General features: G+C 39.6%; 5 protein-coding genes across 13 annotated transcripts in view; 2 read left to right on the forward strand and 3 right to left on the reverse strand.

The window, feature by feature from the left end:
- Positions 1 to 3,629: 3,629 nt before the first annotated feature.
- On the forward strand, positions 3,630 to 60,926 carry LOC121373428 (calpain-5-like). Of its 7 annotated transcripts, none has more exons than XM_041500072.1 (15): positions 3,630 to 3,927; positions 29,136 to 29,294; positions 31,364 to 31,495; positions 33,395 to 33,597; positions 35,441 to 35,630; positions 39,962 to 40,152; positions 41,290 to 41,307; positions 44,792 to 44,869; positions 46,418 to 46,598; positions 47,542 to 47,664; positions 48,584 to 48,780; positions 49,759 to 49,779; positions 55,280 to 55,398; positions 58,720 to 58,856; positions 60,674 to 60,926. In XM_041500072.1, the coding sequence occupies exons 2-15, from the start codon at positions 29,142 to 29,144 to the stop codon at positions 60,854 to 60,856; spliced, it is 1,926 nt and encodes a 641-aa protein (XP_041356006.1). In that variant the 5' UTR covers positions 3,630 to 3,927; positions 29,136 to 29,141; the 3' UTR covers positions 60,857 to 60,926. The 7 variants fall into 7 exon arrangements, with proteins under 7 accessions (XP_041356006.1, XP_041356012.1, XP_041356011.1 ...); XM_041500075.1 differs by lacking the exon at positions 3,630 to 3,927 and adding an exon at positions 11,283 to 11,377; XM_041500074.1 differs by lacking the exon at positions 3,630 to 3,927 and adding an exon at positions 26,840 to 26,909.
- A 12,118-nt stretch (positions 60,927 to 73,044) lies between these two features.
- On the reverse strand, positions 73,045 to 73,785 carry LOC121373011. Its single transcript, XM_041499453.1, has one exon. The coding sequence runs from the start codon at positions 73,783 to 73,785 to the stop codon at positions 73,045 to 73,047; it is 741 nt and encodes a 246-aa protein (XP_041355387.1).
- Positions 73,786 to 78,511: 4,726 nt separating this feature from the next.
- On the reverse strand, positions 78,512 to 81,867 carry LOC121373431 (plasminogen-like). The gene is made up of 2 exons (XM_041500083.1): positions 81,528 to 81,867; positions 78,512 to 79,716 (listed from the first exon to the last, which is right to left on the reverse strand). The coding sequence occupies exons 1-2, from the start codon at positions 81,862 to 81,864 to the stop codon at positions 79,439 to 79,441; spliced, it is 615 nt and encodes a 204-aa protein (XP_041356017.1). The 5' UTR covers positions 81,865 to 81,867; the 3' UTR covers positions 78,512 to 79,438.
- Positions 81,868 to 88,207: 6,340 nt separating this feature from the next.
- LOC121373429 (plasminogen-like) lies at positions 88,208 to 96,890 on the reverse strand. Of its 3 annotated transcripts, none has more exons than XM_041500081.1 (3): positions 96,365 to 96,890; positions 94,246 to 94,843; positions 88,208 to 88,739 (listed from the first exon to the last, which is right to left on the reverse strand). In XM_041500081.1, the coding sequence occupies exons 1-2, from the start codon at positions 96,699 to 96,701 to the stop codon at positions 94,557 to 94,559; spliced, it is 624 nt and encodes a 207-aa protein (XP_041356015.1). In that variant the 5' UTR covers positions 96,702 to 96,890; the 3' UTR covers positions 88,208 to 88,739; positions 94,246 to 94,556. The 3 variants fall into 3 exon arrangements, with proteins under 3 accessions (XP_041356015.1, XP_041356014.1, XP_041356016.1); XM_041500080.1 differs by having other exon boundaries at positions 94,107 to 94,843; XM_041500082.1 differs by lacking the exon at positions 94,246 to 94,843 and having other exon boundaries at positions 96,365 to 96,868.
- Positions 96,891 to 134,744: 37,854 nt separating this feature from the next.
- LOC121373012 overlaps positions 134,745 to 139,853 on the forward strand; it is a 27,005-nt gene continuing 21,896 nt past the window's right edge. Inside the window, exons 1-2 of the mRNA XM_041499455.1 lie at positions 134,745 to 134,770; positions 138,001 to 138,136. Coding sequence (XP_041355389.1) covers positions 138,004 to 138,136 — 133 coding nt within the window. The 5' untranslated portion in view covers positions 134,745 to 134,770; positions 138,001 to 138,003. The remainder of the gene's footprint in view (positions 134,771 to 138,000; positions 138,137 to 139,853) is intronic.

Genomic DNA, 139,853 nt, shown 5'->3' on the forward strand with positions numbered 1-139,853 from the left:
AAAGAGTAGCCCATGAAGTGGCAATAGCGGGTTTCCTTCCTCAATATCTGTGTGGTCCTTAACCATATGTCCGACGCCATATAACCGTAAATAAAATGTGTTGAGTGCGTCGTTAAATGAAACATTTGACAGAAACAAACGCTGTGGTGAAACCACGAAAGCAGTGTATGGAGCTGTGGTATATATATATATATATATATATATATATATATATATATATATATATATATATATAAACAAAGTAAAAAAAAACCCAACAAAAGAAGTCTATAACACCTATCAACAATATTTAACATGTACTTTTCGTTGATATTCTTAAATGTTATATACCACAACGATGTCTAAGCATTTTTTGACTAAAATTTGACTATTAATGGCACACAAAAACGTTTTTTTTTCTTCTGTTTTTCTCTCCTTTATTTTTATAAAAACAAAAGCAATTTATATATTTGTTAACACCCCTAAAACCCACTCCCACCCCACCCCCACTTGGATCCGCCTTGGTGGTATAGTCACGATCTGGGTAACCTAATGATTAAATCGCATTGCCTGGTTCGTGTTCAGCGACAGCGAGTGGTGCTAACGTTTGCAATCTAGTTTGACTGGTTCCCGAAGTGGTCATTAACTTTAATGTGTAGCATAAAAACTAGTCTGGCAAACGTTAGCGACAAATGTCTGGCTGAACTTATCCCCCAAGAGCGAGTTTTGACAGCGCGACTGGCAGGTGTAAGACCCGTGAGATTATTAGAAATTATGTAGGAAATGTTTTATTTAACGACGCACTCAACACATTTTATTTACGGTTATATGGCGTCGGACATATGATTAAGGACCACACAGATATTGAGAGAGAAAACCCGCTGTCGCCACTTCATGAGCTACTCTTTTCGATTAGCAGCAAAGGATGTTTTATATGTACCATCCCATACACAGGATAGCACATACCACGGCCTTTGGTGTACCAGTCGTGGTGCACTGGCTGGAGCGAGAAATAGCCCAATGGGCCCACTGACGGAGAAATGATGTGTTTATTCTCCTGGTGATGTTAGTTTTACACTGACAAAACGTCGAGTATTTTAAAATATTTTTTTACGTAAATTAAATTTTAAGCATCTAATTTTTTTTTTAGAAATAACTAGTAGCCTGTACCTGGACAGACAGTTCTAATAACTGGGGTGTATGCCCAGGACTGCGTGATTGAACCTCAAGTGGATATAATCACGTAAATAGCTAAACACACGCACGCACACCACATACATAAATATCATATGACTTTCATTGCTTTATATCTATTATCAAAACCCGCTCTTGGTGCGAGCCTGTACATGGATGCGAACCCAGTACCTATAAACCTTAAGACCGATGGCTTAACCACTACACCACCGACGCCGCCATATATGATATATAGATAGACAGACAGGCAGATAGATAAGATGAATTTTCCCTAGATATATAGATACATAGATAGATGCACATTGGAGATAGATACATAGATAAAAAGATACATACTTAATTAAAATAAATATATATTATATTAAGATAGATAGATAGATATATATAGATAGACTAGATAGATATATAGATAGATACGTAATTAAAATAGATAGGCAGGCAGACATATAAATAGATAGATACTAGATTACGATAGATACATAGATACTAAATTAAGATATATATGTAGACAGACAGATACACACACACAAACACACACACACACACACACACACACACACACACAAACACACACACACATACACACACACACACATGTATACATAAAATGAAAGACAGACAGAATGATTGGCAGCACAATCACACAACCGGTAGTGTCATACTAATAGGTTACATGGGAGTAAAACACGTGGCTTGTTTGGACACAACATCTGATTTCGTAAGAGTTTTGTCTAAAACAAGGAAGTAAAACCAACTGTTTATACAAGAGTTAAATTGGGCGGTATTTACTTATAGTCTTTAAGTTGTAATCTTTGTAAGCCTATCTCACAAATTCGTGCGTATACGAGTGCTTTTAGCTATGTCCTCGGGTGTTTAATCATTTTATGTCAATAGAACCACAAGGTGTCCGATAAAATGGCCATAAATTGAATTATATGTGTGGCACTAATAAAAACTATACAGTGGCGGATCCAGAAAATCTATTTAGGCGGGGTGGGGGTTGGGGAGGGCAATGACATGAGGTGGAATGCCAATGGAACTTTGGGGGAGGTTTGGAGGGGATCGGAAAAAAAAAAAAATTTAATATATAATAAAATTATAACTGTCACAAAATTTAAGGGGAGGGCGGCGGACCCTGCCCCCCCCCCATCCGCCTCTGCTATAGAATTAAAACAAATTCAGTAAAATACGTACTAATGTATTCCAGTCATAAATACTTCTCCACTTTCCTTAAATTAAGTAATAAGAAAGGAATGTTTGTTTAACGACACCACTGGAGCACACTGAATTATTAATCATCGGGACCGGCCTCGGTGGCGTCGTGGTTAGGCCATCGGGCTACAAGCTGGTAGGTACTGGGTTCGGATCCCAGTCGAGGCATGGGATTTTTAATCCAGATACCGACTCCAAACCCTGAGTGAGTGCTCCACACGGCTCATTGGGTAGATGTAAACCACTTGCACCGACCAGTGATCCATAATTGGTTCAACAAAGGCTATGGTTTGTGCTATCCTGCCTGTAGGAAGCGCAAATAAAAGATCCCTTGCTGCTAATCGGAAGAGTAGCTCATGTAGTGGCGACAGCGGGTTTCCTCTCAAAATCTGTGTGGTCCTTAACCATATGTCTGACGCCATATAACCGTAAATAAAATGTGTTGAGTGCGTCGTTAAATAAAACATTTCTTTCTTTCTTTTATTAATCATCGGCTATTGGATGTCAAACATTTGGTAATTTAGACATAGTCTTAGAGGAGAAACCTAAATCATCTTACACCCCCACCCCTCACCCCCCCCCCCCCTTCCTACGCCTATGCCTGGGGTCTAGACTGTGGCGACCGAAATTTATAAGGGGGGGGGGGGGGGTGAGGAGGAGATCGAGTCATGCTTCTCCGAAAAATATAATGAGAAACAAAAAAACTGGAAATTTACTTGAATATGGAGATGTTGGGCTTCGACCCCCGAAACACTCCCCTGTACACGCACCTGCCTGGAGAACGGCCTTGATGAAAGTCCGATAGCTGAATGGGTTGGGTTTTGAATCCCGAACCCTCCCGTCTGCCTGGAGAATGGCCTTAATAAAAGTCCGATAGCCGAATGGGTTGGGTTTTGTTCCCCGAAACCCCCCCCCCCCCCCGTCCCCCTGTCTGCCTGGAGAACGGCCTCAATAAAAGTCCGATAGCCGAAGGGGTTGGGTTTTTTACCCTCCGAAACCCTCCCCTTCACACGCACCTGCCCAGAGAACGGCCTTAATAAAAAAAAAAGTCCGATAGCCGATGGGGTTGGGCTTCGACCCACGAAACCCTCGTCGCAGGACCCGTGCACACGCACCTGCCTGTGGAACGGCCTTAATAAAAGTCCGATAGCCAAATCACTATTATAATGTGTAATCAGCGAAGTTAGTTCGGATCAGCGATTAACGGTTTCACTTATTCGAGAATTGTGTGGGATTACAATCGAGGCGCTCAGTCCGGCTGTGCCAGGCCTTTTCATAACTTGCATTCGGGTCATTATGTACTTTATTCACCGGCCACTTCAATCCCCCGTCACAAAGATTATAGCTCCGTCAATAAACTGCTACAGTCGTTTTTTCCAATACCCCGACCATACGGATATAAATATTATGTCCGTTGCTATGAAGTCGGTTATACCGTGTTCGCAGGACGATATGGCGTGATAGTTGGGATCTTAAAGGGAGATAATATACCAACCGCACAGTTTAAAACTCTACCCCCTGTTTTTGGAATTTTCACGAAAGGTAGGTGATATATATGTTTTTTTTTTCGCATTTAAATATTTTGTGTTGATATTGTAGTTATAATTTTAAATAACCACGGTCTGTATTATAAAGATCATCGTTAGGTGCTTTATTTCGCCTTTTTTTTCTTTTCTTTTTTTGTATATCACTTTCGTTTATTTGATCCATATTCGTGTATGAGACGAGAATTGTATTTGAATTGTTGGATTAGCAGCTATATGTGTACAGTCACGGGCGTAGGAAGGTGTCAAAGTGTGTGTGTTGGGTGTGTGTGTGTGTGTGTGTGTGTCACACGCGTGTATATACATCAAATAGTGCAAGTATAGACCCGCTTAGGACCTTCCATAATGGCGGTTGACATTTCAACAATGGGTGAAACTTGTCACTTTCGTTTATTATTTCAATAAGAATACGCGCTTTAATACCCAAGGCTACAAAACGTTCTTGGCGCAAGAGAAAGTGGTCGTTTTGTGTGCAGCAAAAAAAAAAAAAAAATAATAATAATCTTCATATATGCATATCTGTATAATAATTATACAAAAAAAACCAGAACGTCAGTAATCGCAATTCCTTAGTAACCGGACGTTTTTACATGGTCCATATTTACTTGTATTACTACTTTAATACTTACTTTACTTTACTATACTTTATTTACTTTACTTATTTACTTTAACTTTACTTTACTTTACTTTACTTTACTTTACTTTACTTTACTTACTTTACTTTACTAAACTCGCAATTACTTAGTAACTTTACTTTTTTACTGGTCCACTGATTTACTTTACTTTACTTTTACTTTACTTTACTTTACTTTACTTTACTTTACTTTACTTTACTTTACTTTACTTTACTTTTACTTTTACTTTTACTTTTACTTTTACTTTTACTTTACTTTTACTTTACTTTAGCGTGCCTATAGGCTATATCCAAAAGAGGTCCAGGCATGTCCATCCCACGCCGAGTCTCTGACAAGGCTGGGCGTCGGACAGAAAATACTCAATTTAGAGGGACAATTTTGACATTATACTAAAATGGAATGTATTTAATTTAGATGGCGTATCCTCAAAAGTAAAATAAATAGCATTCTTAAAACCATTCTTATTATTACAAATATATTTATTAAAATGTACCCCTCTCAACTGAAAAGCACTCTAAATAAAACCGAACGACGAACGAATAACCTAATGCGATGCGTTTACTTTATATAAATAATTGTACCCGTGAAAACGTCCTGAAAGTTTTCAACGGAGCCCCCCCCCCCCCCCCCCCCCCCGATACACGTAACCCCATACATTATTATTAAAGGCCCTTTACCAGTTACAATAGTGATAGTGAGTACATTATTTTTATTAGGAGAGGGTGTAATATTTTAAAATGCATTATGTACAGATAATCATCCTGTCAAATTATATTAATTATTACATGTATGTCCATTAAAAAGAAAACAATTCGTGATATTCATTCATTAAATAGGAAGTTTGTCCAGTTCCAACATGTGCCCCTCGAACTGTATATCGAACGTCGTGTTATATGCTGTTCTCTCTGTTGCAAAATGCAAATAAAAGATCCCTTATTGCTAAAAAAAAAAACAAAAAAACAAAAAAAAACACAACAAAAAAAACACAAAAAAAAAAAACCCCACAAAAAACTCAACATAACAAAACAAAACAAAATAAAAAGAAGAAAATGCATGTAGTTTCTGTTTCAGAATTAACCAATACTGGACATACAGTAGTCTATGGTCAACTAATCAGCGTGCTCTTCTGATGTCGTTAAACAATACAGATTTTAACTACGGACCATGTGTCAGAATTATAAAATATTTGATATCCAAAGCCGATGATTAATTAATCAATGTGCTCTAGCAGGGCCGTACCCTGATCAAAATCCTAGGGCCCTGTCTAATTATGTTATTAAATAAAACAATCGTTAAATGGAGACTATGTCAGACAGACTGACAGACAGACAGACAAAACATTATTCAACTCACGGCGATGCATTGAGGTGGTTTACAAACATATAATACAGACAGCTGCAGTAAACGCTTGTCAAAATTATAAGATATATATATATATATATAGTCAAAACTGTCTAAAGCGGTCACACACGGGAGTAGATAAAAATGACCGCTTAAGACAGGTGGCCGCTGATTACAGGTTGCGACATATAGTCTTTAAAACATATGTTGTTGTTTCTTGTTTTAGCGTCTGTACTGCTAATTAATGGATGTGTGCACAATTTACTATAAATAAACTTTTGACATTCAGGAAAAACTGCAACTGGAATGTATTAAATTAACCGTTCTCAACAAGTTTGTTTTCTCTTTCGATTTAATTATTAAATTTCTAGTTGTATATACATGCGGTGTATTGTCATAGTGAATCTACAAATGTCAATCGTAGCCTGCCCAGAGGCAATTAGATGCTTTCCATAGTCATACTTTCTTAACTGATACACAGTAGGGATGTCGGCCCGAAGGTGTGAAGATCGGTTATTTGCTGCACCTTATCGCTGTTGTTAAATATCAATTTTATATAATAGTAAATATTTACTGCGGCCGCTTAATACAGGTATTTTAGCGATTTGGGATCCGATTTGGGTGGCCGCTGGCCGCGTTAGACAGGTGACCGCTTATTACGGGTGCATTTACGTTATAAATCGTTTGGGAGGGAAACACAATAGGTATAATAATAAAACAGTGTTATAAGCAGGAGTATACTTTAGATGTTAAGCATTACGTACTGTCTATAATTATGCTGTACAGATATTTTTAGGAACATACATAATTTCTTGATAGCTTTTTCGAATTAAATAATTGACAGAATTTATAAGTATTGGGTCTGTCATAATAATAGTTTTTTTTAGATATATGAATCTCTTATTTGCGAAATATGTACATTGAAATAAATATATGTCAGAATTATCAAATGTTTGACATCCAAAAGCCGATAATTATTTTATTAGTTTGCTCTGGTGATGTTATTAAAGGGACATTCCTGAGTCTGCTGCACTTTTTAAGATGTTATTGATTAACAGAGACTTTTTAACGGTTGTATCAAATATATTTTTCTGCATAAGATATTAGTGGTTGTATATTAAACGTGTTTCTGATCGTTCTAATATTTGTACTAGGTTAAATTTCATCTTATTCCCTAAAATATAGTTTTTTCGTACGTACGAAATCATTTGAAGACAAATCCAGTTTGGGCTTCTTAGAAATATTAAGACGACCAGAAACACATTGAATATATAGACACTGATATTAAAATATATTTAATATGTATGTTTATTCGTAGAAATATTGTATTAGTCGGAAACATCTTACAATGTAACAAACTCAGGAATGTCCCTTTAAACCAAGTCTTATTTAATTGAAGACTTATGTATTACAATTATCAAATGTTTGGCGTCCAAAATCCAATGTCTTATAGTGATGTCGTTAAACAAAAACTAGCCTTAATTGGAGATTAGGGGCGAGACGTAGCCCAGTGGTAAAGCGCTCGCTTGATGCGCGGTCGATTTGGGATCGATCCCCGTCGGTGGTCCCATTGGGCTATTTCTCGCTCCAGTCATTGCACCACGACTGGTACATCAAAGGCCGTGGTATGTGCTATCCTGTCTATGGGATGGTGCATATATAAGATCCCTTGCTGCTAATCGAAAAGAGTAGCCCATGATGTGGCGACAGCGGGATTCCCTCCCTCAATATCTGTGTGGTCCTTAACCATATGTCTGATGCCATATAACCGTAAATAAAATGTGTTCAGTGCGTCGTTAAATAAAACATTTCCTTTCTGCTTCGTGGAACGGTGCTCTGGTCATCACCTAGGAGCAGCCAGTCGCATGTCTTTAAATTGTTATCACACACATATGTGTTAACAGTGTGTATTACAAAAAAACAAAAAAACGAATGATGTTCTCACCAACGAATGTATAAGAAACCTGAATAACGCCATCTCTCGGTGACTCATTGGTTCAGTGCTTCAAGGTCAAGACCAAAACAATAGCAAGTGACGTCACAGCACATCCAGTTTAATGGGGGGGGATGACGTCAATCAATGCAATAGATCTATATTGACATGCAATGAACTGAGATGTCATTTAAAAACCTCGATACGTATCTAGTCACTGACAAATACTAGTCATGCGAGAACTACACAAAATTGTTTCGCAATGTCCATGACTCACGTCTATAATTACCTCTGATGTAATCACTGCAGTGGCGAATCGGGGGTGGGGGGACAGACTTTGCCAAAGTTATATTTTCATTTTCAACGTTGGAGAATCGGGCCCCCTAAATGGAATTTTCTTGATCCAAAAAAGTTAAAGTTAGTTTTGTTTAACGACACCACTAGAGCACATTGATTTATGAATCATCGGCTATTGGATGTCAAACATTTGGTAATTCTGATATTACAGTCCTAGAGAAGAAACCCGTTACATTTTTTTCAGTAGTAGTAAGGAATATTTTATATGCACAGGTAATCGTCCTTCAATATATATGTCAAATTATATTAATTATTACATGTATGTCCATTAAAAAGAAAACAATTCGTGATATTCATTTATTAAGCACAAGTCTGTTCGGTTTCGACATGTGCCTCTCGAACTGTATATCGAACGTCGTGTTATATGCTGTTCTCTCTGTTGCAAAACTGGCCTCGGTGGCGTCGTGGTTAGGCCATCGGTCTACAGGCTGGTAGGTACTGGGTTCGGATCCCAGTAGAGGCATGGGATTTTTAATCCAGATACCGACTCCAAACCCTGAGTGAGTGCTTCGCAAGGCTCAATGGGTAGGTGTAAACCACTTGCACCGACCAGTGATCCATAAGTGGTTCAACAAAGGCCATGGTTTGTGCTATCCTGCCTGTGGGAAGCGCAAATAAAAGATCCCTTGCTTCTAATCGGAAAGAGTAGCCCATGTAGTGGCGACAGCAGGTTTCCTCTCAAAATCTGCGTGGTCCGTAACCATATGTCTGACGCCATATAACTGTAAATAAAATGTGTTGAGTGCGTCGTTAAATAAAACATTTCTTTCTCTGTTGCAAAATTCAAATAAAAGATCCGTTACTGCTAAAAAAAAAAGAGAAAAAAAAAAAAGAGAAGAAAAACAAAGAAAATGCATGTAGTTTCTGTTTCAGAATTAACCAATACTGGACATACAGTAGTCTCTGATTAACTAATCAGTGTGCTCCTCTGATATCATTAACCAATACAGATTTTAACTAAAGACCTATGTGTCAGAATTATAAAATGTTTGATATCCAAAGGCGATGATTAATTAATCAATGTACTCTAGTGATGTTATTAAGGCTATGCCAGAATTATGAAATGTTTGAAATCCAAAAGCCGATAATTATTTTATCAGCGTGCTCAGGCCCCGTGGTTATAAACCTTAAAGTCTAGACTTTAATAAAGTCCAGACTTTAACGTCATGGCAACGCCATTCAAATAGCATTACCTTAAAGTCTGGACTTTATTAAAGTCTAGACTAAGTGTTATAAGCACGGGCCCTGGTGATGTCATTAAACAAAGTCCTGTATGTGGAAAGATGTATATCAAAGATCCCTTGTTACTAATTAAAAAATATAGCGGTTTTCCTTTCAAAGACTATATGTCGAAATTACCAAATGTTCGACATCCAATAGCTAGTTATTGAAAAAAACAATGTGGTCTAGTGGTGTCATTAAACAAAACAAAACAAACTATTTATTTTAGTACGTAGCTATGCAATAAACTAGATCTTAGCGCTAAGGTCGCTTCGTGGAACGGTGCTCTGGCCATCACAAAGGAGCAGCCAGTCGTATGTCTTGAAATTGTTATCACACACATATGTGTTAACAGTATGTATATGTATGTATGTATGTATATATCTATGTATGTATTTATGTATCTATGTATATGTATATATATATATATATATATATATATATATATATATATATATATATATATATATATATATATATATATATATATATATATATATATACTCGCGGAAAAAAGTTCCTGTGCACCAAATAATTGCATATAGAGTATAATTTACTTGAAATCTGGTCATAAAAAATTCAGTAAATAAACGTGTAACCACATCCTTCCATATCCCAGCAGTGCCCAGTCAATTGCACGAGCTATTCATGCTTTGTGATCATAAGTTGCATTACTAGCATTCTTGGTCACGTGCTCCTTTTTGACGTCATTTTTCTTTTCATTGGACTCTAAAACTATTGTATGGATTCTGGTCACTCAGAAAAATACTTTTGTTGGCATCTGATCGTCGTCAGTGTGATGTCACGCCTCCAAGAAAATGAACTTCTTCGAAAGATGGGCATGATTGCAATTAGAATGGCACAAACGATGTTGCTAGTCATTTGGTGTTCATCAGAAAACTATGCAGTGTCTGCGGAGATGTTATCGACAGTTTAGGAATACTAGGGATTTTCCATGTTTAGTGAGTCGACACGTGACGTCACGTTAACCAATCGTCAATATCAAGCGGGTACACATGTGGAATCATTTGGAAATGACAAGTTTAACATCCCAGTACATCCCTGTGTTAAGACCAATCAGTGGAAGAACTTTACGCAACCGAATAGGTGATCACAAAGTACGACCATGACATGACGCCAATACGTTGTTCTGTTATATCGTCATCGACGGCGCACCAAGCATTGTGTAGACCGTATTTCAGGTTCAGAAGACAGGAGGGGGATTACTGTACTTTTGACAGATAAATAGTACATCTATGTAAAACACAATATTTTAAAATTTTATAAATGTACGTCTCACTGAAATTTTAATGATGCACAGGAACTTTTTTCCGTGAGTATATATTATATGGTGCTCTCACCAACGAGTGTATAAGAAACCGGAATAACACCTTCTCTCGGTGCCTCATTGGTTCACTGCAGTAAGGTCAAGAACAAAACAATAGCAAGTGACGTAACAGCACATCCAGTTTAACGGGTGGGTGATGACAGAACATATTAATTTTAATCAAGATACCAACTCCATGCATTTGAAGTCAAGCGAGAACTACACAAAATTGTTTCACAATATCCATGACTCACGTCTATAATTACCTCTGATGTAATCACTGCAGTGGCGAATCGGGGGTGGGGGTGGGGGATAACCCCCTAGATTTTGCCACAGTTGTATTTTTATTTTATATTTTTATTTTTAACGTTGGAGAATCCGAGGAATCCCTTCTAGAACGTTCGACCACATGTCAATGCCCATCCCCCCCCCCCCCCCCCCCCCCCGAAAAAGTTAAAGGGACATTCCTGAGTTTGCAGCAGATATATGGATATAAATATTATGTCCGTTGCTATGAAGTTGGTTATATCGTGTTTGCAAGACGATATGGCGTGATAGTTGGGATCTTAAAGGCAGATAATATACCAACCGCATAATTTAAAACTCTACTACTTTTTTGAAATTTTCACAAAAGGTAGGTGATATATATATATTTATCATATAATATCTTACATTTTCAGTGCAATCAAAGTATGTGATATTTTTCGGATCACATACTTTAAGAATTTGATAACTTTGCAAATTAGATGTAAATTAGTCGAGGTCTCGGCACTAGGTTTATTGACATTTAAGCAAACGTACTTGGGTGACACTCCATGATTGACGTATGCATTCATAGTCATCAAATAAAAACATTTAAATGGCAATTTGACACTGAAAGCTGTCCAGCGTTCAGAAAACAAAAAAACGTTAGGCATAACTTTATTTTGATGTAAGGACATCCAAAAGTACGTCGTTCGAGTTTGACGTCATTTCCATTCAAAAATACACCGCGCCACATATTCTTACGTCATTTGAATATCTAGTAATGGCGGACTGGAATTAAAGTTGCGTATACAAAAACACGTTGTATTAAGCTTGAGCTTATATGATAAAGAGATTATTACCCTCGTGTGTTTCGGTATCGTCAATATCGTATATTAGGAATGAAAATAATGTATTATGCTCGCCAGAGGTTCGCATAATACAATTTGTATTCCTAATATATGATATTGACGATACCGAAAAACACTCTGGTAATAACCTCTATTTATACACGCATATAACACACACACACATATATATATAACACACACACACTCACGCACACACACATATATAATACAAACACACTTTTAGAAATGTAGAAATCCCCGTCATTAGCTAGCAGTGTTACAATATCTAAATTATTATTTGGAAAAAAAATTCCAATTTAGGGTATGTAATAAAGACAAAACTACATATATGTGGTTTTGTCTATATACCGTTACACCTTTTGTTACAACTTAAAGTTTCACATTATGAGCAATCACCAGGTAACGTGTAACTGCCCTGTTGTTACATCATGAAGCAGTGACGTCACAACACAACAGGTGCAGTGGGTACGGGCTATTATTTTTCGGCTTAGCTTAGGTGGCTGTGTTAATCCATGTGGGTGGGTGTCGGCATTTGGATATAAGTTCATTTCTCTTGTTCAGCGAGTTGGTCCCTATAGCTTTCAGTACTTCTAGCTTTTTCTCAATGCATGACGTCATGTAATTTCTGTTTCAGAATTAACAAATACTGGACATACAGTAGTCTATGATCAGTTAATCAGTGTGCTCTTCTGATATCGTTAAACAATACAGATTTTAACTAAAGACCATGTGTCAGAATTATCAAATGTTTGAGATCCAATTAATCAATGTGCTCTAGTGAGACTATATCAGAATTATGAAATGTTTGACATCCAAAACCCGATAATTATTTTATCAGTGTGTTCTGGTGATGTCATTAAACAAAGTCCTGTATGTGCGAAGATGTATATCAAAGATCCCTTGTTACTAATAAAAAAAATATAGCGGGTTTCCTTTCAATGTGGTCTAGTGGTGTCATTAAACAAAACAAAACAAAATATTTATTTTAGTACGTAGTTATGCAATAAACTAGATCTTAGCGCTAAGGTCGCTTCGTGGAACGGTGATCTGGCCATCACAAAGGAGCAGCCAGTCGTATGTCTTTAAATTGTTATCACACACATATGTGTTAATAGTGTGTGTTATGAAAAAACAACGAATGATGTTCTCACCAAAGAATGTATAAGAAACCGGAATAACACCTTCTCTCGGTGCCTCATTGGTTCAGTGCATCAAGGTCAAGAACAAAACAATAGCAAGTGACGTCACATCACATCCAGGTTAACAGGTGGGTGACGTCAATCGATGCAGTAGATCTATACTGACAGAACATATTAATTATATGATGGGGGGGGGGGGGGGGGGGGGGGGGGGCTACCCCCACAAATATTTTGCCACAGTTATATGTTTATTTTATATTTTCATTATTTAACGTTGGAGAATCCGAGAAATTCCTTTTGTGGCTTTCGGCCACATGTCAGTAGAGTCCCCCATAATGGAATTTTCTGGATCCGAAAAGGTTAAAGTTAGTTTTGTTTAACAACACCACTAGAACACGTTGATTTATTAATCATCGGCTACTGGATGTCAAATATTTGGTAGTTCTGACATTATAGTCTTAGAGAAGAAACCCACTAGCAGGGGCGTAGCGTGATCTGGACCTGCGGGGGGGGGGGGGGGGGGGGGGGGGGTCGAATATGAACCAAGTGGACGTTTTTCTATTTTGTTTTTGCACCACCAGAAACTCCATATGTATAAAACTGTATATTTTAGTTCTGAAAGCGGACCATTTGCTTCAGCGGGTGAATCCCCCGAACACCCCTAGCCTACGCCCCTGACTAGCCTACATTTTTTTCAGTAATAGCAAGGAAATATTTAGAGTATGTACCTCTTTTATGTTTTTATCGCATCAACATAAAGACGAAGGTGAAGGTTGACCTACTTGGTATATGTTCCTCGTATATTTGCGTGACAATAGACTACTCCAGTAATATAACATGCCAATTCAAACGGTATAAGCATATTTAAAATACATTTAACACGAAACGACACGCTAGCTGTTAGCTCGAGTGACCTCTGGCCCTCCCCTATGTTTATATGCTGTATCTCCCCTACAACATATAAACAAAGGGAGGGGGGAGGGCTAGAGGTCAATCGAGCTAGCTAGCTATGTATATTTGGGTGATAACGTTACGTAACAATAGGTCACTTGGTTGAACTTGCAACATTGTTATACCACAATATTATGACAAATTTGTTGAATGAATAGAAAACAGTAAATAATGAAACGAAAATAATGTGGATTCTTTGTAAACCAGACGTCATATTAACAAAAACATTAACTACAATGAAATAACCTGTAATGGTCAAACAGAGTCAATTTTATGACGGTTGTGTATGTCAAAGGTCACAATGACACCATAGAATAAAATCCTGTAAGTATGGTAGGCCATTAAGGATCGTAAAATTCTCTTAAAGTTTTAAACACTACGACGTATTTACTGCATAACATTTAGTTAAATATCTTAAAATATCAGTGAAATAAAAGTGTTATTAGTCACTCAGTGACGATAACACATTTTAGAGTGAAAATTTCACTATTTCACTCTAAAATGTGTTATCGTCACTGTAGATGTGTTATCGTTACTGTCGTGACGTTTGCAGTCGTATCACACTTGTCGCGCATGCGCGACTCGTAAGATATGATTGCAAACTTCACTCGATGACATATAAATCATATTTGACAAAAAACATGAAATATCCTCTATGCAGTTGCCCCCCCCCCCCCCCCCCACACACACACACAAACAAAAAAATCCGGAAAGCATTATAGAAACTTAAAGAAAATTCTCTTCTTGACTGTTTAAGAAGTTTTAGACTATTATCTACTCAGTTGCCCCCCCCCCCCCAAACAAAAAATCCTAGCTACGGCCCTATATACACACACATATAACACACACACATTCACGCACACACACATATATAACACACACACACTCACGCACACACACATATAATACAAACACACTTTTCAACGTCACAGCCCGTTGTTTCCCCATATTATAACTTTATTCAAATATGTTATGTGTTTGTAGATTAACCAAACTTGGTATCCATTTTCAAGGGTCAGCAGATTCCATCAACTGATTGGGGGTTTTCTCGTTCCAACCAGTGTACCACAATTGGTATATCAAAGGCCGTGGTATGTGCTTTCCTATCTGTGGGAAAGTACATATAAAAGATCCCTTGCTGCTAATGGAAAAATGTAGCGCTTTTCCTCTGATGACTACGAGTCATAATTACAAATGTTTGACATTCAATAGCTGATGATTAGTTAATCAATGTGCTCTAGTGGTGTTGTTAAACAAAACAAAACTTTAACTCACTCCCTTATAACAAACCAAACAACCCAAACACTTTATTATTTCATTGGTCATATTACATGACATGATGAAGAAACTATTTGTCAGACATAGAAACAAAATAATAATATAACACTCGAGGGATATGGTAGTTCCCTGCAACATGGTTTTTAAATTTTAAGTTGTTTTGAAAATGATTCTTACAAACTGAGATAGATATCTTAATACTGGCAGACTTTTTCTATTAAACAGTTCGTGAACTTTTAGGAAAGAAAGAAAGAAATGTTTTATTTAACGACGCACTCAACACATTTTATTTACGGTTATATGGCGTCAGACATATGGTTACGGACAACACAGATTTTGAGAGGAAACCCGCTGTCGCCACATAGGCTACTCTTTTACGACAGGCAGCAAGGGATCTTTTATTTGCGCTTCCCACAGGCAGGATAGCACAAACCATGGCCTTTGTTGAACCAGTTATGGATCACTGGTCGGTGCAAGTGGTTTACACCTACCCATTGAGCCTTGCGGAGCACTCGCTCATGGTTTGGAGTCGGGTATCTGGATTAAAAATCCCACGCCTCAACTGGGATCCGAACCCACTACCTACCAGCCTGTAGACCGATGGCTAACCACGACGCCACCGAGGCCGGTGAACTGAACTTTTAGGTATTTGGCCTGAACAAAAAAAAATTGACTTAATATATTTCTTACGAGTATCGACAAAAATGGACAGATTAAAAGATAATAATATTCATCACCTAACTCATTTTGGTTACAAAGGGTACATTTCCTTTTTCTCATGGTCTATTTTCCCGACTCCCTTTTCAGCGGGGAGTTGATGGTTACCTAATCTCAGTTTTATAATAGGTATAGATAGTCGCCTAAATTAAAGGGACATTCCTGAGTTTGCTGCATTGTAAGATGTTTCCGACTAATCAAATATTTCTACGATTAAACTTACCTATTAAACATATTTTCCTGTTTAGAATATCAGTGTGTTTCTGGTCGACTTAATATTTGTAAGAAGCCCAAACTGGATTTTGTCTACAAATATTTTCGTATGTACGAACAAAAAATATTTTAGGAAATAAAATGAAAATTAACCTACCGGTAGACCGGGTAGTACAAATATTAGAACGATCAAAAACACAGCCAATAATATTTTATGCAGACAAATATATTTGATATGTAATTACAATCGTTAAAAGTCTCTGTTAGCCGATAACATGTTAAAAATTGCAGCAAACTCAGGAATGTCCCTTTAATATTATATTTAATAATGCGATAAAAGAGAGATTTGGGGGAATTAGATACTAAAGCGTGCCAATTTTGAACAATTTGATAAGATATTCTGTGTTTGATAATCGATTTAAGCCAGTTTATATTAGGAACAGATTGAGATAACCATAAATAGTTGTCCTAAATCCTCGAAAGAGGTTTTTAATATATTTTAGTCATGTTTTTTTGATAAAAGTAAATTATACATAATTACTGAAATTTTATGTTGTTTATCAGATACAAGTTTAGCCCAATACATTACAATTCGCTCTCTTATTATACCTGATATAGGCTGTCTACCAAGTTCTTGACATAACATATAATGAGGTGTACTTCTTTTAACATTCAATATATATTTTAAAAAACCCGTCTGGACCTTTTCTATCATATCGATTTTGCTAAAACCGCATATTTCTCAACCATTGTTAACTTGTCTATGCTCAATACAAACCGGTATCTCGATGTATAATTTATTGTTGTTTACGACCAGCAATGGTCACCTTTTGTAGATCGTTTGTATATCGTATAGCAACACTCGGCTTTGTTTATATCAACTGGAACTCATTTCAATAAGCGATATTCTCGAACATAATAAAGAATCGATAGAAAGCAAGGCCACAGAAATACAAATACCCCGGGAGTTCCGGTCTGTGGATTGCTTTTAGTTATGGGTAACAGTTACTGCTTTTTTGGAATAGCTGAAATGTCTCAGTGGCGGATCCAAGATTTATTCTAGGGAGGAAGAGCAAGGTGAACTTAAAAGCGTTTTTGTTTTATCTTGTTTTGTGTGTGTGTGTGTGCGCGCGCGCGTGTCTGTGCGTGTGTGTACGCCTGTGTGTGTGTGTGTGTGTGTGTGTGTGTGTGTGACTGTATGTATGCGTACGTGTGTGTGTATGCGTATGTGTGTGTATATATGTGTAGTGATTTCCCTAGAAATCTGGCAAAGCATGGTAGACCAAACACTTTTGGGGCATTTTCAACAATTTCGGGGCACTTGTTTTTCATTAAAAATACACAAAAATTAATTGAAATAAACATTAATGTAATTCATGTGCTTGCTTTAATAAATGAATGGCAAAAGATATAACATGTCATATTTTATTAATTAATAATACCTTTTTGGGAGTTTTATAAAGGCAATTTTAGAATTAATTAGTGAAAAAGGCTGGTTTAATCTCAGGGCAGCATGGCAATGATTAAGGCAAGATGGTGCTAGACTATTGAGGCATGGTGCTGCACCATGCTATAACAAGCTAGGGAAAACACTGTGTGTGTATATATATATATATGTGTGTGTATGTGTGTGTCTGTGTGTGTGTATCTATGTGCGTATATATGTGTGTGTCTATGTGTGTGTATTTGTGTGCGTGTGTGTGGGTACTAGAATGAATGAATGAATTAGTTAATTAATTAAAAGAATGAATGGATGAATGAAATCCCAGCACAAAAATTGTTACAAGATAACATTGTGATTTTATCGGTTGCTACGCAATCGGCTATTTCTGGACGAGGCAATCACATAATAGTGTGGCTTCTTTATTAGAGAGTGTGTTTTTCCACAACGCGATCAAATCGTCTTAATATAGGTGTTCATTATATGCAGTCTTGCGATTTGCGGTGTTGCCTCACACCCCATTTTTAACATAAGTGTACGAGACGGCGGTCTGGGGGGAGGGGGGGGGCAGGGTTGGGGGGCAACTGCTCCCCTAGTGCTGGAGCAAACCTCAAAATTCGGGCAAAAATTATACAGATATTCGGACAAATTGTGCTAACCTGAGACCTTTTACCATTTTTTTGCATCATTCAACCCTCTAAATTAGTTGTAATCCATGTACAAATGTGTAGTGATTCGCGTACAATGTATATATAGCTGTTTGGTAGTAATGCTGATATGAATATAATATGTTGTTATCTAGATTCGGGAATTTACGTTTTATTCGGGAAAAATACCCCCCCCCCCCCCTCTACAAAAAATGGGAGCCCGTACGCCTATGTTTTTTTTTTTTTAAATAATATAATCCATCGTATAAACAATCGCACCATTAGTCGCAACGGAAAAAATGCTTCTTATTTAGTTCTAGTTTCTAGTTCTATCCTTGTTGCAAAGATATTTCGTTTGAAAACCACCCTTTCAAGTGTGGAAATAAAATTTAATGACGTATGGTAATGTGGCAATACACACGATGTATGCTTACGTAGCTTTAGTGTAGGCCATATTTTGCAGACGCCACAAAGGGAAGAGAAAATCAATGCATGCATATATACCTTTTACAGTATAAATACGATTTCACTAACACGATTACAAAATCAATACAAGTAATTGTCATGCTGTCGTGTATGTCGTAAACACCATATAGACGTAGTTTAAAATGTGCTGAGATGTCGTTAAAGAATCCTTTCCTTTCACTCCCCCCCCCCCCCCGGCCTCTTCTCGGTGCCTCTCCCCCCTCTCTCTCATCCCTCTCCCCTCTCTCTCCCATCTCTCTCTCTCTCTCTCTCTCTCTCTCTCTCTCTCTCTCTTCCCCCCCCCCTCTCTCTGTCTCTGTCTGTCTGTCTGTCCCCCAAGTGTTTAAATAATGTTAGACACCAAATAGCTGTAGTTTAAAAGTGTCCTGGGTTGTCGCTTTCCTCCCCCCCCCCCATTTCTCTCCTCTCTCTCTCTCTCTCTCTCTCATTCACTCCCTTCCCGCCTCGTCTCTCTCTCTCTCTCTCTCTCTCTCTCTCTCTCTCTCTCTCTCTCTCTCTCTCTCTCTCTCTCTCTCTCTCTCTCTCGTTTTTAACTTTATGAATTAAATGTAATAATATACTTGCTGATATTAAGCAATAATGTGCATTATATATCGTTGAATATGCATACCAATTCAAAAGCCTTGCGCGAGCATTCCTTTAAATAACCGTTCCTTACGTTTTCTCTATGCCTTTTGACCATGTGTCAAAACAATCAATATTGGTCAGACACCAAACAGTCGTTGACCGGCCTCGGTGGCGTCGTGGTTAGGCCATCGGTCTACAGGCTGGAAAGTACTGGGTTCGGATCCAAGTCGAGGCATGGGATTTTTAATCCAGATACCGACTCCAAACCCTGAGTGAGTGCTCCGCAAGGCTCAATGGGTAGGTGTAAACCACTTGCACCGACCAGTGATCCATAACTGGTTCAACAAAGGCCATGGTTTGTGCTATTCTGCCTGTGGGAAGCGCAAATAAAAGATCCCTTGCTGCTAATCGGAAAGAGTAGCCCATGTAGTGACGACAGCGGGTTTCCTCTCAAAATCTGTGTGGTCCTTAACCATATGTCTGACGCCATATAACCGTAAATAAAATGTGTTGAGTGCGTCGTTAAATAAAACATTTCTTTCTTTCTTTCCCAAACAGTCGTTGTTTCAGATGTGCCCAGGTGTTGTGAAAACAAACATTTCTTTCTTTCTTTCCCAAACAGTCGTTGTTTCAGATGTGCCCAGGTGTTGTGAAAACAAACATTTCTTTCTTTCTTTCCCAAACAGTCGTTGTTTCAGATGTGCCCAGGTGTTGTGAAAACAAACATTTCTTTCTTTCTTTAAGTGGCGGGACGATGCGCGGTCGGTTTAGGATCGATCCCCGTCAGTGTAACTTCTCATTCAAGCCAGTGCGCCACGACTGGTATATCAAAGGCCGTGGTATGTGCTATCACGTCTGTGAGATTATGCATATAAACGATCGCTTGCTACTAATGAAAAAATGTAGCTGGTATCGTCTTTAAAACTGTCAGTATTACCAAATGTTTGACATCCAATAGCCCATGATTAATAAATCAATATGCTCTAGTTGTGTCGTTAAACAAAACAAACAATCAAACAAACAAATTCAATAGCCGATGATGAACAGAGCTGTGACAAGCGAGGGGCGTGTCCAAAACCATAACAGTAAAGAGGCACGTTAATAAAATTCAGGATCAGGATGATGAATAAATCGATGTGCTCTAGTGGTGACGTTAAAACAAAACAAACTCTACACTTTCCCATCTCAAAACAACAACAACAACCCCAACAACCAACACCCCCCCCCCCCCCAAAAAAAAAAAAAAAAAAAAAAAAAAAAAAAAACCTCGTCGTGTCTGTAATGACTAACTGTCAAGCATATATACATGTATATAGACTTAATCTTTCACGAGACAAAACACAATTTCTCGGTAACTCGCGTGTTAATCAGGCCATGGAAGCTAAAATATTAATGTTGTTTGTAAGCCGACTAGATACACGCATCAATAATGAGCTAGCACTGTTTTGTCGCCGTGCCAAGCGAGCATGGAAACAAAAGGGATGTTTATTTAACAACAACCGCTACACTACATTCGGAACATTTCGGCAAAGTTCGGATTCAGTAAAGCATGGTTTCCATAAACTTTGTAACACGTCGCCGACCAATAATGCAGACTGACGCAAATGAAGTTCGATTTTTTGTTTAACGACACTACTAGAACACTGATTATTATCGACCTGGACCCGGACCCTCCATCCCACCCACAAACTCCCCACCCCACCCCACCCCACCCCACCCCATCATCACCACCAGTACACACGCCTGCGTAAACATTTAAGAATTTTTACTTTATGCACAACGACAACTTAGGTGATGATGAAGTAGGGATACAATGTAGTACTTTTCATTACCCACGCACCCACCCGAGGAGCGATGAGTTGTAAGATCGAGCACCCTCACTGGACTCGCCCTCAAAGGCAGTTAGGGGCGGGACGTAGTCCAATGGTAAAGCGCTCGCTCGATGCGCGGTCGGTCTGGGATCGATCCCTGTCGGAGGGCCCATTAGGCTATTTCTCGTTTCAGCCAGTGCACCACGACTGGTATATCAAAGGCCGTGGTATGTACTACCCTGTCTGTGAGATGGTGCATATAAAAGATCCCTTGCTGCTAATCGAAAAGAGTAGCCCGATAATAGGTGGAACATGGCGAATATATTGCTGGTTGAATAAACTACTTTTTAGGGCAAAGTAAACTTTTTCTTTTGGTCATATAGTAAGTCAACCGTAACAGTGGTAAAGCGTTCGCTTGGTGCGCGGTCGGTTTGGGTTTTTTTTTTTTTGTCCTTCCGTATATAAATAAAGGTAAATATATGACTTGTGCCACCCCTCCCCCACCCCACTACAGAGTGTACCCCCTCACCAGGATTGTGACCCCGGGATATAACACACCCCCACGCCTCCCCCCGCCCCCTTCAGATGTTGTTTCTACGGGCCTGCAGTTATGTCTCACACTAATGATCTCTTCAACAGCAGATTTATTTTTATTACCTATTGACGTCAACCCGAGTAATTCTATACTTCACCTAAATTCACCCACTGTCGGGCTAAATTAAGAATTTAAATTCAAAAGTCACTTAACAAATGACATAGGGGACCCCCCCCCCCCCCCCCCCCCCCCCCAAAAAAAAAGCAGCAGTTTGGCGAGGATTACAATACAGTGAATATAAACTGTGTTCATTTGTCGTCAGCTAACGCTCACAAACATTTTATAAACAGCTGGCGTAAGTAAAAATTGAACGAAGTTAATTTGTTTATGATTTACAGATACGTAGCCGGAATTCTATTACAGACCAGAGTATCAATAATAGGTGGAACATGGCGAATATATTGCTCGTAAGTCAACCGTAACAGTGGTAAAGCGTTCGCTTGGTGCCCGGTCAACCGTAACTCTCCCTTTAATTACAGGAAGGCGTGGCATAGCCCAGTGCTAAAACGTTCGCCTGATACGCGGTCAGTTTAGGATCGATCCCCGTTGGTGAACCCATTGAGTTATTTCTTGTTCAAAGAAAACGACTGGTATATTAAAGGCCGGACGTAGCCCAGTGGTAAAGCGTTCGCTTGGTGCGCGGTCGGTCTAGGATCGATCCTCGTCGGTGGACCCATTGGGCTATTTCTCGTTCCAGCCAGTGCTCCACGACTGGTGTAACAAAGGCCGTAGTATGTACAAGGAAACTTGGATTATTAAATGTTAAATGTAAAAGTTGTTTTGTTTAAAGACACCACTAGAGCACATTGATATATTAACATCCAATAGCCGATGATGAATAAATCAATGTGCTCTAGTGGTGTCGTTAAACAAAACAAACTTTTCAATTCCATAGCGACATACCAAAATATTTCTATCTAGCAGAAACATTTCTTTTGGTAGTAATTACAATAATGTGACATTACATTACTTTATTCCATTTGTATTATACTATTGTATTTATTGCTGTTTTGTATTTGTATTAATACTATTGTACTATTGTCTCCTGTAAACCCTATCTTATTACTACAGTTTATATATCATGTTCCTCATGTGCCGTTGTGTGACGGCCTGAGCGTAATAAAGTTCTGTTCTGTTCTGTTCTGTTCTGTTCTGTTCAGTTCTGCTTTACCACTGGGCTACGAGTCGCCCCTGATGCATGATTAAGTTATTAACTTGCAATAAGTCACGGGTATCCCCTATTGAAATTTGAAACCCAGTAATCACTGATACCAACGTTAAGTCTCGTTTCTTCTTGACTAGTACTTTAATAGGCTGGTCACCTGTAGTCCATCCCAGCAATGAACGTCGTTTTCTTACAATGGTATGTACTATATGTTTTATGCATTTCTATACCGATTGAGTTTTAAATTGCGCACAAAAATAGTGGAGTGTTTTGTGTGTGTGTGTGTGGGGGGGGGGGGGGGGGGGTTGTGGGGTTTTTTTGTGTTATTTTTAAAACGTTTTTACTTTTCTTCTTACATCAAATCAAACTGACATTATTCTCAAATTTAGAAAGATAAAGTTTGTTTTGTTTAACGACACCACTAGAACACCTTGATTTATTAATCATCGGCTATTGAATATCAAAAATCGGGTAATTTTGACATGTAATGTTAGATAGGAAACCCGCTACATTATACAATTAGTAGCAAGAGATCTTTTATATGTACTTTCCCACAGAGAGGAAAGCACATACCACGGCCTTTGATATACCAGTTGTGGTGCACTGTCTGGAACGAGAAATAGCCCAATAGGCCCGCCTACGGGGATCGATCCCAGACCGACCTCGCATCAAGCGAGCGCTTTACCATTGGGTTACGTCCCGCCCCGTATATGTAAACTGTCCTGTTGATATATAATTTTGTTAAGAAGAGCTATGATTTAAAAGCTGCTGTTTTTCTGCCCGTCTGTCTGTCTGTCTGTGTATGTTTAGACACACACACACACACACACACACTTACACACCCGCGCGCGCGCGCACACACACACACACACACACACAGAGAGTACACAGACACACGGACGCACGCACACATACTCAGTATGGTAAAACCAATCTTACAATTCTCAAATGGGAAGCTCTTGCTCCACCCCCATTGCATCCCCATCCCCACACCACCCAAACCCCACCCCACCCTACCCCTTCGTACGTCACTAATAAAAGCAGACTAAGCTTATAATATCCAGTTTGTATTCCAATACTGAATATCAACTCACGATACTGTCGTAAAAGGAGAATTCTTGTAATGGATTTGTTTTTTGTGAACGTAGTGAATAAATCAATGTTATTAGCACACTGATGAAATCTCTGTTGACCAGCACATATAAAAGAATATCGACGCACACGGGGCAAGTAGAACTGATTAAACACGAAACGCGTGTCTATTTTGGAACAGCCGAGTTGCAGGCGTATGGCAGTATGCTGGAGCCGTAATTAGACGTATGGAATTACCACCTCCAGAACAATCATCATCATCATCATCATCATCATCATCATCATAATCAATACCATCATAATCATCGTAAAAATAATAATATAATAATAATAATCATCATCACCATCAAAATCATCATCCCCATCAACATAACAATCATCATCATCACCATCATTATAATCATCATCATCAGCAACAACATAATCATCATTAAACAAAAATCAATACATTTTCCAGTGGAGCTTTTTTCGAACCAGGCGGGGCGTAGCCCACTGGTAAAGCGTTCGCTTGATGCGCGGTCGGTCTGGGATCCATCCCCGTTGGTGGACCCATTGGACTATTTCTCGCTCCAGTCAGTGCACCACGACTGGTATATCAAAGGTCGTGGTATGTGTTATCCTGTCTATGGGATGGTGCATATAAAAGATCTCTTGCTCCTAATCGAAAAGAGTAGCCCATGAAGTGGCGACAGCGGGTTTCCTCTCTCAATATCTGTATGGTCCTTATCCATATGTCTGACGTCATATAACCGTAAATAAAATGTGATGAGAGCGTCGTTAAATAAAACATTTCCTTCCTTCCCGTTTCGAACCCGTTATAAATTTCGCTCGCAACAGTCTAGATCAAATCAACCAATTAGCTTCATTTTCAATTTTGATGAACCATTCTAAATTATGCGTCAAAACAATCTAATTAAAATTAGCTCCACTATTACATGTGGATCTAACACCAGCCAGTTGGAGCTCATGTCCACCAATCAAAACCTTACTTGCAGAATCCTGCCAGTGATTTAAAACTAACAACACTGCGTAGTCCCCAATGTCCAGGTAACATTTCGTCTGTAAATAATAATTTAAATATTGACCAATCACACTTCGCCTTTTATAACGTTATTTGGGAGCATACAAATTCTAAAAATATCGGGCGAGTCTATTTTAGTGGTCGCAGTACAGCGAACCATACCAATACGTACGGGGTGGGTTATCAGTCTTTAATTTTAAATTAAAAATTATTTATTTATTTATATAAAAAACAACAACACCTAAATCAGTCTTCAGTTTTACATTACAAATTATTTATTTTATAAAATAAAACATGTTTTAAGGCATTCGTAATTCACACGAAACATGTCGTATACCCTCAGGATAATTCGGAATGTTTTCAAATTATTTTTAAATCACTGGCAGGATTCTGCAAGTAAGGTTTTGATTGGTGGACATGAGCTCCAAATGGCTGTCTTTAGATCCACATGTAATAGTGGAGCTAATTTTAATTAGATTGGCGTCAAAATTACCTTCAAGAAATTACGCAACATTTTCTATTTGGCTTTAATCTTACGGGACACTTGCAAATTCAGTTGCACCAAAACCAACCCTCGCCAGCTACCGACCCTGGTCAGGCTGCACGTGCTCCCTTGCACATGCCAGCGCGAGCAACCCCCTCAACCACCCACCTCAAACCTTTTCCTATCCTGGACGGAGGGACCGCGAAAGTCTACCTGCGCCCATTACAGAGCAGAGAGGCTTGTTCTGAATGTGCACGTTAAAACCTATGATCTGACCTGACATGACCTGACATGACCTGACCTGTCTAGATCTGCTAAAATTTCTGCTCCCGCGCCTGGTTTACCTGTAATTAGCAATGATTGTTCAGTTATCCAATTAACCGTGTGAAAGGGACAGTAATCAACTGGTGTATGCGCATGCGTTACCTACTAGCCATATACATTTTCTTCGTTTCGGAGACCAGAACAGGTCAGTATTCAGGGCCGTATCCTCGAGAGTTGCCCCCTAAGAATCTCACTTATTATTATTATTATTATTATTATTATATTTAATCCAGAAAATAGCATACCCATCTCAGGGTTTGATTTGTATTGTGTTTCATTTGTTTATAAAAAGTAGTGCGCCCCCCCCCCCCCATTTTGATCAGGATACGGCCCTGGTATTGAAACATGTTTTATTCTTGTTGTTTACTGTGTCCATGGGCGTCATTTGGTGGGGGACGGGGGGGGGACATGTCCCCTCCCCACTTTTAGCAGTGGGGGGTACAGAATATCTGATGCCCCCCCCCCCCCCCCACACCACAATGACCTTAATTTACTCTAATGTTCTCAGACAGCCACAATGACCTTAATTTTTCAATTTGTCCTGCAAATGACGCCCATGACTGTGTCTATGTGAGTGCTGTTCTTTACCGTGGTGCAGGGGTTAGGCGGGTGTGCAGGCCCGGGGGAGGGCTTCGGGGTTCAAACCCCTCTCTGCTCAAGCAAATTTTCTTTTTTCTCTCTCAATATATTTTCCAAGGTAGGACGATTCCACTCCCTATAAACTCCGTCTCGGCACATATTAGCATTACTACCAAGCAACTATTGGGCCCTATGTGGTTGCAAACGAATCACTACCTATAATTACATGGATTACATCTAATTTTGAATTAAAATTAGCTCCACTGGTAGACCAGTAGAGCTAATTTTAATCAGATTGATTTTGAGGGTAGAATGATGCAAGCACATAGTTAAAAAGGTATCATTTTGCACGAATGTGTGTATAATTATTCTCCCGAATTTGAGGTTTTGCTCCAGCACTAAGGGGGACGTTACCCCACCCACCCACGTCTCGTACGCTTATGAATGACAGTGACGTCATAGTCAGAATAACCGTAATAGCGTTAGCAACGTCTAACACACTTGTGGTCCCTTGTTGTATTGAAGTCTAGCGCATGTGCAGGTAGGTCAGGTCAGATCAGAGAATTTAACGTGCACGTTCAGAAAAAGCTGTTGTAATGCACGGCTGTCCTGGACACAGGTGTCGGCCTCAATCGGCTCCTCCTTCCAGGACAGGAAAGGGGTGGGGTGGGATGAAGGGGGAACCGCTTGCACTGGCAGGTGCAAAAGAGTACCAGCAGTCCGACCGGGGTCGGTAACAGGCGGAGGGTGGTTTGGTGCTATGGAATTATCTGCAGGTAACAACGCATCCACCATACATGTATATGCCGGTCTAGCTATTGCACGTGTGAACGCTCGTCATTTCAAACCAAAAGTGTTTTAGCTAAATTAGTATAGTTAAATTAGTTTAAATGGACATTCCTGAGTTTGCTGCAATTTTTAAGATATTATCGACTAACAGAGACTTTTAAACGATTGTAATTACATATCAAATATATTTTTCTGCATACATTATTAGTGGCTTTATATTAAACGTGTTTCTGATCGTTCAACTATTAAATTTTGTACCAGGTTTTTGTTTTTTTTCGTACGTACGAAATTATTTGAAGACAAAATCCAGTTTCGGCTTCTTACAAGTATTAAGACGACCAGAAACACATTGAATATACAGACACTGATATTCTAAACAAGAAAATATATTTAATATGTAAGTTTAATCGTAGAAATAGTTGAATGTCCCTTTAAGCTGTGTGAGCGTGAACACAGCTAGAGTCCTTCCCACATAGAACGCTTTTGTTCATACTATGGAATTGTCAAGTTATTTATTTCAATGTGGATTGTTTTCTACATTGCACACAAAAATAGTTTAAATTTTTTATTGTTATTTCCAAAACACTTTTACTCTTCTTAGGTAAAATCAAACTGAATTTTTTTCTTTTTTCTTCTTCTTGTTTTTTTAAATGTAGGAGGATAGGACGGACTATAGTAGTTCATGAAGATCTCGATTTGCCTTTCATTTGTTCAATCATCTTTTTATTTATTCATGTGTGTGTGTGTGTGTGTGTGTGTGTGTGTGTATGTATGTATGTATGTATTGATGTATGAATATCTATATATTGTATGTATGTCGAGGTTGACTGTTACAAACATAGATATTAAGTTATTAACGCACTGGCGCAGGGGATAATTAAATCCTTTCTGGCCTCACAAATTGTCCCATGCCATATGTATGTATGTATGTATGTATGTATGTATCTATGTATGTATGTATGTATGTATCTATGTATGTATGTATGTATGTATGTATGTATGTATGTATGTATGCATCTATCTCTTGATATCTCTATCTATCTATCTATCTATCTATCTATCTATCTATCTATCTATCTATTTTGTCTATCTGTCTGTCTGTCTACCTGTCTGTCTATCTGTCTCTCTTGTCTGTCTATCTATCTATGTATTATTTTTACCGACTCACTTTTGTGTCTCCATGCTTTGCGCAATATGAAGCTGGACCATCCCTTAATTGGGATGGTGATACGAAACTGTGTCTTTTTATCTATTGCCAATAAAGATGTTGTATTTTGTTGGGTGCCCAGCCATGTTGGTATCAGGGGTAATGAAAAAGCAGATTCTGCTGCCAAGTCTGCTTTGGATTTGCCTCATGCCGGGGTTGGCATACCGTATACTGATTTTAAATATAGTATTAACAAATTTATCTTTTCTACTTGGCAACATGATTGGGATGGTGCGGTTGCGAACAACCTTCATGCCATCAAGCCGGTCTTGGGAGAGTGGCAGTCCTCCTATAGACAGTGCTTGCATCGGTCATACATATTTAACTCATTCATTTATCTTAAAGAAAGACCCTCCACCTCAGTGTGTGCACTGTCAGCGTACTCTGACGGTGCGCCACATTTTGGTGGAGTGTCCTCATCTCAAAGAAACTCGAAAAGATATATTTGGACAAACAAATGTGACAGAATCATTTCGTTTCCATCCAGAATTTGTATTACAATTTTTACGTGATACTGAATTTTACTCTAAATTTTAATTTTATATATCTGTGATATTTGTGTTTTTGCACAGTTCTTTACGCTGTGTTTTAATTTAACTGTTGAATTTTTATATTGATGTTGCTCATCACATTGTTTTTGCATTTACCATAGTTTGACATCCAATAGCCGATGTAGTTTTTGTGCTGGGGTGTCATTAAACATTCATTCATTCATTCATTCATTCATTCATTCATTCATTCATTCATTCGTTCATTCATTGTATTCTACAGCACACCATGCCAGATTCTTTCCGTGGGCAGACCTACGCCAAGCTCAAGAAGGGGTGCGTGAAAAAAGGGGTGCTATTTGAAGACCCAGAATTCCCTGCCAACAACAAGTCCCTGTTCTTCAGTAAAGTCGATAACGACATAGAATGGAAAAGACCAATGGTGAGTTTGTTTCAAGTCTTGGGCCAGATGTAGCTCGGTGGTAGAGCGCTGGACTGAGGTGTGATATGTTGTATTAGCGATAGCGCACAGCGGAATCGAGTTTCTTGTTTTACACATTACAACTTCGAAACAAAAACTCCTGAAGAAAAAAAAGACACACATACACCCCCCAAAAGAAAAAAGACACACACATACACATACACACACATACCCCCCCCAAAGAAAAAAAAGACCCACCCCCCAAAAAAAAAAAAGACACATACACTCCCCCAAAAGAAAAAAAAGACACACACATACACCCCCCCCCCAAAAGAAAAAAAAGACACACCCATACACCCCCCAAAAGAAAAAAGACACACATACACCCCCCAAAAGAAAAAAGACACACACATACACCCCCCAAAAGAAAAAAAAGACACACACATACACCCCCCAAAAGAAAAAAAGACACACACATACCCCCCCAAAAGAAAAAAAGACACACACATACACCCCCCAAAAGAAAAAAAGACACAACAACACCCCCCAAAAGAAAAAAGACCTTCACAACACCCCCAAAAAGAAAAAAAGACACATACATACACCCCCCAAAAGAAAAAAAGACACACACATACACCCCCCAAAATAAAAAAAGACACACACATACACCCCCCAAAATAAAAAAAGACACATACCCTCCCAAAAAAAAATAAGAAAAAGAAAAATGACAGGACAAAACAAACCTAAACGAAAAGCAACAACAATAATACCACAACAAAAAACCCAAACAACACAACATCAACAATAATACAACAAAAACCAAAACAACAACAATAGCAACAAAAAACAAAACAAAACAAGAAGCAACATCAAAACATCAAAGGCCGTGGTATGTGCTATACTGTCTGTGGGATGGTGCTTGGTACATATAAAACATCCCTTGCTACTAATGTAGTGAGTTTCATCTCAAAGACTGTATAAAATACCAAATGTTTGACATCCTATATATATAGCCGAAAATGAATAAATCAATGTGCTCTAGTGGTGTCAGTGAACAAAAAAACCCCTTTAACTTTCTTCCTTCTTCTTGTAATACAACACCTTTACAGGGTTCAAACTTAACGGTCGCCCGATCGCCCCTGGCGACTGAAAACGACGATGGGCGACTGAAAACCCACAGTAAAGTTGCCCACCTGGTGACCGATTTTTGATATTTTTTTTTAAATCAATAATTAATAAATAAATAAAGTAAATTAATAAAGTATTATTCGGGCAAGTGAAAATAGATCTGGGCAAGTAAAAGTGCTGTCACCACTTGCCCGGATGCCAACTAAAAAAAAAAGTTAAGTGCAGACACTGCCTTTAACATTGGGTATGTGCTCTAGTGGTGTCGTTAAACAACATTTTTTTTTTAGGTCTCACTACACAGGTGTCATCTGCCATTGAAACCCATGTTAAATTGACAAACTTCAAACGAAGATTGCCAATAGAACGGGTTCTCGTTGGCACTAACAACATACACCATTGCAAACATACATTATGTAAGCATTTATTTTCACTCCAAAATTGAGAACATTTCCATCTCAGTTTTTTGCTATATGACCGGATCTGGCTGTAGTACCGGTCCGAACAGGTGGTTCATTAACTGATTCACTCCAACTGTCTCTTGCGCTATACACCCATGTCCCAAAAGGTTGATGCACAATATTACAAAATAACATGGGCAAAATACAGCCAGGAGGCTTACCATTAAACATACTTATTGTTTTAATTCTTCACCATTTCCTAGAAGTGAATATGTATCACAATTAGGAACTATAGTGGACCGTGATGAATGAACTCTCAACCGGATGTGATCTGTGTAGTGAGACCTTAACTTTTTTCCTTCTTCCTATAATGCTACACCTTTAACATTGGGTATGTGCTCTAGTGGTGTCATTAAACAAAAAACAAAAAACCCTTTGACTTTATTCTTTCTTCTTCTTGTAATACTACACCTTTTAACATTAGGTTGGTCTGTATCAAAGATCTGAAGTCGGAGTGACCAGTAAGATCCAGTTTTCAGTAAGTTTGTTGTTTTATGATTGTAGGAATTGTGCAAGGTGCCCAAGTTGATCGTGGAAGGGGTCAGCTGTGATGACTTGAATCAGGGAGAGCTCGGAAACACATGGTTTGTCACTGCATGTTCCAGTCTGGCTTTGGAACCAAAGCTCTGGAGAATTGTAAGTATAAAAATTAAAGCAGTTACCTGGGATGGCAGTGTTTTGCGTACTATTACTAGGTCACTATGACCTACTTTTCACGGTCTACTGAACATAATAGTAAATTCTTGTCCGGATCATATCTTGCATACAGATGCATACAAGACCATCAAACCTCACATGTAGGAACAACTTGGGATGGCGGTGTATCACATACTATTACTAGGTCACTGCGACCTACTTTTCTCGGTCTACTGAACATAATAGTAAATTCTTGTCCGGATCATATCTTGCATACAGATGCATACAAGACCATCAAACCTCACATGTAGGAACAACTTGGGATGGCGGTGTATCACATACTATTACTAGGTCACTGCGACCTACTTTTCTCGGTCTACTGCACATGATAGTAAATCCTTGTCTGGACCATTTCTTGCATACAGATGCATACAGGACCATCAAACCTCACATGTAGGAACAACTTGGGATGGCGGTGTATCGCGTATTATTACTAGGTCACTGCGACCTACTTTTCTCGATCTACTGCATCAAACCACACGTAGGAACAACTTGGAATGGCCGTGTATCAGATACTGTTACTAAGTGGTTGGTCCAAAACAAACTGTTTATCCATCCCATTGTAAACATTTCACATAATTAGACTTGAATCATACCCGTAACTTGTTCATTAATATAAATATGGTTTTCCATTAAACTCGCGATGGGCGTATCATGTACTTCATTGTCTTTATTTATATAGATGGGCGGGACGTAGCCCAGTGGTAAAGCACTTGCTTGATGTGCGGTCAGACAGACAGACAGACCAGACAGACAGACAGACAGACAGAAAAAAACAACAGCTTTGAAATCATAGCTCTTCTTAACGAAATTCTATATCAACAGGACAGTTTACATATAAGGGGCGGGACGTAACCCAGTGGTAAAGAGCTCGCTTGATGCGTGGTCGGTCTGGGATCGATCCCCATCAGTGGGCCCATTGGGCTACTTCTCTTTCTAGCCAGTGCACCACGACTGGTATACCAAAGGCCGTGGTATGTGCTGTCCTGTCTGTGGGAAAGTGCATATAAAAGATCCCTTTCTGCATTTGGAAAGATGTAGTGGGTTTCCTGTGATGACTACGAGTCAGAATTACCAAATGTTTGACATCCAATAGCCGATGATTGATTGAGAAATGTGCTCTAGTGGTGTCGTTAAAAAAAAATAAAAAAAACAAAAACAGCCCGTATATGTTCTATGCCACTGAGCAGATTGGGGCAAGATCTAGCTCAGTGGTAGCTGGGATCGAATCCCCTCAGTGGTAGCTGGGATCGAATCCCGTCAGTGGTAGCTGGGATCGAATCCCCTCAGTGGTAGGGATCGAATCCTCTCAGTGATAGCTGGGATCGAATCCCCTCAGTGGTATCTGGGATCGAATCCCCTCAGTGGTAGCTAGGATCGAATTCCCTCAGTGGTAGCTCGGATTGAATCCCCTCATTGGACATGTTCTCTGAGCCAGTTGGTGATGTGTTTGATCCTGCTAATATAATGCACAGTATTATATCATTGTGGGGGGGGGGGGGGGTGAGATGTAGCTCAGTGGTACAGCACTCGCTTGATGTGTGGTCGGTCTGGGATCGATCCCTGTTGGTGGGCCCATTGGGCTATTTCTCGTTCTAGCAATGCAGTGCACCACGACTGGTATATCAAAGGCCGTGGTATGTGTTATCTGTCTGTGGGATTTGTGCATATAAAAGATCTCTTGCTGCTAATCAAAAAGAGCAGCCCATGAAGTGACGACAGTGGGTTTCCTCCCCCTCAATATCGGTGTGGTCCTCAACCGTATGTCCGACGTCATATAACTGTAAATAAAATGTGTTGAGTGTGTCGTTAAATAAAACATTTCCTTCCTTCACCCAGGTGGTGGCTAATCACAAGGAACAGGAGTGGGATGAGAAGAACCAGTATGCCGGAATCTTCCACTTCGTGTTCTGGCGCTATGGATCCTGGACCGACGTAGTAATTGATGACCGACTGCCCACCAAAAATGGCAAACTCGTCTTCTGTCACTCTCAGTCCAGGAATGAGTTCTGGTCCGCTCTACTCGAGAAGGCGTACGCAAAGTGAGTAATTCAGTGACATCAATCCATCCATCCATTTATCCATTTATCTGTCCATCCATCTATCCATCCATGATCTAAGCCATCCATCCATCAAGCAAACCATCCATCCATCAATATCCATCCACATGTATCCATCTGTTCATCCAAATCTCTATATTTTTATCCCTGTATCTCTGTCTCTCTTGCTCTCTACCTACCTACCTATTTGCCTAGCTATCTACTTACTTACCTATACCTACCTGTATGTCTATCTGTCTGTCTATCTGTCTGCCTGTCTGGTTGGGTTGCTGTCTGTCTCTCTGTCTGTTAATACATCATCTGCCTGTCTATCCATCCATCCATCCATCCATCCATCCATCCATCAATACATCATCTATCTGTCTGTCTGTCCATCCATCCATCCATCCATCCATCCATCCATCAATACATCATCTGCCTATCTGTCTGTCTATCCATCCATCCATCCATCCATCCATCCATCCATCCATCAATACATCATCTGCCTATCTGTCTGTCTGTCCATCCATCCATCCATCCATCCATCAATACATCATCTGCCTATCTGTCTGTCTGTCCATCCATCCATCCATCCATCCATCCAACCACCCACCCATCCATCCACCCACCCATATACCCATCCATCCACCCACCCATATACCCACCACCCATCCACCCCACCCACCCCTCCATCCATCCATCCATCCATCCATCCACCCACCCATATACCCACCCACCCACCCACCCATCCATCCATCCACCCCTCCATCCATCCATCCATCCATCCATCCAACCCACCCACCCAGCCAAATCCATCCAATACCCACCCATCCATCCATCCATCGATACATCCATCCATCAATACATCATCTGCCTATCTGTTTGTCTGTATCCATCCGTCCATCCACCCACCCACCCACCCACCCATCAATACATCATCTGCCTATCTGTCTGTCTGTCTGTCCACCCACCCATCCGTCCGTCCATCCATCCATCCATCAATAAATCATCTGCCTATCTGTCTGTCTGTCCATCCATCCATCCATCCGTCCATCCGTCCACCCAAGTATTCCTGTATTGTAAGATGTTTCCGACTAACAAAATATTTTTAAAATATGCATTAAATCAATTTGATGCAATTAAATCAAAATATATTTAATGCATATTTTTAGACGTTAAAATATTTTATTAGTCGGAAACATCTTACAATGCAGCAAACTCAGGACAGTCCCTTTAATATGATAATATTATACATGTTGTGAATCTTTTAACACTGGATAAAATTGTTCCAACCCTTTAACACATGGTTTCAGCAGGTCCATAGGAACAGTGGAGCTGGAGGGGTTGGGGGTGGGTGGGTTTTTGAGAGGAAGGCGCCTTTTAGCCACATACATTAACATGGCCACCTGTGAGATTATATTTTGTACAGTGCAACCTTAAATCAAAACAAACACACCGGCCTTGGTGGCATTGTGGTTAGGCCATCGGTCTACAGGCTGGTAGGTACTGGGTTCGGATCCCAGTCGAGGCATGGGATTTTTAATCCAGACACCGACTTCAAACCCTGAGTGAGTCTGCAAGGCTCAATGGGTAGGTGTAAACCACTTGCACCGACCAGTGATCCATAACTGGTTCAACAAAGGCCATGGTTTGTGCTATCCTGCCTGTGGGAAGCGCAAATAAAAGATCCCTTGCTGCTAATCGGAAAGAGTAGCCCATGTAGTGGCGACAGCAGGTTTCCTCTCAAAATCTGTGTTATCCTTAACCATATGTCTGACGCCATATAACCGTAAATAAAATGTGTTGAGTGCGTCATTAAATAAAACATTCCTTTCTTTTTTGACAGACTGTATGGTGATTACGAGTCTCTGACTTATGGGTATGTGGCCGATGCCCTGGTGGACTTCACGGGCGGGGTGTCCGAGAAACTCATGATAAGCGATATGATGCTGGACCTGCATGAAAACAGAAACGCCCTGTTCGGAAAGCTACAGGAGGCCATTGAACTGAAGGCCTTCATCAACTGCAGCATCCACGTAAGCAGTCCTTAAAGGGACACGCCCTAGTTTTTAAACACTGAGGCATATTTTTTACTATTATAGCCGTTTTTGATAACTGAAATCATACCTTACTTAGATTTTATGGTTTAGCTTATCAATTTCCGTACATTCGAAGTGTTTTTGGTCTTCCTGGTGTTTTTTATATCACAAAATGCATTTATCATATGTTTTAAAAACGCCCATGCGTCTGAGAAGTAACAGTTATGGAGTCGAGTTTTAGTCTATTTTTAAAGGGTATTTCACCATTTCAAAGTCACAGACTCGTGTTTCACTCAATTGTAACTTTATTCAAATGTGTTACAGGTTTGTAGATTAAATAAACTTTGTGTTAATTTTCACGGGTTTAAACTAGGGTATGTCCCTTTAAGGTTCCATTAGACCAAATAAATTCCCATTGATGACAATATTAACAATTCTTAATAAAACTAACAGAAGCAACGTTTCAAACCACCGGGTCAGTATATACACTGACAGTGTGGTACCTCCCATTGATAATTATTCGAAGAAACTCTACAGTCACGTATCGTTTTAAGCACTTACAGGACGTTTACAGTGCCCACCGTCTGGTTCGCACAGAATACCAGTAGAATTTTGTATTGCCACCCCAGTTATTGACAAGTACAAAATGTCACTAGTGTAATAATTGTTCAGGTAATAAAACATGTGGAACTGATGGGGCATTTGTCATATTATTTGCACCAATAACCAGTGTCACATATATCCACCAATCACAGCCATATATAGTTACGGTTTACTCCTTAAACATTTCACGGTGCACTTCCAACTCTGATCTGACAATCACATGACTGGTACATTACAACCGTAACCATATGTCTGATATGCCATATAACCGTAAATAAAATGTGTTGAGTGCATCGTTATATAAAAAATTTCCTTCCTTCCTTCCAAGTAGGGGAGGAACGGGTTAGCTAGTTGACTTGTCTTGACTTGAGAGTTTTTACATGCTCCTATACCACGAAGGTTTCGAGCATGTCTATCCCGAGTCCCGTCTCTGGATGCTAGTGGCCTGACTCGGGGCAGCAAACCACGAAGGTTTCGAACATGTCTATCCCGATTCCTGTCTCTGGATGCCAGTGGCTTGACTTGGGGCAGCAAACCACGAAGGTTTCAAACATGTCTATCCTGAGTCCTGTCTCTGGATGCCAGTGGCTTGACTTGGGGCAGCAAACCACGAAGGTTTCGAACATGTCTATCCCGAGTCCTGTCTCTGGATGCTAGTGGCCTGACTCGGGGCAGCAAACCATGAAGGTTTCGAACATGTCTATCCCGAGTCCTGTCTCTGGATGCCAGTGGCCTGACTCGGGGCTAGCTAGTTGAGCCAATATTTACTCTAACAAGTCCTGTGCTTGAATTAAGATATGCTAGTTGATGGTCTATAGTCTAATGTTTGCACTATACAGTTGTGCACACATTCTAGTCAAGTTATCTTAAGTTAGTCGTGTCCCTGCATAACAGTGGGTTATCAAACATTTTATAAAAAAATGGCTCAAATAACCCACCTTCTGGGGTAAGATGTGCCAGGTCAAGGGGCAAGTTGATCAATATACTGTACTTTACTTAAAGATTGTTTTATTCGAATGCAACCAAATTCAAACATAATAAACATCGTAATTTGAAACTCCAAAAATATTAAGGGGCCGTCCATAGTTTTCAACATTTTCACAAGTGTACAAAGAGTATGCTTTTGACAACCCCCCTCTAAAAGTGTACATCCCCAAAATGAAAAATGTTGATCGACATTTTTCACTTTCAAAAGAAGTGTACGCTGACACGTATGCTCGTGAAAATGTTCAAAATTATGGAATGTCTGATAAACATTGTGAGTATAAGACTGAAAACGTTCATTTTGAATATGGAAAAAACATACTGGAAATTAAAGACAATAAGGGTAAGTTGATCATGTTTAGAAAAAACACAATGTGGTAAGTTGTTCTATGGATCAACATCCCCCAATCAGACTGGCACAACTTGCCCCATACTGGCCATTTTAATATTTTAACCATGCTGTTAAAATGGCGACACAAACGTAACCCAAACTGTTCACGGAAATACACAGTAAAACAATGTTTTAATCACAAGTCGGGGAACATGCAAAATATTTATGATTCTCCTGATATAAATATATCAAATCAATATACAGTGGAACTCCTCTAAACCGGACACACTCTGGACCAAGTAAAAAGTCCAGTTTTAAGAGGTATCAAGTTTACAGAGGTTCTCTTCTGAAGAGATATTTGAAAAGGGACTATGAAAAATGTCCACTTTTGAGGGAATTCCCATTTACAGAGGGTCTAGTTTTGAGAGCTTTCACTGTATCTTGAGTGCTGAATCTTCCTTTCTCCTGTGTTAAATGTCTTTTTCAAGGCAAACTTTACACAAGTGTGCCTACTGCCTGACCGTTATATCACGGAGGCCTCTTCAAACATGGTGCCAAATGTCACATGTCTCTGTTCAGCAATCTAATTAAAATTAGCTCCACTATTACATGTGGATCTAACAGAAGCCCATTGGAGCTCATGTCCAGTTAACCTTTCATTCGACCAATCAAAAGCTTACTTGCAAAATCATGCCGGTGATTTGAAAAGAATTTGAAAACATTTGGGATTATGCCGAGGGTATACGAAATAATTTGGGTGAATTACGAAGTATGCCGGAAACTAATTGCAATATAAATTTTTATATAAAATTCATTTCAAAACGAAAAAAACTGTGATGGTATAGCCATAAAATCTGTTTATACTAGTATACAATCCAAAGTTTATTATTGGAATTTTCCACAAGATTTTTCAATGTTGAAATAGACCAACAAGTTCGCCTATTACATAAATAGTCTTGCCCGATATTTTTAGAATTTGTATGCTCCCGATTAACGCTATAAAAGGCAAAATGAAATATCACCTGGACATGGGAGTCCACACAATGCTGTTAGATCTACTGGCTAGACCCAGTAGAGTAATTTTAATCAGATTGTCCGTTCAGAAACCAATGGGAAGGGGTGAATCAACTAACCCAATGGCTCAACTAATCCGTCCCTCCACCTCTAAGCAAAAAAGCCCCCAAAACAATGCGCAGGTTTTGGGAAAAAAAATTGTTTTTTAGACGAGCCTGGGAGACCAGTCCCAAGTTCAGCCAGCAAACGTTTCACTAACATTCGCGAACTATTCGATTGGTTCCCGATGTGGCCATTTGGTTTAACGTGAGGCACCTAAACCAGTCTAGCGGACGTTTTTCTGCTCGGTCTGGTTGAACGCAGCCCAGCATTATAGCGAAATGATAATCAAATGTTGGACTGTCTGACCTTTTTGTAGCATTCAGACGTAGTAGTCCAGTGGTAACGTGCTCGCTTGATGTGCAGTTGGTCCAAGTAAGCAAAAAAACCGCAAAACAATCTTCTTCTTTTTTTCTTTTTTCTTTTTTTTTATAAAGAATAAAATTTAAAAAATTAAAAAGATAATTTAAAAAAATTAATTAAACGTTCAAAACACGTTTTGATTTATTGGTAGTAAATCTTAAGGTAAAGATGAATTTTTCTTGTAGAATGCAGGAAATTTCATTTCAGGACATCTAGTTTTCAAAATATTATGGTGGAGCATACCCCGAACCCCTAGAAACTTTGCTTTGAGCCCTCGATCTCAGTCAGCACCCACCAGGGGGTGGGGGGGGGGGGGGTGTCTACTTGCTTCCACCATGCCTATCCCATCCTAGCTATCCTGTGTTAAATTTTTCTTTGCTATTTTATCCTAGCCCATTGTATCTTAAAATAACAAATTTATTCCGGGATGTAGCCCAGTGGTAAAGCATTCGCTTGATGTGCGGTTGGTCTAGGATCGATCCCCATCGGTGGACCCATTGGGCTATTTCCCGTTCCAGCCAATGCTCCACAACTGGTGTAACAAAGGCTGTGGTATGTACTATCCTGTCTGTGGGATGTTGCATATAAAAGATCCCTTGCTTGCTAATCGAAAAGAGTAGTCCATGAATTGGCGACAACAGGTTTCCTCTCTCAATATCTGTGTGGTCCTTATAACCATATGTCTGATGCCATATAACCGTAAATAAAAATGTGTTGAGTGCGTCATTAAATAAAACATTTCTTTCTTTCTTTCAGTCTCGCCGACAGATTTAGATAATAAGCTGCCAGCAGATTTCGATCTACAATGCATCCCGCATGTTTCCTTCAAACTACATGTAACACCATTTCTGTACGACATGTAACAGGACCATGCATAAAATAACGAGTTTATTCCTTCTTTGTTTGTAAACTGAATGTTATTATTGTTTTGCAGTGTGCACCAGAAATGGTAGGACAAGAATCGGAACACGGACTGATATTTGGTAAAGGTTACAACGTAACGGATATCAAGCTTGTCAACGTCAGTCGGTCGTTACAGGGGGCGGTGGGCACCGACAAACTGATGCTCGTCAGACTGTTTAACCCCTGGGGGACCAGAGAGTGGACCGGCCCCTGGTCAGACTCGTAAGTTGTACACTGTAATTCAAATCAACAAATTAAAATAGTTTTTTTTTTAAGGAAATAAAAAAGATGGATGAATGGACAGATAGACGGATGGAATGACGGACTGAGAAATATATGAATGAATGAAAGATAGACTGAGTAACGGATAGACAGACAGGTAGGTAGGCAGGAAGGCAAGCAGGCACGCAGACAGACAGGCAGACATACATACATACAGACAGATATAATGATGAATGAGTGGACGGATGGATGAATGAACGAATGAATGGACGAATCCATCACAGATGACCAGATAGTCAATCGGCCCCTGGAGCTGAATGAATGAATGAATGAATGAACAGAAGGACGGACGAACAAACGCTGCTTTATCTGAATGAATGAATGATTGAGTGAACAGAAGGACGGACGCACGAACGAACAAACGCTGCTTTATCTGTAAGAGTAGCCTATGTTTCAGCAGTGGCTATTCTTTCTTTCTGTGTTATCTTAGACACCAAACAGCCATTGTATAAATCATTCTGAGTTGTCGGTTAAACACACATTTCTTTCCTTTCCTTCCCTTTTTCACCGTGTTTTTTTAAAAATTATTATTTTTTTTTTTTTTTTTTTTATTATTATTATTTTTTTATTTTTATTATTATTATTATTTTTTTTATTTTTTATTATTATTATTATTAATTTTTTTTTTTTTTTTTTTATTATTATTATTATTATTATTATTAATTATTATTTATTTATTTATTATTTTATTATTTATTATTATTTTTTTTTTTTTTTTTTTTTTTTTAATTTTTTTTTTTTTATTATTAATTATTATTAATTTTTTTTTTTATTATTATTATTATTATTATTATTATTATTATTATTATTATTATTATTATTATTATTACCCCGGATCATAGGCAGTGTCAAGGTTGGGGAGCCTTGAATCATTGTCTTACAGTATCACATAAAAGTTGCATACAAATATTATGACATACAAAATTATAAAAAAATATATTATATGTGATGTTTAAAATTTTCTGTTTACAAATATGAATCTATATAGGCTTCCTCATACAGTTAGTTTCCAACTTGTAATCTGAGGGTCAGGGAATAAAAGAATAAACAGAGACTTAATATGTTTTAATATTGCAGACTGTGCTACCGAATGAGGTATTGTAATTTATTTTGTTGCCAACATCATACTTGTTAAAGCTCATATATTAGCCCAGACAAAAAAAACATGACAGTGCTGTGGCTTAATTGCTACTTAGATTAAAGGTGCATTCTCTGCTTGAAACATTGTGCGGTATATCTGGTTTCTTCAGTTTCTTTAGTGCTTTTTTTTCTACAATTCATCATCATATAAAAATTGCTCATATGACCTAGATCTAGGTCATCATACAATGTGGCTGAAATAACAGAAATAATAGCTTTTCCCCTTAATTTTTATGGTCGGCAGGATAAAGATAATAACTAGTTAATGACGTCAGATATCTGCTTTATTCTGTTCAGGCTGAATGAGAAATGTCCAATTGTTACCTTCACAGGATAAAGCAGATATCCGACATCACTAATTAGTTATTCTCTAATATGTAACAATAATACGTTAACATATATCTAATTCTAGTCGCCTGTAGTACGGGAAGTATTTGCCAAGGTTATTCATCTCTTTATTGTTTTCCACCTGATACGAGCTACATTAATTTAAAAGTACTGAGTTGCTCGAAGAAGTATTTAAAAATACATTCTTTCTTTAAACTTTCTTATCATAGACATTAATTGAATAATAACATGAAACGTACCCTCAACAGAAGGTACATATTATTTGTGTCATCTTAATATATTTTTTTAACAACCAACAGTTAATTTGAAACTTAATGCTAGGCTCAGACTGTCAACTGCTATGACGAAGTTGGCCAACTCGACGGTAGAGTTATAATTATCCCAACTCAGCAAAAATCAATTTTGGAAAATTCGGCACCAAAAATTAGTTTTGTCACTTATTCACCAAATATTTGGGCCAAGGACTAAAATAAATGTACAAACGATACATAAATTTGCCTTTATATGTACACATTTTATTTGAAAGGGTGGGTGAACTAAATGTCAGAAGACATATATCAATGCTTTCACCACTATAGTGCGTTGACAACTAATTGGTCAGGAATCCACAGCCATCATAACTGAAAACAAGATTATACCAAGCATGTTTACATGTGGTATATATGCATGTGTGGATGAATTCCTTTTAATGCATGCATGCATGCACATACACACATATATGTATATGCATTCCCTCTACCTATGCAGGTATCAAAATAAGTCGAGAACGGTCGTTCAGTTTATCACATGTAAGAAAAGTCAAGAAATTCTCGACAAAAATTCCAACAACAATAGTTTTGTTTCCGCATTTCATTTTCTCATAAGGAATTGCATCGATGTTCGCGCGCAGTTGCAAGCAATTATAGTCATTCTGTGTTTAAGCAGCGTCCACTAGATGAATTTACTTCCGCGGTTCGTTTTCTTGTACAAAATTGCACCCAGTAAATAAATTTACTTCTGGATTTCGTTTCTCGTACCAATGTGGTAGCCTATAGGTTACCAGGCTATGTTTTGTGGTAACCTGTAAATGGGTTACCAGACACAATGCTAATTATTTTGATACCTGCATATGCATGTCATATTAAGACCATGATGAAAACAATAGGACACAAATTCTATTCTAACCTATTTTGAGAAAGGTGTTTTATATATATATATATATTTATTTATTTTTTTTTTTTGGGGGGGGGGGGGGGGGGGGGGGTCAAACTCATTGTTTTAACCTGGCATTATCAACTGGTATAATATACTACGATTATTTTGGAAAAGTTCTTCATTTGCATTTTCTTTATAAATGCTTCATGAAACATACATTGTATAATATGATAATTGTTTTAGTTTTTTAAAATGTTTTTAATTTGTTATTTTGTTCAATAATTTACTCCAAGTTTTGTGTCTATTTCTCTAATTACAAATTTAAGCAGTGCTCAGTGTTCAACGTTTCATACTTATTTTCAATTGAGGTTCAAGCCCGCTACCATATACATGTACCTCAGCTGCCCGTGAAAACAAATATTAATTTATTATTACTAATGAAACCAGCTAGTATCATAAAGGCTACTATTTTTGGTTAGCAGCAAGGAGTCTTTTATATGTAAGTAGTCATCTATCTTAAGTGACTATTTTACTGTTTTCCAAAAGCATCTGATGTAATTAATATTAAGAGGCCATTTTTTGGTACTCCAATGGGTGATGTCACGTGGTGGAATGCTGCATTGTGATTGGTTAGTTTGTTGTCAACGGTCCAATTGAGTTCAGTTTGACGCTCAGACTAGCAACTGGGTGTCGCGTTGAGTTGTAATGACGCACAGACTAGCAACTGGGTGTCGCGTTGAGTTGTAATGACGCTCAGACTAGCAACTGGGTGTCGCGTTGAGTTGTAATGACGCACAGACTAGCAACTGGGTGTCGCGTTGAGTTGTAATGACGCACAGACTAGCAACTGGGTGTCGCGTTGAGTTGTAATGATGCTCAGACTAGCAACTGGGTGTCGCGTTGAGTTGTAATGATGCTCAGACTAGCAACTGGGTGTCGCGTTGAGTTGTAATGACGCTCAGACTAGCAACAAATGTCGGGCCCGATTCAGTTTCTGAATCGGTTTCTGAATCGGATACAACGGTCATCGTAGAAGTCATATACAATGAGGGGCAGGACGTAGCCCAGTGGTAAAGTGTTCGCTTGATGCGCGGTTAATTTGGGATCGATCCCCATCAGTGGGCCCATTGGGCTATTTCTCGCTCGAGCCAGTGCATCATTACTGGTATATCAAAGGCCGTGGTATATGTTATCCTGTTTGTGGGAATTGAACATTATTTTAACTTATTTCGTGGCATACGTTTGCGGGCACTTAATTGAAAGCAATTTCAAAACGTGACTTTTCAAGGGACAAAGATAGATGGGAAATCATATCAAGGAATTTATAACGAATAGTCCGTACATAATTTGTCTTTCAGGGGACGGGACGTAGCTCAGTGGTAAAGCACTCACTTGATGAGTGGTCGGTTTGGGATCAATTCCCATCAGTGGGCCCCTTGAGCTATTTCTCATTCCAGCCAGTGCACCACGACTGGTATATCACATGCCGTGGTATGTGCTATCCTGTCTATGGGATGGTGCATATAAAAGATCCCTTGTACTAATGGAAAAAATGTAGTGGATTTTCTCTCTATAACTATATGTCAAAATTACCAAATGTTTGACATCCAGTAGCCGATAATTAATAGATCAATGTGCTCTAGTGGCGTCGTTAAACAAAATCAACTTTCTTTTTTTGTCCTTCAGAAAATTTTGATGTATAGTAGGAACCATTTAAACATTCTATAATGTTCAGAGACCGATATAAGGGGGACCAAAATTTAAGGTGCACGTCCCCTAAAAATATTAAAATTCCCCTTTTCTCCCTTATTTTTTCATTGACATGCACTGTTAGTCTCTTCCCCCCCCCCCCCCCCCAACAATATTATCTGGTTCCATCCTTGTTGATTGCAATCATAGGACAGGCTATATACATTGTATTATTGTTCCTGACATTTGTACATGTATTTTGATTCAGTTCACCGGAGTGGAAAAGTATAAATGCACGTGAATGGGAGAAGATGGGAATCAAGTTTAAACAAGAGGGTGAATTTTGGTGAGTATATTCATTTATATATATATATATATATATCTAGACACACACACACACACAAGCACGCACGCACGCACGCATGAACAATTACATGCACACACACAAACACCTACACTCTCACATTCACACCTACACACATACCTACCTACACCCCCCACACCTACCTACTTACCTACCCCCCCCACAAACACACACACTCACTCTCTCTCTCTCTCTCTCTGTCTCTCTCTGTCTTTGTCTCTGTCTCTCTCTCTCTCAGTCTCTGTGTCTGTCTGTCTGTCTCTCTCTCTCTCTCTCTCTCTCTGTGTCTCTCTCTGTCTTTGTCTCTGTCTCTCACTCTCTCAGTCACTGTGTCTGTCTGTCTGTCTGTCTGTCTGTCTCTCTCTCTCTCTCTCTCTCTCTCTCTCTCTCTCTCTCTCTCTCTCTCTCTCTCTCTCTCTCTCTCTCTCTCTCTCTCTCTCACTTTATTTCTCTCTCTCTCTCTCTCTCTCTCTCTCTCTCTCTCTCTCTCTCTCTCTCTCTCTCTCTCTCTCTCTCTCTCTCTCTCTAACGTAGTTCAGTTGTACAGCGCTCGCTTGATCTGTGATCAATCTAAGATCAATTCCTGTCGGTGGGCCCATTGAGCTATTTCTTGTTGCATCCAATGCTCCACAACCGGTGTAACAAAAGTCGTGGTATGTACTATCCTGTCTGTGGGATGGTGCATATAAAAGACACACACACACACATGTGCAGATGCACACACACACACACACATTGCTTTATCGATGTGATGATCGATTATAAAAATCCACAATTTGTGTGTGAAAATGTTAACTGTAATTGTTCCTCCAGTTTAGATGATGGAATTTATGTAAATATGTTGGAATTAGTGTTTATTTTCATGTGTTTACAAGGAACAATGATATTAAATAGTTATTAAAGGTAAAACTGACATGTTGTAGGGTCAGTTCCAGTGAATACAATAGTAGGTGCACGGTGCTTAATTATAATTCAAATCCTATGTTAATATAATTCTAATCAATTTTGTAATCAAACATTGATCAATTGGTATTACCAATTAATTGATGATCAAATACCAACTGATTTTCAACACTAGTCGTTAAACAAATACTCCTTTCAGGCGTGTGCAGGGGTTTTTAGAAGTGATGGTGGCGGTGGTGGTGGTGGGGGTCAAGATTGCGACGGGCACTTTATACAGAAGTCGTGCCATGCTCCCTCGTAAAAATACATGTATATATAACCAAAAAAAAATTGTTTGAGCAAGGGGTAGGTGGGTTGCCCCCCCCCCTTTTACTCCAGAAAATAAAATACACATCTCAGGGTTTTATTTGTATAGTGTTTTATTTGTTTATAAAAAGTAATGCCCCCCCCCCCCCCCCTTAGTATTTTTATCAGGGTACTGCCCTGGCTTGACCCCCAAAATCCTTCCTTTCCTTTTGTTCATCATCTAGACTATAGTCTCAAAAACCACAATATGTTATAGACAAAGTTTGAAATGTTACGAGATCTTGTTAAACAAATTTATACTAATCTTACCTTTCCATGCAGGATGTCATTTGACGACTTCTTAAGGAACTTCACGAACATTGACATCTGTCACTTCGTGAACACTTCGTTCTTCAGTCTGAAGAAAACGTGGACGGAAGCGATCATCCACAGCAAGTGGTCGCATTCGGGCCGGAATGGAGGCAGGGACTTCTACTCCAACACGTTTCTCAGTAACCCACAGGTAAGACCCAGTCTTTGTGATAATCCGCATCAAATGGTCGCATTCGGGCCGGAACGGGGGCGGGGACTAGTACTCCAACACCTTCCTCAGTATAACTCACAGTATAAGGCTCCCATGTAGTGTAACAGCCCAAAATATCCCAACTGCCTAAGATGTGCCAATTGGGACATGCTGGGCAGAACTCAGCGAAGATATCTCAATCGAAATACCTTAGGCAGTTGGGACATTTTGGGCTGCTATTCTCCTGTCTCTATTATCATCCTAAATGGGAAGATTATTACTGGAACATTTATAAATACTTTTCTTTGCCAAATACAATTACTCATTCTATGACTGTCTTTTGTTGTTTGTTTATTTTGTTACGTCCCAGATCGTTAGGAGTAGACTGTTGCTTCCGCTCTTTCTATGTGAACCAAATGTCAAAATAGCATGTATTAGACAACCCAAATACCCACAGTTTTAAATATGCTGAGGTCTCATGAAACAAATATACCTTCCCTGTTCATTGGTTAAATTTCTATTTTTTAGATTTTGTTTTACATAGCAGGCGACTTAGAGTAATGTTTCTGATTTTATTTTAAATTCTCTTTGGCAAAAGTGGTTTTTATACTGTTTCTATTTCTAGATTCTCTTTGATATCACTGGACTACAAGAGACCATCATGGTGTCTCTGGAACAGCACGATGTTGGGGCAGGGAGACAGTTACATGTTGTAATGTTTCTATTTCTAGATTCTCTTTGATATCACTGGACTACAAGAGACCATCATGGTGTCTCTGGAACAGCACGATGTTGGGGCAGGGAGACAGTTACATGTTGTAATGTTTCTATTTCTAGATTCTCTTTGACATCACTGGACTACAAGAGACCATCATGGTGTCTCTGGAACAGCACGATGTTGGGGCAGGGAGACAGTTACATGTTGTAATGTTTCTATTTCTAGATTCTCTTTGACATCACTGGACTACAAGAGACCATCATGGTGTCCCTGGAACAGCACGATGTTGGGGCAGGGAGACAGTTCCTGGGACAAAAACTCAACACGATCGGATTCCACATCATGAAGGTAATAACCAAGTGATGACAAAATGATGATAATGGTGATGTTGATGATGATGATGGTGTTAATGTTGAAGATGATGATGGTGATAATGATGATGATGATGAAGATGATGGTGATAATAATAATGATGATGGTGGTGATGGTGATGATTATGATGGTGGTGGTGGTGATGATGATTGTGATCATGTCGAAGATGGTGATGATGGTGATGATGATGGTGATGATGTTGAAAATGATGATTATGGTGATGATGATGGTGATGTTGAAAATGATGATGATGGTGATGTTGATGATTGTGATGATGATGATGAAGATGATGATGGTGATGATGATGAAGATGGTGATGAAGATGGTGGTGATGGTGATGTTGAAGATGATGATAATGATGATGGTGATGGTGATGTTGAAGGTGATGGTGATGGTGATGGTGATGATGATGATGGTGGTGGTGATGATGATGATGAAGATGATGGTGATGATGATAGTGATGGTGATGATGTTGATGATGAAAAAAACTTCCATTATTTTTTTAAAAGGAAGAAAACTGAAAATATTGTATTCACAGAATCTATTTACATTCGTTTTTCTTTCATGAAGACAGACTCATCCGCGTTTTGAAGAGGTTTTGGGGTTGTTTTTTATCCATAATATCATTTTATGATTATTGAACAAGCATACCCTTCTTCTTAACATAACATGTAGCATAGTGTAAGAAGTAAATGGGTGGGGGTGTCATTGACCCCCCACAACTCTTAAGATTAAAACATCGGTGCCCCTTTCCCAGTTGAACTGGTTCTCACGTGGAAAAAAACTCATAAAAACAAAACGGGTACACTTCATGCAAGTTCTCTATTTTCGTCAAATGCCATTATAATTTTTTGTCATTAAACCAACATTCCTTTCCTCTAAATTAATTTAACAGGTAGAAGACAACCGGAAATACCGCGTGCACATCGTGGGTGACAAGATGTTTACGTCGCCGTACAATATGTCGCGCAGTGTGTTCGGAACGTGCGTGCTGAAGAAGGGTCGTTATGTCATAGTGCCAACTACCGTGGAAACGGGCCAGGTTGGAGATTTCATGCTGCGATTATACACATCAGGGTCGTCAAACTCAAGGTACTAGAAACATTTACTTGTTGGGTTTTTTTAATTTTTCTTTAATTTTTAAAGTTATTTTTTGTTTTGTTTTGTTATTATTTTTTGTTTTTTAGATTTTTGCTTCAGTTTTAGTGGGGGGTTTTCAGGAGAGCAGGTGGGATGGGGTGGATGTATATAGCTTATTAATGTACGACACACAGGCGAGTTGATAATTGATAATCAGAGTGCAGAGTTCTCCCCCCCCCCCCCAACAAAAAAAAAAACCCTGATTATTAATAAAGTGAAAGGTTTTAAAAAAACTGTAACTTACCATTAATATGGAATTTTAATTCAAATAAATGATTTCATTTCAAGAGAGAATTTTTAAAAGTACAAATACACACATGGTACATGTGTAGAGAGAGAGAGAGAGAGAGAGAGAGAGAGAGAGAGAGAGAGAGAGAGTTCGGGGGGGGGGGGGAGGGAAGACAGAAGGGAGAGAGAGAGGGAGGGAGAGAGCGAGACAGAGGGAGAGAGAGAGAGAGAGGGAGGGACAGAGAGAGAGAGAGAGAAAAAGAGAGAGAGAGGAGGGAGGGAGAAAGAGAGAAGAGAGGAAGAGAGGACAGAGAGAGAGAGAGAAGAAAGAGAGAGAGGGAGAGAGCCAGAGAGAAGAGAGAGGCAGGCATGGGCACAGAGAGAGAGAGGAGAGAGAGAAAGAAGAGAGAGAGCAGGCATGGAGGCAGATCAGCACAGAGAGAAGAGAGAGAGAGAGAGAAGAGAGAGAGGGCAGAGAGAATAGAGAGAAGAGATGAGACGGCCGAGAGAGAGAGAGAGAGACGGCCAGTGACACGCATAGTATACAGATAGATAGAAATACATTAAATCATATTCTGTCTAACATTCTAAAATAATTTAGTTGCTTTTTGTTCCACATTCATCTTACAGAATCCTACTCTAACGTTTTTCATACACTATAATAAATATTGTCAACATTTATTTATTTTATATTTTCAACAGCAAGAATCCATTTGCAGACAAGTATGCTTACATTTATATTTGTGCATGTAACTGTTGTCCTGTCTTTGTTGTGGTTTTTGATGTTGTTAAAAAAAAGCATATATCTAACATGAAATGTTTTGATGAGCAAAATATTGACATTGCCCTGTTAAAGATCATCATTCACAAATGACATGGTCCTGTTAAAACATATATTTTAACATTTCATAAGCAAAATATTGATATTGCCTTTGTAAAAACATGTTTCAATGTTTCATAATTCCAGTCTATAAATAGTCTGTTTGGTCCAAACAGTATCACATGATTTAGACAACCGACGTTCATAACTACATAAACATCAATTTTGAATTCACATTCACTATTGCTGAAAAAACTAAATATTAAATCGTTTCAGCTGTTTTCTTTACTGTTTAAAATTAATATGCTTTATTAATGTTAATGATAGATCAGTAAATGTTAAAGGGATATTCCAGAGTTTGCTGCAGTTTTTAAGATGTTATCGACTAACAGAGACTTTTTAACAATTGTTATTACATATCAAATATATTTTTCTGCATAAAATATTAGTGGCTGTATTTTAAATGTGTTTCTTATTGGTCTAATATTTGTACTAGGTTAAATTTAATTTTATTTCCTAATTATTATTTTGTTTGTATGTACGAAATTAGACAAAATCCACTTTGGGCTTCTTACAAATATTAAGACGACCAGAAACACATTGAATATACAGATACTGATATTCTAAACAAGAAAATATATTTAATATGTAAGTTTAATCGTAGAAATATTTTATTATTCAGAAACATCTTTAAATGCAGCAAACTCAGGAATGTCCCTTTAATATTTACTGAAAACAAACATGCTGACATATTTTTTTAAATGTTATTTGTCGTAAAAATGTAAGAATTCTCTTATTTGGCAACTAACAGAAAAGGCTGAGCCATAGAATGGGGATTAATTCCCCTTGTTCCGTGTATTAATTTCCTTAAGGAAGAGTGCGATTGTTATTTCTTAGTATTTTAAACTGATTGTAGGCTAATGAGTTATAAACTTAAAATTATAAAAATATAACGTGATAATTGTTGATGTAAAAAATTATTACATTAAATTTTAAATCACTAAAATATTGACATTAAATTATCTTGTTAAAAACATCTCAAGTTATAAAATTGTTTTCGAAAAGAGCTTGATTGCTTATTTTGCTGGCACTGATATTGATGTTGGTTGTGGTATAATGATAGTTAATATAATTGTTGTTTGTCCATGTGTTTGTATGTTGTTCAAAATGGCATTGTGGGGTCGCGACCTATTAGAATCAGAAGGCAATATCTAGACATTTTTGTGTTTTTAAAAATAGTACTAATATATAAATACAGTAACTTCTAGTTGTCATTTTTTATATTATCCAGATAAAAGTATTTTTAAAACAAAATTTCTAGCAGAATATTCAAAAGTATATACATGTATACATATATATGTGTATCTCTCTATCTACAATTTGGTAGGATTTTGTCCAAAGAATTTTGTAATTACAGTGAGTTAAAATAATACATAAATATTTGTTTTTGTATATTGCAGTGATCTTTATTGTACAATTATGTAATTTGCTAAGCCAAATAAATACAAAACACGTGATAATGTATGGCTACTAACCGTAAATGTAAAGTTAAAATGTTTCGTAAATTTGACTCCTGCTACACTATTTATTATTGTCATTACCATCTGTTATCTAACCCGGCAACCCTATTTACCGTTAAACACATTTGTACTGTATGTTGCCACACTATTTATTATTGTCATTACTATCTGTTATCTAACCCGGCAACCCTATTTACCGTTATACACGTTTGTACTGTATGTCGCCACACTATTTATTATTGTCATTACTATCTGTTATCTATCCCGGCAACCCTATTTACCGTTATACATGTTTGTACTGTATGTCGCCACACTATTTTGTCATTACTATCTGTCATTACTATCGTTTGTTGTATCTAACCCGGTTATCTATCCCGGCCCCTATTTACCGTTATACACGTTTGTACTGTATGTCGCCACACTATTTATTATTGTCATTACTATCTGTTATCTATCCCGGCAACCCTATTTACCGTTATACACGTTTGTACTGTATGTCGCCACACTATTTATTATTGTCATTACTATCTGTTATCTAACCCAGCAACCCTATTTACCGTTATACACGTTTGTACTGTATGTCGCCACACTATTTATTATTGTCATTACTATCTGTTATCTAACCCAGTAACCCTATTTACCATTATACACGTTTGTACTGTATGTCGCCACACTATTTATTATTGTCATTACTATCTGTTATACATGTTTGTACTGTATGTCGCCACACTATTTATTATTGTCATTACCATCTGTTATCTAACCCAGCAACCCTATTTACCGTTATACATGTTTGTACTGTATGTCGCCACACTATTTATTATTGTCATTACTATCTGTTATCTAACCCGGCAACCCTATTTACCGTTATACATGTTTGTACTGTATGTCGCCACACTGTTTATTATTGTCACTACTATCTGTTATCTAACCATTACTATCTGTTATCTAACCTGGCAACCCTATTTACCCCTATACACGTTTGTACTGTATGTCACCACACTATTTATTATTGTCATTACTATCTGTTATCTAACCCGGCAACCCTATTTACCGTTATACACGTTTGTACTGTATGTCGCCACACTATTTATTATTGTCATTACTATCTGTTATGTAACCCGGCAAACCTATTTACCCATAGACATGTTTGTACTGTATGTCATCACACTATTTATTATTGTCATTACTATCTGTTATCTAACCCAGCAACCCTATTTACCGTTATACATGTTTGTACTGTATGTCGCCACACTATTTATTATTGTCATTACTATCTGTTATCTAACCCGGCAACCCTATTTACCGTTATACATGTTTGTACTGTATGTCGCCACACTATTTATTATTGTCATTACTATCTGTTATCTAACCCGGCAACCCTATTTACCGTTATACATGTTTGTACTGTATGTCGCCACACTATTTATTACTGTCATTACTATCTGTTATCTAACCCGGCAACCCTATTTACCGTTATACATGTTTGTACTGTATGTCGCCACACTATTTATTATTGTCATTACTATCTGTTATCTAACCTGGCAACCCTATTTACCCCTATACACGTTTGTACTGTATGTCGCCACACTATTTATTATTGTCATTACTATCTGTTATCTAACCCGGCAACCCTATTTACCGTTATACACGTTTGTACTGTATGTCGCCACACTATTTATTATTGTCATTACTATCTGTTATCTAACCCGGCAACCCTATTTACCGTTATACACGTTTGTACTGTATGTCGCCACACTATTTATTATTGTCATTACTATCTGTTATCTAACCCGGCAACCCTATTTACCGTTATACACGTTTGTACTGTATGTCGCCACACTATTTATTATCGTCATTACTATCTGTTATCTAACCCGGCAACCCTATTTACCCATAGACATGTTTGTACTGTATGTCATCACACTATTTATTATTGTCATTACTATCTGTTATCTAACCCAGCAACCCTATTTACCATTATACATGTTTGTACTGTATGTCGCCACACTATTTATTATTGTCATTACTATCTGTTATCTAACCCGGCAACCCTATTTACCGTTATACACGTTTGTACTGTATGTCGCCACACTATTTATTATTGTCATTACTATCTGTTATCTAACCCGACAACCCTATTTACCGTTATACATGTTTGTACTGTATGTCGCCACACTATTTATTATTGTCACTACTATCTGTTATCTAACCTGGTAACCCTATTTACCATTACACATGTTTGTACTGTATGTTGCCACACTATTTATTATTGTCATTACTATCTGTTATCTAACCCGGCAACCTTATTTACCGTTATACACGTTTGTACTGTATGTCGCCACACTATTTATTATTGTCATTACTATCTGTTATCTAATATTTCTAACCTTGACATATTGTGTGATGGTTGTAACTGAATATTTCTAACCATGACACATTGTATTATGGTTGTAACTGAATATTTCTAACCATGGCATTGTACGATGGTTGTAACTGAATATTTCTAACCGTGACATTGTACGATGGTTGTAACTGAATATTTCTAACCGTGACATTGTACGATGGTTGTAACTGAATATTTCTAACCGTGACATTGTACGATGGTTGTAACTGAATATTTCTAACCGTGACATTGTACGATGGTTGTAACTGAATATTTCTAACCGTGACATTGTACGATGGTTGTAACTGAATAGTTCTAACCGTGACATTGTACGATGGTTGTAACTGAATATTTCTAACCGTGACATTGTACGATGGTTGTAACTGAATATTTCTAAGCATGACATTGTACGATGGTTGTAACTGAATATTTCTAACCATGACATTGTACGATGGTTGTAACTGAACCACATTTTTATTGTTATCTGTTCTCTATTTCTCGTTCCAGCCAGTGCATCACAATTGGTATAATATCAAAGGCTGTGGTATGTGCTATCCTGGCTGTGGGATGGTGCATATAAAAGATCCCTTGCTACTAACGAAAAACATATAGCGGGTTTCCTCTCTATGACTGTCAAAACACCATATATGTTTGACATCCAATAGCCAATGATTAATAACTCAAAATGCTCAATGTGCTCTAGTGGTGTCGTTAAACAAAACAGACTTGTTCTGTTCTCTATTTAGTTGTGAATCATTTTGTTTTTAGAATTATTAAAGGGACATTCCTGAGTTTTCTGCCATGTTATCGATTAACAGAGACTTTTTAACGATTGTAATTACATATCAAATATATTTTTCTGCATACAATATTAGTGGCTGTATATTAAACGTGTTTCTGATCGTTCTAATATTTGTATTAGGTTAAATTTCATTTTATTTCCTAAAATATTTACAAAATCCAGTTTCGGCTTCATACCAATATTAAGACGGCCAGAAACACATTGAATGTACAGACACTGATATTCTAAACAAGAAAATATATTTAATATGCAAGTTTAATCATAGAAATATTTTATTAGTAGGAAACATTTTACAATGCAGCAAACTCAGGAATGTCCCTTTAAACTTTTTTTCTTTTTTTTTTTAAAAGAAGGTATATGCAAGGGTAAAAAGAATGAACCTTTAGTACGAATTAAAGTTGAATTTCTTATATATATTTCATTATTAAAAACTATTAAAAGCGAATTCACAAATAACATAAGTTTCATATCTCTCTCTCTCTCTCTCTCTCTCTCTCTCTCTCTCTCTCTCTCTCTCTCTCTCTCTCTCTCTCTCTCTCTCTCTCTCTCTCTCTCTCTCTGTGCCTTAAGATTTACTACCAATATTTTTGATTCAGTGACGTCTGCTGTGCCTGACAAAAAACACAAATTGAAATACTTATTACAATCATCTTTCTCCCAACCATTGCTAATATTTCAAGCAAATTGTTTTTAAGGGAATTAACAAAGGAAGGTCCTAGTCGAGGATGTCCGTGTGGTGCGAAGTACCAGCTGGTCACCACGGTAACCGTTGAGAGTGCGGATGAACTTCAGCTGCCACCAAAAGCCAAAGGATGTAAGTCATGACCTTTGACCCAGTGGTAAAGTGCTCACTTGAGGCGCATTCAGTTTAGGATCGATCCCCGTCGGTGGGCCCACTAGGTTTCCTCTCTAAGACTATATGTAAAAATTACCAAATGTTTGACATCCAATAGCCGATGATTAATAAGTCTAGTGTGGTCTAGTGGTGTCGTTTAACAAAACAGGCATTCGTGTCCTGGTTGCGGTGTCTAGGCGTTGACCCTGTCCGGTGCTAGTTTCAATTTAGTTAACTACATGTGTAGTCTTGGAGTAGCAGTCCTCTTTGTGGCAGTGTAGCAGAGATGAGGTCTCCATTGGGGGGGGGGGGTCTCTCCTCAAGAGTGGCAGTCCTCTTTGTGGCAGTGCAGCAGATATGAGAGCTCCATGGGATCTCTGGAGTGGCTGTCCTCTTTGTGACAGTGCAGCAGAGATGAGGTCTCCATTGGGGGATCTCCTCGGGAGTGGCTGGCCTGCTATGTACGTATAAGGCACTGGATAGACATTCATTGAAACATCCACTATTTTGCCAAAGGCCCATTCGACTCTGAATTGCCTCGGTGGCGTCGTGGTTAAGCCATCGATCTACAGGCTGGTAGGTACTGGGTTCGGATCCCAGTCGAGGCATGGGATTTTTAATCTAAATACTGACTCCAAACCCTGAGTGAGTGCTCCGCAAGGCTCAATGGGTAGGTGTAAACCACTTGCACCGACCAGTGATCCATAACTGGTTCAACAAAGGCCATGGTTTGTGCTATCCTGCCTGTGGGAAGTGCAAATAAAAGATCCCTTGCTGCCTGTCATAAAAGAGTAGTTTCCTCTTTTAACAGTGTCAGAATAAATAACTTGTAGTAAATTCCACAGTATAAAAAAAGTCATTCGCCATGGGACGGACTATGGCTCTCAAACTGCAGAAAGCTCGGACTACACATTGTGTGGATATACGTCCATGATCATGTGTTATGGTTTTGTTGTTCAGATTTGATTAGTACCAGTCGTTACGATACACTATATTGTGTGTTTATATATATATATATATATATATATATATATAGAGAGAGAGAGAGAGAGAGAGAGAGAGAGAGACTATATATATCAACATATGTCCAGGACAGTGGGTTAGTTGTTAGTGGTTAGTGAGAAAGAGAGAAAGAAGAGGGTATAGTGATCTTACCCATTGAGTCGTTCAAACTCGCTCTTGGTGGGAGCCGGTACCGGGCTGTGAACCCAGTACCTACCAGCCTTATGTCTTAACCACTACACCACTGATGCCGGTTTTATATCGTAACATAGATAACATAGCGCAATGCGTGTTCCATCAACTGGTACTAATCAAACACCTAGAAACTCCAACCAGGACTCGAACACCTGCGCTTCAACCTTCATGGACTAAAGGTTCGATTGGATGTAAATATTTAGTATGTTTTAGCTAAATTCGTTAATTAAAGTGACAGACCTTAGTTTTTAAACATTGCAGCGTTTGACTATTAGATAATTGAAATCAGATTTTGTTGTTTAGATTATCCATTTCTGTACATCCGATGTTTTTCTGGCCATCCTTGTGTTTTTAATACCGCGAAATGTGTTTTCCATATTTTTAAAAATGGACACCTGTTAAGGCCTATTTTGTAATAAGCGACCCATTTTGTAATATGTACCCATTTCTTATTACAAACGGGTCGTTTAATTACAAAATGGGCCTTGACACTTGCCCCTCTGGGAAGACAAATGGTATGGAGCACTAGTAGGCCTATAACCGGCCTCGGTGGCGTCATGGTTAGGCCATCGGTCTACAGGCTGGTGGTACTGGGTTCAGATCCCAGTCGAGGCATGGGATTTTTAATCCAGATACCAACTCCAAACCCTGAGCGAGTGCTCCGCAAGGCTCAATGGGTAGGTGTAAACCACTTGCACCAACCAGTGATCCATAACTGGTTTAACAAAGGCCATGGTTTGTGCTATCCTGCTTATGGGAAGCACAAATAAAAGATCCATTGCCGCCTGTCGTAAAAGAGTGACCTATGTGGCAACAGCGGGTTTCCTCTAAAAACAGTGTCACAATGACTATATGTTTGACGTCCAATAGCATAAGATAAAAAAAATCAATGTGCTCTAGTGGTGTCATTAAATGAAACAAACTTTTTAGTAGGCCTATATTTTTACGTGTATTTCCCCATTTCAACATCACAGACTCTTATTGCACTCGATTGTAAATTGATCCAAGTGTGTTACAGGTTTAAAGATTAACCAAACAAAAACAAACAGCAACACAAACCCTAAAAAAAGAAAATGAAAAACAAAACACACAACAACAACAACAGGAAAACACACAACAACAACAACAACAGGAAAACACACAACCAACAACAGGAAAACACACAACAACAGGAAAACACACAACAAACACACAACAACAACAGGAAAACACACAACAACAACAGGAAAACACAACAACAACAACAACAGGAAAACACACAACAACAACAGGAAAACACAACAACAACAACAGGAAAACACACAACAACAGGAAAACACACAACAAACACACAACAACAACAACAGGAAAACACACAACAGGAAAACACAACAACAACAACAGGAAAACACAACAACAACAACAGGAAAACACACAACAACATAGACAAAACTACAACAACATGGACAAACAACTAAAAGGAATAAAAAAAAAGTTGCTAACTTAGGTGAAATGAACTTGGAGCTATTAAAAGAATTAAAACCAGAGAGAGAGAGAGAGAGAGAGAGAGAGAGAGAGAGAGAGAGAGAGAGAGAGAGAGAGAGAGAGAGAGAGAGAGAGAGAGAGAGAGAGAGAGAGAGAGAGAGAGAGAGAGAGAGAGACCCTAATATTTAAGTAAAATGTAATTATTATGTATTTTTCAGTCATTAAAAAGGGTTTATCAGTCGGAAATACCCTAAAATGGCAAGAACAATTCTGGAAAGTATAGTTAAGGGAACATTAGCACGGACAGATGAGACCGCTGCAGCCCAGTGGTAAAGCGACGTAGCCCAGTGGGCCCATTGGGCTATTTCTCACTCCAGCCAGTGCACCACAACTGGTACATCAAAGGCTGTGGTATGTACTACCCTGTGTGTGGGATGGTGCATATAAAAGATCCCTTGCTGCCAATTGAAAAGAGTAGCCATGAAGTGGCGACAGCGGGTTTCCTCCTTCAATATCTGTGTGGTCCTTAACCATATGTCCGACGCCATATAACTGTAAATAAAGTGTGTTGAGTGCGTCATTAAATAAAACATTTCCTTCCAACAACATTGATAGTTACAACTAGCTGTTTTATTTTAGCTTGCGACCCGATGGTTTTCATAAAGTGTGAAGGGGAGACCGTCAAGTCGATGTATTGCCAGGGAACCACATCCCCAGTGTGGAACATAAAGGCGACTTTCTACAGGAAGAAACCCGATCTGCCTATTATAGTCGAGGTAAGATTGTCATTTCATATTGTAGAAAATATTTTACAGCAATATAATGATATTAAATAGGATTGTTCATATTGTTGTGGGGGCGAGACGTAGCCCATGCAGTGGCAAAGCGCTCGGTTGATGCGCGGTCAATGTAGGATCGATCCTCATCAGTGGACCCATTGGCCTATTTCTCGTTCGAACCAGTACATCACGACTGGTATATCAAAGGTTGTGGTATGTTCTATCCTGTCTGTGGCATGGTGCATATAAAATATCCCTTGCTACTAATGAAAACATGTAGCGGGTTTCATCTCTAAGACTATATGTAAAACATCTGCCAGTTGTTTGACATCCAATAGCCGATGCTTAATAAATCAATGTGCTCTAGTGGTGTTGTTAAACAAACTAAAACTTTAAACTTAAACTCCTATTGTCTTAGTTATAGGTCCTAGGGCCGTTGAAATACATGTACTCCAGCCCCCCCCCCCCCATGCCCCCCCATGCCCCCCAAGCACGACAATATAGCCGTTAGACGGTCATTACAACTGTCGTTGGAATTATAACAAGGCCATTGTGGGAAAAAAAATCATCAATATATTATTTTTTTATTAATAAACGTTTTAAAACAATTTTTATATTATAGGGCATTTAAAGTAGTATTTTCAACACAACTAGTTTCACTATTTTATTTGAGGCCAAATAAAAATGTGTTTGCATGTTAAAAAAGAGTTATGTTTTGTGGTACGATCGAGTACTGTATGGCACTGTATTGTTATACTGTGCTGTATAGAAAGAATTTTTAAATTATACTTATAAAAATTGTTCGGTATAATTGTTAATTTATGCTGTATAAAATTGTTCAGTACAATTGTTAATTTATACTGTATCAATTGTTCAGTACAGATGTTAATTTATACTGTAGAAAATTGTTCAGTACAATTGTTAATTTATACTGTATAAAATTGTTCAGTACAATTGTTAATTTATACTGTAGAATTTTTTTTCAGTACAATTGTTAATTTATACTGTAGAAAATTGTTCAGTACAATTGTTAATTTATACAGTATAAAAAATTGTCAGGTACAATTGTTAATTTAGACAGTAGAAAACATTGTGTAGCTTAGTTGTTAATCTACAATATAGAAAACGTGCAGTATAATTGGTAATACTTACCATACAAAACGTTATATGATGGTATTAATGCTACTCTCAAACTACCAACTGTCAGTACAAAGTTGGCCAACTTTCTGCTGTCACAACTTCTATGACTGTCCATTTGCAAGTCTGAGCACTCTTACTTCGGAGTTGTTTTCTATACTTTTTTTTTCAGTTCCTCAAGACATTTGTTTTTTTACAATGCCTTAAGATATTGAGCTGATATTTTGTGCATGGCTTTATCATGTTCTGTTACAGACCAAGTTTGACTTTCATGGTGATTTACCAATTTTTCACAGAGTTATGGTTCTTGAAATTCAGTTACCAAAAGTTGTTTTCTATACTTTTTTTCAATGCCTAAAGATATTTGTGTGTAGCTTTATCATATTCTGTTACAGATCAAGTTTGACTTTCATGGTGATTTACCTATTTCTCACAGAGTTATGGCCCTTGAAATTCAGAGTTACCAAAAGTTGTTTTCTATACTTTTTTTCAATGCCTAAAGATATTTGTGTGTAGCTTTATCACATACTGTTAAAGATCAAGTTTCACTTTCATGGCAATTTACCCATTTTCCACAGAGTTATGGCCCTTGAATTTAGGAGATACAAAAATTTAGGAGAACTGTATATTGCTTTAGCAGTATTCTCAGTATGCTTGTTTTATTGTTGTTTTTTCAGATATGGAACCACAACATGGTGATAAACGATTTCATCGGTGAAGCTCGAATAGACGACATTGGAAATGAGCAGGGAGTCAAGAAAACATTCGATATCTGGGGACGGAAGAAAGAAAAAGATGACAAAAAGCCCGGACATTTGAAAGTGAACGTGCGATCGAGTCACGACTTAACCTACTTGTAACACTGACACCTCAAACATTTCTGTGTATCATATACATTCTGTATTTATTGGAGGTAAACTGTGATAACAACATTGATCGTTGATAAGACTACAGATGAATTTTTGTGATTATAAATGTATCATACTGTAGTAGTACCAAAATATATATATATATATATATATATATATATATAGTATATATACATATATATACATATATATACATACATATATATATATATATATATATACATATATACATATATATATACATATATATATATATATATATATATATATATATATATATATATATATATACACACATACACAGGGCCATTGTAAGGGGGCAGTTGCCCATCCCCCACCCCCGAAAAAAATCCGGAAAAGATTATAGAAAGTTGAAGAAAATTCTCTTCTTAACCGTTTAAGGAGTTTTAGACTATTAACTACTCAGTTGCCACCCCCCTAGCTACAGCCCATATATATATATATATATACATATACATATACATATACATATACATATACATATACATATACATATATATATATATATATATATAATGTGCTTTGTAAGTCATGCTGAATTTGTGACAAACTATGATATTAAGAATAAAAATAATTCAGATGGATCTTTTGAGACACTAGCTTTAACATCTGTATAAATACCAAGATAGCATGTACAGTATGCTTAGGACGTCATGTTGTATTTGTGACAAGTATTTCTTCTTAGTTTTGTATTCCATGAACATTCCATATTCTTTTGTGACAAACTGTACTAACAAGGCTAACAGAGATGATTGTGTTTATGTTACCAAATTTAACATACTGTAATGTAATATACATGTAATACATACATTGTGTTTAAAGGCATACTGTCACAGATTTAAGGACCTTATTTCTCTAAAAATGGATAATAAATAAAAATTACATTAATTGTTGGAAACCAAATCTAGCTATTGCATCACCGTAACTGAACCATGTTAGAGTGAAATCCATGTCATCCTTCTCGGCAATTTTAGTTTTTGAATTATGGACCATTGCCATAAGTCCATTATTTTTACAAAATGTCATTAATAAATGGAGTATGATGGTTATGAAGATGGTTGAATAAAGTACATTTAGGGACAAATCAAATTATATTTGTTCAGGTAATACTTTGTTAGACCATTAAATAGGTCAGTGGTATGTAACAATATGCCTTTAATTAAGAAGTCATATGCTGTATTTGTGAAAACGATTTCTCCCTATTTCTCTATACCATAAATATTCTGCATTATTTTCTGACTAGCTGTGTTAATATACATTTTTTTTGTGATACTAAATTTGACATACCATAAATGTGCTTAACAAGTCATGCTGTCTTTTTGAAAAATATTTCTCCCTATTTCTCTATACCATGAACATTATTGTATTCATTTGTGACAAACTGTGGTAAAATTGCTAATACAGATACAGATGATTTTTTTTGTGTGTGATACAAAAGGTAACATACCCGGTAAGTAAATACATACAAAGTGACAAATATTTCTTCGTCGATCTGCATACCATGAACATTCTGTATTCACTTGTGACAAACTTTTGATAACAAGACTAACAAGAATACAGATTAATTTTTGTGATACTAAATTTAACATATGGTAGTACCAAATGTACCATGAACATCTATCTGTATTACTATGTGACAAGTATTTGTGAAAAGTATTTGTCTATATTTTTATATACCATAAACATTCTATATTCATTTGTGATAAATTGGTAACAAGGCTAATACAAATGAATTTCTGTGATACTAAATTTAACATACCGTAAATGTGCATAACAAGTCAAGCTGTATTTGTGAAACATATTTGTCCATATATCTATATACCATATAAACATTCGGTATTCATTAAGTGTTGAGCTGTGATAAAAAATAATGTTAATTGATCAAAGATGAACTGTGTGACAAATTGTGATAACAAGGTCAGTAAATTATGACTGGATTATGTGATACTAAATTTAACATTCTGTGATAACAAGATATATATGACTTGACCTGTTTATAACAATGACCTCTCCATATATTTCTATGTATCACAAACATTCTGTGTTCATTTGTGATAAACTGTGATAGAAAGATAACAGAGGACTTGATCTGTTTGTAATACTGATTAATTTCTCAACATTTGTGTGTATAACAAACATTCTGTGTTTATTTGTGGTAAACTTTGATAAAACGATAATAAATTACTGAACTTTGTAACATTGGTTTCTCAACATTTCTGTGTATCACATACATTGTGATTATTTGTGGTGTTGACCGGCCTCGGTGGCATCGTGGTTAGGCCATCAGTCTACAGGCTGGTAGGTACTGGGTTCAGATCCCAGTCGAGGCATGTAATTTTTAACCCAGATACCAACTCCAAACCCTGAGTGAGTGATACGCAAGGCTCAATGGGTAGGTATAAACCACTTGCACCGACCAGTGATCCATAACTGGTTCAACAAAGGCCATGGTTTGTGCTATCCTGCCTGTGAGAAGCGCAAATAAAAGATCCCTTGCTGCTAATCCGAAAGAGTAGCCCATGTAGTGGCGACAGCGGGTTTCCTCTCAAAATCTGTGTGGTCCTTAACCATATGTCTGACGCCATATAACCGTAAATAAAATGTGTTGAGTGCGTCATTAAATAAAATATTTCTTTCTTTCTGTGTATCACATACATTATGATTATTTGTGGTGAACTGTGACAGAAAGATAATAAGAAAGAAATGTTTTATTTAACAACTCACTCAACACATTTTATTACGGTTATATGGCGTCAGACATATGGTTAAGCACCACGCAGATATTGAGAAAGGAAACCCGCTGTCGCCACTTCATGGGCTACTCTTTTCAGTTAGCAGCAATGGATCTTTTATATGCACCATCCCGCAGTCAGGATAGTACCTACCACGTCCTTTGTTAAACCATTTGTGGAGCACTGGATGAAACGAGAAATAGCCAAATGGGTCCACCGACGGGGATCGATCCTAGATTGACCGCACATCAAGCGAATGCTTTACCACTGGCTTACTTCCCGCCCTTAGAAAGATAATAAATGACTTTATTTGTTTGTGTTCTGTCCTGTCTGTAGGATGGTGCACGCATATAAAAGATCTGTTGTTACTAATGAAAAGATGTAGAGAATTTCCTCTTTAAAAGAGAGGACAATTAAGACATTTGGCCTGGTATGCATATTCAACGATATATAGTGCACATTATTGCTTAATACGTATGATCGTATAGTTAATTAATAAAACGGTTAAATGTGACGGCTATTATATATAACGGGCGCAGCCATTTTGTACCATCTCAGTGAGTACGCCCTCTGGCGAGCTGGTGGTTACGTAATACTTAACGCGTAACGTCAGGATTGAGCCTTAGAACTAGAAAAACACAATCTGCCTGGTTTTTGTGGGATGATAAATAGTCATACATTGCAATGTTCTGTAATAATACGCATCCCAGAAGCCAGCAATAAGTATATCCAGCACTATATGTATTATTTTTCAATACAAAATCAAATACCATTGTCAAAGTGGCTACAAAACAAGTCGAAACAATAAACAATGTTTTGCCCATGCACTGAAATGATACACTGGGTGTTTTCTTAGTTAATTGGTCTATGCTGTTGCTTCTACCTGTGATTCCTGACTGGCAGGTGTGTATTTGATTGGTAACCAGACGAGCCAATTAATTGACGCTGTCTAGACACAAAAATACATACCGGTATTGTGGAATATTACCTGTCACCCCTAAAATTGTAATGGATATGGTTTATTACTGTAAATAGTTCTGTAAAACTATTTATTACGTAGACTTTTCCATCTAAAACCACAGAACTGACCAATTATGTAGTCCAAAAGAAAAGAAAATGATCACTTGGGTATCGTGGGTTGTCGTTTTTGCTCCAACGTTGCATATCAATAGGCCTAATAGTGTACATTTTTCCTTTTGATTATTTAACAGAGAAAAATACTATAACCCCATTTTGTTCCGTTAATGCGACTTGAAATATATTTAGTTAAATAGTTTATTATATTATTACGTCATTTATGCTGTTTTACAAGTCAGGTTGATCAAAGAGAAGCGCCTTGTCGAAAATTACTGCTTTTGTTTACACTGTACATACAGGAGATGGTCAGGAGCTGACGTCACTTCGCCCCAAGCTATCCCACCGGACGTCACAAAAACGAAACAAAATGCCTGCCCCCACTTAGCAGGAATAATCATGGGTTTTTTATTAACTCTAAAATTACGCGTTTTTCATTTGCTAAAGTGTCAGTATGTGTTGGTGGTCCGGGTATGAATCTTTCCAACACATAAGGCTCTTGTTCGAGTTGACCATACCTTTAAGACTATGGGCCGATTTCATATGTCTAGGTTATCGGTGGGTTTTGGAAACATATGGTTTAAACCTAGGTTAAACCCTGGGTCATGTTTAATGTGCATTTCACATGTCTGGTTTTCCGTAACCCCAGTTTAACACTGGGTTACAATTGTATTGCTTGTTTAAACCTGCTCTTGAGGTGGGTTTTCGCTGGGTTTTCTCAGTGTAACTTTTCTTCATGGATAATTTCGGCAGCAAAATTGTGTTTTATGTCAGTATTGCAGAGCCATGAAATGTGAACGTATTTTAGAGCTCATTTGAAGCCACTACAGAAGCGAATACAGGGTGGGGGTAGGGGGTTCAAACCTCCCTCCCCCTTTAGACAAGATGCCTATTTTCTTTCTTTTTTTTAGCACGACAGTATAATTAGATCCACCTCTATACCATGTTCGAGGCAAACGAATAACAAAGCGCCTGAGATATATAGAGGATAATAAATGAGATGCCAGTTATTATCAAATTTATGTCCCGAGTCAAATATTTTGTTGTTGTCGCGAGCTTTAGCAAGTGAAAAATGAAAAGTATTTCACTCGGAACATACATTTGACAATAACTGGTACCGAGTTTGCTATTCTATTTATTACCCCAGCTATGTTTTCTCTAAACCCCTTTATTTTAGACGCACATGCGTGTACATGTAGGCTACAGAAACAATGTAAACCACTTTACACACTGTACTGGGTATTGCTATAACTTTGCATTTTAATCACGTTCACAGATAGTTTCAAAAACAAAAGTTATCGCTAAAAATATAAATAATGATATGCGTTAAAATGACATTTTGTTATAAATTTAACATTAAAATAATCGCGAACACAAACTCATCAAAGTACATGACGTCATTTTGTGTGTTTGTCAAATCGTGATCATGATATATTTAGTACCGACAAAGTCATTGGTTTATATAAGCGTCAGATCATCCAGTAATATAGTAATCACACCACTGCAGAATATTAGCTAATCCCCCATCTCGAACACGAATGCTAATAGTATACCGATAACGAGCTTCAACTACTATTCCTTGCTTATGTCCCTTTCCAAATCTGCGGGTAACCCATGTAAAAAGCGTGGTTTTGTAAACACGGGTAAAACACACACACCTGTAAAATGCACCACGGGTGTATGTCTTGGTAAGGTTTTTCAGCGTTTTACGTAAACCAGTGTTAAACCTAGGTTTGCATATAGCCTGGTGTTACGAAACCCAGACATGTGAAATGCACCACGGGTGTATGTCTTGGTAAGGTTTTTCAGTGTTTTACGTAAACCAGTGTTAAACCTAGGTTTTCAAATAGCCTGGTGTTACGAAACCCAGCCATGTGAAATGCACCACGGGTGTATGTCTTGGTCAAGTTTTTCAGTGGTTTATGTAAACCAGTGTTAAACCTAGGTTTTCATATAGCCCGGTGTTTCGAAACCCAGACATATGAAATCAGCCCTATATGTTTGACCTTCAATAGCCGATGATTACTAAATCAATGTGCTCTAGTGGTGTTATTAAACAAAACAATTTTTTTTATTTGTTTGTAACATTGAATTCTCCACACTTCTGTGTATCACAAACTGTCTTAGTTCGAGTATGTTTGACATCCAATAGCTGATAATTACTAAATCAATGTGCTCTAGTAGTGTCGTTAAACAAAACAAACTTTTTTTTTTTTTTGTAACATTGAATTTACCACATTTCTGTATATCACAAACTTTCTTAGCTCGAGTATGCTTGACATCCAATAGCCGCTGATTACTAAAGCAATGTGCTCTAGTGGTGTCGTTAAACAAAACAAACTTTCTTTTTGTTTTTGGTAACATTGAATTCTCCACACTTCTGTGTATCACAAACTTCCTTAGCTGGAGTATGTTTGACATTCAGTAGCCGATGATAACTAAATCAATGTGCTCTAGTGGTTTCGTTAAACAAAACAAACTTTTTTCTTCTTTTTTTGGTAACATTGAATTCTCCACATTTTTGTGTATCATAAACCTTCTTAGTTTGAGTATGTTTGATGTCCAATAGCCGATGATTACTAAATCAATGTGCTCTAGTGGTGTCGTTAAACAAAACAATTTTTAAAAATTTGTTTGTAACATTGAATTCTCCACACTTCTGTGTATCACAAACTTTCTTAGCTCGAGTATGCTTGACATCCAATAACCAATGATAACTAAATCAGTGTGCTCTAGTGGTGTCGTTAAACAAAACCAAACGTTTTTTTCTTGTTTGGGGGGTAACATTGAATTTACCACATTTCTGTATATCACAAACTTTCTTAGCTCGAGTATGCTTGACATCCAATAGCCGCTGATTACTAAAGCAATGTGCTCTAGTGGTGTCGTTAAACAAAACAAACTTTCTTTTTGTTTTTGGTAACATTGAATTCTCCACACTTCTGTGTATCACAAACTTCCTTAGCTGGAGTATGTTTGACATTCAATAGCCGATGATAACTAAATCAATGTGCTCTAGTGGTTTCGTTAAACAAAACAAACTTTTCTTCTTCTTTTTTTGGTAACATTGAATTCTCCACATTTTTGTGTATCATAAACCTTCTTAGTTTGAGTATGTTTGATGTCCAATAGCCGATGATTACTAAATCAATGTGCTCTAGTGGTGTCGTTAAACAAAACAATTTTTAAAAATTTGTTTGTAACATAGAGTTCTTCACATTTCTGTGTATCACAAACTTTCTTAGTTCGAGTATGTTTGACGTCCAATAGCTGATAATTACTAAATCAATGTGCTCTAGTAGTGTCGTTAAACAAAACAAACTTTTTTTTTTTTTTTGTAACATTGAATTCTCCACACTTCTGTGTATCACAAACTTTCTTAGCTCGAGTATGCTTGACATCCAATAGCGATGATAACTAAATCAGTGTGCTCTAGTGGTGTCGTTAAACAAAACCAATTTTTTTTTTCTTGTTTGGGGGGGGGGGGGTAACATTGAATTTACCACATTTCTGTATATCACAAACTATCTTAGCTCGAGTATGCTTGACATCCAATAGCCGCTGATTACTAAAGCAATGTGCTCTAGTGGTGTCGTTAAACAAAACAAACTTTCTTTTTGTTTTTGGTAACATTGAATTCTCCACACTTCTGTGTATCTCAAACTTTCTTAGCTCGAGTATGTTTGACATCAAATAGCCGACGATAACTAAATCAATGTGCTCTAGTAGAGTCGTTAAACAAAACAATGTAACATTGAATTCTCCACATTTCTGTGTATCACAAACTTTCTTAGCTGGAGTGTTGTCAAGCCATGCCCTATTTATATGTCGTCGGGGGGGGGGGGGGGGGGGGGGGGGGGGGGGGGGGGCTTAGAGATGATTGTATGTAATAGGACTATGTAATAGGACTGTATGTGATGGGACTGTATGTGATGGGACTGTATGTGATGGGACTGTATGTAATGGGACTATGTGATAGGACTGTATGTAATGGGACTGTATGTGATGGGACTGTATGTAATGGGACTATGTGATAGGACTGTATGTGATAGGACTGTATGTAATGGGACTATATTTAATGGGACTGTATGCAATGGGACTGTATGTGATGGGACTGTATGTAATAGTACTGTATGTAATAGGACTGTATATAATAGGACTATGTAATAGGACTATGTAATGGGACTGTATGTCATAGGACTGTATGTCATAGGACTGTATATAATATGACTGTATGTAATATGACTATGTAATAGGACTGTATGTCATAGGACTGTGTGTCATAGGACTGAATGTGATAGGACTGTATATAATAGGACTGTATGTAATAGGACTGTATGTAATAGGACTATGTAATGGGACTATATCATAGGACTGTATGTAATAGGACTGTATATAATAGGACTGTATGTAATATGACTATGTAATAGGACTGTATGTCATAGGACTGTGTGTCATAGGACTGAATGTGATAGGACTGTATATAATAGGACTGTATGTAATGGGACTGTATGTAATAGGACTATATGTGATGGGACTGTATGTGATGGGGCTGTATGTAATAGGACTGTATATAATAGGACTGTATGTAATTGGATTGTATGTCATGGGACTGTATGCCATGGGACTGTATGTAATGGGACTGTATGTAATAGGACTGTATGTGATGGGACTGTATGTGATAGGACTATGTAATGGGACTGTATGTCATAGGACTGTATGTGATGGAACTGTATGTAATGGGACTATGTGATGGGACTGTATGTGATAGGACTATAGGACTGTATAATAGGACTGAATGTAATGTGACTGTATATAATGGTACTGTATGTAATGGGACTGTATGTGATAGGACTATGTGATAGAACTGTATGTAATGGGACTATGTGATGGGACTCTATGTTATAGGACTGTATGTGATGGGACTGTATGTGATGGGACTATGTAATAGGACTATGTAATGGGACTGTATGTGATGGGACTGTATGTGATGGGACTGCATGTGATGGGACCATGTGATGGGACTGTATGTGATAGGACTGTATGTAATGGGACTGTATATGATAGGAATGCATGTGATGGGACTATGTAATGGGACTATGTGATAGGACTGTATGTAATGGGACTGTATGTGATGGGACTGTATGTAATGGGACTATGTGATAGGACTGTATGTGATAGGACTGTATGTAATGGGACTATATTTAATGGGACTGTATATAATGGGACTGTATGTGATGGGACTGTATGCAATAGTACTGTATGTAATAGGACTGTATATAATAGGACTATGTAATAGGACTATGTAATGGGACTGTATGTGATAGGACTGTATGTGATAGGACTGTATGTAATGGGACTATATTTAATGGGACTGTATATAATGGGACTGTATGTGATGGGACTGTATGCAATAGTACTGTATGTCATAGGACTGTATATAAAACGACTGTATGTGATAGGACTGTATGTAATAGGACTGTATGTCATAGGACTATGTATTGGGACTATATCATAGGACTGTATGTAATAGGACTGTATGTAATAGGACTGTATGTAATAGGACTGTATGTCATGGGACTGTATGCAATGGGACTGTATGTAATAGGACTATATGTGATGGGACTGTATGTGATAGGACTATGTAATGGGACTGTATGTCAGGACTGTATGTGATGGAACTGTATGTAATGGGACTATGTAATGAGACTATGTGATGGGACTGTATGTGATAGGACTATAGGACTGTATAATAGGACTGTATGTAATGGGACTGTATATAATGGGACTGTATATAATGGGACTGTATGTAATGGGACTATGTGATAGGACTATGTAATGGGACTGTATGTGATAGGACTGTATGTGATAGGACTATGTGATAGGACTGTATGTAATTGGACTGTATGTCATGGGACTGTATGCAATGGGACTGTATGTAATAGGACTATATGTGATGGGACTGTATGTGATAGGACTATGTAATGGGACTGTATGTCAGGACTGTATGTGATGGAACTGTATGTAATGGGACTATGTAATGAGACTATGTGATGGGACTGTATGTGATAGGACTATAGGACTGTATAATAGGACTGTATGTAATGGGACTGTATATAATGGGACTGTATGTAATGGGACTGTATGTAATGGGACTATGTGATAGGACTATGTAATGGGACTGTATGTGATAGGACTGTATGTGATAGGACTGTATGTAATTGGACTGTATGTAATGGGACTGTATGTTATAGGACTGTATGTGATGGGACTGTATGTGATAGGACTATGTAATAGGACTGTATGTAATGGGACTGTATGTGATGGGACTGTATGTGATAGGACTGTATGTGATGGGACTGTATGTGATGGGACTGCATGTGATGGGACTGTATGTGATAGGACTGTATGTAATGGGACTGTATATGATAGGAATGTATGTAATGGGACTGTATGTGATAGAACTGTATGTGATAGGACTATGTGATGGAACTGTATGTGATGGGACTGTGACTGTATGTGATAGAACTGTATGTGATAGGACTGTATGTAATAGGACTCTATTTAATAGATACGGGAAATTGGATAACCAAATGGTCGTCAGCTACTGTGTCTAAAATACAAATTGTTTCCTAAATCTGATGCCACAGACCTTTTGTTTCAGTATTCTCCAAGTCGAATCAGGACATTAAACTTACATGAAGAAACACAAAGAAACACGGCGCTCCCTTGCAGTAACACAGAGGAACGCGTGTGGACACGTGACACAATCAACGCCGCTCTTAGCTGGTAGCCGTACGCCAAAGACTATCCGAGTTGGTTAAAGTTCGAAGTTCACCCAACTTTTCATCCCACAGCCAAAACTACCAGTTCTGTCATTGGTGATAAACGCGAGAGTGTTGTAATAAAAATGTTGGTTCATCTTTAATTTCATTTTAACTTATTTTCGTGCTTATATCCAACTAAGGTTTAAGCACGCTGTCTTGGGCACACACTTGAGCTATCTGGGCTGTCTGTCCAGGACAGTGGGTTAGTTGTTACTGTGAGAGAAGAGGGTGTAGTGGCCTTACACCTACCCACTGATCCCTTAAGAACTCGCTCTGGGTTGGAGCTGGTATAGGGCTGTGATCCCTGTACCTACCAGCGTGTAGTCCGATGGCGTAACCACTGCGCCATCTTTGAACTAGTGTCAGTGTACCATCTACCACTGTGCTTGATACATTTGCTTGGTCCTACTAAAAATAGCATGACAATATTTGTGCGCAACTAAGGTAGTCGTAGACGCTACCCGTTATGTCTGAAATGAGCAGCTTGACCCCATTTTTTTCTTTCTAATTTACTTTAAGGATGAGGGGTAATTGTATTTATATCCATGTCGATTGAAACGTTGCGGGTAACAATTTTAGCCACATATGTTACTATCGTCGTCTATGGGATTTGATTCTGTGGTATACACCCAGCTGCAGGAGCCGTATCATTAACCCCTGTAATTAAGAAAGTGTCCACGGCAAAAAACGTCATTCAAAAAATAAATTCTCAATAGTCCAAGGCGAAAAAGTGCTGCGGAGAACTAAAACCTCCACGGCAATCTCCACGGCATTACGAATTGCCGTGGGCAATTGCAGGGGTTGTATCATACAGTCATACGGACAACTCGGCTACTTGTTCGCCTGATGATTGCTTTCATTTTGCAATTTACGATATGTGATAATCCTGTTTCAGATAATTTGATAAATAATTATTAAGAAAACAAATTAAAATAATTTAAAGGGACTATGCTGGTAAAGTCGACCAACAAGCGAATTACAACTGTAATTTCACGTTAGTTATATGTGTTTAGGTCTCACTACACAGATCACTTCCGGGTGAGAGTTGATTGATGACGGTCCACTATAGTTCCTAATTGTGACACGTTATGGTTCGCATATTCACTTCTAGGAAATGGTGAAGAATTAAAACAATATGTTTAATGGTAAGCCTTCTGGCTGTATTTTACCCATATTATTTTGTGATATTGTGTATCGACCTTTTGGGACATGGGTGTACAGCGCAAGAGACAGCCTGAGTGAATCGGTTAATGAACCACCTGGTCGGACCGGTACTACAGCCAGATACGGTCATATAGCAAAACAATTAGACGGAAATGTTCTCAATTTTGGAGTGAAAATAAATGCTCATATAATGTATTTTCGCAATGGTGTATGTTGTTAGTGCCAATGAGAACCCGTTCTATTGGCAATCTTCGTTTGAAGTTGGGCAATTTAACATGGGTTTCAATGGCAGATGACATCTGTGTAGTGAGACCTTATTATCCACATACTTCAAGCTTCTTCTTCTGCGATCCCGGCCATGTTAGATGGGTAGTCCGGTATTGTGGACGAAGTCCGCAGTCAGCCTTAGCAACGTCGCCGGTCCCCACAGCTTCTCCCTTAGATCCACTGCACTGGGCCACGTTTGCTGTCGCAGAGTGTCGAAGGTGGGACAGGATTGGATAATGTGGGCTGGTGTCTGTGGACCAATGCCACATGGGCACTCGTCCGTGTGAGGGATTTTCAGCCTGAAGAGATGCGAGAGGAGCTGACAATGTCCTGTTCTCAGCCTGAAGATGATGACCTGTTGTGACCTGTTCAGCTGGTAGATTCCATGCAGACGCTGCCTCCACATGTTCTTGAAGTGTTTTTTTAGAAGGGTCTTGACTTTACCGTATGACATCTGTTGGGCAGTTTGCTCCTGTTTGCTGTCCAGTTTGGAGAGTCTGTCAACTTTTTCATTTGCCATAACACCACAGTGGGAGGGGATCCATTGTAACACCAGTTTTGTTTTGGAGCCCAGTGTTTGGAGTTCCCTTCTGGTATCCTGGAGGATCTTGTCTATCTGTGTGGACTGAAGACTCTGGAGAAGGGCTCGGCAATCAGTGAGGAAGACTGTGTGAGAAAATGGGTCGTCTCTTCCATTCAGGATCTGAGCAGCATGAAGTAAGGCGCAGGTTTCAGCTCTGAAGTTGGTGGAGAACTGACCAGTGGCGACAGACTTGGTGTCAGAGCTGTATGTAGACACCACCTCCCCCATTTCGCACATTTTCTGCAGAGCCATCTGTATAGACTCGGGTCCAGGTGGTGGGTGGGATACTTCAAGCTATTCAGGGAAATACAACGAATGACGTAATGTTGTGAAGCGACGTCATAACAATGCGGCTTAAAAGCTGATCAAAATGACGTAATTTCTGAAAATGGGGTCGTTTCGTTGTCTCATTTTAGGTCTCACTACACAGATCACTTCTGGGTGAGAGTTCATTGATGACGGTCCACTATTGTTCCTAATTGTGACACATGTTATGGTTCACATATTCACTTCTAGGAATTGGTGAAGAATTAAAACAATATATATGCTTAATTGTACGCTTTCTGGCTGTATTTTACCCATGTCGTTTTGTAATATTGAGCATCGACGGTTTCAATCACAGATGCCATCTGTGTAGTGAGACCTTATTATCCACATAATTCAACTTGTTCAAGGAAATACAACGAATGACGTAATTTTGTGAAGCGACGTCATAACAATGCGGCTTAAACGCTCATCAAAATGACGCAATTTCTAAAAATGACGTCGTTTCGTTGTCTCATTTTAGTTACATTTGAAACATTTTGAAATGGTCCCAGCTTGTTATTCACGAAAATAATAGTTTTGGATAATATGGATAATAAAAAAATTATTACACTCTCGTGTCAGGATTCATGTATTACCTCGCTCTCGCTCGGGTAATACAATAATCCTGACACTCGTTTCGTAAAATCAGTACGACACACAAGCTCGTACAATAATCTCTATGTAGGTCAGGCCTGGTCATAAACTATAATTGGTACTAGGTTAAACTTCATTTTATTTCCTAATATATTTGTTGTAGCCGCGTCCCAAGGATATCAACAGTGTCCAGAGAATACAAATAACATTCACAATGTTTCAGTTTCCAGAATTATACATTTATTTAAAAGTTATGAGTAAATAAAAATAAAGTTAATGTTCACAGGTAAGTTTCCAACAGATAGATCTCTTCCTTTCAGCTCTAATTATATCAAACCAGAGAGGACTGTATCTCCAATAAATGTAAACAGCTTACAGTTGCTCGTACATATTACTTCCCATCTTCATAAATCAAGGCTAATATTAGTTCCTCGTATTCAGCCTTGATACATGTAGTCAAGATTACTGATATCCACTACTAGCGCCCTCTATTGGAAGAAAATTTGTAACACCGATTATGTCCCTTACACGATGACATCGCTGACCAATCACAGCATCGGTAACATGCGACAATCTTGAAAGCAATATAAAAAATTAACCGCCGAAACCTTTTTTTTTAACATATCGTGACAAACACGACACGTTTCCACGGACGCTGACTCTGCCATCTTTGTTTACAATAACAAGGGAATCTATAGGTAGTACTATACCAAATAACTTCCGGCTGGGTCAAAGTTCGAGGTGCACCCAACTTTTGATAGAGAAGTGAACACCACAAGTCCTGTGATTGGTTATAAATGTGAGTGTGTTGGCTGTAACAAATAATAGTTTCATCTGGGTAAAATAAATGTGCAATTTTGTTTCATCTAGTACCAATGTGTCAAGTAGCCTTGTGCTTGAAACATGTATGGGGTACCTGTAAAAAAAAGTACTCGAATTTTGTGCGAAACTAGGGTAGTCATAGACGCTACCCGTTATCTCAGAAACGAGCAGCTTGACCCCCATTTTTTTCTGATTCACTTTAAGTGTAAGGGATGGTAGTATTTATATCCGTGGCGTTTATGTCGGTTGATACATTGCAGGTAGGAGTTTTAGCCGCATATGTTACTATTGTCGTCTATGGGATTTGATTTGGTAGTGTACACCATATAAGTAGCGTTGCGATTCGTTGCAATCAGATCTCATCGCATCCAATGAAATTTAAGCATTTTGTGGCACGATTTCATGACGACATGTATCAAGGCTGAATACGAGGAACGAATATTAACCTTGATTTATGAAGATGATTACTTCCATGAAAGAAGTTCATTAAATAGAGTTGGTAAGTTAATAAAATTTACTTTTATTCCAGTGTCGATTTAAATGTATGTAATGTAATAAAGTTAGAAAGTTGGAAAGTTGGAAAATGGGGACATGCTTTTAATGTTTGCCTGTCAGACCACGAACGAGTGCGAGAACAACCGTTGACGTCCATTGACGTCAGCCTTTTATACTTTTTTTTATAGTACCATGTGACGTCATGACAGCCAATCAGAAATTACGTCACGCTAGGAAGAGATTTACCGTTACAAAATAAATATTTCATTTAATGATTACGTTATGCACACAATTGCTCAATAAATAAAGTAATTGCTTTTTGGGCCAGCTTCCGTTTGCAATTTACAGTTTATAAATGCACACTCTAGATCCAGAGAAACTTCAACTTTTTTACGTCAGTTTAGTCCATAGCGAAAGCATTACAAACTTGAAATAATTAATAGTGGAAATTTTTAAAGTGCATAAATATAAAACTAACATTTTTAATTGCTTTTTTTGTCTAAAATTAGCGTAAAACTATTTTATAGAAAAAACCTTTAGAATATTTATAAAAACGACATTATTGACCAGGCACAGCAACACGCTATTTTGCATTGCAAATATATTGGAAATTCAGGCTAACAATACAAACAAATTCTAATGTGCATAAAAATTAGATTATCACTATACAATTGCTTTTTTGGTCTAATTTCAATATAAAATAGTTTTAATGAAAAAGCCTTTGAGGATATTATAAAAACGACATTATTTACTTGGCACCGTAACAAGCTACATATATGGTGCATTGCAAATACATGGGGAATTCAAACTAATAATACACACAAATTCTAATGTGCATAAACATGAGACTATCATTACACAATTGCGTTTTTGGTCTAATTTCAATACAAAATAGTTTCAATGAAAAGCCTTTGAGGTAATTATAAAAACAGCATTTTAATGCTGTTGTTTACAAACATTGTGTACCGATATATCTAACCTTAGCAACCAGTATGTGTAAACAGGTTCTCAGCGTACAAGGATATAATTCCTAAAAGCACTAACATTACAGTAAACAGATTTTCAGTTATTATCTCAATTAATTAATAAAATGATTTGTCATAATATACAAACAATATTAGGATTCGTTTAGCTAAGAAAATAGCTAATCGATCGTACAAGTTTTGGAGGAAAATAAACTTTACTGAAGGGCAAGGTCGCTCTCGGCAGCTTGTCAAAACAGTCGATCATTTATAAACATAGTTTCATACACTATAAACATATTATTTTGAAATACAACTAAATGTAGATCGCATTGTGCATCCAAACGATCGCTAATAACAATGGTTACGCAATTTCGTTTTTGTCTATAGTGCGCGACACGACAAACTGCACTACTGAGAATTTCATTAAACAATAACAATAATAAATGGCAAAGTTCCAGACATTACAGAATACAAGCAAATATGCAAATAATTACTACTAAATGTAAATATAAATATTCTGTTTTGTCCAATATTAAAATTACTTGACAAAGGTCCTTGTCACAGCACAGTTACGTAAATTGTTGGGACAGCTATTATAGGCATATATATATATATATATATATATATATATATATATATATATATATATATATATATATACATGTATTAAGGTGATCAGAAACACACTGAATATGTAGACTTTGATATCCTAAACAGGACACTTTAAATCTACTCAATAATAATATGTTGTGTGTTTTTTTGTACACAAATATGATGAATACTATTGTAAATAAAATTAATGTCATACTGCTTTTGTGTATACATTTTTGATACTGCTGTTGTACATACATTTTTGATACTGCTTTTGTGTATACATTTTTGATACTGCTGTTGTACATACATTTTTGATACTGCTGTTGTACATATCTCTGAGAATTAAAAATCTGCGTGACCCATTTATCGGTTACGCAGAAATAAATCCAGGTAACCCATTTCCTTCTTGCGTAACAGGTTATATTCAAGGAGGCTAAATGGTGCTCCAAATTTTACGCGAGCAAAAAATAGGTTACGCAAAATTAGATTTGCAATTTTCAGAGGCCTGTTGTAAATAACCATGTAACACGATAATTATTATTGACTAAATACTTTTGCAAAACTCGTCCAAAATTGGGAGAAAATTGAGTTAAAAACATACATTGGCTGTTCGATATGTTATTTTGTTTTATTTAATGACAGCACTAGAGCACATTGATTTATTAATCATCGGCTATTGGATGTCAATCATTTGGTAATTTGGAAATATAGTTTCAAACAGGAAACTCGCTACATTTTTCCATTAGTAGCAAGGGATCTTTTATATGCACTATCCCACAGACTGGATAGTACATACCACAGCCTTTGATATACTAGTCGTGGCGCACTGGCTGGAACGAGAAAAGTTTGTCATCCAATAGCCGATGATTAATAACGCAATCTGCTCTAGTGGTGCGGTTCAACAAAACAAACTGTATCGGCAGTGTTTCCATAACAGATGGTTGTTTTGTTATTATGTATTTATTATTATTATCGACAAAGCAAGTCGAACGTAAAAACAAAATACTCACGGGGATGCACGACAAAACATGAATTGCCATAAAAGGAAATCAATACTGAACACATCAACACCTGCCAGTGCAGGCGGTCCCTCCTCCCCCCCCCCCCACCTTTCCTGTCATGGACGGAGGAGCACGACAGGCGTGCGCTACAACAGCTTGTTCTGAATGTGCACGTAAAACCCTATGACATGACATAACACATCAACAGGGTTTCTGCTAGAGGGTAAAATGGGTATGGCGCCATATCCAAATATTTTTGCAGATTTTTTTTTTTAAAGTTAACCTTTTGACAACATTAATTATTCTTATCATTACAGCATGATTTTCTTAAACCTGACCCTAAACTTAATCCATTTCTTTCTGGGGGAGACGCCCAATACCCCCCAATTGACTGTGGTTGCATTCAATTCCATAGCGCCATACCCAAAAATTTCTTTCTGGCAAAAACACTGACAGATTTTAAACAGAAGGAAGGAAAGCGTGTGTTATTTAACGACGCACTCAACACATTTTAATTACGACAACGGTTATATGGCATCGGACATGTGGTTATGGACCACACATATAATTTAGAGTTGAAACTGGGCAGAAATTTGAAAATAGCAATCAGTTAAAAAGAAAGAAAGAAAGAAGCATCCCACAGACAGCATAGCACATACCACGGCCTTTGTTACACTAGTTGTGGCTGAAACGAAATATAGGCCAATGGGCCCACCGACTGGGATCGATCCAAGACCGACCGCGCATCAGGCGAGAGCTTTACCACCGAGTTACGTCCTGCCCCAGATTTTAAACAGACCATTTTGTAGGGTATATCAAAGACCGTGGTATGTGCTATCCTGTCTGGGATATTGCATATATAAAAGATCCCTGGGCTACAAATGAAAAAATATAGCGGGTTTCCTCTCTAAGACTATATGCCAAAATTACCAAATGTTTGACATCCCATGGCCGATGATTAATAGATCAGTGTGCTCTAGTGATGTCGTTAAATAAAACAAACTTTAAACTTTTCTTCTGCAACAGATCGAATGTCTGCCTAGATTCAGTTCATTCAGGCTTAGGTTTAGGGTTAAGGTTAGTTTCAGAATTAGCATGCATGCTGGAACGTTCGGACGTCTTTCCGTTTCAGCAAATAGGAATTCCACAGCTCATCCATCTTATGTTTCGATCCACTGTGTAACACCAGGGGTCTCCCGGATTATCGAGACTTCGACATAAGTTTTCTGCGGCAGATAGCGTCGCTTCCGGAAACCTGTCCACGTTCTGGTATAACTGACGATGAGGAGAGTCCTGATCCCACCTCTGACACGTTATACCGGATTGTGTCGTCATCTTTCTCCCAGCATACGTCTCGTTGATAAGGTAACATTCTGGTTCCGGTTTCGGCGAAGAACCGCAGTCATCTACAAGAACAAATTAAGAAACACATGAAACGAGAAATATTCCATTGGGCCCACTGATGGGGATCGATCCTAAACCGACCGCGCATCAGGCGAGCGCTTTACCACTGGGCTAAAGTTAAAAGTGTTTAACGACACCACTAGAGTACATTGATTTATTAATCAGCGGCTATTAAATGTCAAACATTTGGTAATTCTAACATAGGCCCCTTAGTCTTAGAGAGGAAGCTCGCTAAATGTTTCCATTAATAGCAAGAGACCTTTTATATGCATGCATCCATCCATCCCACAGACAGGGTAGCACATACTACGGCCTTTGATATACCAGTCGTGGTGCACTGGCTGGAACGAGAAATAGCCCAACGTGCCTGTATATATGTGTTTATATATATTTAAAGACAATAACTGCTCCCTCTGATTCTGACTGTGTAGTTGACACGTACACCATATGTATACGCATGCGCAGAGTGTAGTGGACAGCACAAGTTTAGTAAAGTGGTTGGTTCAAGTTCCATGTGGTTTTGTGTAATTAAATTCGTTAGTGGTTAAATCCAGAAACACCCATTGAGATACAACAGTGCCAACTGACGGGGATCGATCTCACACCGACCGCGCATCAAGGGAGCGTTATACCACTAGGCTGTGACGTTGAAATACCCTTAAAATGGACTAAAACGCGATTCCATAACCGTCACTTCTCAGACGCACGTGCGTTTTTAAAAATATGAAAAATGCATTTTGTGGTATTAGAAACACCAGGATGACCAGAAACACTTCTGTTGTACGGAAATGGATAATCTAAACAATACAATGAAGGTACTGTCTGGTTTCAGAGATAAATGGCTCTAATAGTGAAGAACCTGCCTTAGTGTTTAAAAACTAGGGTCTGTTCCTACATGTTATAATATATTATAAAAAACCCAACCTATATTAGGCAGCCACCTATGTTAAGAGGTCATCTTTTTCATTCACCCGAATCGTCTAATGGAGTACAGTGCCCCTGATCCCCTCCCACTTCCGACGTCTATGAAAACAAACATTATTATACAATAATAATTTTTGTAAAAAATTGTATACAGCATAAAATTGTACAGTAATGATTCGAGGACCCCAACCTTGATCTTGCTCTTATTTCTCGGGACAATAAATTATTAAAAAAAACCCCACCCCAAAACTAAATATTATTATACATTAGACAATATTAGCCCGAGTACTCTGCCGTACGAGAGTTAGACAGATATTTGGACAGTTATGATCGCTCTCTCAATCAGATATTATTCTATAGCGAAAACACGGAATGGCTGACTACCACACGGGAGACAAAGATTCTCGCTCTATTACAACAACAATTATGTAGACATCGATCATTTTCGAGTTGGCCGATAACAAATATTTTACATAGCAACCACTAGAATAGACTAGACTAGACTACAATATATGTTACGACTAGTATCCACTAATACACAAACTACATGAGGAAACCCGACAGCACCCCCCTCCCATCAATAATATTCCGGTTAAATACGCAGATACTAACGGGTTTGTTCCTGTAGTGTATGTATTAGTGGTGAATAAGCTAAATTGTTCACTAGTGGCAAATGTCCATACCGTAATAGGTATGAAAAAAAATTATAGATTCAGTTGCTATTACACAAAAACAATGATAATAATAAAAACAAAAACAAAACACAAGAAGAAGAAAAAAAACAACCCCACACACAAAAAAAAAAACAACAGACAAATAAACAACACCCACCTGAAAGTAAACAAAAACTTTAAAATTAAAACGTTAAAAAAAATGTCATCAACTTTACCTTCTGTTTCATACTTCAGATAATATTTTCCTTCAGGAAATAGACTGGTATCTGTGGGTTTTAGACGATACGACGCACATGTATGATGGCGGCTGTTGTAAAGAAACGACCAACAATTCCGGGTGTTTGCGCAATCCGTTGCGCATTGAAAAAAATTGAACTTGCTGACGTTATACAAGTCCAGTTTACTGACGTTAAAATCCGCGTAGCATGGAACGTATGAGAAAGGTTCGATTTTGGAGCAAGTTTGATTGGTGATAATATTCACACAGCAGAACAACACAACTAAGACAACCATATGACGACGTGGTCGTAGGAGAAACGAGCGAGCAGCCATCTTGTCGGATGTAGAAGTGATCGGTTCTTTATTGAAGCACCGTGTTTTTAATTCATTACGTATGCTCATTGGTTAGAAACAATTGGTTAATTATTAACATACAGTAAAACTTGGTGTATAAGCAAAACATAGTAAAAATAGGTTTCTTCGATTTTTTCGCAATCGTTTTTTGACTAAACCAAGGGGTTTGTGAATTATTAACACGCAGTCGAACACGGTAGAACAAACACCATATTGCATAATACCAAGAGCTTTATATTTAAACTGATTAACCAGGAGCGGATCTAGGATGTGTCTGAGAGGTGGAGGTGGTGTCATAATCAAGTAGAAGAAGAAGAAGTTTGGTTTGTTTAACGACTCTACTAGAGCACATTGATTTATTAATCGGCTATTGGATGTCAAACATATTTGCATTTTGACATAGTCATGTGTTCAAACTGCATGCTTTTGGGTGTATTTTTGGCAATGTTCACATATATACACTAAGCCCAAGCGGGAGTTGGCGGATATCACATGTATATATATATATATATATATATATATATATATATATATATATATATATATATATATATATATATATGGAAACTTTCCCCATCAAACCTTAAAAAAGCCTCATTTGAATAAAGGTTTAGCTATTGAATATTTCACAAAATCAGATTGTTTGAAAATTACCCAAAATGATCACGCACCATTTTTGTCACAAGGAAAACCCGGTGTATGAATACCAAGCCTTGTTAGAGCTAAACCATTTGCACTGCTGGTGACAAACCAATTGTCATTTTAAAACAATAACTCATTGGCTATCACAAAGCTTAAAGGGACATACCCTAGTTTTTAAACACTAAGGCATATAAAATCATACTTTATGATTTAGATTATCAATTTCTGTACAATCGAAGTGTTTTGGAACATCCTGGTGTTTTTAATATCACAAACTGCATTTCTCATATTTTTAAAAACGCACGTGCGTCTGAGAAGTAACAGTTGTGGATTCGAGTTTTTGTCTATTTTTAGAGGGTATTTCACCATTTCAAAGTCACAGACTCGTGTTTCACTCAATTGTATCTTTATCCAAATGTGTTACAGATTTGTAGATTAAATAAACTTAGAGTTAATTTTCACGCGTTGAAACTAGGGTCTGTCCCTTTAAGAATTTACTTCTTATTCCAAATAATTAGCCTTCAAACATGTGGAAACCCGTGGGGCGGGAAGTATTTCAGTGGTACAGCGCTCGCTTGATGTGCGACTGATCTAGGATCGATTCCTGTCGGTGGGCCCATTGAGCTATTTCTCGTTCCAGCCAGTGCTCCACAATTGGTGTACTATCCTCTCTGTGGGATGGTGCATATAAAAGATCCCTCGCTGCTAATCGAAAAGAGTAGTGCATGAAGTGGCGACAGTGGGTTTCCTCTCTCATTATCTGTGTGCTCCTTAACCATATGTCCGACGCCATATTACCGTAAATAAAATGTGTTGAGTGCGTCGTTAAATAAAACATTTCTTTCCTTCCTTCTGCACAAACCCAACAAGCAAACTCTTTGCGCGCCAGTCTACACAAGGGAATTAACTGTGTACTGCTACCTTGACAACCCTGACTCCTCACATTGTCCAAAAACCAAATGAGACGCGTGTGCAGGTAGTGGGGCTGTATAGTGGGTGGGGGTTTGCAGGGGTGGAGGTGAACAGGGGTTGGAGTGTGCAGGGGTGGGAGTGTGCAGGGAGTGGGGCTGTACAGGGGTGGAGGTGTGCAGGGGTGGAGGTGAACAGGGGGTTGGGGTATGTAGGGGTGGGAGTGTGCATGGGTGAGGGTGTACAGGGGTTGGGATGTGCAAGTGATGGGAGTGGGGGTGGGGGTGGGTGGGGGTGCAGGTTTTATTAAACAGTAGACTGGTTTTGTTTTCCCAGAATAGTATTTCAGGGAGATGTTGTTCTCCTAAGCGTACGGGCTTCCATTTGCCCGGATTAAACGAAAACGCCCGAATCTGCATAACAACATTTATTCATATTAGCATTACCACCAAACATCTATGTAGGGTTGAAAACGAATCACTACGCATTTGTACAGAGATTACAACTAATTTTGAGAGTAGAATGACGGAAATACATGGTGAAAAGGTCTCAGGTTAGCTCAATCTCTTTAATTGTGACAGTAGAAATACAAAGGATCATCACAATGTTCGAAGTCGGCAATTTGCTACTGAACTCGTGTTTTCACACTTGGTCAAATACTACTTCCTGGTAGAATGCATAGCGTTAACAGAAATGTCTGGAACAGGTTAACGTCGGTTAGCACATTTTACCAGAATATCTCTATAACGTTTTGCCCGAATTTGAGGTTTTACAAACAACCCCACCCCGCCCCCGCCCCCGCCCCATGTCTCATACTCTTATGGTTGTTCTTGTATGTGACTATCTTACTTTCATACATATTTAAAAACACCACAGTTCATACATTAACTCTTTTTGTACCAGATTTTCAACTACTGCCTTTTCACTTAGCAAGATAACAAGAAGGGAAATGTTTTATTAACGACGCACTCAACACATTTTATTTATGGTTATATGGCGTCAGACATATGATTAAGGACCACACATATATTGACAGAGGAAACCCGCTGTCGCCACTTCATGGGCTACTCTTTTTGATTAGCAGTGGGATGTTTTATATGCACCATCCCACAGACAGGATAGTGCATACCGCGGCTTTTGTTACACCAGTTGTGGAGCACGGGCTGGGACGAGAAATCGACCCCGTGTCAAGCGAACGCTTTACCACTGGTTTACGTTCCGCCCCTATTAATTTAATATTGAAGTTTCCTCGTTAAAAATGCTCTTAACAGCTGGAAACATGTTACATGACAATGGCAGCACACTCACGATAATGTTATAACGATTCATAACCGTGTGTCATAATTTTAGCAGGAGGGGTGAACACTGTGTTGAGCGAAGTTTATAGGGGTCGAGTCATGCTCCTCCAAAACCTATATTGAAAAAAAGAGAGAAAATATGCTCGTGCAGGGAGGGGTTCCCATGCTAACACGCCTCCGTAACAGTTATGGAGTCGAGTTTAAGTCTATGTTTAGAGGGTATTTCACCATTTCGAACCAGAGAGTTATGTTTCACTGAATTGTAACTTTATCTAAATGTGTTACAGGTTTGTGCATTAACTAAACTTAGTGTTAATTTCCACGCGTTGAAACTAGGGTCTGTCCCGTTAAGAATTTACATCCTGTTACAAATAATTAACCTTCAAACATGTAGCTGTGCAAACCTAACAAGCGAACTCTTTGCGCGCCGACCGGCCTCGGTGGCGTCGTGGCAGGCCATCGGTCTACAGGCTGGTAGGTACTGGGTTCGGATCCCAGTCGAGGCATGGGATTTTTAATCCAGAGACCGACTCCAAACCCTGAGTGAGTGCTCCGCAAGGCTCAGTGGGTAGGTGTAAACCACTTGCACCGACCAGTGATCCATAACTGGTTCAACAAAGGCCATGGTTTGTGCTATCCTGCCTGTGGGAAGCGCAAATAAAAGATCCCTTGCTGCTAATCGGAAGAGTAGCCCATGTAGTGGCGACAACAGGTTTCCTCTCAAAATCTGTGTGGTCCTTAACCATATGTCTGACGCCATATAACCATAAATAAAATGTGTTGAGTGCGTCGTTAAATAAAACATTTCTTTCTTTCTTTGCGCGCCAGTGTACACAAGGGAATTAACTGTGTACTGCTACCTTGACAACCCTGACTCCTCACCTTGTCCAAAAACCAAATCAGATGCGTGTGCAGGGGGTGGGGCTGCGCAGGGGTGTGTGTGTGCAGGGTTTTGGGGTGTGCAGAGGTGGGGGTGTACAGTGGTTGGGGTGTGCAGGGGTGAGGGGTGGGGCTGTGCAGGGGTGGGGTGTGCTTGATGCGCCGGTTTGAGATCGATGCCCGTTGGTGGACCCATTGGGAAATTTTTCGTTCCATCCAGTGCAGCACGACTGGTATATCAAAGACCGTGTTATGCGCTATCCTGCCTGTGGGATGGTGCATATAAAAGATCCCAAACTTTTAACATCCAATAGCCGAGGGTCGGGACGCAGGTCAGTGGTACCTCACTCGCCTGATGCGCAATCGATCTAGGATCGATTCCCGTTGGTGGGCCCATTGGGCTATTTCTCGTTGCAGCCAGTGCTCCACAACTGGTGTAACAAAGACTGTGGTATGTACTATCCTGTCTCTGGGATGGTGCATATAAAAGATCCCTTGCTACTAGTTGACTAATATAGCGGGTTTCCTCTCTAAGACTATATATCAAAATTATCAAAGGTTTAACATCCAATAGCCCAGGGGCGGGACGCAGGCGGCTCAATGGTACAGCGCTCGCATGATACGCGATCGATCTAGGATCGATTCCCGTCGGTGGGCCCATTGGGCTATTTCTCATTGCAGCTGGGGTTCCACAGCTGGTGTAACAAAGACCGTGGTGTGTACTATCCTGTCTCTGGGATGGTACATATATAAGATCCCTTACAGCTAATCGGAAAGAGGAGCCCATGAAGTGGCGACAGTTGGTTTCCTCTCTCAATATCTGTGTGGTCCTCAACCAAAAGTCCGACGCCATATAACCGTAAATAAAATGTGTTGAGTGCGTCATTAGCCGATGATTAGTAACGGAATGTGCTCTAGTGGTGTCGTCAAACAAAACAAACTTTATTGACAGTGTTTCCACAACAGATGATTGTTTTGTTATTATGTATTTATTACTATTGACGAAGCATGTCGAACATACAAACAAAATACCCGCGGTGATGCACGACAAATCATGCATTTCCATAGAAGGAAATCAATACTGAACACGTCAACATATTTAAACAGAAGAAAAGAATGTGTTATTTAACGACGCGCTTAACACATTTTAATTACAATATCAGTTATATAGCGTCGGACATGTGGTTAAGGACCACACAGATAATGAGAGAGGAAACCCGCTGCCTCCAAGCAATAGGCTACTCTTTCCGATTAGCAGCAGCAAGTGATCTTTTACATACAGCATCCCACGGACAACATAGCACATGCCACGGCCTTTGTTATACCAGTTGTGGAATGAGAATGAGAATGAGAATGAGAAATAGTTAAATGGGCCCACAGACTAGGATCGATCTAAGACCGACCGCGCATCAGGAGAGATCTTTACAAGCGAGTTACATCCCACACCAGATTTTAAACAGTGACTCAGCAAGAGAGAGAGAGAGAGAGAGAGAGAGAGAGAGAGAGAGAGAGAGAGAGAGAGAGAGAGAGAGAGAGAGAGAGAGAGAGAGAGAGAGGGGTGGGGGGGGGGCATAGGTAACCTGATGCCACCACAGCTATAGGCGTACGAGGTCCCATTGTTGTATGGGGTTGGGGTGGGGATGGCAGGGGGCCCGAATCTGGAAAACATTTATTTATACATATATTAGCATTAGTGCCAAAGAGCTATATAGGGTTGCAAACGAATGTATTGCCCATCTAAAAAAAGTAGTTTGTTTTATTTAACGAAAGAAAAGAAAAAATGTTTTATTTAACGACGCACTCAACACATTTTATTTACGGTTATATGGCGCAGACATATGGTTAAGGACCACACAGATTTTGAGAGGAAACCCGCTGTCGCCACTACATGGGCTACTCTTTCCGATTAGCAGCAAGGGATCTTTTATTTGCGCTTCCCACAGGCAGGGTAGCACAAACCATGGCCTTTGTTGAACCAGTTATGGATCACTGGTCGGTGCAAGTGGTTTACACCTACCCATTGAGCCTTGCGGAGCACTCACTCAGGTTTTGGAGTCGGTATCTGGATGAAAAATCCCATGCCTCGACTGGGATCCGAACCCAGTACCTACCAGCCTGTAGACCTAACCACGACACCACCGAGGCCGGTTTCATTTAACGACGCCACTAGAGCACATTAAATTTTTATCTTATTCTGACACTGTTTTAGAGGAAACCCGCTGTCGCGACATAGGCTACTCTTTTACGACAGGCAGCAAGGGATCTTTTATTTGCGCTTCCCACAGGCAGGATAGCACAATCCATGGCCTTTGTTGAACCAGTTATGGATCACTGGTCGGTGGAAGTGGTTTACAACTTCCATGCCTCGACTGGGATCCGAACCCAGTACCTACCAGCCTGTAGACCGATGATCTAACTACGACGCCACCGAGGCCGGTCTATTGCCCATCTTAACATTGGTGGAACATACATGTATACACACAGAAAGCACCTCCTTCAGTAAACTCCTAATTTACACACCAAATACCAATATACTAACTACAATCTACCAGAAACGAAACTATCTGCAAAACACACCAACATAAAGACGAAGGTGAAGGTTCATCAACTCGTATATTTGCGTGACTACAACATTTTTACATGGATTGCAACTAATATTGTGTTTGGAATGTTGGAAATTCAAACAACCAAACAAAAATGTCATGGTGAAAAGGTTTCAGGCCAGCTAATTGTACCAGAATATCTCTTATCGTTTTTGCTGGAATTTGAGGATTTGCAAAGAGGAACTCTACACTGAGAGCATCTTCTTCTGCAGTAACAAGCGAGAAGATTGGAACTCTGCGTAGCTTCAGCAAAGAGTAATTCCACAGTACTTCCATCTAATGCTAGGATCCGTTGTGTAACACCAAGGGGCTCCCGAATTATCCGGATCTCGACAGAAGTTTTCTGCGGCAGCAGTCGTCGCTTCCGGAAACATGTCCACTTTGTTTTTGCTATGAGTATGAGGAGACTGCTGATCTCACCTCTGACACGTCATACCGGATTGTGTCGTCATCTTTCTCCCAGCGTACTCCTTGCTGACAAGGTAACATTCCGGTTCCGGTTTCGGCGAAGAACCGCAGTCATCTACAAGAACAAAGTAAGAAAGAATGAAACGAGAAATATCACATTGGGCCCACTGACGGGGATCGATCGTAAACCGACCGCGCATCAGGCGAGCGCTTTACCACTGGGCTAAAGTTAAAAGTGTTCAACGACACCACTAGATCACATTGAGTTATTACTCATCGGCTATTAAATGTCAAATATAATAATAACACACACACACACACACACACACACACACACACACACACACACACACACACACACACACAGAGAAATCAGACAAATAAACAATACCCACCCGAAAATAAAGAAAAACTTTAAAATTAACAAGTTAAAAAAATGTTCATCAACTTTACCTTCTGTTTCGTACTTCAGATAATATTTTCCTTCAGGAAATAGACTGGTATCTGTGGGTTTTAGACGATACGACGCACATGTATGATGGCGGCTGTCGTAAAGAAACGACCAGCAATTCGGGGTGTTTGCGCAATCCGTTGCGCATTGAAAGAACATTAACTTGCTGACGTTATACAAGTCCATTTTACTGACGTTAAAATCCGCGTAGCATGGAACGTATGAGAAAGGTTGGAATCTGGGGCAAGTTTGATTGGTAATAATATTCACACAGCAGAACAACACAGCTAAGACAACCATATGACGACGTGGTCGTAGGAGAAACGAGCTAGCAGCCATCGTGTCTAATGTAGAAGTGATGCGTACTTTGTTGAAGCACGGTGTCTTTAATTCATTATGTATGTTCATGGGTTGAACAAAGTTTGTTAATTATTAACATGCAGTTAATAATTCACAAGAGTCTTGTGAATTATTAACATTAGAGTCAAACATGGTAGAACAAACATATTGTATAATACGAAGAGCTTTGTTTTAAATTGATTAACGAGGAGCGGATGTAGGATAAATGAGAAAGATGTCATATTAAAGTAGAAGAAGAAGAAATTTGTTTTGTTTAACGACTCCACTAGAGCACATTGATTTATTAATAATCGGCTATTGGATATCAAACATATTTTCATGTTTCCATTAGTATCAATTGATCTTTTATATGCACCATCCGACCGACAAGATAGCACATACCACGGCCTTTGATATACCAGTCGTAGTGCACAGGCTGGTACGAGAAATAACCCAATGGGTCCACCGACGGGGATCGATCCTAGATCGAACGCGCATCAAGCGAGTGCTTTACCACTGGGCTACGTCCCGCCACCAAATTAAGGTAATGCTATTCGGTGGCATTGACAAACCTGATTCCTTGCATTGTCCAAAGACCAAATCACACACGTGTGCAGGGAGGGGGGTGTAGGGTGTGTGTGTTCAGGATGTGGGTGTGCGCAGGGTGTGGGGTGGGTGTGTGCAGGCTGTGGTGTGAAGTGTGCAGGGGTGAGGTTAGTATTGCAGGGTGTGGATGTAAAGTTTGTTTTATTTAACGACGCCACTAGAGCACGTTGATTTTTTATCTTATCATCGGCTATTGGACGTCAAACATATGGTCATTCTGACACTTTTTTTTAGAGAAAACCCGCTGTCGCCACATAGGCTACTCTTTTACGACAGGCAGCAAGGGATCTTTTATTTGCGCTTCCCACAGGTAGGATAGCACAAACCATGGCCTTTGTTGAACCAGTTATGGATCATTGGTCGATGTAAGTGGTGTGGATGTGTGCAGGGGATGGGTGTGCAGGGAATGGGGGTGTGCAAGGGTGGGGTGTGTACAGGGGGTGGGGTGAAACAAAAAGTGTGGATCCTGCCCCTTTAACCCCTGTCTAAAATCGTGTAAGTTAACATACATACAACTGGATGATGAATTTAAAACAATAGTAATTAAAAATGGCACTTCAAACGAAGGAAGACATCTTTTGCGCCTTTTATACATCTGGTGAAGGTTTTCTTAAACAGGTGACTGATTTTGTTTCTCTAGGTTCGTATTTCACGATGATGTTGTTCTCCTAAGCGTACGGACTTCCATTTCTGTAGGGAGGTAGGCTGGCTTTAGCCCGAATTAAACGAAAATGCCCGAATCTTCATAACAACATTTATTCATATTAGCATTACCACCAAACAGCTATGTAAAGCTCGTGACAACTGAACATGATTTCACTCGGGACATAAATTTGATAATAACTGGAAACTCGTTTATTATCCTCTATTTAAAACACCTACCACTGATGCAAACCTGCTATGCATGTATACAGCAAAAAACAGGTCTGGTATTTAATGACATAAGGGTGAAGGCTCACACATCTTTGAACCACAAATCCTCTTTGCTCCTGAAATGTTGATATTTCTGATAAATGGCAGACATACTGGAGTTACATTTAGAGTAATGCTAATTTCAGGGTTATACAAGGCTATATTATTACTAGGCTCCACAGTACCCACCTAGTCATGCTAATAATAGCACGTCTGATCGGGTCCACCTATATTTGTCATCTGGGTATCTTTGAAGAAATATCATTCCCGTCATGGCTATGATAATAGGGATAAGTGAATAGTGTCTGTAGCCTTCATCACTGTGTTTTCTTTTGTTTCACCTCAAAGTAACGTATTCTTATTAGAAATGATTAAAACAAATTGAATATCAGAGGTATAGGCATATATTCGTTAAGAAAATAGTAAAACAGAATAATACAATTAAAAGATATATTTATAATGCAATTGGCTCATTGACAAGCTAATTAAACATGATATTGATAAGACATGGGATCGGTTAATGTCTGTGATATAGTACAGTGATTTCGTTACAGAACAAGAAGGAAATGTTTTATTTAACGACGCACTCAACACATTTTACTTACGGTTATATGGCGTCGGACATATGTTAAGGACGACACAGATATTGAGGGAGGAAACCCGCTGTCGCCGCTTCATGGACTACTCTTTTCGATTAGCAGCAAGGGATCTTTTATATGCACCATCCCATAGACAGGATAGCACATACCACGGCTTTGATGTACCAGTCGTGGTGCACTGGCTGGAGCGAGAAATAGCCCAATGGGCCCACTGACAGGGATCGATCCCAAACCGACCGCGCATCAAGCGATCGCTTTACCACTGGGCTACGTTTCGCCCCCTAGTTACAGAACAAGGTGCACCTGTACTTGCTTATGGTCTTCAATTGATATTACCGGCCTCGGTGGCGTCGTGGTTAGGCCATCGGTCTACATGCTGGTAGGTACTGGGTTCGGATCCCAGTCGAGGCATGGGATTTTTAATCCAGATACCGACTCCAAACCCTGAGTGAGTGCGCCATATTAAAAATTCAAGAGGTTCTTTGATTGGATGTGACGAACTCATCCTCCCAATTATCTACTCTCAAAATAGTGCTATTAGTAGCTGACCCTGATTTTGGGAGGGGGGCCTACTTTGACCCTCCATATTTGCCACACCCACCACCAGAAGCCCGTTAACCAAAACTCTTTTGTTAACATATATGATGAGGAAGACAAAAAGCAGGACTATATATTAATGTCCTTTCCGGATGGCACTTAGCTCATTCTGAAGCCAGTCTATATTCAGTGATATAAAATGAACTGTATATTGTATTTAATGTAAGAATTCTGTACATTAATATATTAAGGGGACATGGTTGTTTGGATATGAAGTGCAGACATTACATGGGGGCAGGCCGGGGCAAAGCCGTACAGAGGCTGCGCGGAGATTGTACGGGAATCGTGCAATTTCAGTGCAGTTGCCGTGCAGTCTCCGCAGTCTCCGCAACCTCCGCACGGAAATCGTACGGAGCCCGTTCGGCTTCCGTGCAGAGGCCGAGCGGAGATGGTGCGGTGACCGTGCAGCCGCCGTGCCGTTTTTGAGCATCCGAGTCCCAAGTGTATATGGAACTGCTGGAGATGACCAATATATACCCATCTGAAAAATGTTTGGCCCATCTCAAGGCGGCTGCACGGCCATGGTGCGGCCGCTGTGGGGTCGCCGCGGGATGACTGCTCAATATCCGTGCGATTTCACGGTTACTGCACGGGCAGCGAGCGGCAACCCTGCCATAGCTGTGCGAGGGCCATGTGGTTGTCTCAAGAGCCTACAATCTCCGTACGATTTTTTTTGGCCCCAATGTCCAACTAAAATCTTGCGTTTTCTGCACGATCAGCGGCGCCCGTGAATCTGTACGAAAATCTCACGGCCGCCTCCTGCCTCCGCACGGAAAGGGGGATACGGGCAGGATACGGGCTCCGTAGACCCATCGCAGGCCAAATGTGAATTAGACATGATAGTAACTGAAAAGGTTGAATGCAAGGGAGTAAATTGATTGCAAATTGTAACAATAAGGAAGCCGACACCATGACAACAGACACGGACAACTTTTAACAGCAAAAGACAAGGCGTCGGTCGCAGCTTATCAAACGCCCTGCCGATGAGACGATTACGAATACTGTGGTCACCAGAAAACAAAAGACACGAACTGTACGTGCAAAAGGTGTGGATGAAGAGGTATATTAAATGAAGTATGTGTCTGATAGTGTGGATAAACTTAAAACTATTCGCAATAGGTTATTTCATGACATTATTGTTTATGCAAATATTTTATTTTGTCTTTTGTCAGTTAATGTCTTAAACTGAGCAGTTACAAATTATTAAAATTAGACTTTATTTATTATTATTATTATTATTTTTATTATTCTTTCCTTCTTTTTTTCTTTCTTTCTTTTTTTTTTCTTTTTTTTTAGCCATATAACCGTAAATACAATGTGTTGAGTGCGTCGTTAAATAAACCATTTCCTTTTTTTTTTGGGGGGGGGGGGGGTGGGGGGTGGGGGGGGTGAAGGATAGAGTGTTCTTGTGTGTTTGAGGCTTTTAATGTGTTTTTGTGAATGTGTGTAAGGCTTTATGATATTAGAGACCGGCCTCGATGGCGTCGTGGTTAGGCCATCGGTCAACAGGCTAGTAGGTACTGGGTTCGGATCCCAGTCGAGGCATGGGATTTTTAATCCAGATACCGACTCCAAAACCTGAGTGAGTGCTCCGCAAGGCTCAATGGGTAGGTGTAAACCACTTGCACCGACCAGTGATCCATAACTGGTTCAACAAAGGCCATGGTTTGTGCTATCCTGCCTGTGGGAAGCGCAAATAAAAGATCCCTTGCTGCTAATCGGAAGAGTAGCCCATGTAGTGGCGACAGCGGGTTTCCTCTCAAACTCTGTGTGGTCCTTAACCATATGTCTGACGCCATATAACCGTACATAAAATGTGTTGAGTGCGTCGTTAAATAAAAAATTTCTTTCTTTCAACCTCAGAGGAGTTCCGGGACACGCTCTCCGAAAAATGTTGAAATATAGATGCCCAGAGATGCGTTGTTATCGCAAAATCGGGCCCATAAACATCCATGCACGAATAGACGAATGGTCATACCAGATACTGACTTCATCCCCAGGGGAGTTCTGGGATATGCTCTTCTAAAAAGGTTGAAATGTAGATGCTCAGAGATGCGTTATTATCATCAGGAATCGGGCCCATAAACATCTATGTACGAGTAGACCGAAAGTCATACCAGATACTGACTTCATACCCAGGGGAGTTCCGGGACATGCTCTCCGAAAAATGTTGAAATATTGATGCCCAGATACGTGTTGTTATCGGAAATCGGGCCCATAAACATCCATGCATGATTAGACCTTTTAGTTAGTTTTTGCAGCAGTCATTCCACACGTCTTCCATCTAATGCTTGGATCCACTGTTTAAAACCAAGGCGGTGTTGAGTTTCTGGCCATGCTTCCTGGAAAATTTTGAAACCGAGATGCTAAGAGACATTTATTATCAGGGATCCACCCATAAACATCCACGCAAGATTAGACCTGTTTATTAGTTTTTGCAGAGAGGAATTCCACACTTTTCCCATCTAATGCTTGGGTCCAATGTATAACACCACGGGTAGCCCGTATCGTCTGGATCTCGACAGAAGTTCTCTGCGGCCGCAAGCGTCGTTTCCGGGAACATGGTTATGTCGTTGCGAGTGTGTGCGTATGGAGATTGCTGGTCCCATCTCTGACACGTTGTACCTGACTGTGACGTCATCTTTTTCCCAGCGTACTTCGTGGCTACGTTGACAACACGGTAACATTCCGGATCCGGTGCAGAGTCGCAGTCATCTACAAGAGCATAAAAAAGTTAAAGTTTAGTTTGTTCTGTTTAACGACACCACTAGAGCACATTGATTAATTAATCATCAGCCATTGTATGTCAAATATTTGATAATGTTTGACATATAGTCCTAGAGAGTAAACCCGTTGCATATTTCCATCAGTTGTAAGAAATCTTTTATAAAGTTTGTTTTGTTTAACGACACCACTAGAGTACATCGATTTATTAATCATCGGCTAATGAATATCACACGTTTGACAATTCTGACACATAATCATCAGAGGAAACCCGCTACATTTTTACTAAGGAAGAAAGGGATCTTTTATATGCACTTTCCCCACAGACAGGAAAGCACATACCACGGCCTTTAACCAGTTGTGGTGCGCTGATTGGAGGGAGAAAAAAAACAATCAAATGTATGGATCCACCGAGGTGGTTCGATCCTGCGACGCAAGCACCTCAAGTAAGCACTCAACCGACTGGGCTAAATCACGCCCCCCCCCCCCCCCCCCCCCCCCCGTATTATATTAGATGATTTGGTCGAATACTCGTCTTGCCAATCAAATCACATTATAGGGACATTTCTGAGTTTGATGCATTGTAAGATGTTTCCGACTAATAAAATATTTCTACGATTAAACTTACACATTAAATATATTTTCTTCTTTAGAATATCAGTGTCTATATAATTATTCAATGTGTTTCTGGTCGTCTTAATATTTGAAAGAAGCCCAAACTGGATTTTGTCTTCAAATAATTTCGTACGTATGAAAAAAAAAAAAAAAGGAAATAAAATGAATTTAACCTAGTACAAAATATTAGAACGATCAGAAACACGTTTAATATACAGCCACTAATATTTTATGCAGAAAAATATATTTGATATGCAATTACATTCGTTAAAAAGTCTGTTAGTCGATAACATCTTAAAAATTGCAGCAAACTCAGGAATGTCCCTTTAAATTAAAACCGTTTAATTTGATCACTTCCGTGTTTTTTCATTTGTTTATAAATGTCCGGATATCATGGGTCCATAAAACCTATTATTGATCAGATGTGGTCTGTAATTGTTTTGTTACATAATGACATCAGTAAATTGTCTACATTCATGTTTTCTTTATTTCAGTGGAAATTTGTAAGCACTTACAATGTTACATTTCCCGCAAAATAGTTTTGTCTGTGGGATGGTGAATATAAAAGACCACTTGCTACTAATGAAAATATGTAGCGGGTTTCCTCTCTAAGACTATATGTCAAAATTACCAAATGTTTGATATTCAGTAGCTGATGATTAATAAATCAATGTGCTCTAGTGGAGTCGTTAAGCAAAACAAACTTTAACTTTATATACATATATTACATACTTTAAAAGATTACAAACATTTGAAACATAAACTAACAAGAAAGAAAAAAAATATATATATATATATATATATTTAAAAAAATAATAATAAAGAAGACTGACCCGAAAATTAACAAATTTAACATACAATTTGAAATTTTAGAAAGAAAATCTTTATCAACTTTACCTTCCGTTTCGTACTTGAGGTAATATTTTCCTTTAGGAAATACGTTGGTATTTGCAGAGTTTAAACGATATGACCCGCATGTGTCATGGCGGCTGTCGTAAAGAAAAAACAAGCAACCAATTTGGTTTGCGCAGTTGACTGCGCATTCATAAAAATCCATGCTGCTAAGATCATACAGATCCAGGCTACTAACGTTGTAATCAGTGTAGCACGGAACATATGTAAGAGGTACATAACCCGGACAGTTTTGGTTGGTGATAATTTCCACACAGCAAACCAGCACAGCTACAATAACTATATGGCGACAAGGTCCTCGAAGATACGATCTGACACCCATCGTGTTTGTTCTGGAACTGAAAGCTCTCTTACTGAATCATGTTGTCAGTGGTTCGTTCTTCAAACTGTGTTTACAGACAAAACGAAAGAGGTTTGTTAATTATTAACACGAAAAAAAAACTGGGTGAGAAAGCAAAACCTTTGTATTAAGCACACTGTTCATACTGGCCTTGAGAGACAAAAACAAAAGGTTTGTGAATTATTAAAGATATGGTCCTAAGTGTCCAGCTTCCATTGTCACCGTGTTTACGGCTATCGGAGACTTTTTAACGACGGCCCTTACACATTTCTGTTGTGATAACCACATTGAAAACAAGTATCACATACTGCTTGACAGTTGATTGCCCATTATCCTCGTGTAATCATAAACTCGACTATTAACGTGAAATGGTTTCTGCACACACGCATTGTAATGCACGATCGATGTGATGAAATGTTTTGCCGCGTTCAATTTTATAATCAAAATCAACCAACACATGTTAAAGGGACATTCCTGAGTTTGCTGCATTGTAATATGTTTCTGACTAATAAAATATTTTTACGATTAAACTTACATATTTAATATATTTTCTTGTTTAGAATATCAGTGTCTGTATATTCAATGTGTTTCTGGTCGTCTTAATATTTGTAAGAAGCCCAAACTGGACTTTGTCTTCAAGTAATTTCGTACGTACGAAAAAACATTATTTTAGGAAATAAGATGAAATTTAACCTAGTACAAATATTAAAATGATCATAAACACGTTTAATATACAGCCACTAATATTTTATGCAGAAAAATATATTCGATGTGTAATTACAATCGTTAAAAAGTCTCTATTAGTCGACAACATATTAAAAAGTGCAGCAAAAAAAAGGAATGTCCCTTTAATACTCATGCCAGTTTCTGTCGTGAAGAGATTACATGCATGTCGCAGACACAACCAAAACACAGATATGCAGTAGTTTCAAAAACGTTTACTAATTATTACCGACGAACTTTTCAAGCACATGCTCTGACGTCACATATAGAGCGGTTCTACTAAACATCGCTACTGGTACATGCCAAACTGCAAACAACCATCTACTGTAAAAACTATTAATCTAAGATCATAACACTTCCTCACCTTAAAATTTCTAATTTAAGCAAACAAATATTTTGTACCTTAATAAGAATATCAATCTATCAGATACTTAAAATTACCTTTAAAACTTGCAAATTAAAAATTAAAGTTCAACATTCTAATGGGGTACATTTTGTAGTAGAGTGTGGAGTGTTCCGATAATGATGAAATCTTCTGGTTCATGTTTCGTGTCTCATGCTCCACCATTGTCATCTCAGTTCTAAATGTACGAACAGCTCTTTCCACCTCACCCTTCGATCTTGGGTGATATGGAGCAGATTTGATGTGTTTTACTCCATTTTTTAAAAAGAAATGTTTCAATTCATCTGAAATAAATTGCAATCCGTTATCAGAAACTAACTGCTCTGGAATTCCATAACTTACAAAGAGAGTTCGCAATGCGTTTACTGTGTGCGTTGCTGTAGTGGTCATACAAAAGACTTCTATCCATTTCGAATGCGCATCCACCACAATCACGAACATCTCCTTCACGAATGGCCCAGACAAATCAACATGTATTCTTTGCCAAGGCCAAATCCATGCATTAGCTGTATTCTTTGGCATGACTGACTGTTGCTGATGACAACATTTCCATTTGCTGACTTAGATGCCCAAATCCATGCATTAGCTGTATTCTTTGGCATGACTGGCTGTTGCTGATGACAACATTTCCATTTGCTGACTTAGATGGCCAAATCCATGCATTAGCTGTACCCTTTGGCATGACTGGCTGTTGCTGATGACAACATTTCCATTTCCTGACTTAGATGGCCAAATCCATGCATTAGCTGTACCCTTTGGCATGACTGGCTGTTGCTGATGACAACATTTCCATTTGCTGACTTAGATGGCCAAATCCATGCATTAGCTGTACCCTTTGGCATGACTGGTTGTTGCCGATGACAACATTTCCATTTGCTGACTTAGATGGCCAAATCCATGCATTAGCTGTACCCTTTGGCATGACTGGTTGTTGCCGGTGACAACATTTCCGTTTGCTGACTTAGATGGCCAAATCCATGCATTAGCTGTACCCTTTGGCATGACTGGTTGTTGCTGATGACAACATTTCCGTTTGCTGACTTAGATGGCCAAATCCATGCATTAGCTGTACTCTTTGGCATCACTGGCTGTTGCTGATGACAACATTTACATTTTCTCACTTTTTGTTCTATGTCAGTGTTCATATTAGACCACCACACATGTAATCTTCATAGATTAGAATGCCCCATCCCAAAACATCCTGAATACCGAATTATGATGTATGTAGTATTATTAATCATTTATTAATATGTATACCAAAAAAAAAGTGTTTTACCATTCTTTTGGTTGCTGTTGGTATAAAACCCAGATTACTGGGTAAATATAAAATCCGGATAGCTGGGTTGGTACAAAACCTGGACTTCTGGGGTGAAACATAGCGAATTTTGACAAAACCCAGAACAAAATCGGGCAACGCAAAAATCCGGAATTCTGGATAAATCCGGGAAATCCTCATCTATGAATCTTGCCAAATATCTCTTTGGCACAATTCCAGGATGATTTTCATGAAGAGAACACGGATTCCACTCAGACGACAATGTTCCTCTGCTGTTAATTCATCTTTCACTCTGAAATAAGGCAACAATTCAGGTGAAACAGAATATTCACCTGGCCATCAATACATGGTATGATGCACAATACGAGATAACATTTCGTCGATCTCCGTTGCTCTGGCACTGTTTGTTCAAGTGATTGGTAATCCATTTACTTGATTCGCCACTACACGTTCATCTTCATCTTCTGTTTGCAGAAATGGTATTCGTGACAATGCAGCAGCATTTCCATTCCATGTAGTAGTTCCGTACTTGATGTCAACTGGTACGCAGCTAACTGAATAGCCCAGCGCTGCAATCGTGAAGCTGTATTAACAGGAATACCTTTCTTAGGTCCAAGAATTAAAGTCAGTGGTTTACGATCGATGAACAAAGTAAATCGTCGACCATACAGGTATTGGTGAAATTGACAAATTCCAAAGATAATCGCCAATCCTTCTTTCTCAATCTGGGAATACTTGTGTTCTGCTGATGTATGGGCGTTTACCATAGTTTGACACCCAATAGCCGATGCATTATTCGTGCTGGGGTGTCGCTAAACATTCATTCATTCATTCATTGCTGATGTATGGGCGTTTACCATAGTTTGACACCCAATAGCCTATGCATTATTCGTGCTGGGGTGTCGCTAAACATTCATTCATTCATTCATTGCTGATGTATGGGCGTTTACCATAGTTTGACACCCAATAGCCGATGCATTGTTCGTGCTGGGGTGTCGCTAAACATTCATTCATTCATTCATTGCTGATGTAAGGGCGTTTACCATAGTTTGACACCCAATAGCCGATGCATTTTTCGTGCTGGGGTGTCGCTAAACATTCATTCATTCATTCATTCATTGCTGATGTAAGAGTTCGAGAAGCATATGCAATTGGCCTATCTGAACCCTCGATTCCATGTGATATTACGGCTCCAAGATCATGTGCAGATGCATCTACCACCAACATAGCCGGTTTCATCGGGTTGTAGTGAACAAGAATTTTGGATGATACTAACAGTTTTTTGCCTTTGAAAATGCTTGTTGACAAGCCTCACTCCACTTCCACTCGACATCCTTAGCTAACAAAGCAGTTAGCGGTACGACCACAGTCGACATGTTGGGCACAAATTTGCGATAATAATTCACAATACCTAACCAGGATTGCAACTCAATCTTGTTCGTATGTTCCGGCACTTTCGGGATAGCTTCAAATTTGGATTCCATTTTTGTTGACAATAAAAGTAGTACTCAACTTCAACATTTAGAATGCACACTTTGACCTTTTTAGTTGAATTCCACATTTTCCCAGACGTTTCAAGGTATTGTTCAAATTTCTCAAGTGTTCCTTGCCATCAACCCCAGTTACTATGATGTCATCTAAAATACAGTCTATACCATTCAGTCCCTGAAACACTTTGTCCATAGTTTGCTAAAAAAAATAGCTGGCGCTTCTGCGACTCCAAAATGGCAATCATGTACAGGTGAGTGTTGATTGTGACATACTTTCACGACTTCATTAAGCAATACTTGTTGGTATAGATGCGACAATTCAAGCTTTGAAAATTTTTGACCACCATTGAGTTTGCTGAAAATGTCTTCTGCAGTGGGCAAAGGATATTTTGGCTCTTTATTGTAACCGTGTGGTCACCCCAAATGCGAATTGTATTGTCATGTTTTAACACTGGTACAATAAGTGCAGCCCATTCAGAGAAATATACCTTTTCGATTATTCCTTCTGCTTCAAGTCTATGGTGTTCATCAGATATGTTTTCTCATAAAGCATATGACACTGGCCTAGCCTTGAAGAACTTTGAAATTGCATCCTCTTTAACTTTCAGATGATCTGTTATACCTTTCACTGTACCCAATTTGTGTGAAAAGATTGAATATTTATTGAATAATTCTTCAGGACTTACGCAGGTTTTCATCTTCGAAGCCCAAACAATGAAGGTCCATTTCTTTTAACAATTAAAGACAAAACGTTTTTTCTGTTTTCCATATTTATCCATGACGTTAATTTGCTCCAGAACTGGCACCACTCCATCTGTATATGTTTTAAGCACAACTGATGCTGACATAATGGCACCGTTTTCTTCAACTTTTCTTCTTATTTTTTTTTCAAATTTCTTTCCTCTTTCCTTCTTTTTGCCTTCCTTTCTTTCTAATTTTTACATTTTCGGTATTCAATAACAAATAATCCAATACTCATGTCTGATGAAGACAGGGGAATCCGAACCCTCGAGATACAACTGTTTTGTCTGAAACTTACCAAGGCTGGTTTTAGAAAAACGGATGTATCTCTCGGATTGTGATTAATATAATCTATCACCGTTGTAAGGTATAGATAAGGCAATTCCAACCCGAGGGACAAAAACATTTTATCTGGAGGGTTGAAATTGCCTTATCTATACCTCACAACGGTGATTGACTCTTTTTCTTGCCCATTTAATTACAGTAACAAAACATTAATTTTGTAAGCTACGTACTGTTTGTTTATTGTTGAATAATTCGTAAACATTTCACCTACAAACAATGAAACTCATTTAATCATGCCCATAAAAATATAGCCCAACGTGTGCAACGACATGAAAAGGCAACAACTTAACAATAAATATAAAGTTGAAAATATTAATTTGTTTAAATATTATTAAAACAATGATACAACGTGAAATGGCAAACAGAATTTTGAAAACCATAAGTCATGACGTCAATCGTTGTAAAACATGATTTATGACGTCACGCGTATGTAGAAATCGTCTAGCCCTCGGGTCAGACAGATTTATCTAGCCCTAGGGTCAGACAGATTTTTCTAGCACCGTGATAACCCTGTCCAGTGAGCAAGAATAATAGTTTCTGGCACGAGTCCTTTTGTAGATGTTTTTTTCTGACACGAGTCTCAAGAAAATCAATCCTTGGAGCGAGGATTGATTTTCTTGAGATGAGTGTCAGAAAAACAATCTACAAAAGGACAAGTGCCAGAAATATTTTCTAGTTCAATGATTGTTATAATTTTAGTATAATTATTATAAAATTCACTGCACTTTATGTTTGTACCGTGACGTCAGCTGATATATGTTACGTCACTAAAAGGAATGCATTCAGCATTACATAATACGTGACGTCATCTACTACCGTTGATTATGGAATGACGTAATTAACAAGTAGCATCGACTGTATACCTCCTAAACGATGAGATTAATTAACCAATGAAAAGGGTGCATTACCGTCTAGGAGACGTGTGCTAGACGGTTTGTCTAGCACCTTTCTACTGGTTGATTTAACTAGAATTCCCTGTCTTCAACAGCCACTGCTAAATGTTACATTTAAAACCTCACGCTAACGCGTTCGGTTTGAAATGTCATTTAGCGGTGTTAAATTTAATGCACAATAAACTACCTCCAATCTGACATCAGATGATGTTTATCTCCTTAAATAAAATTATAACTATCGAAATATTCCCCCCCTCCCCAGTTCCGCCTCTGGGAATGTAAACAGCAAGCGGATTGATTCAATGCAGAGTGTGCAAAAGGCAGAATAGATTTCAGAAGAGCAGCAGAGAAGTATTCACATGACACAAGCGATAAATAGAATAGAATAGAATTGATGTTTAACGACACCCCATGATTTCGTAGAATATTTTAAAGAGTTAGCGGATAGCAAGCACGATAAGTGCTAAAGAACATATTACAAATGAGCAAAGTATTGAATATATCGAACTTGACGAACACGTGTATTGATGAAATATATTGGGAAATAGTGTGTTTAAAATGAAACAAAAGGTAGCAAAATTATTTATTTATTGAAACACTATTCTAGCCTCAGTATTATTAAGGTTGTTTACATTTATTTACGATAATGGTGTGTATCCGAAACAGTGAACACATGCTGTCACTATTCCCATCCGTAAGAAGGGAAATGTTGATGATGTTAACAAGTACAGAGAGATAACAATCATAAGCGCTTTTGCTAAAGTGTTTTCTCTTCTGCATATAAATAAATTAAACGATTGGTGTTTAGGTATCTCACCACTATTAGGAGCGGGACGTAGCCCAGTGGTAAAGCGCTCGTTCGATGCGCGGTTGGTCTGGGATCGATCCCCGTCGGTGGGTCCATTTGGGCTATTTCTCGTTCCAGCCAGTGCACCACGACTGGTATATCAAAGGCCGTGGTATGTGCTATCCTGTCTATGAGATGGTGCATATAAAAGATCCCTTGCTACTAATGGAAAAATGTAGCGGGTTTCCTTTATTAGACTACAATTCAAAATTACCAAAAGTTTGACATCCAGTAGCCGATGTTTAATAAATCAATGTGCTCTATTGGTGCTGTTAAGCAAAACAAACTTTACCTTTATCGTAAAGTTAGAACAGACAAGCACAGGTGTGTATGCAGGAGAAGGGGATGGGGGTGGGTGAGGGTTGTGGGTTGAACCTCTCCGCTCCAAACGACTTTCTTTCTTTTTTTCAATGTATTTTGTGGGGAAACATTATCCGAGCTGCCTTAAACATTTTGCTTCCCACAATATAAACCCACCCCCACACGCACCCCAATCCCCACCGTCACCCCACGCTCAACGTCCTGCACTCTCCTGAAGCTGGACTATATACATTTAATAATTCATAAACTTCAAATCGATAGAATGTTTTTTATTATTATTATTATTATTATTATTAACCGCATACACTTGACATTTACCGTAACAGTTTCACAAAGTCAGTTCTAGATGAGACATAATGGCTATTCGGATGTATGATCTCTGGTCAGGTCGCCATAGTTCAGTCTTGTTGGTGTTACTCTGCTGTGTGGAATTTGTCACCAATCAAATATGCTCCAACATCGTACCGTTCTATTATGTCCAGTGCTACGAGGATTTCAAAGTGAGCGAACTGGACTTGTATAAAGTCGGCTGGAAATATAATCTTTACGACTGCGCAAAGGAATGCACAAATAGCGCGGTTTGTTTGTCTCTTCTGCTAGACGTCCGCCATGACACATGCGGATTATATCGTCTGAAGCACGCCAACACCAGTCTATTTCCTGAACGAAACTTTCTGATGTACGGAAGAGAAGGTATTTGATCTACCTATGTTTACAGTGTGCTCTAGCGATGTCGTTATACAAACCAAAACACCCCCAACCCCTAACACCCCCCCCCCCCCAAAAAAAAAAAAGAAGAAAAAAAAAAAACAACAACAAATAAACCAACAACAAATAAAACAACAAATAAAACAACAGTTAAAATGTGTTTTGTTAAACGACACCACTAGAGCACATTGATTTATTAATCATCGACTATTGGATGTCAAACATTTGGGAATTTTGACGTATAGTCTTAGAGAAGAAACTCACTATATTTTCCATTAGTAACGAGGGATATTTTATATGCACCATTCCATAGACAGGATAGCACATACCACGGTCTTTGCTATGCCAGTCGTGGTGCACTTACTGGAACGAGAAATAGCCAAATGGGCCACCAATGGGAATCGATCCTAGACCGACCGCGTGACACTAGATTCTAGTCTGTGGGGTAGTACATATACATTAACTCTTGCTACTAATGGACAAATGTGGCGGATTTCCTCTAAGACAATATCACAAATAAGCCTACCAAATGTTTGACATCCAATAGCCGATGATTAATATATCAGTGTGCTCTAGTGGTTTCTTTGAACAAAACAAACTTTTCATTCATCCCGTTTTATTCTTTTATATAGAGAATAACAGTGTCTACGCTTAACTTTTTTTTTTTAGTTGCCATCCGGGCAAGTGGTGACAGCACTTTTACTTGCCCGATGCTATTTTCACTTGCCCGGGTCTATTTTCACTTGCCCGAATAATATTTTCTAAAAAAACCTCCAATATTGGAACAGATTATAAGAGATAACACGATTTTTTTTTTTTAAATCGGTCGCCAGGCGGGCAACCTTACTGTGGGTTTTCAGTCGCCCGTCGTCGTTTTCAGTCGCCAGGGGCGATCGGGCGACCGTTAAGTTCGAACCCTGGAATAACTAGTTAATGACGTCAGATATCTGCTTTATCCTGTGAAGGTAAAGAAAGAAAGTATGGTTTATTTAACGAAGCACTCAACACATTTTTTTACGGTTATTTTATTTAACGACGCACTCAACACATTTTATTTACGGTTATATGGCGATTAGCAGCAAGGGATCTTTTATTTGCGCTTCCCACAGGCAGGATAGCACAAACCATGGCCTTTGTTGAACCAGTTATAGATCACTGGTTGGTGTAAGTGGTTTACACCTACCCATTGAGCCTTGCGGAGCACTCACTCGGGTTTTGGAGTCGAAACCAGTACCTTTTAACGTAAGGCTGGTAGATACTGAGGTGTATGTATGTATGTATGTATGTATGTATATATGTATGTATGTATGTATATATGTATGTATATATGTAGATATATATATATATCTATGTAAAAAAGAAGTTTGTTTTGTTTAACGACACCACTAGAGCACATTGATTTATTAATCATTGGTTATTCGATGTCAAACACTTGGTAATTCTGACATATAGTCTTAGAGAGGAAACCCACTACATTTTGTTTCCCATTAGTAACAAGAAGGATTGAAACATTACCGGCCTCGGTGATGTAGTGGTTAAGCCCACGGACACAGGGCTGGTCAGTACTGGGTTCAAATATATTTTTCTGCATAAAATATTAGTGGCTGTATATTAAACGTGTATCTGATCGTTCTAAAATTTGTACTAGGTTAAATTTCATTTTATTTCCTAAAATATATTTTTTATTTGAAGACAAAATCCAGATTGGGCTTCTTACAGATATTAAGACGACCAGAAACACACTGAATATACAGATACTGTTAAAAAGTTAAAAGGTTTAATGAATAATTGATTAAGTTGGGAAAATGCACACCAAAGTGTGAATTAGTGGGGGGGGGGGAACAATTATCTCGCGTCTATTGGTTTCATAATTTTTCCCCCACTTTATCGTACATTCTCCACTACTGAGTTTCAGTCGTTTTGCTACCTAAACACCAAAGACGTAGACGTAGATGTGACGTTCATATTTGCGAAATCTAAACAGGCTTTTTATAAATGTTTCGTTTCCTGCTGTCCAAAATGTTTCACAGTCTTTAACGTTAAAGAATTTTAGTGACGTCACACATGTAAATAGCTATCATTCGGGGTTTCTATTTATAGAATTTTAGTGGTGTTACACATGTAAATAGCTATCATTCGGGGTTTCTATTTATAGAATTATATATATATATATATATATATATATATATATATATATATATATATACTCTTCAAAAGAACAAACGCAAAACCACATTGTCGTAACATTTGGAGAATTGATTTAATTATTGAATGGTGAGTCCGATAATTACCAAATGTTGCAGGATTGTTCACAATTCACTCTAGTCCATTGTGAGTAAGTGATAGGACACACCACCAAGGTCAAGGTCATCTGGAGTCAATACCGGGTGTGGCCTCCGCGTGTGTTGACAACTGCCTGGCACCGCCTGCCCATTGAAGCAACCAGAGTACGGATGACGTCCCGGGGGATGGTGGCCCACTCGGCCTGCAAGGCTGCTGCCAGCTCGGGCAGGGTCTGGGGCTGTGGTTGTCGCTGTCGGAAATAGGCGTCGGTCCAACTCGTCCCATAGATGCTCAAATTGGGTTCAAATCCGGTGATATCGATGGCCAAGGAAGGACATTAATGTTGTTGTTCTGTAGGAAAGCCGTTGTGAGACGTGCTGTGTGAAGGCCTGGCGTTGTCATGTTGGAACACTGCGTTGGCGTTTAATATAACTGGAACGATGTGTGGCCGGAGGATCTGGTCAATGTAGCCCTGTGCATTCATGTTGCCCTGCACGTGGACCAGGTCAGTTCTGCCAGTGTGTGAGATGGCTGCCCACACCATGACACTACCCCCGCCGAATCTGTCCACTTCCTGCACGCAGTTTGCCGCATAACGTTCACCACGACGTCTATACACGCGACATCTTCCATCATGACGTCGGAGCAGAAATCGGGACTCGTCACTGAACCACACCTGTCTGCATCGCAGTTGAGGCCATTGTCGATGAATCTGGCACCACTGCAGTCGGAGTCGACGGTGTTGTGGTGTTAAGATGACACCTCGAACTGGACGTTTGGCACGAATTCCTACCTCACGTAGGCGGTTCCGTACGGGGGTCGGATATCCTGCGAAAACCTGGTATTGCTGCGGCTGTGGAGGTGGCAGTAGTCAATCGTTCCCGAAGGTGGCGTACCCGGATGTAGCGGTCCTGCCCGGGGGTAGTGACCCGTGGTCGACCGGATCTAGGGAGGTCACGTGTTGATCCATGTTGCTGGTAACGGTCCCACAGTCTGGAGATGGTGCTTGGGGACACATGGAATGCCCTGGCAACGGCCGTTCTGGATTCGCCTGCGTCTAGTCGGCCGATGGCATTGTTTCTCTGCGGTTCACTGAGACGTGGCATGTCCTGGATTGTCAACTGTCGGCCAGATACAGAGGCCAGGCAAGCGAACACCCTGCACTTTTATACTGTCGGTGTTCATGTTGCACGTGCAGACAACGCACGTGCAGTGGTGACATGGTTTGCACGTGGCTGCGTTTTTGCGAATATTCACATTTTGGAACTTTATTGTACAGTAGCTGCGTTTTATCGAACGTAACCGTGGGAATGTGTTTGGGACATGCAATGACCTTATATTCACAAAGCATGAACCGGTAGGAAACATAAAATCGGAGTTATAACCCATTTGTACCCTTTTGCGTTTCTTTTTTTGAAGAGTATATATATATATATATATATATATATATATATATATATATATATATATATATATATATATATATTTAAATATTAAATAATGGCTTCTGAGCCTACACAAATGAACTTGTTACGGAAATCAGCGAAGTCGGTAAAAATTGTCTCGATTAGTTCACAGCTGTTAGCCTACAAAGCTTACGTAAGGTCCCGAAAATGGCAAGCGTGTAACTTTCTACTTTCTTTTAAAAAAAGAAAGAAATGACATTTAGACAAAGAGAATTGAAAAGTAGACAGAATAATAAAACGAATGAAAAGAAATGATAATAGGTATATAGGAATAGGCCTAGGTATCGTTTACGTCTATTATTATTTGTTTTATTATTATTATTTTCAATTAAATAAATATTTGTATTTCAGCAAGATGTTAATGAATGTACATTTGTTATTTATTTATATATGTATACTGAACAAAATAAGAAACTTCCGCTAACTTTGCTTGAACATAACTTGATGAAGACAAACCGGGGGAATAATTGTTATATATGCGTTTAAAGAGTATTCCATGATGCATCGTTTGGTGCAAAAATCATGGCCATAGGTTAACAGAAACTGGGGGAAATTTTGACCAAGTGTGGTAGGTGTTAAAAAAAAAAACCCACTTAATAACGTGTATGACCACCTCTTGAATTGACCACTGCAGTGCATTGCAGGCGCACAGAATTGACTAAAGTGTTGATTTCTACCTGTGGAATATTGTTTCATTCCTGAATGAGCGCTTGACGAAGTTCGTTAACGTTAGCGGGTGGGTTGGGACGACGCCTCAATCGTCTGTCCCGACTATCCCAGACATGCTCGATGGGGTTGAGATCAGGACTTTTAGCGGGCCAGTCATCAATGAAATCAATGTTATTTGTCCTAAGAAAATTTACAGTGTCTCTAGCTGTATGAGAGGTGGCATTATCATGCCGAAAATCGAGATGTTGGCGTTGTTATGGACTTACGAAGATTTCGTATTGCTCGACTAGAACTCCCAACATGGCTTGCAACGTCTTCTGTCGACATGCCAGCATCAAGCATGCCAATCGCCCGTTCGCGTAAATTATTGGGTATTCTTGGCATACTAAAAATGCTACAATGTAAAAAACGTTATTTTTTTTACAAATTTTGAAGCGTTTTCGTTCAATTGACAATAATGTCAGTAAGACAAATAAAACAAATTGACCGAATACTACCGGGACATGTCGAACCATGCATGCACGTGCAAACTGAATTTCACGTTGTCGACGATTAACAGTGCAAAAATAATCGATAAAATTTATGAATCCTGATAATACAGCTCAAGGCTAATACTACCTATATAATTTCATTACACAATGAATTCTTTAACACAACAAATACTATATGTACAAATCGGAAGTTTCTTTTTTTGTTCAGTATATATATATATATATATGTACCGACTATAGTAACAGTAATAAATTATCATAGCCGACTATTTAATTTTTGTATGTTTCAGTAAGTTTGTTAGAAAGTCACAGACCATGTGACTGGAACCAGTGGCGTAGGCAGGATTTTGTAATGGGAGGGGTGGGTGCGTGTGGGGGGGGGGGGGGGGGGGGCACCTGGCATCCAAGCAAACAATGATATCGAGTAGTGGGATATGACACAGGAACCTTTTTCCTCCACAAAATTGTCCTCCACCCCCACCCCACCCCACCCCCCACCCCACCACCACCACACATCGGGCTGTTAATGGAAAAATGAAGAAAACAATAAAGAAAAAGTTTGTTTTGTTTAACGACACCACTAGAGCACATTGATTTATTAATCATCGGTTATTGGATGTCAAACATTTGGTAATTTTGTCATAGTCTTAGAGAAGAAACCCGCTATATTTTTTTCCATTGGTAGCAAGGGGTCGTTTTATATGCACCATCCCACAGACATGATAGCACATACCACGGCCTTTCATATACCAGTCGTGGTGCACTGGCTGGAACGAGAAATAGCCCAATGGGCCAATGAAGATAGAATTCTGCTAATAGCATACTACTAGGGATGCTTTACATTCAGTAAGGATTCTCTGCATTCATCTGAAACATTTTTAAACTGTATTTTTCAATTATGGGAAATGTTATAGTTTATAGTTTATTTAAAGTTGAATAATTTTATTCAAATATATGATTACCGTTGGTTTTAACAATTTTACTGTTTACTTGGTGATAACAAAGTTTCCATGTATTGTACTGACCGTTTCATAAACATTTTATGCTAAAGATTGCATATTATTACTTTTCTAACAGTTCACAGTATGTTTACGTTATGATTTTATATCCAAAACCCAGGTTTTGTTTGGTATTGTTCGTAACCAAATATTATTGACTTTATTATTTCATGTTTCTTTGCCTGTGTAAGTTGAATGTGAATCAATATAGAATGCCTTTAAAAGAACCCTATTACAAATGGTTGCAACTGGTTATAATTGTAAGATATTCTATTACAACTGTATGTTTTATTTGTATCTCTTATATTCATATTTATTAGTCATGTGGTGCATAAAAGCATACATGATTCTGTAACATTCAGTTAAATCTTAGATAAAATAAATATTATGTTCATAATTGTTCATGAATCAGACATCCTGGCATATAAATACCACAATATTAGTTGGATGAAAAGAAAGGAATGTTTTATTTGACGACGCACTCAACACATTTTATTTACGGTTATATGGCGTCAGACATATGGTTAAGGACGAAACAGATTTTGAGAGAGGAAACCCGCTGTCGCCACTTCATGGGCTACTCTTTTCGATTAGCAGCAAGGGATCTTTTATTTGTGCTTCCCATAGGCAGGATAGCACAAACCATGGCCTTTGTTGAATCAGTTATGGATCACTGGTCGGTGTAAGTGGTGTACACCTACCCATTGAGCCTTGCGGAACATTCACTCAGGGTTTGAAGTCGGTATCTGGATTAAAAATCCCATGCCTCGACTGGGATCCGAACTCAGTACCTACCAGCCTGTAGACCGATGGCCTACCACGACGCCACCGAGGCCGGTTAGTTGGATGAAGTGCATTTCTGTCTTGTTATATATAAGATTGTAGTGTCCGTAACCTTAGGTGAAAAAGAAAGAAGCTGCTGTCATAAGCATAAACTTGGAATTATAATTCCCATTGGTACATTTTCCAATGGCGAAATGCGCATACTTTCATTCAAATAAAAGTTACGGTAGTTAGGAAGGAAGGAAGGAAAATTGTTTAACGTGCACATTCGAAGCAAGCTGTTGTAGGGCACGCCTGTCCTGGGCACAAGTACCAGCCTCAGCCGGTTCCTCCGTCCAGGACAAGAAAGGGTTGAGGTGCGTGAAGGAGGCACCGCCTGCACTGACGGGTGCAAGGGAGCACCAGCAGTCCAACCGTAGTTGGTAACAGTTAGTTAGATCTACCACAAACTGTTAATACAAACCGAAATGAAACATGAAACAGTTAATAGATATGCTATACCATAACAGTAAATATACTCTTCAAAAAACGAAACTTGACTTTGGTAAAAATAATGCTATCGGATTATATTTACAGAATCGAAGACATCGTAAAGTCAGTCAAGTAAGTGAGCGAATGGTGATGCAAAAACACTATAAAACACGTTCGATTCGCATAAACGTAGCCATAGTCAACGTTTGTACTGAAAGGCAATAGCGCAATCCTCAGGGAAGCACATGCATCATGAAGTTCTGTAACTTTGCATGCCGAACCCTTCGTTGGTGGGGCATAAAATGCCATATCAGCACTGCAGTGATTCAAACAGACCCTCATAACGACACTGTAGGTAACGCAATAATGCCAAGATTGGTGTCAGATCAACGCAATACTGCCATTGGGAGATTGCAAGCAGGAACAACTCAACAAGTTGTGGCAAGGCACTTTGGCGTCTCCAGACAGACCATCTCTGCTTTATGGGCACGGTACAACACCACTCAAAGTTTCAATGACAGGCCACGGTCAGGTTGTCCCAGAGTAACCACCGCAGTTTAAGATCGATACATCAGGGTGTGTCACCTTCGAAATCGAACCACAACAGCAACAACCACAGCGACACAAATCCCTGGACTACACGGACTTTTTTACCAGACAGTTCGTAATCGGCTGAGGGAGGCAGGAATTGTCCCTTGAAGACGTTTGGCCCCACGTCCCTTAGTGGAGCGTCTGCAGTGGTGCCAGCAGAGGGTGTCGAGTGCAGGGCTGGTTTGTTATCAGATGAGTCTCGTCCCTTAGTGGAGCGTCTGCAGTGGTGCCAGCAGAGGGTGTCGAGTGCAGGGCTGGTTTGTTCTCAGATGAGTCTCGTCCCTTAGTGGAGCGTCTGCAGTGGTGCCAGCAGATGGTGTCGGGTGCAGGACTGGTTTGTTCTCGGATGAGTCTCGTCCCTTAGTGGAGCGTCTGCAGTGGTGCCAGCAGAGGGTGTCGGGTGCAGGACTGGTTTGTTCACGGATGAGTCTCGTCCCTTAGTGGAGCGTCTGCAGTGGTGCCAGCAGATGGTGTCGGGTGCAGAACTGGTTTGTTCTCGGATGAGTCTCGTCCCTTAGTGGAGCGTCTGCAGTGGTGCCAGCAGAGGGAGTCGGGTGCAGGACTGGTTTGTTCTCGGATGAGTCTCGTCCCTTAGTGGAGCGTCTGCAGTGGTGCCAGCAGAGGGTGTCAGGTGCAGGACTGGTTTGTTCTCGGATGAGTCTCGTCCCTTAGTGGAGCGTCTGCAGTGGTGCCAGAAGAGGGTGTCAGGTGCAGGACTGGTTTGTTCTCGGATGAGTCTCGTCCCTTAGTGGAGCGTCTGCAGTGGTGCCAGCAGATGGTGTCGGGTGCAGGACTGGTTTGTTCTCAGATGAGTCTCGTCCCTTAGTGGAGCGTCTGCAGTGGTGCCAGCAGAGGGTGTCAGGTGCAGGACTGGTTTCTTCTCAGATGAGTCTCGTTTTCTCCTGCCACGTGCTGATGGACGCACATATATCTATAGACGTCGAGGAGAACGTTATGCTCCAAACTGCGTGCAACAAGTCTGACCGTTTTGGTGGTGGAATTATCATGGTGTGGTTAGGAAACCATCATGGTGATAGGACGGCTACTGTGCTCGTGGCAGGTGAACTGACGGGCATCAGATATCGAGACGAGATCCTGCAGCATCACGTCATTTCGCACATGAACATCAATGGTTTCAGCATGATAATGCCAGACCACAAGCTACACGTGTTAGTCAGGAGTTTCTGCTGCGCCACATCGTTCAGACATTACCTTCGCAGGATTTAAACCCAATAGAACATCTATGGGATGCACTAGGTCAGCGTGTGCGCCGGAGGAATCCATCACCCCAGACACTTCCGAAACTTCCTACGGCACTGCAGCATGAGTGGCAGAACATTCCACAACGTGTTTTGCAATGTTTGATTGCTTCCATGTGTCACCGGTGTCAAGCTGCCATAAGGCCTCGTGGTGGTCATAACCGATACTGACATTTTGCCCACCCCTATGGCACACATAGGCCTGTGTACATGTTTCAGGTGGATTCCCAGAGATACTGATTCAAATATGTACAAAGTAATCCCCTTCCCATGGCGTCTTGATCCTTGGTTGCTTGTATCATGTCTACCAGTTTTGTTTTGTTTTGTTTTATTAAACTTTGAAAGTCAATGTCAAGTTTCTTTTTTTTTGAAGAGTAATATATGGCAAAAATCACGTTTTTCAATTTTACAACAACTACTACACAATTAAATTCTTGGAATACATAAAAAGATGTAAATATACGTTAATTTAGTTAGTGTTTTTTATAGTTTTTCTTTTTCATATTTCATAGTACCATTGTAGTGTCTGTAACCTTTCTTGGCAGATGAAAAAGTATCATAACGTTTTTCTCAGTGATATTTGCTGACAAACATGTTGGGCTTACAAACTTCTTTGAATGCTGACTTTTTAATTATTCTCAGGTCTGTCTGCCTGTATGTTTTACTATTAGACGTGATGTATAGTCTCTCCTAACGCCATACGAAGTGGCCTTTATATTATTTATTACATACCTCTTCAATCTTACTCTAGTGATAAAGACATTATGGAACCGTGTGATACATTTATTTTTTATCGCACATATGTGCGATCTGGACCGAAACTTTTAAATGGGGAATTCCCTTTCTGTTTTTTTCTTTTTTTTTTACTGCAGTTGACGCCTTTTATTTACTGACGTCATATATGATTTACAAATTACGTCGCATGGTATTTGAAACATTACACAAAGCTGCATTAAGTAAATCCATGAAAGAAGTTTTGACGTTAAATTACCCCCCTCCCCCCCCCCTCCCCTTTTTGCAAAACATAAAAGAAGGTATGTAATAAATACAGAACTTCACATACGTTGTTTTCGCTTCTTATTTATTGCACGAGTTGATTTTGCGAAAGAACATATCATTCGACATCCACGCGGTCTCGTGGTATATATGCTTGCTCAAAATAAACTCTTGCAATAAATAGGAAGCGAAAACAACGTATGTGAAGTTCTGCATATTTATTAAACGTGGTTTTTTAATGTGTTTTACTGTATGTGCATGTATGTTGTGTAAGACATTTTAATAAATATATATGTTTGTCTGTGTTGTTATTTTCATTTTTTGCGATACGCCTCCAAACCTCCCCCAAAGTTCCCTTGGCATTCCTTCTCATGTCACTGAGCCCCCCCCCCCCCCCCCAATGGATTTTCTGGATCCGCCACTGCTGTACAAATTTGTGAACCTGAGTGCCGCCAATCTTTCACCTGGTGTGATTGAATTGGAAAAAAAGAAAGAAATGTTTTATTTAACGACGCTCTCAACACATTTCATTTACGGTTATATGGCGTCAGACATATGGTTAAGGACCACACAGAGTTTTTGAGAGGAAACCCGCTGTCGCCACTACATGGGCTACTCTTTCCGATTAGCAGCAACGGATCTTTTATTTGCGCTTCCCACTAGAACATGTCTTAATGATGCTACTTTCAATTTACCTACCGGCCTCAGCGGCGCAGTGGTTAAGCCATCGGTCTCCAGGATGGTGGGTACTTGGTTCAGATCCCAGTCGAGGAATGGGATTTTTAATCCAGATACCACTCCAAACCCTGAGTGAGTGCTCCGCATGGAAATCATTCTTTGTGATCGTACTTAATTTCTGTACACATGTAACCCCTACTGACGTCAAACATCAGTGGTTCCAATTCTAGCCACATGTAAAGCGCCCCTATTATGGGAAGGGTCAACATGGAAATATAATTAAGTAGAACAAACGCAAAACAATTTATTGCAATTTATTAAATTATATTTACACAAACAAGAAAATCAGTTCATTTTCATTTTTGGATTATCAAAGCTAAATACAGTTTTGGTTGGTTGGCTCTTATTTATTCTTTAACACTCGGATATTATGTTCAATTAAAAACAATAATAATAATCACAAAAAGAGAGAAAGAAAGAAAAAAAGAAAGAGAACGAGAGAAAATAATTACAATATTTACGATAAAATTTAATAAAAAACACAAGTGACTGAATAATTTGATTTATAAAACAATAATAACCGGGGACTAGGGTTACGGGGCCGAAATGTCTGGGGCCGAATGTGTAGCGGGCCCCAAACGTCTCGAAAGCATTAGATACATATTATTCGAATCCGGGTCGTTTCTCCCTAAAACCATTTTGCCCTTAGTCCTATTCACCCAGGGTTGGTTCGCCCCAAATCTCATTCGTACCGAGTCGTTTAACCTCAGCTGGGTATGTAGTATATTTTATAAGAAACCACAGTACATCAGTAGTATGCAGTGTGACTGTTCATAAATTAATTATTAATGTGAATACATTATCTGTATATTATATAAGGCCTGTACGTATTTCATGTATATGGCTTGAGTAAATGATACTGGAAATAAACAAAATTATAGTATTATTTTTATCTGTAAATATAAACACGCAATGTGTGACATCTAAAAATCAATGGATATAGGAAAAATCAATAAATAAATGTACTTTATTAACAAAATAAAAATTAGTGCGAATCGAAACATGGGGCGCAACGACTCGGTTAGAGGTACGAATCAACCCTGTTCAAAACGACTCGGGTGAACTAGTAATAAGGGCGGAACGACCTGTTACCATATTATTTTGGTAACTGCAAACTTAAACATTTCATCAATGTGTTATATAACAAAATATCAGAGTGAAAGGATTTATTAGAAATTACTCCGATTATGTGATGCAGAAGCCCTTGTCGGTATTAATTAAATTTGTGGTTGCTGAAGTGATGACAGCTGAGTACCTCGACCCTGGTTTCATTGAAAACTGGTCTGGTAGACGTGTTCAGAGTAACGCTTCCCGCCGAGGCCAATTGTTTGATTGGTATCACGGTTCATCGAAAAGGCACCGTGACACTAGCTGTACTAGAAAGATTTTTACCGATAGCTGCTGGGTGAACACACAGCATGACAGGTATGGCAAAGAAAGGATTGCTTGGCTAGTGTCGCCATTCTCCGATCCATCTATAACTCGTTCCGCCTAAATTATTATAATCCAAAGGTTGTAATAACCAAATGCGCAAGCGCGGCAATTGTTGGTCCTTTTCGGTGGTTTTCCATTTAATATTTGATGTATCACCAGTTCGAGGGAAATATAGCTAATAACACAGAAGGGACCGGTAATTTAGTTCGAGCGAAGCCTTATAGTCGACTCTGGACGTATTCGACCCATCATCAGTTAATGTAAGGGTTTACCGGACAAAAAACGTTTTTGGTTCGAGCGTTGCGGTGTGATCGACCCTTCCGAGGTCGAGCCAACGAGATTCTACTGTGTGTGTGTATATATATATATATATATATATATATATATATATATATATATATATATATATATATATATTATGGCCATATTACACACACTATTTTGTCCATAATATTAAATATTTTCCACAGATGGGGGTAAGTGGGTAGTCTTAGACCCCCATCCAATTGCCTGGTTTTCCATACTAATGGTGCATACTTTCATTAAAGCGTAACTCTGTGACTAAATGTTACAAATTGACCTAATGTTTCTCTCCTACTGGCGTAGCCAGGATTTTATATGGAGGGGCAACACATACTGGGGGAGGGGACTAATACCATGTATGTATGTATGTATGTATATATGTATGTATATATGCATGTATGTATGTATATATGTATGTATATATGTATGTATGTATGTTTTGATTTATGTATTGATGTATGTATGATTTTATATATTTTAATATTTAAAAGAGATCTGATTGGTGGGGGGCATGGCCCCGTTGCCCCCTCCCCACGCCGCTGTTCTCTTCTCAGAATTCACAGACCGACCCATATCTCATTCGTCTACGACGCGACATCATTGATATTTATTCCTGTAACTGGCCATTTTAACGATGACGTCACGTCAACACTGTGTTATTTACCCGCACACGGCAGACTTTTGTAAAGTAAAGTAAACCAATCTGACAACATTGTTGACAACAATGTTGGCGACAGTTGTCAGCCGTTTGCGCTAGGCAAAACAAAACAAACTTCTCTTCTTGTTTTATGGTAGATAATATTTGTATTTTTCGGCTTAAAACTCAATTTTCGATCCATTCGCCCAAATATTCACAAATATTAATGACTGGTGAGAGAGAAGATGGCGAATGACCTAGCTTACACATCAACGTGGATTAATCAAAGATTACTTGCCGTCGGACATAAGACTGGTAGGTACTGGGTTCGACTCCAGGTACCAGAGAACATTTTCGTCTAAGTTTGTTTGCTATATGACAGCATCTGGCTGTAATACCGGTCCGAACAGGTGGTTCATTAACCGATTCACTCCGGCTGTCTCTTACGCTATACGCTCATGTCCCAAAAGGTCAATGCACAATATTACAAAATACCATTACACATACATATTGTTTTAATTCTTCACCAGTTCCTAGAAGTGAATATGTGAACCATAACTTGTGTCACAATTCGAAACTATAGTGGGCCGTCATTAATCAACTCTCACCCGAAAGTGATCTGTGTAGTGAGACCTTAGCCAAAGGTGTAGTTTTACCATCGTTACGTTGTCATCTAACGTTTGTCGTAATAAAGGAAATACCCGTGTCGTTGGGTTTGTTTTTTTCGTCAGTATGTAGGCAATACATTTCTCGTGCAATGCATGTGCACGCAGTTAATTTTTAGTAGGTAACATACACTTTGTCGGTAACCATGTAAGAAGAACGGAAGGGAAGGCTGAAATTTACTTGCCAAGAATTAGAAGCATTTACGCAAAAAATCGGTGACTGTCTTACAAATAATAATGAAAAAAGTGCGTCAATGCTATATCGGCGGTGGAGAGGAATGTGGCGTGATTGGGCATCAGTGGTCAAACACCAGGAATGAAAACGTAGGCTGAATACCCCCGACCCCCCCCCCCCCCCCCCAAAAAAAAAAAAAAAAAAAAACCAAAAAAACCCACACTTATTATTACCATGACTGCTGCCATAGAGGGAACAACTACAGGAATGGGCACCTCATGATGTTGTGACTCATCTGTATCTGTACGTGCACCTAGGGGAGGGACGAAACCCAGTGGTAAAGCGCTCGCTTGATGCGCGGTCGGTTTAGGATCGATCCCCGTCGGTGGCCCCATTGAGCTATTTCTCGTTCCAGCCAGTGCACCAAGACTGGTGTAACAAAGGCCGTGGTATGTACTATCCTTTCTGTGGGATGGTGCATATAAAAGATCCCTTGCTTCTAATCGAAAAGAGTAGAACATTAAGTGGCGACAGCGGGTTTCCTCTCTCTCTCTCTCTCTCTCTCTCTCTCTCTCTCTCTCTCTCTCTCTCTCTCTCCTCTCTCTCTCTCTCTCTCTCTCTCTCTCTCTCTCTCTCTCTCTCTCTATATATATATATATATATATATATATATATATATATCAGTGTGGTCCTTAACCATATGTCTGACGCCATATAACCGTAAATAAAATGTGTTGAGTGCGTCGTTAAATAAAACATTTTCTTCCTTCCTATATCTGTGTGGTCCTTAAGGCTTAACCATGTGTCTGACGCCATATAACCGTAAATAAAATGTGTTGAGTGCGTCGTAAAATAAAACATTTCCTTCCTTCCTGTACGCGCACCTGACCCGGCATCTGGACCTGCACCAAGTTGTTCCACCCTCGACTCTCCCAAATGAAGGCGTTAAACGTGGGCCTACTACTGAAACAGTTGAAATAAGCAGGTCCTGCAGTATTCCAATAAAGTAAAGTTTGTTTTATTTAACGACGCCACTAGAGCACATTGATTTTTTATCTTATCATTGGCTGTTGGACGTCAAACATATGGTCATTCTGACACTGTTTTTTTTTTATAGAGGAAACCCGCTGTCGCCACATAGGCTACTTTTTTACGACAGGCAGCAAGGGATCTTTTATTTGCGCTTCCCACAGGCAGGATAGCACAAACCATGGCCTTTGTTGAACCAGTTATGGATCACTGGTCGGTGCAAGTGGTTTACACGTACCCATTGAGCCTTGCGGAGCACTCTCGGGGTCTGGAGTCCGTATCTGGATTAAAAATCCCATGCCTCGACTGGGATCCGAACCCAGTACCTACCAGCCTGTAGACCGATGGCCTAACCACGACGCCACCGAGACCGGTTATGTCAATAAAGTCCCAAAAACAGTATGAAAACGATATAGCTTTGTGGGTTTTTTTTTCATTATGATACTTTTATAATCGACACCGTAACAACAGGGTTGGAGCGGTTATTAATATAGCGCTATCGCAGGGTAACGACGTCCAAACAGACACCTTTGATATCATCAACGTTTTGTCAACGAACTGTTAAGCCGCGGTCACACTGTCAAGGATCAGGACGTCGGGTTAGCCACGGATACGATCCGGCATCATTCGTGAAAATCCGTTGTGATCCGTACTAAACTGTACCTATCCTTAGCGATCAGATGCGACCCGTAGCGCTCCCAGTTGTCAACTAACCCCTATACTTAATAACCCTTGGCTTATCCGTCGAAAACCGTAGTTAAACCGTGGTTGATCCGTAGGGGACCGTGGATAGACCACTATCCGGGGTCATCACTGTGAGGTTTTCATCAGTCGTGGATCCGCCCAGACGATCCTTGACAGTGTGGCCTGGGCTTTAACGATGTCGTTGGGCATAACAATAGTTTCGAGAACAGTCCAGATAGCGGAGATATATTCGCAGGACAGCGTGCTTGAAACTTGTTTGGATATAAATTCGAAAATTAGTATAAAAACAACAACAAAGATTAGTTTCTTTTCTGGAACAGTCATAGTCATGTGATGTAATCACTGAGAGAGACATACAGAGAGGTATATAGGTAGTACTAAACCAAATAACTTTCGACTGGGTCAAAGTTCGAGGTGCACCGAACTTATGACAGAGAATTGAACACCACAAGTCCCGTGATTGGTGATAAATGTGAGTGTGTTGATTGAAAAACAAAATAGTTTCATCTAGGCATAAAATGTATGCAATTTTATTTCATCTAGTACCACTGTGTCAAGTAGCCTTGTGCTTGAAACATGTATAGGGTACCTGTAAAAAACAGTACTCGAATTTTTTGCGGAACAAGGGTAGTCATAGACGCTACCCATTATCTCAGAAATGTGCAGCTTGACCCCAATTTGTTTCTGATTTGCTTTAAGGGTGAGGCGTGGTAGTATTTATGTCCGTGTCGTTTATGGCGATTGATACGCTGCAGGTAGGAGTTTTAGCCACATATGTTACTATTATCGTCTATGGGATTGTATGTGGTTGTATACATCCTATACAGAGATAGATAGATAGAGAGAGGAGAGAGAGAGAGAGAGAGGAGAGATTGAGGATAGCAGTGAGAGAGTGGGAGGAGAGACAGGAGAGAGAGAGAGAGTGGGAGACAGGGAGAGACACACAGACCAGACAGACAGACAGACACACAGACAAACACAGACAGAAAGAAAGACAGACAGAAGAGAGAGGAACACCAGAGACAGATAAAACATAGCTTGAGAGGAGACATAGAGACAGAGGAGAGAGGGAGAGACAGAGACATGGAGACAGAGACAGAGACAGGACAGAAAGAGAGACAAGACAGAGATAGACAGGGACAGATAGACATCAGAGGATCAGGGCGGACACGAGAGACAGAGATAGACAGAGATAGAGATTAATATAAGATTAATATAGAGATAGAGTAATACAGAGAGACAGAGAGCGAACCGAGATAGAAAGACACACACACACACACACACACAGACAGAGACAGAGACAGAAGAGAGGAGAGAGAGAGAGAGAGAGGAGAGAGAGCGATGAGAGAGAGAGGGAGAGAGAGAGACAGAGACCAGAGAGACAGAGAGACAGAGGGAGAAGGGAAGAAGAAAAGAGAAAGCCCAACATGCGGTAAAGCTGGTGTTCACCGAGGCGTGTCTATGGTGTTTTTTGTTGTCCTGTTCCAGTTGACAAGAGACAGAGAGAGCCTGAGATAGAAAGACACACACACACACACACACACTCACACAGAGGAGAGAGGAGGGGAGAGGCGACGAATGAGAGCGAGGAGAGTGAGAGAGGGGAGGAGGGAGGACGGAGACGGAGGAGAGAAGGGGGACAGGAGAAAATGGACAAATGGAGAAGGGGGGAGGTGGGGGGTAGGGACGGAAAAAGGGGAAGGAAAGGAGAGAAAAAAGAAAAAGGAGTGGTGGGGGGGGCGGAATGAGCCGGAGAAGAGAAAGGGGGAAGGGGGAAAGGAGAAAAAGGTAGACAGGTGGTTAGAGATGGGGAGAAGGGGAGAAAGAGGATGGGGGGGGGTGTGAGGGAGACGAAGATAAGGGAGGGAAGAGGCTACCATGAAAGAATAGAGAGAGGGGGAAAAGAGACAGGAGAGAAGTGGGGAACAGGGGGGAAAAAAAGCCCGTTGAAGAAAAAGAAGGGGGTTGATGCGGGAGGTGGAAAGGAAGGGAGGGAAAGGATTAGATTAGTGGTGAGGGGGCGAGTGAGACAGAGAGAGGGGGCAGTGGGGGAAAAGGTGGGGGGAGACACACACGGGTGGGACAGGGTTGAGGAGGAGATGACTAGAGGAGAGGAAGGGCGAGAAAGTAGGAGGGGGGGGGGAGGGTGGGCAAAGAGAGAGAAAAAAAAAGGGGGGGAGAAGAGGAGACCAGACAGACAGACCGGGAACAGACAGAAGACAGACAGACAGAGACAGTCAGAGCAAGGACAAAGATTTAACCAGAGAGAGACAGAAAAGACAGGATAGATAAAGAATACAGATAGGCAAAATACAGTTTTGATCAGAGTAGATAAAAGAGAAAGAATCTAACACACATCACACACAACACACACCACACAACGGAGAGAGGGGAAGAGGAGGGGGGGGGAAGGAGGAGAGAAAAGAGAGATAGAAGGGGAAGGAGAAGAGCAGAGGGGGATAAAGGAGGGAGTTGTCAAAGGAGGGATTTTAGACAGGACAGTGACAGACAGACAGGAACAGAAAGGGGAAAAGGGGGAGACGGAGTCACAGCTTGAAGAAGAAGAGATAGAGAGATGGAAGGAAGATTGACAAACTAGGACGAGATAGAATAAAACAAGAAGAGAGGAACCAAGGGGAGCCCGGGGTGTAAAGAAAACAAACAAAGGTCAAGGGGGGACAACGGGGGGGAAGAGGGCTGAGAAGATAAGAGAAGGAAGGTTTTGGGAAAAGGGGGAGAACAATGAGGAAGGCAAAGATGGGGGGGAAAGACATTTTAGGACAGGACAGGAAATGAAGAGACAGAAGACAAAGGGGAGGGGTTTAGACAGATAAAAGAGAGAGAAGGGAGGACGACAGGGATAGAAGAAGAAGTGATAGAAGCTGGCAGAGAGACATAGGGGTGAGTCTGAGAGAAGAAAGACACAGGGGAAATAAAAAGTAAAAGCACACACGGGGGGAGATAGGGGAGAGGGAAGAAAAGGAGCGGAAGAGAGAGAGAGAGGAGGATGAACAGAAAACAGAAGGAAGAGAACAAGAGTGAGGAGACAGGACAGGGGGGATCGAAGGCTGAGACAGGGGAGGGAAGAAGGAGGAAACTTCGGATAGACTCGGAGGAGACGAGAAAAAGAGAGATTCCCGAACATCGATTAACTATGTGTGATGATAGAATGGGATACTCAGAGAGACAGATGAGACTTACAGGGGGGAGAGCAAGTATTAGTTTGTTAAAACACCAGACAGTGGGAATCTGAACCTAGACATAGGGCATTTTGGGAAGGACGGGGAGCCTATGGGATGACCTGCTAAAGGACGAGAAAGGGGGTAGGAACAAATACGGCGCACGAGAACTGTACATCTCATGTAACTTCGACGGGAACAGCAGACTGAGAGGCGACGGAGGTCTCTGAGCGGAGTTAGAGATTCCGAAAGACAGAGATAGATATAAAATAGAGTAAAATAAGATCAAGGAGAGACAGAAAGAGCACGATAAGGAGAGAACACAACACAACACAAAGGAGGAAAAAAAGCAAAGAAACACGAAAGGAAGAAGGTAAGAGTAACGGGGGGAGAGGACAGGGGGAGACGGGGAGGGGGGAGACGGGGAGGGGGAGGGGGGAAGAAAGAAACGCCACATGCGGTAAAGCGGGCTGTTCAATGAGGCGTGTCTATGGTGTTTTTTTGTTGTCCTGTTCCAGTTGACTGACTCCAGTACGGCTCACGTTTAGACGGGTCTCGTGATGGTTGCTCAAGGATTGCGCCATTTTTAATTGTTGTTGTCGTCATTAGCAGACATTACGCCGTCTCAACAGGTAAGTTGGATCTTTCTGTCATAAAGTATTTAACGCCTGTGCCTATATATCTTATCTAAGTGAATTCATGCTATCCTCACACATCTCAACTACGTGTAATCAGCCTGTCGTGTGTAGCCTAGGGCAGAATATAGTGGATAGTATGCCAGTGTCGTGAGGGAGGTAATTTTTATAAGTGGGGTGGTAGGGTGGTTTTTTTGTTTAGATTTTTTCGTTTTCGTTTCTCCCTTAGTAGTACTTTCACTAGTTTTTATGTCAGTGTTGTGATGATGTTATTGTTGTTGTTTGTGGGGGGAGGGTTATGGTTTTTGTGGGGGTTTTACGGGAGGTGGGGTTGGGGGAGAGTGTAGGGTTTTTCATTTGTTTTTGTTTCCACCAGATCATTACTTGTCTTTCCGTCTATTGTTGTCTCTGTCTCCTCTGGATTGTCTCTTTCCTCTTCTTACCTTTCTCTCCCCCCCTCTTCCCCCCCTCTCCTCCCCCCTCCTTTTCTTCTTTTTCTTCCCCTTCCTCCCCCCCCTTTCCCTCTCCCTTCCTTTTTCCTCCCCCTTCTCCCCCTCTCTCCCTTCCCCCCCTCCCCCCTTTCTTTTCCCCTTCTCCCCCTTCTTCCCCCTCCTTCTCTTCCCCCCCCCCCCCCCTCTTTCTCCTTCCTCTCTTCTCCCCTTTTTTTTTTTTCTCCCCCTTCCTTTTTCCCCCTTGCTCCTCCTCTTCCCCTCCTTCCCCTTTTTTTTTCTTCCCCCATTTCCCTCCTCCTCTTTCCCTTCTCCCCCCCCCCCTTCTCTTTCTCTTTCCCCCTCTTCTTCCTCCCTTTTCCCCCCTTCCCCTCTTTCTCCCTCCTTTCCTTCTCCTCTTCTTTTCCCTTTTCCCCCCTCCCCCCCTCTCTTTCCTTTTCTCCTTTCCTTCTTCCCCCTCCTCCCCCCCTTCCTTTCTTCCTTCCCTTTTTTTTCCTTTTTCTTTCCTCTCTCCTTTTTCTTCTTCTCCCACTTCCCTTCCTTCCCCTCCCCCTTCCCCCCTTCTCCCCTTTCCCCCCCTTTTCCCCCTTCTCCCCTTTCTTCCCTTTCTTTCCCCTCCCTTTTCCCTTCCCTCCCCCTTCCCCCTCCTCTCCCTCCCCCCCTTTTCTTCTTCCTTTTTCTCTTTTCTCTCTTCTCCTTTTCTTTTCTCTCTTTCCCTTCTCTCCCCCCTCTCCTTCCCTCTTCTCTTTCCCCCCCCTTTCTCTCTTTTTCTCTCCTCTCCCCCTTCCTTCCCCCTTCCTTTCTCCTCTCTCCCCTCCCCCTCCTTCTCTTTCCCTTTTTCTCCCCTCCTTTCCTCTTCCTCCCTTTCCCCCCCCCTTTCTTCCTCTCCTCCTTTTCCTTCTTCTTTTCTTCTTCCCTTTTCCCCCTTTCCTTTCTCTTTTTCCCTTCTCCTCTCTCTTTTTCCCCCCTCTCCCTCTCCCTCTTTCTCTTCCTTTTTTCCCCTCCCCCTTTTTCCCCTTTCCCTCCCCCTTCCCTCCCCCTCTTCCCCCTTCCTCCCCCCCTCCTCTTCCTTTTCCTCTTTTTCCTTTCTTTCTTTTTTTCCCCCTTTCCCCTCCCCCCCCCCCTTCTTTCTCTCTTCTCCTCCCCCTTCTCCTTCTTCTCCCTCCTTTTTTTTCTCTTTTCTCTCCTTTCCTTTTTCCCTTTTCTTTCTCCCTTCTTCTTCCCCTCTTCCTTTCTTCTTTTCCTCCCTTTCCCCCTCCCTCTTTTTTTCTTTCCCCTTCCCTTCTTTTTTCTTCTCTTCCCCTTTTTCCCTTTCTTTTCCCCCCCCCCCCTTCTTTTCTTTCCCCCTCCCCCCTCCTCTCTCCCTTCCTTCTCCTTTTTTCTTCTTCCCCCCCTTTCCTCCCCCCCCTCCCCTTTTTTCTCCCCCCCCCCTCCCCTTTCCCTTTCCTTCCCCTTCCCCTCCCTCCCCCCCCTTTTCCAACCCTTGTTCTCTCCCCCCCCCCCCTTTTCCCCTTTTTTCCTTCCTCCCCTTCTTTTCCCCCCCCCTTTCCTTTCCCCTCTCTTCTTTTTCCCCCCTTTCCTTTTCTTCTTTTCCCTCTTTCCCCTTTCCCTCCTTTTTCTCTCCCCTTCCCCCTCCCCCTCCCCCCCCTTCTCCTCTCCTTTTCTTTTCCCTCTCTCTCCCCCTTCCCCTTCCTTTCCCTCTTCCCCCTCCTTCCCCCTCCCCTTTTCCCCCTCCTTTCTCTCCTTTTTCTTCCCTTCCCCCCCTTCTCCCCTTCTTTTCCTTTCCCCCCCCTTCTCCCCCCCCCTTTTTTTCCCCCCCCCTTAATCCTTTTCTTCTTCTTTCTTTTTTTCTCTTTTTCTTTTTCCCCTTTTTCTCCCCCCCCTTCCTCCCCCTTCTCTTCCCCCTCTTCCCCTTCTCCCTCTCTCCTTTTTTTTCCTTTTCCCCCTCCCCCTCCTCCCCTTCCTTTCTCCTCTTTTCTCCTCTTTTCTCCCCCCCCCTCTCCCTTCTCCCTTCTCTCTCCCCTTTTCTCCCTTTTCCCCTCCCTCCCTTCCCCCCCTTTCCTTTCCCTTCCCCTCCCCCCCTCTCTTTCTTTTCCTTCTTCTCCTTCCCTCCTTCTCTTTTTCTCTCCCCCCCTTTCCCCCCCCTTTTTCCCCCCCCCCTCTCTTCTTTTCTTTTTTCTCCCTTTTCCCTTTCTCCTCCTTTTTTTTTCCCTCCTTTTTCCCCTCCCTTTCTTCCCCTCCCTTCCCCCTCTTTTTTCTCTCCTTTTTTTTTTCCTTCCTCCCTCTTCTCCCCCCCCCTTCTCTTCCTTTTCCCTTTCTTCCCTCCCCCCTTTCCTTTCTCTTTCTTCCCCTCTCTTTTTCTTCTTTCCCTTCCTTTTTTTCCCTCCCTTCCTTTCTTTCCCCCTTTTTTTCTCTTCTCTTTTCCTCCTCCCTCTCTTCTTCTCCCTATCCCTCTTTTCCTTCTTTTTCTTCTCCTCTCTTCCTTCCCTTTCCCCTTCCTCTTCTCTTTCCCCTTCCTCTTTCCCCTTTCTCTCCCCCCCCTCCTTTCCCCCCCCTCCCTCTTCCCTCCTTCTTCTTTTTCCCCCCCCTTCCTTCCTCCTTTTCCCCCCCCCCTTCCCCCCCCCTTTTTCCCCCTTTTCTCTCTTCTCCCCCTTTCCTCCCCTTTTTTTCCTTTTCCCTCCCTCTTCCCTCCCTCTTTTCTTTTTCCCCTCCCCTCCTCCTCCCCCTCTCCTTTCTTCCCCCCTCTCCCCCCCCCCCCCCCCCCTCTCTTTCCTTTCCCCCCCTCTCCCCCATTTCCTCTTTTTCCCCTCCTCCCCCTTTTCTTTTCCTTCCCCCCTCCCTTTTCCTCTTTCCCCTCCCTCCCTTCTCCCTTACCCCTTTTTCCTCCTCCTTCCCCTTCCTCTTCCCCCTCTCCTTCCCCCCCCCCCTTTTCTCTCCCCCTTCCTCCCCCCCCTTCTCTTCCCCCCCCCCCCCCTCCCCCCCCTCCCCCCTCCCTCCTCTCCCTTCCCCTCCCCTTTTTCTCCCCTCTTCCCCCTTCCCTCTTTTTCCCCTTCTTCTCTCCCCCCTCCCTCCCCCCCTCTCCTTTTCTTCTTTTCTCTTTCTCTTTTTCTCCTTTCCCTTTTCCCCCCCCCCCCCCCCTCCCCCCCCCTCCCTTCCCTTTTTCCTCTCTCTCCCCCTTCCCTTCCTCCTCTTTTCTCCCTCCCTCCCTTCCCCCTTTCTCCTCTTTTCCCCCTCCCCCCTTTCTTTCTCCTCTTTTCTTTTCTCTCTCCCCCCCTCTCCCCTCTTTCTCCCCTCTCCCCTCTTCTCCTCTCCTTCCTCTTCCCCTCCTTTTCTTCCCTCCCCCCTTTCCCCCCCTCCCATCCTCCCCTTTTCTTCTTTTTTTTTCCCCCCTTCTTTTTCTTTTCTTTCCCCCTTTTCCCCCTTTCCCCTCCCCCTCCCCTCCCCCCTCCTCTCCTTTCCCCTTTTTCTTTCCCTTCTTTCTTCCTCCCCCCTCCTCCTTTTTCTTCCCCCCCCTCCTTCCCCCCTTTTCTCCCCCCTCCCCTTTCTTTTCCTTTCCCTTCCCTCTTCTTCTTTTCCCTTCCTCCCCCCCCCCCTTCCCCTTCCCCCCTCCCTTCCTCTCTCTTCCCCCTTTCCCTTTCCTCCCTTTCCTCTTTTTCCTTCCCCCCTTCTCTTCCCCCCCCCCCTTCCTTTTCCCTCTTTTTTTTTTTCCTTTTCCCTTTCCTTCTTCTCCCTCTCTCCTTCCCCTCCCTCTTTCCTTCCTTTCCTCCTTCTTTTCCTTCTCTTCTCCCCCTCCCTCCCCCCCCCCTTTTTCTTCTCTTCCTTTTTTCCCCCCCTTTTCTTTCCTTCCCCCTCCTTCTTTTCCCCCCCTCTCTCCCCTCCCCCCCCCTTTCTCCCCCCTTCCCTCTCTCTCTTTCTTCTCTCTCCTCCCTCTCTCTCCCTTCCCCTCCCCTCCCCTCCCCCTTTTCCCCCCCTTTTTCCTTTCCCTCTTTCCTTTCCTTCTTCCCCCCCCTTTTCTCTCTCTTTTCCTTTTCTTTTCTCTTCCCTCTTTCTCTCCTTTTCCCTCTTTCCTTCCCCCCCCCTTCCCTCTTCTCCTTTTCTTTTCCCCTTTTCTTTTCCTCCCCTCCTCCTCTCTCTCTTTTTCCCTCTCTCCCTTTCCTTTCTTCCCTCTTCTCCTTTTTCCCTCCTCCTCTCTCTTCTTCTCTCTTCTCCCTTTTTTTTTTTCCTTTTTTTTCCCTTCCCTTTTTTCTCCTTCCTCTCCCCCTCCTTTCTCTCTCTTTCCTCTTTCCTCTCTTCTCTTCCTCTCTAATGTTAAGATGAGCCCCTTACATTTTCGTTTTCCTCCCCATTTTTGTAGTGGCATAAGTGTTTTCTTCCTTAAAAGTAGTGATTCGTTTCCAACCCTAAGTAGCTGTTTGGCAGTAATTTTCTAATATAGGCTATGTATAAATAATGTTTTTCCAGATTCGGGGTCCCCTCCCAGCCCACCCCCCTACAAAAAGTGGAAACCTTCCTAGCCCCCTTGGTAGCAACAGGTTTTTTTCCGTCCCCCCCCCCCCCCCCCCTCCCCCCCCCCTTCTCTCTCTCCCTCCTCTCTTCTCCCCGTCTCTCTCTCTCTTCTCTCTCTCTCTCCCTCTCTCTCTCCTCTCTCTCTCTCTCTCTCTCTCTCTCTCTCTCTCTCTGTCACACACACACATACACGCACGCACACATGCACTACACACACATACACTACACACACACACACACATTAAACATCTAATTCCTATATTATCTGGGACATCTATCTTTGTAATAATATGCAAGTCATTTTCCCCAGCAAACACTGTATTAGAAGCTTGGACCGATCGTATGACATAAACACGATGTGCATTGACGCGAGTCAAAACTTATCCAAGGCCGCGTTTAAAGGGACATACCCTAAGTTTTTAAACACTAAGGCATATTTGTGACTATTATAGTCGTTTTTCATAACTGAAATCATACTTTACTTAGATTTTGTGGTTTAGATTATTAATTTCCGTACATTCGAAGTGTGTTTGGTCATCCTGGTGTTTTTAATATCACAAAATGCATTTCTCATATTTTTAAAAACGCACGTGCGTCTGAGAAATAACAGTTATAGAGTCGAGTTTTAGGTTATTTTAGAGGGTATTTGACCATTTCCAAGTCACAGACTCATGTTTCACTAAATTGTAACTTTATCCAAATGTGTTACAGGTTTGTAGATTAATTAAACTTAGTGTTAATTTTCACGGGTTGAAAGTAGGGTCTATCTCTTTAATGGAACCATTCTGGGTCTGACGCATTTCCGACTGATAGGTCCATTTTAACAACAACAATTAACATGAACAAATAGTTATTAAATATATTCTGGCCGTTTTAATCAGTGAAGTATCCCAAACTAGATTTTACCTCCCAATAATTTCGTACGAATAATTATGAAATAAAAGAAAATTTACTACTTCAAACGTTAGGATGATAAGAAAGACTTTGAATATAGAGACTCGTGTTCTAAAGTGACGTATAGTCACAATTGTTCATTATTAGCAAGCGATCGTTTATACGCACCCTCGCGTAGACAGGACAACACATACCGCGGCCTTTGATACGCTAGTCGTGGTGCACTGGCTGGAACGCAGTATAGCCGTATCGACCGCGCATCAGTCGTGGTGCCCTAGATGGGACGGGGGGGGGAAATGAACCAGAGAATGGATCCACCAACGTGATTCGATCTTGCGACGCAAGCACCTCAGACGAGCGTTCTACCGACTAAACTAGCTTCCGCCCCTAGTACGTACTATGCAGTAGGAAATACATTAGGATGAATAGACAGACACTGATATTCTATACAATAAAATGTAAGCGGCGCGGGTATGGGAGGGAGCGCCGAGGGGTTACGCCCCTTTTTTTGGCTGACGCCACCTTCCAACCCCCCCCCCCCCCCAAAAAAAAAACAAAAAACCACAACAGCCCTGTTCATACACCTCTTATTGTGTCCGCCCCTCGACAGATATTTGGATTCGCGCCTGTTTATTATGTAACTTTGTTCGCTGTTAAAAACGCCATAACTGAATGAATGAATGAATGAATGAATGAATGCATGTTCAGGCATGGTACTGACCAAAAATGGTTTTCAAGGAAAATTGTGCCAGGGAAAGAAAGAAAGAAATGTTTTATTTAACGACGTACTCAACACATTTTATTTACGGTTATATGACGTCAGACATATGGTTAAGGACCACACACATTTGGAGAGGAATCCCGCTGTCGCCACTACATGGGCTACCCCTTTCCGATTATAAATTGTGCCAGGGATGCAAGGGGCAGCTATTGAACTTACAGGATTTTAAAGGCATTATAAAGCTTTTTCTGGCAGCCTTTCAAGTTAAAGGGACATACCCTAGTTTTTAAACACTAAGGCGTATTTTTTTACTATTAGAGCCGTTTTTGTCAATTGAAATCATACTTTACTTAGATTTTATTGTTTAGTTTATCAACTTCTGTACATTCGAAGTGTTTTTGGTCATCCTAGTGTTTTTAATATCACAAAATGCATTTCTCATATTTTTAAAAACGCACGTGCGTCTGAGAAGTAACAGCTTTGGAGTCCAGTTTTAGTCTATTTTTAGAGGATGTTTCACAATTTCAAAGTCACATACTCATGTTTCACTCTATTGTAACTTTATCCAAATGTATTACAGGTTTGTAGATTAACTGAACTTAGTGTTACTTTTCACGAGTTGAAACTAGGGTATGTCGTTTAATCTAGAGAGAGAGAAAATTCATGCTTATAACCATTGTTTCACGACAAACCAGAACAAAACTAGAGATCGGCTTTCGGTGTCAAACAAAGGTAAGTACATCAATATGATTCGCTATATTTGAATTAACCATCTCATTGCACAGACATCTGGAATGTCACTTTAAAATACATTTTAGCTTTTTAAGAATAAAAATTAAACATTAAATTAAAAAAGGAGGGGTGTGTGTGTGTGTGTGTGAAGAAATAAAAAAAAGAAAAGAAAACAAACAAACAAACAACAACAACAAACATACAAACGTGTTCATTTTAATGTTAAAATACATTTCAAGATATCTAAAATGATTTTGTGGACCCAGGAGTTGGAGAGGGGACGGGAGGAGGAGGGAGGGAGGGAGAGGGAGGGACTAATCTGCATGCTATTCCGGGAAGTGTTTTGAAACATAGATGTTTTGCAACGCAAATTTCTCACACCTGAATAAAAAAATTGACATTTAAAAATGGTTTTCGACTAAAACAAATTCTTTTTGTTAAATCTTTAAAATTTCATATCCTTTTTAGCTCCGTTATGACGTTCGTCAGCGAAACTTTTCTAATATCGATTTGCACGGCATCCAGCCGTCAACTTTTCTAATGTCGATTTGCACGGCATCCAGCCGTCAACTTTTGTAATGTCGATTTGCACGGCATCCAGCCGTCAACTTTTCTAATGTCGATTTGCACGGCATCCAGCCGTCAACTTTTCTAATGTCGATTTGCACGGCATCCAGCCGTCAACTTTTCCTTTGAAAAAAAGAAGAAGAAAGGAATGTTTTATTTAACGACGCACCACTCAACACATTTTATTTACGGTTATATTGCGTCAGACATATGGTTAAGGACCACACAGATTTTGAGAGGAAACCCGCTGTCGCCACATAGGCTACTCTTTTACGACAGGCAGCAAGGGATCTTTTACTTGCGCTTCACACAGGCAGGATAGCACAAACCATGGCCTTTCTTGAACCAGTTATGGATCACTGGTCAGTGCAATGTGGTTTACACCTACCCATTTTAGCCTTGCGGAGCACTCACTCAGGGTTGGAGTCGGTATCTGGATTAAAAATCCCATGCCTCGACTGGGATCCGAACCCAGTACCTACCAGCCTGTAGACCGATGACCTGCCATGACGTCACCGAGGCCGGTATTTTCCTTTGAAGTCTAACCTTTGTACAGTTTTGATTTAATATTTCTGAAACTTGATACATGTAGTTATGTATAACTAAAATTGAACAGGTTTAGAGGCGAGTGGTAACTCAGTGGTAAAGCCCTCGCTCGATGCGCGGTCGGTGTGGGATCGATCCCCGTCGGTGGGCCCATTGGGCTATTTCTCGCTCCAGCCAGTGCACCACGACTTGTATATCAAAGGCCGTGGTATGTGTTATCCTGTATGTGGGATGGTGCATATAAAATATCCCTTGCCGCTAATCAAAAAGAGTAGCCCATGAAGTGGCGACAGCGGGTTTCCTCTCTCAATATCTGTGTTGTCCTTAACCATATGTCTGACGCCATATAATCGTAAATAAAATGTGATGAGTGCGTCATTAAATAAAACATTTCCTCCCTTCCTTCCTTTTAAACGGACATACCCTAGTTTTTAAACACTAACGGATATTTTTTTTACTAATATGGCCGTTTTTGGTAACTGAAATCATACTTTACTTAGACTATATGGCTTAGATTATTACTTTCCGTACATTCGAAGTTTTGTTTGGTCATCCTGATGTTTTCAATATCACAAAATGCATTTCTCATATTTTTAGAAAGGCACCTGCGTCTGAGAAGTAACAGTTATGGAGTTGAGCTTTTGTCTATTTTTAGAGCGTATTTCACTATTTCAAAGTCACAGACTCGTGTTTCACTCAGTTGTAACTTTATCCAAATGTGTTACAGGTTTGTAGATTTAACTAAACTTAGTGTTAAATTTCACGGGTTTAAACTAGGGCATGTCACTTTAAGAATACAACACCACTTTTATGTTTTGTGGAGAGCTAGGAAGAATGCCAGTCGAGGTAACTATATATACACTACATATATGTGTGTGTGTATGTATGTATGTATGTATGTATGTATGTATGTATGTATGTATGTATGTATGTATGTATGTATATATATATATATATATATATATATATATATATATATATATATATATATATATATATATATATATTATATATGTATGTATGTATGTATGTGTGTGTGTGTGTGTGTGTGTGTGTGTGTATGTATGTATCTATGTATCTATCTATGTATGTATGTATGTATATATATTTATATATATATATATATGTATGTATGGTATGTATGTGTGTGTGTGTGTGTATGTGTGTGTATGTGTGTGTATGTATCTATATGTATGTGTGCATACATGTATATATGAAATATGTTATAATTTTATTATTATTGTACATTTGTAACACGGTGACTCAATGCACCCCAACCTTGACATTACCAGTGATCTGGGGTAATAAAGTTTAAAAAAAAAAAAAAAATAATAATAATAAAACCCACCTACATAATACAGAAGAATGGAATACTGCTGGGAACCACTTTTATCAGAAAATCACTCAAAAGGTTTTCTACCCTGTTATAGAAAAGTAGGATAAATGACTACCTCACTAACGGAACTAATTATAGAGTGGATCACCACTATTGAAAGCACTTAGGATAACCTAGAAATCTGGATATCCCAATCTGCACATTATATCTGGGGTAAGTTCAGTCAACCGCTTGTCGCTAACGCCCGCAAGACAGATTCACGTTACCAGTAAACTGAATTACCACATCGAGAACAAATCAAAATAGTTCGCAAACGTTTGTGAAAAACGGATGGCTGAATTTGGGACTGTATCCTTTTGAATGTGTAAAAAAAAAAAATATATATATATATGTTTAAAGACGTATATTTATACTATAAGTGACGAGTGTATTGTCAGTTATCTCTGTCAATGTATACCACACATTGTTTATGTACATGGCACTGTATCTATGCTTTCTACGCTTTTGTGCCATGGCCCGAGTGTAAATCTTTTTTCTTTTCTTTTTTGTTCTTGATCTATGTCGGTTGTCGCTGCTAGGAAGAGTTGCTGAACCATCTATACGAATCTGTTGTCGGTGAACATTTCATTCGTCCTCAAAAGCACAGCCCAGATAGCTGAGGTGTGTGCCCAGGACATCGTTCTTGAACCTTAATCGGATATAAGCACGAAAACAAAATTGAAATGAGTGAATTTCATTTATAATTATGTTCGTGCTTTTATCCGATTAAGGTTTTAGCATGCTGTATTGGGCATGCATCGCAGCTCAACTATCTAGGGTCGGGACGTGGCTCAGTAGTAAAGCGCTTTCCTGATGCGCAGTCGGTCTGGGATCGATCCTCGTCGGTGGGCCCATCGGGCTTTTTCTCATTCTAGCCATTACACCACGATTGGTATATCAAAGACCGTGATATGTACTACCCTGTCTGTGGGATGGTGATGCTATTCATGGAAAAATGTAGCGGGTTTCCAGGTGAGAGAGTAGTTCTTGAAGTCAACATAGTCCAGGTGAGAGAGTAGTTATTGAAGTCAACATAGTCCAGGTGAGAGAGTAGTTATTGAAGTCAACATAGTCCAGGTGAGAGAGTAGTTATTGAAGTCAACATAGTCCAGGTGAGAGAGTAGTTATTGAAGTCAACATAGTCCAGGTGAGAGAGTAGTTATTGAAGTCAACATAGTCCAGGTGAGAGAGTAGTTATTGAAGTCAACATAGTCCAGGTGAGAGTAATTATTGAAGTTAACATAGTTCAGTGAGAGAGTAGTTATTGAAGTCAACATAGTCCAGGTGAGAGAGTAGTTATTGAAGTCAACATAGTCCAGGTGAGAGAGTAGTTATTGAAGTCAACATAGTCCAGGTGAGAGTAGTTATTGAAGTCAACATAGTTCAGGTGAGAGAGTAGTTATTGAAGTCAACATAGTCCAGGTGAGAGTAGTTATTGAAGTCAACATAGTCCAGGTGAGAGTAGTTAATGAAGTCAACATAGTTCAGGTGAGAGAGTAGTTATTGGAGTCAACATAGTCCAGGTGAGAGAGTAGTTATTGAAGTCAACATAGTCCAGGTGAGATAGTCCAGTAGTAGTATTGAAGTCAACATAGTCCCAGGTGAGAGAGTAGTTATTGAAGTCAACATAGTCCAGGTGAGAGAGTAGTTATTGAAGTCAACATAGTCCAGGTGAGAGAGTAGTTATTGAAGTCAACATAGTCCAGGTGAGAGTAGTTATTGAAGTCAACATAGTCCAGGTGAGAGAGTAGTTATTGAAGTCAACATAGTCCAGGTGAGAGAGTAGTTATTGAAGTCAACATAGTCCAGGTGAGAGAGTAGTTATTGAAGTCAACATAGTCCAGGTGTTAGTAGTTATTGAAGTCAACATAGTCCAGGTGAGAGAGTAGTTATTGAAGTCAACATAGTCCAGGTGAGAGAGTAGTTATTGAAGTCAACATAGTCCAGGTGAGAGAGTAGTTATTGAAGTCAACATAGTCCAGGTGAGAGAGTAGTTATTGAAGTCAACATAGTCCAGGTGAGAGAGTAGTTATTGAAGTCAACATAGTCCAGGTGAGAGAGTAGTTATTGAAGTCAACATAGTCCAGGTGAGAGAGTAGTTAGTTGAGAAGTAGTTACAACATAGTCCAGGTGAGAGTAGTTATTGAAGTCAACATAGTCCAGGTGAGAGAGTAGTTATTGAAGTCAACATAGTCCAGGTGAGAGAGTAGTTATTGAAGTCAACGTAGTCCAGTGAGAGTAGTTATTGAAGTGAGTCCAGGTATTTATTGAAGTCAACATAGTCCAGGTGAGAGAGTAGTTATTGAAGTCAACATAGTCCAGGTGAGAGAGTAGTTATTGAAGTCAACATAGTCCAGGTGAGAGAGTAGTTATTGAAGTCAACATAGTCCAGGTGAGAGAGTAGTTATTGAAGTCAACATAGTCCAGGTGAGAGAGTAGTTATTGAAGTCAACATAGTCCAGGTGAGAGTAGTTATTGAAGTCAACATAGTCCAGGTGAGAGTAGTATTGAAGTCAACATTGAAGAGTAGTTATTGAAGTCAACATAGTCCAGGTGAGATTGAGTAGTTATTGAAGTTATTGAACATAGTCCAGGTGAGAGAGTAGTTATTGAAGTCAACATAGTCCAGGTGAGAGAGTAGTTATTGAAGTCAACATAGTCCAGGTGAGAGTAGTAGTTCAACATAGTGAAGTCAACATAGTCCAGGTGAGAGAGTAGTTATTGAAGTCAACATAGTCCAGGTGAGAGAGTAGTTATTGAAGTCAACATAGTCCAGGTGAGAGAGTAGTTATTGAAGTCAACATAGTCCAGGTGAGAGAGTAGTTATTGAAGTCAACATAGTCCAGGTATTGCTTAGTTATTGAAGTCAACATAGTCCAGGTGAGAGAGTAGTTTTGGTCTTTTTATGTTAATAGTCCAAATATTGATATTATCAATCTTTGTTTGCTATTAATAAAATACTATATACATATTTGTAGAATGAAAAAAAAAAAAAACTCAGCCAAATTATATTTCATGTTTAGCTAACATACGTCGTTATAAGCAGATTGAATTGTATTCTCTTTATCTTTACCCCCGGGGAAAAGCTTGTAAAACAAGAAAAACAAGTGGCAATATCTTAGTAGAGTACTTCACATGTAATATATATCTTCTTGTATTAATTAATAACTGTGTGTTTTAACAGAAAATATACCGTTTCATTATGTACTGTAATAAAATGTGTTTGAAGCTCCGAATAAAAAAATTAATAATAATGATAATAATAATAATAATAATAATAATAATAATAATAATAATAATAAAAACATAGTCCAGGTGAGAGAATATTTATTAGAGATAAGAATTATTGTTAAAGGGACATTCCAGAGTTTGCTGCGATTTTTAAGATGTTATCGACTAACAGAGACCTTTTAACGATTGTAATTACACATCAAGTATGTTTTTCTGCATAAAATATTAGTGGCTGTATATTAAACGTGTTTCTGATCGTTCTAATATTTGTACTAGGTTAAGTTTCATTTTATTTCCTAAAGTATATTTGTTCGTACGTACGAAATTATTTGAAGACAAAATCCGGTTTGGGCTTTTTACAAATATTAAGACGACCAGAAACACATTGAATATAAAGACACTGATATTCTAAACAAGAAAATATATTTAATATGTAAGTTTAATCGTAGAAATGTTTTATTAGTCGGAAACATCTTACAATGCAGCAAACTCAGGAATATCCCTTTAAAGGAAAAGGTCAGGCTAGTGTTGGGAATCGATTGGAAGCTCATCATTGATCATCGCATGGGCGGATCCAGGAAATATTTTTAGGGGGGGCCAAAAAAGAAGGGCACATTGACTCGTCAAAAGGGCACCTTACTACAAGTTTTGATATTTACAATTAATATGAATTCCTACAGTTCTACGTCATAGTATACTAGCAATAATGAAGTAAATTGGCGTCACTCGCGTTAGAACCTCAATGGGGCCCCATTGAGACTCAATAACACAGACACATATCTGCAAGCTTGCGCATGTACACGAAAATCTTGATTTCAATTATCTACAATATAATTATTGTTTACTTAAAAAAAAAAAAATTCTACAAACAAAAAGGGCACTTGGACATTTTGAGGGCACTTGAACAATTTTTGTCCCCCCCCCCCCCCCCCCCCTTGGATCCGCCCATGCATCGATCATCGATCATCGGTTAAACGTATTTAAAAAATATATTTAATGGTTACAGAAGATGGAATCTTTTGTTGTTCGAGAGAGTTATGACTACCCGAACAAAATAGCTTCCGTGCAGATGACGTCACTAAACCGGACAACGAAAAGCATTATTGACTTCGAGGCTGGAGAGCGCTACAGTTTTGCACCAAGTAAGATTATCTTCTTTTAATAAATCAATATGCTCTAGTGGTGTCGTTAAGCAAGTAAAAAAACCAAAAAAAATTTACTGTCTCCATTAACATCCAGTTTTATATCAAGCTTGGATGTTATCTTCTATATTAACAAAGTGTGATGGGAGTTTTTTCTGTTGTTTTACCGGAATGTTAAAGGGATATTCCTGAGTTTGCTGCAATTTTTAAGATCGTATCTTTTAACGGAGACTTTTCCCATTTACCATAGTTTGACACCCAATAGCCGATGTATTTTTCGTGCTGGGGTGTCGTTAAACATTCATTCATTCATTCATTCATTCATTCATTCATTCTAACGGAGACAAAAAGTAATTACATATCAAATACATTTTTCTGCATAAAATATTAGTGGCTGTATATTATGTTTCTGATCGTTCTAATAGTTGTACGAGGTTAAATTTCATTTTATTTCCAAAAATATATTTTTATTATGAAGACGAACAGAAACACATTGAATATACGGACACTGATATTCTAAACAGGAAAATAAATTTAATATGTAAGTTTAATCGTAGAAATATTTTATTAGTCGAAAGCACCTTACAATGCAGCAAACTCAGGAATGTCCCTTTAAATGAACAACAGAAGTCAACAAGTTTGCGATATAGGTTGTATTTTCCTTTCCAACATAAACATTGTTTACAACGGGGTAATAATACATGTAACAGCTCTTGGGTGAATGACACACATTGACATTGCCACTGAGAACCCCAAGAGAATGAACTGCAGAGTTGTCGTCCTTGGGTCTCCCCTTGAGCCTCTCTTTCATGGGTATATTATCCTTATTTACAACACATACTAAACACGTATTCATGTAATAATATACAGTGGTCGTGGTGTACGCTTGCAATATTCGTGACAACAATTAAATTACACGGTCGGGTCGGGTAAAGTTTTTATGTGCGTATATGCCACGAAAGCTTCACGCACGCCTGTCACGGGCTTAATCTCTGACTTTCGCCAGTGACTAAGTCCGGGCCAGGAGGAGATGAGGGGGGGGGGGGGGGGGGGGGGTAAGTTTGAGGTGGGCGGAATTTGCACTAAAAATTTTGAAGTAGGTACTGAGACCTAAGTCAAAAGTAGCTGACATAACCTGCTCATGTCTGGAACAAGTTTTTTTTTTTTTTAAACCCTCAAAAATTAGAGTGCTCGGCCGAAAAGGTTTTAAGGTGACTTGAGCTGTCATTAAACTACACTGTGTTTTTGAATGTGTGTATGTATATGGATGTGTTTGTGTGTGTGTGTGTGTGTGTGTGTGTGTGTGTGTGTGTGTGTGTATATATATATGTGTGTATATATGTGTGTATATGTACATGTATGTGTGTGTTTGTATGCGTATATGTATGTATATGTATATGTATATGTGTGTGTATATGTGTGTGTATGTATATGTATGTATGTGTATATGTATATGTGTGTGTATGTATATATGTGTATGTGTATACGTATATATGTATAAGTATTTGCGTATATTTTTGTGCATGTGCAGTATGATGATTGCCCCACACCATACATAGCTGTGTTAATACCATTGCATATTACATTGTGAATTTATTACATATATGCATTGTACTGTATACATATATATTGTAATATGTAAAACCCACCTTGTCACTGTCAAATATAGTTATTTCATATTCCCCATATGCCGTTGTGTAACGGCCAGGGAGAAATA

This window comes from Gigantopelta aegis, chromosome 5, assembly GCF_016097555.1.
Source record: "Gigantopelta aegis isolate Gae_Host chromosome 5, Gae_host_genome, whole genome shotgun sequence".
In the NCBI taxonomy this organism is placed as follows: Eukaryota; Metazoa; Mollusca; class Gastropoda; order Neomphalida; family Peltospiridae; genus Gigantopelta; species Gigantopelta aegis.

Coding starts and splice junctions, on each gene's coding strand:
- LOC121373428 (XM_041500072.1), top strand. CDS start 29,142: ATGCCAGATTCTTTCCGTGGGCAGACCTACGCCAAGCTCAAGAAGGGG. Junction 48,781..49,758: donor TCAGGGTCGTCAAACTCAAG/GTACTAGAAACA, acceptor TATTTTCAACAG/CAAGAATCCATTTGCAGACA. Junction 58,857..60,673: donor ATCTGCCTATTATAGTCGAG/GTAAGATTGTCA, acceptor TTGTTTTTTCAG/ATATGGAACCACAACATGGT.
- LOC121373011 (XM_041499453.1), bottom strand. CDS start 73,785: ATGGCTCTGCAGAAAATGTGCGAAATGGGGGAGGTGGTGTCTACATAC.
- LOC121373431 (XM_041500083.1), bottom strand. CDS start 81,864: ATGGCTGCTCGCTCGTTTCTCCTACGACCACGTCGTCATATGGTTGTC. Junction 79,717..81,527: donor TCTGAAGTATGAAACAGAAG/GTAAAGTTGATG, acceptor TTGTTCTTGTAG/ATGACTGCGGTTCTTCGCCG.
- LOC121373429 (XM_041500081.1), bottom strand. CDS start 96,701: ATGGGTGTCAGATCGTATCTTCGAGGACCTTGTCGCCATATAGTTATT. Junction 94,844..96,364: donor CCTCAAGTACGAAACGGAAG/GTAAAGTTGATA, acceptor ATGCTCTTGTAG/ATGACTGCGACTCTGCACCG.